Source organism: Ptychodera flava, chromosome 4 (genome assembly GCF_041260155.1).
Source record: "Ptychodera flava strain L36383 chromosome 4, AS_Pfla_20210202, whole genome shotgun sequence".
Classification (NCBI taxonomy): Eukaryota; Metazoa; Hemichordata; class Enteropneusta; family Ptychoderidae; genus Ptychodera; species Ptychodera flava.
Genome location: NC_091931.1, coordinates 49,819,181 through 49,963,359, shown reverse-complemented (window position 1 = coordinate 49,963,359; position 144,179 = coordinate 49,819,181). Strand labels below are relative to the sequence as shown.

General features: G+C 38.6%; 2 protein-coding genes and 1 long non-coding RNA gene across 5 annotated transcripts; 2 read left to right on the top strand and 1 right to left on the bottom strand.

Annotated features, from left to right (window-relative positions):
- The first annotated feature begins 31,130 nt into the window (after positions 1-31,130).
- LOC139132081 (uncharacterized) lies at positions 31,131-97,961 on the top strand. Its single transcript, XR_011552255.1, has 4 exons — positions 31,131-31,232; positions 92,880-93,001; positions 95,503-95,579; positions 97,162-97,961. It is a non-coding gene; the product is annotated as an uncharacterized lncRNA (long non-coding RNA).
- On the top strand, positions 58,541-62,139 carry LOC139132079 (P2X purinoceptor 7-like). 2 transcript variants are annotated; one of them, XR_011552254.1, is made up of 3 exons: positions 58,541-59,282; positions 59,588-59,838; positions 60,613-62,139. XR_011552254.1 is itself a non-coding variant. In XM_070698470.1 (3 exons), the coding sequence occupies exons 1-3, from the start codon at positions 59,235-59,237 to the stop codon at positions 60,874-60,876; spliced, it is 552 nt and encodes a 183-aa protein (XP_070554571.1). In that variant the 5' UTR covers positions 58,541-59,234; the 3' UTR covers positions 60,877-62,095. The 2 variants fall into 2 exon arrangements, 1 of the variants encoding a protein (XP_070554571.1); XM_070698470.1 differs by having other exon boundaries at positions 59,599-59,838; positions 60,613-62,095.
- Positions 62,091-73,991, bottom strand: LOC139132077 (uncharacterized). Of its 2 annotated transcripts, XR_011552253.1 has the most exons (13): positions 73,548-73,991; positions 72,847-72,984; positions 72,622-72,726; positions 72,421-72,495; positions 71,720-71,776; positions 71,273-71,383; positions 70,452-70,764; positions 68,709-68,926; positions 68,246-68,322; positions 67,049-67,153; positions 66,197-66,414; positions 64,593-64,762; positions 62,091-64,205 (listed from the first exon to the last, which is right to left on the bottom strand). XR_011552253.1 is itself a non-coding variant. In XM_070698469.1 (9 exons), exons 1-9 carry the CDS (start codon positions 73,739-73,741, stop codon positions 68,832-68,834), a joined length of 1,371 nt encoding a protein of 456 aa, XP_070554570.1. In that variant the 5' UTR covers positions 73,742-73,991; the 3' UTR covers positions 68,754-68,831. The 2 variants fall into 2 exon arrangements, 1 of the variants encoding a protein (XP_070554570.1); XM_070698469.1 differs by lacking the exons at positions 62,091-64,205; positions 64,593-64,762; positions 66,197-66,414; positions 67,049-67,153; positions 68,246-68,322 and adding an exon at positions 69,753-70,035 and having other exon boundaries at positions 68,754-68,926.
- Positions 97,962-144,179: the final 46,218 nt, after the last annotated feature.

Here is a 144,179-nt window from a genome sequence, read left to right as displayed (position 1 = left end):
CAACACACCATTTGAACTGAACCTTTACATATGTAATTAATGATTTGAGTACTATTACGTTGGAAACGGCCTTTGGATCGGTCTCATGCTTTTGCGGCCATATTTGAATTTTTGTATAATGCAATTTATAAACACAAATCTAAACTTCAGAACCAATTTACCATTTGAACTAAAATTTTACTTATGTCACCACTATTGTGAGTACTATTATGTTTGCAAAAGGTATATTAATTTGTAACATGTTTTGCTTTTATTTTGCTTTCTGCGAAAAAACTACGATCACGAACAAGGATAGAAAATACAGTGAGTTCGAACCCGTTTGAAAACATCTTTTTTACCCTGGGTTGAAGGCTCTGCTTGTTGACAGACTTGTGCCCGAAGCTGTCTTTCGTCCAATATCAGTGATGTATTCATTGCTCCAATAAATTTTGTGTACGATGTATTATAGTGAGTGTACCAGCGTGAGTGCTTCTGAACAACACAAAGTGTGCGGTGGCAGTCAGAAAAATGTAACAATTTAGTTTTGTTATTGGACCACTCTTTGTGAGAGTGGGAATTTGCCTGCGCGGCACTATTTCCTTCCTCTCGGCTAGGTGACTGGATACCATAGGTTTTGAGTTCGAACCCAATAGAAAACACCTTATGTCACATTGATTGGATTTCAATTACTCATTGATAATATACCGATTACAATAAAATATTGTCTTTAGACAGAGTTCCTCTATGTTGAATGCACTCTCAACCTCACACTTTCAGCAAGCTAGATCTATACGGTGCCATTAAAGTTTCCATATAAATGAATAATTGCGCGTATTATATCACTTTCAGGAGATATTGGAATGGATGGGGAAAGGATCAAAGAGTGCCTTGGTCATTTCAATGATGAAATTAAGCCACCAGAGTTTGACACAAAGCAGATTTTTGTGTCTCCAAGCATTCGATACGCAGAAAAATATGCCCCTACCACAGTGTAAGTATATTTCACGTTGAATATATCCGTGCCTGAAGACATACCAATAGTCTATCCAAGAGTTTGATCGTAGGGCCTTGGCAGAAGTCAAAGCCTTCTTGCCTTAAATGTCAAAGAGTACTTCTTACTGCCTCTGTCATCAATTGCTACAGTAGAGTATACGTAACGCAGATCTTTTCATACCAAGTGTACACTGTACTTTTGCATTTTATAGTATACGTATGTGTATACTAACGTATTTGACACATGTACAGAGTAAGTATATGTGTGTATATTATGAGGTTATTACGAAAATACAGCAAAGGATGCAAGAGCACATTGGCGTGGCACAAATGTCCGAGTGCATCCACTGCGGTATTTTCGTAATAACCTTATTATATACACCTAACATTCCTGACTGGGGCATCAAATTGTCAGAGAAGTGACCATTTCCGTGCAATGTCAACAGGTTTTCTTCCGATTTTATCGCGCCAGTGCGGAACGCAATCTCGGACGCACTTCAGCAAGTTTGGACTGTGTGCACTTCACACGTACGTACAGAGCGCGCACGAGACATGTTCTGGCACTCGTCCAATGGGTCCCTTGAAACCGTTCAACAGTGAACGCCCAGATACAGCCGCAGGGGGTGGGGCGCCTTGAAACTGTACGTGTGACGAAACGGGCGTTCCTTACGGCTTTTTAGAGCACGCAATATCCTATTGTTTTCGATGGTAGATGTATAATAATGTTGTATATCAAGCATTTTGACCAGTGTAGAGTTTGTATAAATATATATTTGCTCTTCACACTGAAGTTACTGTTTAAATTGGTATCGATAAGCTCATGTGTCTGTCAGTTTACATACACTGTTTCTTAAATCTATAACCTAAACTTCTTTTACTTTTCTCTTTAATGTTTGTATGATGTTCTGCTAACTATAGGATTTGTTTGTGTGTATCTACATATAAAAGAGTTATTGTAATTATTGGTCTATTGACACTCAGAGCCTTCTTTCGTTAAACCCTGCGCAGCATTATACTAAGAAACGGTGTGGCACAACTTAACATATGGCGATCGACAAATTGAATATTTGACCGTCACGTGCACCCTTTATGGAACCAAACACCATTAATATAATGTTTTAGATTAGAAGAGAGTTTGGTAAATTTACGGTCTTCAATATTCTAAATAAGAGACCTAATAATAAATATTCTAAGTGATTTTGGAAATGTGAGATTTCATGGTGAGGAATGTTCGATTCTAACTTTTCTTTGGCCAAATTATTGATATTGTAATCTGATTTCCATTAAAAATAATAGTCTAGTCGGAAGGTAGGGTTTCCATGCACCCCATGCATATATTTTTAACCTACATTTTTGTAATCCTTATGGTCTATATTTAATGAATTTTGATGTTCAAAAAATCAAATATTGTCCTAGGGGTTCATTTGCGCCATCTCGGCCGCCATCTTGGCCACCATCTTGGATTTCAACAATGGGGTAGAGGCCACATATTTGCCGCTCGACGGAAACAGAAACAATAAAATACTATAAACGTTACATTTTTAGAAAGCCAAGATCATGGCCTTTTCATTGATATATAACTTAATGGGGATAAATTAATATTCGAACGTCTATCTGACTTTATATCGGCCATTGACCCTAAATCGTAAAATTTGCTAAATTTCACACCCAATAATTAAGTTCCCGTTCCTCTGAAAAAAATTTCATAGAGTATTGATATATTTTTTGGAAGAACTCAGTGTAATAAACAAGAAAGACAACATTAAAAGTATGTGTCTTGAGATTTAATGGGTGAATGAGCTTGTTTTCTTAATAAGTAGTATGCCACATATCCGTGTGTAATATAAGGGGTAGGGGTAATGTTTAACTTTCTGTTTCGAATCATGAATAATGAAACCATAAAAATTTAAATTTTTTTTGAAAGTGCTGCATCAGGCCTTTCTAAACATGTATAGTTTTATGGGGAAAAGCTGCATATTTGAAAGTTACAAAGCTTAAACCTTTCAGTTTGTGTCGATTTTAAGGGATTTTTAAAAACAAAATTATAATAATATATGGGGTGGGGTAATGTTTCCCTTTCTGCTTCGAACCATGAATTATGAAACCATATAAATGTTATACTTTTTGAAAGCTCAATAAAGGCCCTTCTAAATATGTATAGTTTCACGGGGAAAAATTGCATACGTGAAAGTCACAAACCTTATGCCTTTCAGTTTGTTTCAATTTTAAGTGATTTTTTAAAACACAATTATAGTATAAGGGGTAGGGGTAATGTTTCCCTTTCTGCCTCGAATCATGAATCTTGAAACCATGAAACCATAAAATGTTACACTGTTTGAAAGCTCTGAAACGGGACTTTATGAAGATGTATACTTTTATTGGGAAAATGTCATTTTGTTAAATTACAAAGATTAGGCCTTATAGTTTCTGTCAATTTAAGTAATTTTTTGAACAATATGTACAAAACAGTTAGTCCGTTGGCCAGGTATCGAAATCATCCTCAATAAGGCATTTTACCCACTATGATTTTCTGTTAGCTAGTATTCTCAGCTGTCATAATCTGCTTATTTGCCATTTAACTGATGGTGTGTAAGAGTGTAACGACTTGTTTTGTAGGGGGCTGTCACGCCCTCACTAGTAAAATAGGAATGGGTTAGGGGTAACATATTTACCGCTAGTCGGAAACAAAAACAACAAAGTACCATAAACAATACATTCTTAGAGAGCCCAGATAATTCCCTTACCATTGGTATACAACTTAATGGGGATAAATCAATATTCAAACATCGATTAGATTTTATATCGGCCATGAAATGTAAATTGTAAAATTTGCTTAATTTCAAACCCAATAATTAAGTTCCTGTTCCTCCAAACAATTTTTACAAGGTATTTATATATTATTTGAAAGAACGTAATGCAATAAAGAAGTAAAAAAACATTAAAAGTGTGTATCTTGAGATTTATGGGGTGCGTCGATTGTTTTCCTAATATATGGTATGCCGTACAACCCTCTACAATAAAGGGGTATGGGTAATGTTTCCTCTCCTACCAAACGCAGCGAATAAGGAAGCCACATAAATATCATATCTCTGAAACACTAAGGCAGTTGTTTTTCTAACAAGATATGGCTTGATGGGGTAAACTAAAAAATTATGCAGTGACAATGCCTAAACTCAAAAGTTTATGTTACTTTACTGATATTTACTTGTTAAAAGGAACATGGAAAAATACTCTATAGGGCATTAAATAGCACTAAAAAGTTAAAATGGTGGTAAATAAAAGACGTTTTACTCATTTCAATAACTCAAACAAGGGAAAGAAAGTTAACAGCTATATAACAGCTTGGATTTCAACAAAATCGCTTATTTGATATAACGTTTGGATGAGGCATCACAGGAAGAATTTATGCGCATGTTTTCGGGCAATTTCGGCATAAGGCATAAATATGAAAGTACTTTTTAATTATTTAAACAAGTTCAATACGCATAATTTTTAAAATGATATGTCAAAAATTATATATTTCACACCCACAAACACTAAATTGGATTTCATAGTCTTCATACTAAGTTAATATGACAGCAGCAGCAATCAATACCTTTTCTTTAATTGTATCGTGAGAGATATATAAGCAATAAAGCACCACTTCGAAGGGATACCACACGGTATTGACCGATAAACAAACATATACGCACGAACTCCACTCGTGTGTATAAGGAGTGAAATGGTCAAAACCGAGTGGTGTACCCAACCTATAGGGGTTGTTTATCGCTATATCATATCAGTATATGGAAACGTGATGAAAATACAAAAACAATGTGAAAATACCCACATTGGAGATAGAAATGGCCAACTGTACAGTATATCATAAATATATGCACAGTCACCGTCTTGGCGAATCAGAGCTCACTATTAATAGTATTACGTTTAATACCACACGGGAACACGAGGGAATCTTTTATAGCTCAAAACCAATCACCATTTATCCACAGTATAGCTTCTCCATACAAAGATAGATGGGTCGACAACACTTAACCTTCCTTACCAGAAAACAAGAGATCATAACTAATTTATCGAAATTATTTTACAGCGCAGAACACTATATACTCCCAATGAGGATTACATTTTCGACTGGGTACTAAAATTCAATAGCAAAATAATTCTGGAACTAAAACCCGAAAAGCCACATGTCACAGAACGCATTCAAATTATGCAACTAAATAGTAAACAGAAGGCGAACAAACATTCTATAAACCAGGCAATAAGAAGGCGAGACAAACCTCAGAAAATGACTAAAAAGGCTTATATTCCCATTGACACCTCAATGTTTAAAAAGCCTTGTAAGTGAATCTATCATTAGTTTTTTATCATGGATGACATTTAACCAATGTTAGACCCTGACTTCTTTGAAGCATAGACCCTAAAAACGGACGTTTTAGGGTCCATGCTTGAAGACACCATCCCCCAGCATAATCGAATCAGATAAACCAGATTCATCTAACTTTCGAGTTAGATCAGCCACCAGCAGCTGAGAAAAAAGAAGTCAACATAATCATCAGAGTCAAGCGAGCTAGACAACGGCTTCACACATTATACTTCACAGAGAGGGCATTCTTACACAATTCACAAAAAGCGTTCAAAAGCTTCGTTAAAGGCATTGTTCGCGATCCCAGGGACTGGGCGTGGCTGGTTGCGTGGCAAATGCAAAATATTAGTCATGCTGAATCAAGGTGTAATCAAGTAATAGCTTATTTATAGATTGGAAAAATCCTAATCCTGACAGTAATGATGGAATACAAACTTTGTGAAAAGTTGAGAAAATTTGCCACTTCTTTGATTTGTATGTTTTACATTCCATGTTGTACAGTACTGCCTGTACTATACATGAACAGTTCATACATTGGGCAAGTATTCTGTGCTGTTTTTCCATAGTTAGGTCCCCGCAGTCCGAGATAAGTCTTTCTATAGTGTCAACCATTCTCTTCGATTACTGTAATCTACTCCAATAAATTTCCACTTAACTCATTTGTATGATTACACAGGGAAGCCTAAGCCTATCTCTTACAATCTAAGATTTGAGATATTTGACAACAACATGTATGCAATTTTCATATTTTTCATAGGCCTAAATAACACACAGGAGAAAGTCATACTCAATGTTTTGTCCAATTGAAAGTCAAATTTTCACCGAAACAAGTAGAGGTGGCCATCTGTAAGCCAAACGAGAATTAATATTAGCAAAGATGGATATTAATTGAGCCTTTCCCATTTCCGATCCCAGTTACTCATACAACGGGGTATAAGCGAGATATGGTACCTTCATGACAGCCAAGATTATCGAATGTGTTGAAACCTAAGTGGCCCCTATTCAGTACCACGTAGCCTACAGTACACCTTAAAGGCATACTTACCAGGCCAAAATACCGAGTGTTGAATTCCTTCAAAAGTGGCAACACCTGGAAAGACACCGTGGCAACCAATTTATCACCCTGATCTCTAATTATTTACCTATACACCCAATAAAGCACCGGGACACAAGACAGTTGTACATCACAAACTTAAGAGAGAGATCGAAGACACTCACTACACAGAACGCAGGATGGAAGACTGCAAAGACGATTCTTCAAATAGGCAAAAAGGAGGCTAAAAACAACACAAACATTCACAGCAACGACGATAGGTCGTGTTTTCTTCCTATACTACGGTACAAAACCAAACCAAAGGGTCTTTCAAAGGAACTGTTTGCTCTCCGATCACGCTCAGGCTCTGACTAATATAGATACGTACAGCCTTCGTTTCCCGGTATGTTTCAGTAATGCCATGGCAAATACTCGAAATAAAATGGAAGAAAGGAAAACTATTAACTTCATCAAACAAGAGTTTGCTTGAATGAATTTACTGAAGTTTTCAGGCCATTTCAACGTTCATTATATGAGCATTCGAAATATTGGCGCCGTACATAGTAGAATAATTATCAAAAAAGTAATAAACTTATAGAAAAATTACAAATAACCCGAAATTGGCAATTTCGTATGGTGAATTACCGATGAATGTTGGCTAAACTGTATCCACCTTAACAGGGAAGGAGGACCATGTCAGGAAAATGCCATAAATGGTAGGAAATAGATAAACGGCGACGTCATGACCGATCGTTATTAAAATCAGAAAATAAAAGAAAGGGCCGATACTTCCTTGAATCTCGTGTATCACGATACCTGTAATAGCGATAACGGTCGGCTGCTCGGTTGCTTGGCGGGTGACATCGACAACTCATCACGAGTTATGTTTATTTTCGTAGCAATTGGTATGTCAAAACCTTACCAGCCCTCCGAACACGACATGTCATTTCCACGTGTAAAAACGGCTGTTTTCGTGGCCAGCATATATATCCAAAACAACTGTTCGGTACCGTCAAGTTCGACCGTAGATTTGGAAGTTGTTAAAAACGTGGATCTCTTCGACTGACTATAATTAAATTGATCATGGAGGCTACCATCATGTTTTGAAGGTTGTTTTCGATGTCATTCTCGGTGCAAACTATAGACTCTGCCTACAGTTTTGTTTTAAAAAGTTTACGCGCTTTTTGCAAGAACACATCGTACTACCAGTATAGTCCTCTTGCTAAGTCACGTCTGAAAATGGTTCACTTTCGTGATGTCATTGCAACATAAACGCTAGCAAAAGAGTTGATGACAATTTACACAAAGTTTTCATCCTTTGCCCGCTGATATTCCTGTAGGCATACGTATGGTTTGTTTACATCGTAATTGTTCTCGTATGCACAGCAAATGTTTGACCAGTTTATACCTCTGCGCGTCACCGAATGATTGACAATTGCTTGAGTCATGGAACAACTCTCTTTTGAGGGCCATTCCTTTATTCAGAAGCGATTTCTCCCTTAGTTGTCGTAGTTTTAAAATAACTTTGTGAAACTTTGCGGATACCTTAATGGCCTATGTGTTTGCTAATAATTTTCGTTGAGAATCGTTTAGGCAGATTTTAAAGGAGCGGTCTATCTAGCTGATGCCAGATGTCTCTCAAGTGCCATTATGAATTTCAATGAGTTGGGGGCCTTTTATACTCCACACACCGGTTTAAATAGCACTACCGTAACACAATGGCAAAACATGACCACACACGTAATTGTGTTAAAAACTCAGAAACAGAAAGCGTAATAAAACTAAAAACAAATAGAACTAAAAAGCAAAAATTACTGCACAAAATGACAAACAAAATATCTCAAACACAATATTACAACATACCAAACATAAACGAAACACAGTGACCAACAAAAAACATGGATTTACTAAGAATCTTTCTTCACACAAATCTAACAATTATAGAAATGAACGCTCTTTGCAAAGGCTTGAAATTAATTCCAACACCAAAAGGTCCAAACAGAATCAATCTCCTAGAAGACACAAATGAATTCATACTGAGAATGAGACTCCGATACATAATACGACGAAAAAACTCAGAAAAATAAATTCAAACACAAATCCACAGCGACTCCACAAACAACAAAGGAAGCACAATACACAAAAATTACCCAGAAGCTACGGTTAACTCTTGTTAGCATTCTCTTCCTCAACGCAAGGCAAACCATAAGTCTATTACAGAGAAGTATGTGACCCACTACATATTAAGAAAACATGGTCATGCAGCTGCTAAATCCAATGATACACACTTTCATCATTGTTTTTCTTCTTTATTGCATTTTTTTTTTAAAAACAATATATAAATACCTTGTAAAATTGTTTGGAGGAACGGAACTTAATTATTGGGTTTGAAATTAAGCAAATTTTACAATTTGCATTTCATGGCCGATATAAAATCTAATCGATGTTTGAATATTGATTTATCCCCATTAAGCTGTACACCAATGGTAAGGGAATAATCTGGGCTTTCTAAGAATGTATTGTTTATGGTAGTTTGTTTTGCTCCGACTAGCGGTAAATATGTTACCCCTATCACATTCCTATTTTACTTCTGAGGGCGTGACAGCCCCCTATAAAACAAGTCGTTACGCTCTTACCCACCATCAGTTAAAGGAAATAAGCAGATTATGACAGCTGACAATACTAGCTAACAGAAAATCATAGTGGGTAAAATGCCTAAGAGGGGATGATTTCGATACCTGGCAAACGGAATAACTTTTTTGAGCATATTGTTCAAACAAATCACTTCAAATTGACAGAAACTATAAGGCCTAATGTTTGTAATTTAACAAAATGACATTTTTCCCAATAAAAGTATACACCTTCATAAAGTCCCGTATCAGAGCTTTCAAACAGTATAACATTTATGTGGTTTCATATTTCATGGTTCGAGGCAGAAAGGGAACATTACCCCTACCCCTTATATTATAATTTTTAAAATAAATCACTTCAAATTGACACAAACTGAAAGGCATAAGCTTTGTGACTTTCAAGTATGCAATTTTTCCCCATAAAACTATATATTTTAGAAAGGCCCTTTACAGAGCTTTCAAAAAGTATAACATTTATATGATTTCATATTTCACGGTTCGAGGCAGAAAGGGAAACAATACCCTACTCCATATATTATAATTTTGTTTTAAAAAATCACTTAAAATCGACACAAACGGAAAGGTTTAAGCTTTGTAACTTGATAATATGCAACTTTTCCTCAGAAATCTATAAATGTTTAGAAAGGCCGGATGCTGCACTTTCAAAAAATGTAACATTTTTATGGTTATATCATTCATGATTCGAAACAGAAAGGAAAACATTACCCCTACCCCTTATGTTACACACGGATATGTGGCATACTACTTATTAAGAAAACAAGCTCATGCACCCACTATAAATACTTATATAAATATATTTGGAGGAACGGGAACTTAATTATTGGATGTGAAATTTAGCAAATTTTACGATTTACGGTCAATGGCCGATAAAAGTCTAATCGACGTTCGAATATTAATTTATCCCATTAAGGTATATATAAATGAAAAGGTGAAATATAAATACTTATGAAAAGTTGTTTGGAGGAACGGGAACTTAATTATTGGATGTGAAATTTAGCAAATTTTACGATTTACGGTCAATGGCCGATAAAAGACTAATCGACTTTCGAATATAAATTTATCCCATACGGTATATATATAATATAAATGCCCTACCCCATTGTTGAAATCCAAAGTGGCGGCGATGATGGCGGCCAAGATGGCGCCAAATGAACCATATTGGTCAATATTTGATTTGGGAACATCAAAATTCATTAAATATAGACCCTAAGGATTACAAAAATGTAGGTTAAAAATATATATCTATGGGGTGCATGGGAACTTTACCTTCCGACCCGACTATAATGATTACTGCGGATCTAACACTGGGCAAAGTGCTTGATAAACGTTCAGTATATTACCGTATATTAATGTATAGGAACACAATATTAATTGCATACGTAACGTATATCTTTGTATACGAAACATTCTTATACGTTGATATCAGTAGCGTATATCTATGCAGATCATGAGTACACGTAATGCAGATCTTCGCACACCAAGTGTACACTGTAAATGTGCATGGTATTAGTATACGTACGTGTATACTAAACGTATTTGACGCATGTACAGAATCAGTATAAGTGTATAAATGGTGTATATCAACCATTTTGCCAGTGTAAGGGACTGGTAAGTTTCTTCTGCCTTGGGGAAAGAGGGATCGGGGTCAACCTGTTTTTGACTTTGATGATAGGGGTCACCATGTTTTTGAAATGCCCAATATGGGGGGGGGGGGGGGGGGCGGTGTGTTTTCCAATTTCGACACGGGCTTATACCTGCACAAAATGCATTGTGCCAGCCACAAATTTCATCATTCAGTTTCATTTTTCCTCGCGCCCTTCGGGCGCGTAACTTTAATAACAACAAGACATATTTTCCAGAGCCCTGTACTAGTGCTTAATTTTAATATATCAGACAAATATATCTCTCAGATATCTGTATGTTTAAAATTTTACTGCGCGCCGTTCGGGCGCACTTCTTAAAAATATCAAACATATTTTTCAGCGTGCCCTTCGGCTGCATGACTTTCATATATCAAATATATGCATCAGAGATATCTGGATGTTAAATATTTTTCGGCGTGGAATTCGGGCGCCGTAAATTAATATACCACTGATATATGTCAGAAATATCTTGATGTCTGTTAGTTAAAAGTCTGTTTTGTAAAGTGTACTAATTATTATGAAATATGCAGTTCATATGAAAAGCATGACAAGTTCCTGATACTTTTTTATTATATCTATGAGAATTCAGTATTAGAAAGCAACATGCTCTAATATTTCACAATCACATTTTTCTTACAACAGTTTTGGACAGTGGTTATGCATAAAGAGAGTTGGAGCTCATTCAAAATACTGTATTCAACTTTAAAAAACTTTAGAATTGGCACTTTTAATTTCCTATCTTCCAACTAATATGACAAAAATTTCATTAAAACACAGAATGACTGAATGTTTAAAATATACCCAAAAATTATATAAGTATAGTTAATCGCACGACTAGGTGTGCTGTTACAGTTGTAATCACCACACTTATGGTCAGGAACTTGTAAACATCACAAACAGGCAAATCTTCTCTAAAATTTGTAATTTAGTACCAATAAATTGTCGACTTTTCATTTGAACACCCACAATGGAATGGAGCGACCCATTGTACGTCGAAAGGTTATTATGCACCTGGCATGCGAGTTTGGGAGAATGACCTATCCCAGATAAGTAGGACAAGGGCTCTGGTCAACTGCAAATCTGCATTTGAATAAGGGCTACAGAGTGGTATAATGCACTTGTGTAGAAGGAAACTGTTTTAGTCTGATTGGTTAAATAAAGTGGCTTGCTTTACTCTGTCGTATTGGCTATTTGCTAAAGAGAAGGCATTCAATCTGTAGATGCATGTGATTGCCTCGTGAATGCATCAGGCTTTCAATGCCATTTTGGTGTTTTTGACTGGTCAAGATGGATCTTGTCAACTTGTCTGATCTGATGACCCTAGAGACTTCCTAGAGGTCCATGGACGGCCATGTAAAAACAACCAAAGAGGATTTTACATGGGCAAACTGCCCTATAAAAGCAGCCGCTACTACAGAGTTCACCCAATCCACGATGTGTAGTTCAACTTATAAAAAGACCTTGGCGATGATACCGCCGACAGGACCGTACTATCGACGACCCTTGCCAAGGGGTAATCAAGTTCTCCTACCAGAAAGTAGGCGTCTTTACGTGAAGCATATGTGTGAGATGGCTTGGATAAAAGGCCATCACACTGGGCATTCTGGCAAGGTAATATATTCTTTTACTAGGATATTTATACAATCATAAAACGAATTCTGTAAAGTTTAAAATTAAATTCATTGATCAAATTATTTTGTTGTGTGTGGTAATATCACAGAATTTCTTTCGTCTATTCCACAAACGTATTAAATAAAAAGGCTGTACTTATTTCCATGCTATTTAAGACATATGTTTTCTGTTTGATAATTTCAGGTAAATGTGGCAACAATTTTGCACCATCAGGGATTCGATGAGCAGCTTATCAAAAACTAACAGGTCACAGATCAGATGACGTTTTACGCGCCTCAAATGTTTGTCGATCTCACTACAAAAGCATGTGGCGAATACATCTACCATTTTCATCTAGTGTTAAATCAGAGGACTTTTAGCTGTAAGTAAACCAGTTTCTTAAGTTGCTACAAAACAACATAACAAAACAGACAGGATTGGTCCAACCCAAGAAGACGCCGAATCTAAAATAGACAGATCTTCATCAACAAATCATATTGCTTATATTGAGCATGGTTCAAAGAAGTTAAAATTGAATTATAAAATGTGATGTTATAACCTATCATTTGAAAAATTGTCTTTATTGTGTTATTGAATGTGTGTGAATGCTTTAGGCATCTCGACTGGACCTATTGTTCTCATGCAAATTAGTAATCGTTCATACTTTTTTCATATCTAAATGAGTAATCAGTACACTTTTATCGATATGATAATGATTTTCTTTCATTAAAGTGTGGTGATTACTTATTTACATATGAATAAAAGTGTAACTGATTACTAATTTGCATGAGAAAAATAGGTGGCAGTCGTGATTTCAGGGATGAATTTATGGCAAGAACAATAGGTCACATGACCTGGAGTGATATATAATATATATATATATATATATATATATATATATATATATATATATATATATATATATATATATATACATATATATATATATATATATATATATATATATATCAAAGAAACTCCACCTGTGTGACGTACACTAACACAGATAAGAAATCCATATTACCCCTGTTGTACGTCATCAACCGGAACTTTTCTCATGCATCGGTGCTGTTCATACATGTACGTCGCGACACACACCGATTTGTTGTGATCGATGCCGTGCTCTCATGGCATTTTTACAAACAGATGACCCGATATATCTAGACATGGAAACATAGAAAGCATGTCCAACGAAATTTCCCGAGCATCGAATGGGAACAATTATCGTTTATTTTAATGGCTTTTATTTTAACGTCGTGGCTCCAGTTGAGTCGTAATGCTCAATGTGAACGTCATTCCTGGCGATCCAGATTGGCGATAAACCCGAAATCGACCATATCAACGTAAGTTCAACTAAATAAATGAGCACCGTACAATCTTCGGAAAGCAACTTATGAGGCAGAAGCATAAAGTCATTCGACTAACAACGATAAAATTCATTTATCACACAAATGTTGGGATGTATCTACGGGCGAGATATGTGTCACTGCAAACACGAAAGTCCGTTTGACGAAAACATTGACGACCGGGATCGGAATTGACGAGTTGACACCGACGGGACCGGGGCGCGGTGATTGCAGCGTTGTGGCTACAAACATGCAGTGTGGTACTATGTGTGTTCATCGAATGGCATGTTTCGCGCTTCATTTCACTTGGCATCTGTAAGAATAGGAATTACTCTTTTGATCGTGTCGTTGCAATTATTTCATAATGTTTGTAAATATTACAAATAACTCTTAAAACTATGGCTATCCGTCGAAAGCACTGTGAAAGCTATGTCCGCCGATGGCCGAATTGCCTTTGCATCAGTACAGCGTGAGAAAATGATTGACACGTTCACGTGACCAAATCTGTATGTCTGATTGGTGGAGATACCATTCGATGTATCAAAATTCAACTTGATCGGATTTGAAAGTATGTCCTGGATGAAGGGCCACTTTACTCATTAAATGAAAGTAATCCGCGCAAATAAAACACAAATCGAGACGAAATTCATGTAATTTGTTACAATAATTTTGATCCATTCACGTCAAAGAAAATAAGAAGAAATAAGAAGACTGTTCATGTGATAAATATATAATCCCATGGAATTTTTCTCTGTTTGACGTCATCACATACTCGTGTTTGTCGAGGAACCACACAACTTCTCGCCTCCTGCTCGAAGTTGTACGGCTACACGAGAGACACTCGTATACGATGACGTTAAAGCCCCAGTGCTGCTAACTTTTTATGGTATTTTCATTATTTTTATTTTATAAACCAAATGCAACTTCTTATTCTACTCGCCAAAGAATGTTGAAACACCCACTATTTAGCTTGTCAACTTAGCGTCTATATGTGTAAAATGCATTGTTATTTTTACATTTGAATTCTAGTCCGGACCAGAAGTCAGTTTTCAACAATAACAAAGCAGCTTAAAACCAAAAGGGACTGAGTTGACAAACTCGTACTGTGTATATCAACATTCTTTTTGGAGAAGAACAAGGAATTATGGTTAACATTCAAAATAAAAATGGTGAAATTATCATCAAAAGTTAGCAGCACTGGGGCTTTAAACAGAGAAAAATACCATGGGATTATATATAAATAAATAAATATATATATGTTTAAATTCCACCTGTTTAACGTTTTTTTCGCGTAAGGCACATGTGTTTTATTGGCGATAATCGATAAATAGTTGTAGCCGACAAACGAATAACAATCACGCGTATTGGCAATTTAAGTCTCATTAAGCCTCATTAATCCAGCGAGAAGAAAACATGAATTTCATTCCAGGACATTCTGTGTTCCATATTTCTTTTGAAAATGTTCCATATTCTAGAATAACCCGAACTTCAGTAGGTTTCGTCGTCATTTCCGCATTATTTGGCAAACTTTTGTGGCCGCCATTTTCGTGAGAATTCCATGATATTTTGAATAATGGGTGATGATTACAAACGTATATGCATTAATTTTGCTTCAACAAGAAACCTGTGAATAATAATGAGCCATTAGGGTCACAGCGGAAATTCTATGATAATCTATTTGAAATAAATTTTCCCATTGTTGAACATAATTTTAATTTAATCTATAGGAAACATTTTGTATGTGTGATATGTGTTCGTACTAGGGCAACCTCTTGATATTCGGGGCACACGATTTATAGCGACCGGTGTGTTTATTATTGTGAGACAGAAAATTGGCGCCATATGGCACAAGATCACTAGTTCACTTCCGGGTCGTTACCCACGAAGATAGTTCGGAAGGAAAATAGTGCAGACCTTGAAGTTTTGATACCTGCATGGATGCTTGTTTAGTTTGAACTTTAATGTCAAGAATTTTTGTAAAGATATTTTTCTGCCTGAATCAAAATGCAGACTGTTGTGAATAATGGCTGAAGCATTCAGTGGTAATATGAGGAGTTCTAGGGGCCATAGAAATCATAACAATAAGCCTGAATTTTGTCAAAAACACCACTGAGGGCGCTATTTTCATCGCTATCCCAAAATTTCCGTGGACTTGCCCACACGAAAATTCATCACTATAGTCAAGCTGACATTGACCTAACACCTGTTAAGAGGATTCGTGCCGCTGAATGTTTTAAAATAGGAAAATCGAGCTCAACGCTACTGTGGTGGCCTATGGGAAATTAATTAGTGGTCTTGTGCCATATTTGTAGTGTGCACGATGCGGAATCGACATCGGCATTGGCAAAATCGACGTCAAAGCGTAACCGTACAAAACCAAACTTAAGTTTAAGATGTCAAATGTTCTTGAAAATTACATCCGTAAAGTCGAATTCTGTTGTTAGGATTGTGATATCAAACCATACTTCTTACACATTTACAATCGCGGCAACAGTATGTAGCTGTTGACTTTATTTGATCGTTATGCGATCGGGTACCATAAGCTTTTTTTGAGTCAAGTCTCGGTGAGTACCGGCAAATTCTACGGAGGAGCGCTGCAGTATGAAGCAAAACCGAAGACTAAATGTCAAAGATTAATGAAAATAAAATAAGCAATTTCTTACCCTGTTGTTTAAATTGTGATAAAAAACTGTATTTGAAAGTTATTTACGATCACGGCAACTACCACAGTTACCTTACCGGGCCATATTTGAAATAGGAGGACAGTGCATAACCCCCTAAACTAAGCGTACATCGGCAAAATCTTTGTTGCAGCGTGAATGTACAAAAGCGAATCGAAAGCAAAGACATTAAAAACTAATGATTATCATACATGCTATGCCTGTATTGCCATTCTCCTATTGTTTAGACGGTACTAGTATGAACCCGTATTTTAACTAGTGAAAATACGAATTATATTTTCACTCTAACCGAACTACTTACAGCTACGCGTACTCGTGACCTTCCGTGGGATGTTCACATACACGTATAAACTGCTGAGCGAATAGACTTGTGACACTCCGGAACGTCATTGTGAATGTGATTATGGTCAAAACATGATTTTGTTATTTGCAGTCAGTTCATGGTCATTGCACTTAGGTATAAGTACAGTTGTACCAAAAACATACAAACGAACGCATTGAAAATGTGTATGTTTTGCCGACCCGACACCTGTCATCGTTCACGGCCAGTCCCATACGGTGGTGTTTTCATGTCGTCTACTCTGCGCTGCCGAAGATTACGATCTCGATTGACAGAACCGCTACCTGAAAAGTTTCCTGTTGACGACTTTAAGTATCCGAGTGGTGAATTACATCGTTTACTGCCATAAATGAGCAACAAAAATTCAAACGCACTGAAAATACTCGCGGCAGACGATGTGCACATATTATATTCCCAATTTTTACAGGTCTGTCACCGAGATTCACAGATCATGATTGTGCCCAGTGGCAACGGTGTGGGTTTCGGAGACAATGTGACTTATTGTAAGATACTAGGGAAAGTAAAATTTTCGTTTATGTTGTCGTGAAAGAAAATTAGTTCTATTTAGGCAAGCGAGTAACAAAAACATACGGGCAGACGATGAAAAAACCTTTGAAATGTTTTATTCGTACAGCAACATAACCATAATCACGAACGAGTTACGACGCTACAGCTTACAGTGTACTCACTTCACGTTTTCCCTAATCCGCTCACAATTCCTTTCTAAGATGGTAAGTTCGGCATATTTGACGATTGAGGACATGTATAATTCTATGAGATAAACTGACTGGTACGGCTATTATATCCACTGTGCATTCATAGATGTCGCAGAGCTGCTTGCTTTATGCTGATCAGCTGCTCGATCGGTTTGAATCGAACGTTGGCGCGGCGCGAGTATTTTGACCCTATTTAGGCCGGCCTCATAACTTTTGCGAAGGGATGAGTGTATGTTTCAAAACACGAAAACACACTCATTTTACAAACTTTAGCCTATTTCTACTTCCACCGCCATTTGAAGCCAAAAGAAATCTTCTTCAAAGTGTGGAAACCTGTGTCGACATCTTATATTTAAGTTGTTCACTTCAAAAGTGTGCCATAAACCCTCCTTTGAAGTGGAATGGCCAAACAGCGGAATAATATTAAGAAGTGATACGGTTGCCATTACTCCTAAGCAACCAACTTTTTATCAGTACAGCGATAGTAGTATATATAATGTGGTCATTTGTGATAATTTTTTTACACCATTTTATTCAAAATAACTACAGGGAGGAGAGGAAATTCCCCTCCCTGTAACCCCATTCCCTAACGGAACGTAAACGCATCAGTGCGCGTAGCCATAGCAATGCACACTGATGCATATAAGCCTATTGTGCAAGTGGTGACAGATGGTGATATAAAAATAACTCCACTATTTATAAACACACGACATGTATAGACATGCACGTGTGAGTCATCACCATCGAACTACGTCTATATAAAGGAGGTTTTTACCAGTGTTGTCAGTCAGTTGACGACCAGACTACCAGTAAGTATTACGGAGTACATTCTAGCTGATGTAAGTATATAGATGTGAATTTTTCCTACGGATTGTCATGACTGAGGTCTGCAGTTTCTACGGAACGCTACAGAGTTTTTTTTTCTGAACTCGGAATTAACTACCTCAATTGATAGATAAAATTTTAGAAATTTCCTCTGAACTTAAAATATGTCGGAAGACCATTACGTCAAACAAAATGAGACGTTTCAGGTGAATAACACTGATATCTAAAGTGTTAACGCTTTTATCTTTACGAACAAATGTAGTTCAAGAGTCATTCTCTACTCTATTCCCGCCAACAAAACATGATCTCTACAAACATAAAAAGGAGAGAACAAACATGACGCTTTATGGAATTCAGAATGAGAATCTAAGAAAATTGAGAAGTGGTGCGAAAGATGCAGATGTTAATGTCACTGATGATAATTTACTTGTTAATGTATATAAAACAAAATATGCTATTCGATTGACCCATCCCTTCATCACAGGCCATGGGGTAACCTATCCAGCTGCATTAGGTAGCCATATAGAATGGGAAATTACACTTGCACCCTCTTACCAATTAATTAAATCATCCAGTATAATCGGCGAACATGGGTATTCTTTGCAAAACATTCAGATGGAGTATGAAACGGTTAAGGATGAGACCCTTGCACGAAATACAGCTGGGTATTATAACAATGGGAAGAGTTTTCTCTACGAAGATGTACTTTATTTTAGAACAATCCCATTCAAAGAATCGGACACCATTATCAAGTGGGTACATGTTATTTCCAAACAACGTTGAATAACAGTTGCGATCTGACCCAGTTTATATGATCTGCAGTATTTCCAAAATAACACCTCTATATACTGACTTATATACGATATCATCAACGTATCCGTTGGTTTCTAAAACCGAAACGAAATCGACGACACTATTTTCGGTTTTGTTGATACTTTAATGTTCAGCATATTTTGGCGCTCTTTGCCCAAGTTTTGCGCCTTCAATGTATCATTTTCTGAAAAAAGAATATCGATCGATAACGTTCACTACACGATTACAGTGGAGAGTCTGCGCCCGTCGCCTCCGTTCTGTGTTATTGTTTCAATTTATTGTAATTTTCGTCATTCATATTCACCCAAATTTCGTATAAATTACAACAACATCTGTACAACTTGAAAGACGCTTTATTCTGCACTTGTAAACGCCGTCAGATCGCCATTTTATTGAAGGCAGTAGCATATTTCTGTGTTCGGAATAAATAAATGCAAATAAAATGAATTTCGCTAGGAAATTCAAAATCTAAAACCATAGGAATTCTGTATGTCAAAGGATCGCCATGCAAATATTCACCGTCATTGTTCAGATTTCAGGAATTTGAACCTGGGAGAAGTGTGCAATTTGTTTGATACATTAGACGTATTTTCTATGGGAAATCGAGCTTATTCGCGCCGCGCCGTAAAATGTAAAATACACCTGTAAAAACCCGTTGGTTTAACTTTTTCATTTCGCCGTTATTTTTTACAATATTTGAGATTACACATCTCATAAAGGTTAACTAAAACTCTATCGTTTTATTTTTTTAGGTTTCCCTCTTATTTTTATGAATTGACGAGTTAACGATCGTTTGTGCTGTTAGCTGTGTTTTCACATATTTTTGCGTATGACTAATATCGCTTCGGATTATTTTGAATTCCTTCGTGAAATTCTTGCCAAAATATCATAATGGATAAGGCAACATATAAGGAAAATGGAATCTGCAACTCTTTCATCATATTTAGCTGTGCAGCGAGGAATTTCGGCGAAATTTTCAACATTACGCGGGAGTTGAATTTGACTCTCTGTACGCGTACTCGACGTATGTGTGGCGAAAAGTTGGGACGCTATTATTGCTCAAAATCGGGTGCCTTTGGACCGCAGTGTTTTGTTGATTGTTATAAATTTCGTACGGTACCCTTACTCTTGGTCATTAATTACCATTATTCCTTCACGAATACAAAGTCTTGCAAACGAAGCAAATGGTAATCTTGTCCATTCTATTTTTTCACTATCCAATGGTAGAATGCGCTTCGGTGACAGATATCGGACACTCAAGACTTGATATTACTTGTCTAATTAACCACTTTTTCGTGCTCATTTGAAAGCTCTTAACGTAGAAAATTTCTGTTTTCTTTATGTTGAAAATTATATCTTGCCCATAGAGTTCACGCAGGGATGGCGTTGATTTTGAAATCAAATATCGCTAAATGTTAAGTAAATTGTTTTTTCCATTTTTCAAACTTAACACAGTCATACCTGATTGTTTTCTTGGCTTAGCAAGAAAATGGTTGAAAGTTTCATTAATGAAATTTGCGTAAATTATTATGCTTTTCACTGTCGAGGCACATACTACCCATATGGTTGATACAATTAAAGCATTTCTTACTTTTTTCATATGTTGTTTTTGTTTTGTTTTGTTTTACATTTTCTCCCAGAATTAAAGATCTACATCGACAGGGGTGAAATATAAAGTAAAGGTAGTTTTTCAGGTATGGATGAAACCAAAGAGCTACCATGTTGGTGACCAAACCATCGGGGCAAAATCAGTAATCGATCCGAAATACAACAACCAGGAACTTGAATGGTTTACTAACCGTAGAGGCTGTGTAATACTTTCCGGATTGTTAATAAAATGTTCCTATGTGCAGAGAGATGAACTGTGAAAGAAAATGAATGAATACTGAATGTTACACTGAAAAGCAGGATTTTTGAAATCAACAGGTGACTTTTTTCATTAATTTTGAATCGTTTCACTTTCTATGAGTTAAAACTGATTCTATTTAAATATGTCTACAAAAAGACGGGTTGTACCAGTCAACGTCTGGGGGCTGGAGAAAATAAGTATGGCAACAATTTCACCCATCCTGGGAGCTTCAAACCTTGAAACATTTTTTTCCAGTAACTTGATTCAAAATATTTTCTTTACAAAAACAAACACATTCAAACACAGTTTTTGTAGAGTACAGTGTTCTTAAAGTGACTGAAGTTGTAACTCTCCACAAGTTATTAAAATGATAAATATTCAGCCAATGAACACAACAAGTACATACGTGAAGTGCTTTAATATAATAAACTGGTCAGGCTAAAATTAAATTGTGTACAGTCACTAACAATGCTGTTTGTACATGTAATGGCTGTAATTTTTCGTATGTCAACGTGGAGAGTGAAACAACAAAGTATAGTGACACTTAACGAAAATACCGAAAAAATTAGCAAACGTTTTCGTTACATGAATCGCAGTAATTTGCCTTTGACTTTAATTGTTTAGTTATGTTAAAATATGTATATCTTTTCACATGTATATCACTGACTTTATTTCAAAGTTACACAACCTTCAGAGATGAATTCAGATATAAATTTAGTTAAGATAATGTCCCTGATTGATATACGGCAAATTACTTTAAAAATGAATGAGGTGCTGAAGCCACAACCTAATCTTGTATATTCCATTAAGCCACCATGGCATACTATTTTATGGCGTCATTAAATTTGCACATGACCAGAACTAGTGTTTAGTCTGTGCAATCATCCTGCTGGTCTTCAAAAAACGTATCCTGACATTTCCTGATTATTTAAGATATACATATCACGAAAAATGTTACTCATAACTATCTGCAATTTCCTATAATTTGTCTTTGCTTTTAATTGGTAGTCATCAAATCTTCCTAGAAACCATGTAGTTCTTGTGAATTTCTTTATGCTGTTACCAATAGATGTATACATTCAGATACATCAACCTATAAGTTTTGACGAAATTGGCTGTTTAGAATTGGCATAGCTTAGCTTTTCGAAATATCAAAAAAATACTCTGCAGAGAATGCTTTTCTACTTAATTTAAGTTTGAACTTTGGTTTTTAGATACCAAGTATTCACAGAAATTTGCTGTTTTATAAAAAACTTTTATAGAAAATTGTTAAAGATGCGCAATTTTGATCAGCCTTATTTCTGACCAAATTGACTATGCGTAAACTTCAAAGAGAACACATGAATAAAGTCACATAAAGAGTCTATGTCAAAAACTACTAATGCGAGAACCAAGGGGCGAAGGATGTCCATTAAAGCAGAAAATTTCAACGAAACAAAGTCCCCCGCTTTTACCTTTTCTTAGAGTACATATATTCCATGTGTGTATTTATTGTGAAGATCAGCCTTTTATGTAGACAGGTTCAGGAAAGTTATCATCCATGCATTTGTAAACACCGTGCAAGTAAACAGAATATTAGTACACATCCATGGACAATCGGGTTTTTGCTCATTATGCAGTATATACACCTTCCAACCCCCACCCCCCCCCCGCCCCGAAACTGGCCTGGTTGGGATTATAACACATCCACTAATACTACTGTTCTCAATGTTTATCTCCAAAATGTTAGATCAGGCCAATATTTTGACATCTGTCAAGAACCGTATGTGATTGGATAAAGTGGCCTATTTACTTGTCAGGTGTTTATGTTAGACATCCTGTTGTATATAAATAAGTTCTAAACTACAAAAAAAATCACACAACGGCAAAGGTTTGTCTGGGACGCCATGGCAAGTTACTGAACCTCGTGAATTTGCGCGAGTATCAATGACGTCAAAAAGTGCAGTGTAGATCTAACTTCATTCAAATCGGCTGTAATGTCAATTAAAGTAATTTCAGCGGTTATAAACGTATTGATGATATTTTTTCGTTTGAAAGTCTTTTGAATGGATTTCATCGCAGTGAAATCAGAACTTCGCTGTCTTCACTTTTAACTTGTAGTGCATTTGCCCATTCGTGAGTTTCCCAAGGAATCATCGGCACTTAATCTAGCGATAATTCCACAACGTCATGGTTAGAAAAAAAGTTTGCAATTTTTTCATACATCGCATTCACCAAATGATTCTTCATTCACAGACTTTGACCAAGTCCAAGTGCAGTTGTACCACTTGCCATTGCTAACCGCAAGAAAATTATGTGCTTGCGCTTTCCTGCGTCTTTTCCTAGTCGCATTGCAGGGTAAATAAAAAAGAGCAGAGTTCTGAATTTCTGATTTCTCAGTGCGCCATTGCTTGTGTCACGGGCTCAAGGTCAATTTTAATTTGTTAGGCAAAGGGAATGTTTATTTTCAAATAGTTAGCCTAGCAATGAATTTTAGTTTATTCAGTTTATTCAGAAAATGTTATCAACTAAAAGGTATGGGGTTACTAATCAAACGTAAGAGCCAGTGTGTGATTTTTATATGTCAGTTCTTTGTTAACTTAGAGGTAATGTAAACTTAAGAATATTTATAGAGGTGGCCAGTTGTCTCTCTGGGCTGCAATAGTGACATCTAGGTCTGTGTTTGGAAAAGCTGTTATTATGAAGCATTTTAATTAACAGATTAATTATCAACCAATCTATGATATCTTGGCCGAAATGAACCGCCGCAGGCGGCAGCTCCAGAGACTACTTAACACTCAGTCTACTGTCTCAGGGTTCTGGAAACGATACATTTTACAGCCTTCAAACAATATCTTTCCATGTCCATGGATAGAAAATCCTTTTCATTATTAATGGCCAGCAACTTTTTTTCCCGAAATTCCCGAATCCTTCTCAAAAAATAAAATGGTCCATCCCGTAAAACAGGATTTAAAGTCACTTTATTTGAACCTATTTGATATTATGATTCAAAATCCTTTTGTGCTATTGTTTTTTTCCTTCTTTGTTTGCGTGCTTTTGTCCTGTTTTCTGTTATACCGTTATATTTAGCTTTATATAATTTGGCTTACTAACATTGATAGAGTGTATGAGTTATGTATTCAGTCCTACGTGTTTAATCTTATGTATTCTAGTCTCAGAATCTCTTGTACTGTTTAACACATGTTATTGGTGTCAATTCATCAAAATCGTTTTCCTACTGTACCTAAGTACAGCCAATGTTTTCAGTTGATCAGTAATATTGATGAATTGATGATTAGAAGCATTCTAAAGTTTACAGTCTAAAGGCATACATCGCAAACGTACGGCACTGTATGAAAACCAGTAATACTTACTGAATTAGCATGGATTAATGCATTTATATTAGCTTAAGTGTGCATATATAGATGAATACGGTCAAAAATACATTGATTGTATTCAGCAAGCCTGTATTCCTGTGGACTCATGTGAATTTAGGTGTATCATTCTATATTACATTATAACTTTGTCAATACCAGTGAATTTTTTGACGTCATAACCTAAAATTATTACTGATAATGTATTCCATTATTCAGCATTGCGGCCCCGCAGCGAGCATAACAATACAGGTATTTTTTGGAAAACGAAAAAGGACTGCGCATTTAAAAGGAGGGAAAGTATGGGATAAACCATTATGGGATAAACCATGTAATACACAAAATTATAAATCTTGACAATAGTGCACAATATTGATAATAATGTCTTACTGTACGATTTATCAATTTTTTGAGTCCTCCCGCATGCACTCGTCGTCTGCTCTGTCTGGCTCGCGCTCAGCATGCAGTCCCTGTCCGATACGCTGCAGTATGCAGTACTACTACTACGTTGTTTACAACATGGTTCGCTTCGTTGCCGTATAGGTGAAACAGAACTCAGTACGCTAGCAAACTCCTAGACGATACTGGGTTTGACACATGGCATATTATGTATGTCAGTGACCATGTAAACGATGCAAGCATTAAAGGCTACTCAAACCAGCCATAAACGGGCCAACAATGGCATCAACCTTGACCGAAAGTGTCTACGGAAATTACTGCGGAGCCATTCAAAGTCTCGGTCCAAGGTAAGCTACTACCAATAATCATCACGACCGTGGACTCTGCGTTGATATGACATCTCGGCCACCTAATTCTGATGCACTGACTGAAATCGGGGAACAACTTCATTCATCGCTTTTTCTACTTGTCTGTGGTTTCACCTGGCCTTGTTCTCGACATCGCGACGGAAAGACCCTCAGTATTTTTGTCAACTGTACCTTTTAAGCACCCGTTTACGTCGATTTTTATCGTTCGCCGAAATAAAATAGCTGTTCTCAAGAAGCAATCGAAAATTAAATTTATAGACACAATTATTAATGAAATTTAAACATTTGAATAACATTGTTGAACTATGTTGATATCGTTTGCAATAGAATGCTGTTCTACTAGCGACATAATAATGATTGTATTGATCAGCTGGTTTCATGCAGCTCGCTGTTTATGCTGATGTCGATGCACGAACATCCCGTTTTCTTTATGTCTGGCACTTGACCCTGTCGGCTTTTTGAATTGCATGATATTTAAAGGTGATGTTTCAAGTTCGATATAGACGGTTTGGATGCAATTCCTTTTTTATTTCCTGCGAAAATACACCGGTTTTTTTATTCTAAATTGAACCGTAGTAGTGCTGCTCATTTTTGTGTTGAGCGTGCGTGTTCAGTGCAGTGCAGTGTCGAGTACGTGTAAATGTATACAGCATACAGAGTCAGAGCCGATCGTGCCATCGACGCTCACTGGAATCAAACTCAGTTTACATTTCTTTTTTATTCGTTTTCTAAATCTACAAATTTACTGGCATTGCAAAAACTATAAAAAAATAGCAATAATGTACCCCTCCCGGCCCATAATGGATGAAAGCAAACTTTGCACGACATAATGTACTCGGCTTCGCCTCGTACATTATGTCGTGCAAAGTTTGCTTTCGTTCATTATGGGCCGGGAGAGGGTACATTATGGCTTAAACTATGAAACTCAGTAGTGTGAATTTATCTGTATTATTGCGTTTAGATGCAGTGTGCGAAACGATATAATTGCAAAGCAACATAAAATGAACAATTGCAGTGCTTTTCATAAATACAGAAAACAATCATACACCCCTGTGCTACGGGAAACTTAATGTCATTTCTTCAAAATCAATGGCGTATTAACCTGTTCCTGAATGACGATCTTTCTTCTTGAAAGGCACTGAAAATTTAAACGCAATAATACAGAAGAATTCACAGTCGGCTGAAGTTGGCTGTATTATAGAATATTACACATGAAGTCACATGAATCCATATCAATACAGGCTTGCTGAATACAGAAATGGATTCTTGGCTGTATTCATCTGTATATGCTCTGCTCAGCTTAAATAAAGGCAATAATCAATGCTAATACAGTAAGTATTATTGAGTTTTCATGCATTGCAGAAAATATTAAGTAAAAGAAATATTGGTCAGAGACCAGTTTTTAGTTTCTGTGAAAGCAGTAGCACTTATAAAAGCACAAGCACTTTCCACAAGAATTTTGTCGTTTAGGTGTATAAAATTGGGCTCCAGCCACACTATGTAAGCTTCAACAATATATGTATCGTTTTATTCATCATAAAACTTACTGATGGAAACCTATAACCTGTGTAGCACCATTCAACACTTTATGCAGCGTCTTCATTTATCATTAAACTGGCTGATGGAAACCTAATTATTGTATTGCATTACAGATTATGTACGAGCAAATCATGTTATCTTTGCAAAAACCTATAATTTCAGAAGTTATTTTTGAAAGGATGAAAAGATTGCAAATAATTAATATATTTTGATTTTGAACTCTAAAATTTAGAATTGTGTATTTTTTCATATATCTCAACTAACATTCTTTTTTTAATTTTTATATATATTGATGATTAATTTGCTTTCAATATCTCGATGAGAAATGGAGGCAAGACTATCTTCTACATCCGACAAAGAAGTATATACTACTGTTGAACCCTCACCATACATAATTTTATCATTCATTATTTGAACTATCATTGAATAATCATAGATTATACTCATTGTACTCATTTCCTTTAGATCTTACGACAGAAAAATTTTGTAACTGGCTTTTGCTCAATAAAGTGTACAGTTTATTTCTTTCGCTGCATATACAATCACCTCTGGAGGGGGCGGGAAATTGAGGGGGATTTGAAAATGTCAAGGCTGAGCTTGGGTTTGTACAAAGTGGGCTCGAAATGAAACTGTCTCTAATTGATATGATATATGGGTTGGTTGTCCCTTAAATATTAAGTCGCAAAGAAATAATGCCATGGGAAAACATACTCCATGTGTGTATTAATTGTGCAGAACAGCCCTTTTATGTCAACAGAAACGTTTTCCCTTGGTATGACGTCAGATTTTATAAGGCATGGAGAATTATTGGAGAATTACCCCCACCCCCGTCCCTGAGGTTTTTGTGAATGCCGCCTTACAAGTAGTAAAATTACAAATGGTTGATTAAATTGCTATAACAACAGTTAATTACTAGTAAGAACATTTGTAAGATCAGGGGCAGGAAAATGGTAATGGGGCTTTTTGCCAGATGTTTACCATTACGGCATACGTGTGAGATTGCTTTTTACAACCTCCGTTGACTGCTGCAAGCATATACCCTTGAGAAAAATTAAAATGAAACGTGCAACTGCGGTTCATGCTTTGTATGATGTAACTTACAACCTTTTCAGAATTAAAGCGCGAAGCCACTGCAGTGAACTGCAATAAAACTGCTTACACTAATTAGTTTCAGCTGTAGCCGTGGCCACTTTGGTGTTGACAAGGCTACTTGATAAAGACCAAAAAGTCTGCTTGTACAAAGGCAAAACTAGCTCTGTCTGAGGCTCGAGTTGTAAATGAGAGTTTACGATTGGCACCCTGTGTTCAAGATTAAGATACAATGTAACATTACCATTGCACTGGTCCATGTACAAATCTTTTTTATTTCAACTTCCCGAGACAAACTGTCTGCATGGGACATACAATGTTGTCGACTTTGCCAGCTGGCTACAGCTGAAACTAATTAATGTGAGCAGTTTTATTGCAGTTCACTGCAGTGGCTTCGCGCTCTAATTCTGAAAAGGATAGTAAAAGAATTTCGTTTGTTTGCACAGTTGTGCCCGACTAGGATAATTCGTCCGTGCATTTAACCGAATCGTAGAGAAACATAAATAGAGTGGCAACGGGTATTGTTTAAGGCGTGAAGCGGTTACGTAACCCATCCATGTTCACCTCGCCTCAGGTTGCTCTCGCCTCTCTTTTCCGAAAAGTGCCGACCATGAATCCTTCGCTTATTTTCGGATTTTCGCCAATTGTTAAGCGAAAGTATGTTCGACAAAGTTTGTGTTGTTGTTGTCGTGTGGTGCTGATCGGAATTGACGTGCTTGCGAAAACGGGAGTGTTTTGAGCTTCAGGAAAATGAGTTTTACCGTTTAAAAAAGTCCTCTCATATTTTTATGAATATATAATGAGTGTGTATGAACCAAATTTGAAAGTCTTTTATCTATACTGTCTGGTTTTACTCAATGGTTTACGGTCAGTCATACGTCTCTTACACGTGCGTCAAGGAAGGACATGTTTATGAGACTGCTGGTGTGTTATGTTTTGATTGGCGTTAAGCAGTGTTTCTGGCCTGAGAGCTCACAAAGTAAACTATGGTTGCTACGCGACTGGCAGTACGATGCCATCTCGTCGTATTTTCGCATAATCTCGTGTAAATTCAACCACAAACAAAGCCTCCAAAACGTTTAACACCTTTGGAGCTCATTTTAATATGAAAAGCCAATAGTCTACCGAGACGACCATGGAACAAAAGGCATGCAAGCGTTGCGACTCCATCTATGTTTCTCTGTGACCGCATTAACAATCAAACTGACGTTGTGCATATTTACAGTTTGCTTTTGGATATCAGCTATCCGTGTAATGAGAAATAGATTTTGACGTCTTTTTTATATCAGTCATGGCGATTGTTCTGATAACGATTGTTCTGTAGATAACGTTTTGGTTCAAAGCGAAGCCAACAGGAAAACACCGGACGATAAAAACGGTGACACTGTACATACAGCTACAGACGCTACAGAAACTCTAGCTAGATATAGACATCTAAAGTTTACGTTTCACACCAGAAAACTCTCCGATATGCACTCTATAGTGCTAGTAAAAATATTTTAACACCGTCTTTTGCGGTAAGGCGAAAACTTACAATAATCGGGACATAACAACATTTTGTGGAGTCAGAAGTGGTACGATAGACGAGCATTTACACATCGCTAAACGCTGTCCTCGCAATTTTGGCCGTTCACAATTTTCAAACAACAACATTTAAGTAGTAAGTATACTTTACAGAATCAAGGAACACTTCTCGTATAGAAAATAGTTCAACTGTTTAAAACTGCAAAAACTAGGGAAAATTTGGAGATGCAAAGACGATTGCGGGATGGAAACAACTTTGAACTGCAGTGATATGTTTTTCGTATTTGGATTCAAACTTTGTGACTGTACAGCAACATACTGACTCTCTGTAGACTTCTATTCGCATAGAATCTCGCTACTAATAATTAAAATACTTCAAAACCATTGTTTGAGGAATTCTTCGCTAAATATTTGTTACAGTTTTCTTTCTCAAAATGGAATAGAATAGAATAGAATAAATAATTTATATTGCGCCTAGTATCCATCAGCAATGTTCACTGGCGCTTTACACTAGATCACAGGTAAGCTCTCTTGAAGAAATGAGTCTTAAGCATAGATCTAAAGGTGCGAATGTCAGGGGCTGATCGAATAGGAGCTGGCAGTTTGTTCCATAGAATTGATGAAGAATAGGAGAAGGATATGTCGCCGTATGATTTCAACTGAGTTCATGGAACTTTAAGTGTGGTTTGTAGACTTGATCGGAGAGATCTGCTAGGGGTGTTGACTTCAATGAGTTCAGCCAGGTATGAAGGGGCGAGTCGATGTATTGATTTATATGTGAGAAGTAGGATTTTGAACCGAATTCTGTAAGACACGGAGAGCCAGTTAAGTTCCTTCAGGATTGATGCAATGTGATCCTTTTTCTTTGTTTTTGTGATGAGACGGGCAGCCGAGTTTTGTGCTCTTTGTAGTAATCTGATGTATGAATCTGGAAAGCCGTAGAGTAGGGCGTTGCTGTAGTCTAGCTTGGCAGAAAGAGTTGAATTGACACGCGGTTTATCCGAAATAACTTGTAATCAAAAAACACTATTACCCAGCTCCCGCATGCAATGTCTTGGAACCGGACGTTGTGCAGTCCATCGCAACCAGCTTCATTCCGTCCCTGGGCCATTAACACATCTTGTGCATTCCAACTAGGTTCGTACTCTGCTAATCATAACACTGTCACACATTGATCTTTTCCGCAGTTGCATGTCATTGTTTTTCTCAAAGGGTCTATGCTACAAGATAGCATATTTTCTCCTGGTCATAGATGCCTATACATAAAACAGAATATATGTACCCATTTATACGGAGGCGAAATCCTATTCAGGAACTTTTGAAAGATTAATAAACATTTAATATGATCACCACCGAGGCTTGACAGTTTATTATTTCGTTTCATGAGGTGTGCTTATAACAACTCTTCTACTTCACAAACAGATTAGTTAACATCTTAGTTTGGATACTCGAAATGTCGAAAATGCAGGCCAGGCCATGTTTGCTTCATAGATTCATATACTTTAACCGCACAGCTTTTCTATCGTTACCTGCAGCAAGGCAACCTATAAAAGACATATGAAATGCAAAAGAGCAAGAGATAAAGGTCAGCCATTAACAAAAGAAAGACTTGCCAGCATGGCAGCTGACCTATACCCTCCACTGGCCAGCCAGGCGAAGTGCTTTTCCCACAAAGTGTATGGCTATACTAGTATGCTGACCATCATCGATGTGTTCAGCCAGGTTTGTATGGGCAAAGAAATTACTGCCAAATTCGAGGCATGATTCATTTATGCAAATGAGATTTTGGGTAGCAAAGGGTAGCGGAGGTAGCGGACCATAATTTCAAAGTTTCATCTATTTTTATCTTCTTAGTAATTGTTTAAAAGTATAGTACTTGCTAAATGTCAAACAATTACACCAAACTAGCAACCTTTAACGTGTCAATTAAGCCCAACACGGCATGCACTATATTCTGAACTCAGATGGTTATGTCTGCCGTGTGTGCGTAACTAGTGCGAACATCTTTAGCCAGCGGGACCGACTGTACAGCCACGGTCGTGGAGGGTCGTGGTACAGCACATCTACCGAACACTAACTATGTCCCGGGTTTTTGTTCAAGTTAAAGAAAGATAGTGGTAAGTGCCCACTGCTTTGTATTCCTATAAGACACTGTGCGACTATTATGAAGCTAATAACCCTTTCCCGATTTTGTCGCGGGTAACTTGTGAGCTGCAGTTAGGGTGACCGGATGATTTTTAAAACTGGAATTTTTTGCCAAAATCTTGATGGCACCTGTTGTAAGTGTTGGTATACAAAGTCCAAATCTGAAAAAATAATTTGGCTAATTAGCATGATCACTATTTGGCAGCCTCTGGAAAATCAAAGTTTCCAAATTCTTTTCCTGAGATATTGTAATGAGGAATAATGAGACAGTGTGACCAAAAATCGGATCAAATATTGTTAAAACGGCTCAAAGATGACTAACTGTACAATAATGAGTCAGGTGAAAGGTGCATTGATAGTTTCCAAATCATTTCTGTGAGAATATTGTATGGGTTGATAAGTCCAGTGAAAGAAAATGGAAGATTGTCCTCACGCTGACCTTTGTGTTTCCAGTATCATGGATACAAGCCATTGTTTCTGGTCAGAGACAGGTGCGCACGGGTGAAAAAGCACGTTGTTCAAGTACGGCACTATTGCGAACCTTACTTCCTGCTTTGGGAAAACCGTGGGCGCTAATTTGCGCTGCATAGCTGAGCCTTTTTAGAGCACAAAACAAGTAGAAAATTATCTAAGGGACCGAGCATAATTAACGGCAGGGGGACGGAAGAGAAAATGGGGGGCCACGAAAAAAAATGAGTGTTCTTGGGGTGGGCCATGAAAATTCCAGGGAAGGTAAGGGGTGGGCCACCAAAATTTTTTACACCATGACAGACAGAGAATAATTTTCAGCATTTTCGTTCCTTGTTGAAGCTGGAGTTCCTTGTTAAACTTCTTGTAGCATGATGAAATACCAAGTCTTAAACCTCACAATGCAGTTGTTATGTGTAAAATGAGCAATATTATTATTGAAAATTGACTTCATTTGTCAACAATAATAATGGTTGGTAATGATACAGAGGCTAGGTTGAAACTGGTGATTTCATCATACTATAGGAAGAACTAGAATACGTAGTGGACACACAGGAAAACAAATCTGAAAAAAAGGAGAAAAAATGGCATTAATGGGTCTTTTATAGTTAGCCCATGAAGGACTATTCCAATGGCAGACTGTCATTACAGTGGAGTAACATTGAATATCTTGGGTAGTCATAGAAAGGCAGACACTGGGATGTGGAAAGTGCATTGAAATCATAATAGTCATGCTATACATTTTTCCCCAACATCTGAAAACATCATACAGATACTCAGTTGAAGTAAAGCATAGACATACCGGTAATATGAAATGCTAAACATGCATACCAGCAAACAGACTCAAAAATAATTATGCAGTTCAGTTCAGTCTTCTCAGTGACAAAATTGTCCTAGAATTCTTACTCTTTGCTGTATCATACTTTGGAAATTAAAAAGACAATGCATTCATTCTATATACCATGGGTAATATGTACTTGACCCCTGTGTGACCATTTGTTCGGATGACGTTTGAGTAAAGGGTTAATTTAAAACTATATTAAACTGAAGGGGGAAAGTTACATGGAATTTTGCTCATAAAACACTTATCTTTAGGGTTGTGCAGGAATCTGTCAAAAATGTCCTCCAAATGTCTTTTGTTTTCAGGGTATTCAAACTAAACACACAACACACCGCATAATAACTGAACATTCTTATATAGGGCTGGTTAAAGGTACAGTAGCTAATTTCTTAATTTCCCTGGTATTTAGTCTCGGTATAAATTGACAGTTATTGTTCAACTCCCTAAAACATGTGGCATTGTCCAGTGAATCAGATGAATAAATCTTGATGTACAGACTTCCTGAGAAGTCTAATTTTCAGAAAATTGTCTGTGACCTTAAATAACCTATATGAACCAAGAAAGTGTTTTAAACGGTATCATAGTCGTAATGTAGTTGTATTTCCTATCAGTTTGTAATGAAATTTGATCCAGAAAACACAGTTTAGGTTATTTTTGAGACAGCAGACCATTTTCAGCCAATATTTCTAGTATGAGCCACACTAAAACTGTTATTCTGTCATAGTAAACAAAAGACCTTTGTACTTGGTCTCTGCTTTTATGCTGTGTACCTCTTCCAGACCATTCATGTTTATATTGCTTGAGTGACAATTGTTGCTCTTTTTGTTCAAAGTGTGTTCTAATTTGATATCCTGCCTTGGAGTATGCACCATTTGGAAAGGTATTGAGGGTCAGTAGCTGTACATAATTTGGCTATTTTTAAGTATTTTGTGTTCTGTGTGTTTCACTTGAAGTTCTTATTTTACTCAGAGTATGATGGAATGCACAATATTGAGCTTGTTAGACTAACTTGGAGATGTGCAGTGCACACTGTCATCATTAACAAAAATTCATGTCTAAATCAATGCTTCAACTATACCAACTATAACAGCACTGAATGAACTTGTAGATTGTTTATAAGGTATTTGGTAATTTCATCATTCTTTGAGATTAAAATTGCACAACACAATACTGAACAGTAGCTGTAGGTGTTACAAGTAGTGAAGCATGAACATATGTTATTTTGTTTGTTTATTATTTATAATTTATTTATTTATTATTTCAAGAATGCAAGAATGTTGTTTTCACTAAAGCATATATTACAAGTTATAAGGATTATATATATGTGTGTACAACTTTGAATCTATGTAATCTTTCTTTGGGGAGGGCCCACAAAAATTTTGTTGCCGGTGATGGGGGGGCACTAAAATTTTTGCTGGTGTTAGGGGGGGCTGTAAAAAAAATGCACCACATATTTCTCTTCCAGCCCCCCCCCCTACCGTTAATTGTGCTCGTTCCCTAAGGTACAATTTGCCCGCATGGCCATTCCTTCCCTTCTTGGAAAATGATGCCAAAAGTCATAGCCGTTTCAAAGTAAAAATTTCATCAGCAGTTTCTCGGAAGAAAAAAGACCTTTTTAGGAAATTTTTGCACTCATCTTGACTTCCTAGTCTTCACAACATTCACTGTGAAATACAACTGTTTCCGTTCACGCGATCTCTCATAGCGACCGTTCGAGTGCGAGTAGACGACTTCCAAGATGGCGTCCCCTCTGACGTTTGTTGACAAAATGTGTTCATAAACTTCAAGATTTTCACGTCATTACCTTGTTCACAGACATAAATGTGCACAACTGTTGCATACTTAAGGTGAATTTGTACAAGTTATCACTACCTGAGTCCCCTTTAAGCCTTCGATTTCGAGCATTCACTCTCAGAAAACTCGTGTCAGCCCCATTGTAGGGAATAGGAGGGCTTCTCGTCCGGTCACCCTACTGCAGTGGCTTCTACGAGTCACTCGACCCATGCTCGACCCCTGACCGTTTCGACCCTTCGGTATGAATGAAACTTGTATCATCTCGAAAGTACGTCCTCAGATTTTTCGATGCTCATAGCACTTTGAAAGACTTTAGTGGAACCTTGTAACGTCGGGAACGCACCCGAATGACTCGACAGATACATTGTGTGCGGTGGGACGCCGTATAACGCCAGGAACACACAGCACGGTATTCAGCAGGGCACTGTTACGTGTGGTTCATTACACAGCAGCCGCGGTTATGCATACCACGGCCGCCGTGTAATTCTGATGCAGGGCCAGGCCGAACCGAATAAAAAGAGGTCAGTCAGTTGCGAGGGGTAAGCCTAATTCACGTGCCACGTGCCGCGTGCCAGGGACTCGTGAGAAATTATAGGGAGGGAGAGAGGGCCTAATTAAAAAGAGTATACGGAATCTAGGAATTGCGTTAGTTTATACATGCCCAGAGTATATTCAGGCAACACCACAATACCCATCTCAACACTACCTTTGTTACGCCAAACTTACAAAAGTCGGGGATTGAAATTAATTAGATGGAATAAAGTCTTTAGAGTTTGACCAATTTCAACACCTCTTCACACAGAGAGGCCGACTTTGTCTCGGAGCCGAGTTGTCGCAGAGCGGAGAAGTTTGCCACCGGCCGCATTCTCATTGTATTGGCATGTAAAGACCGGTACAATTGTGCATTTTGTCGCAACACCTTCTCTATCTTTGTGACAAACTGATGGTGAACCACACTGATATTTGGGAAAGGGTGTCAGTAATTGTTTTCATTACCAGAAAGCAAATTGAAGTAATGCGGAACAACAAATGTTACGGTAATAACACAGTGTTTAGGTAGAAAAGTTGGCTACTACGGGATACGCTATCCGTTCACGTGATCGCTAGGTCGGAAGCAATTCACACTCAAAGTCGATGCCGAAAAGACAAAGTGAAATACTATTGGCTGATAATTTTAGTTTTTCTCTATTTTCCCGCCTTTGGTGCAATGTTGCGAGTTGCGTCACAAAAGGCTGCATATTCTGTGGAATACTACAAACCATCAGCATGGCTTTTTTGAAGCCATGGATTTTCTGTCACAAGCACTAATCTTACCAGCCATGCTAAAATTTAGAACACAAAATAGTCTACTCGAGACAAAAATAGAGTAGAAATATTTCCGGCCTCACAAACCAGAGATACTGAAAATCGTATTCCATAACGTGCAATGGACTGAAAGGGAAGAGAGCAGCAGTCATGTAGGAAGACCGCTTGGTGTTGTTATCAACATTCCCTTGTAATTACCGTGATAACTGAAGTTAACGATACGCACTCTATCTTTGTTCAACAACAGTATTCCCCCGAGATCTGATATGCAGCATGTCTGGAATGTGGAAAATTCACTTTGTTCTATGGGAATGTCCATATGACATTTCTAATTTTAGCGGCTTTTTATTGCAACACGTACTGATTTCTGCCCCTTAACGAATAGTATCGCCCTATGGGTTGGAACGCCACTGCACTGAAAATCGACTGAGGCAGAGTCCTGATCCTGCATAATGCATCAAATCGACAGGCTTTTATCACCGTTATGCGATAGTTGGCCCATCGGTCACATGTACGTTTGTGGAGGGACCGTGGTTGCAGCCTGAAATTCGTTGAACAAGAAAGGAAAGTCTCTGGTTAGCATCACAGTGGTTAACTGGAAATGCATTTGTTTACGCATGGAGGTATAAAGAGAGAGTCGTCTTTTGCCCGTGATTAGGACACCAAGACTGGCCAAGACTGTATCGTGTTTCGAAAATCAATGTTGACCTGGCCTGACATGAGTGTGCCTATCGCATTCATGGTAGGCCTGCCCGCAGCCTATGTGTTGTGGTGGGACTGTGGTTTACTCAGTCTGAGAGGAGGGGGCAAACTGTGGGGGCGCTGTCTATAAAAATGACGTCATTTTGCCTTCAAAACAAATATGGCGGGAGCCATGTCATCCTGGATACACCGTGTTCAAAATACGGACTTGGAATACACTCTCTAGGACTTTGGAATCTCTAATTGATAGGTAATTGTTTTCTCGGATATTTACTTTTGGCAATGAAAGTGATTTACGGCTTGAATAAATTTCAGATACAAGGATTTCGAACTTGTTCAGTCTGACTCGACGGTCCACTAAACTTGTGTTTCCATGTTTGGTCTTGATTACGGAGCAGCTAAGGAGCCTTACATGTTGTGAACAGTCGTGAAACTTTACAGGTCGTGGCACCTATAGGAAAGAAATGCGTGTGCCAATTTTGAACCCCTAGCTTCATTGGACCAGAATTCGTCCCATACTGTATGGAGGCGGTCACAGCGCTATAGCGAATCTGTACACACTGCACAGTGAAGCTGTGATCATTCGCACACGGTTATTTTAACCGTGATTCGCATGAGTTTTTCCGTGCTTGATTAAAACTATCATGGAACATTTCTTCACGCGAATATTGTTAAATACAGTATATAAACCAGGATTAAAATATTGTATTGATAATTCCGTTCACTGTATTTTTGTGGGTTTTTTTGGCTGCGTTTCCAATCAGCTGACGCATGTTTTACATTGCAAATACTTGGACCTGATGAACTGCTCAATACATTATTGTTTAAACCGCCTTTTTTTGTTCTTTTTCTTTCTTATTTTTTTTTTATTTTGTATTTGTATATTTTTAAGGGGGTTCAGTGTGTTGTCTAGACCATGTTTTAAAGATACTGAGCATGCAGAGCTTACTCCACATCACTGTTCTCACAATCCAGTTCATTTTCAACTTCACTAGTACTATTTATTTCCTTCCAACTCTACAACATATTCTTCAGGCAGATCATATTCTTCCTCCTCTTCTAAAATTATTTCTACTTCATCATCCTCACTATCTACATTCATTTCCTCTAACAATAACTCATTTGTGGCTTCTAATGTGTCTCTATCAGTGACAGTGTCTTCAGTATTGCTAGCCTTTGTATTTAAACAGTTTCTACAAGTACATCCAGGCCCACACAGAGCGTCATGTTTTTTGCATCTACAGCGTTTTGTTTCACAACCTGTTTTACAAGCACAACCCTTCGTAAATTGATTGACATTAGCCTCTACAGCAGCAACATTTTCATCACTGTCCCATAGAATTGCCAAATTGTTACCAGTCAATTTAAAGCCATGCTCTGAATATTTTGGGAGTGAAATGACAGAGGTGTGTGCTTGACTCCACAGTTTTGAAATAAAACAAGAGCGAAGCCAGTGATACTGAAGCGCTGTTGCAAATGGAATGCACTCCTCTTCATTTCTTATTCTAGGCTGTATTCCATTTCTAATTGTTTCTATCCATAGAACATGTAACTCCCTTTCATTCAAATTTTTGTTGTTATATTTTAGAGTTTTGAAAAGATCCTCTGGACCAGAATATTCCTTAACAAATTCTGAGTTGTGTCTCTTATAGTAGAGTGTGCCAATCAGACGGAGGAAAGAAAGAAGGCTAGAATCATCATTTGTTTGAGCCAAATTACACTCATCATAGCTCTTTCCACAGATAAAAGTTGCATGTTGGAAGAAAGCATTGAGGAAAGCAGCTTTACCATAGCCAACAAAAAAGGAATATAGTCACAACCTGATGTGATATAAATTGATTGAATGCATTTTGCCCTGTCAATTGGAGGGAACATCAGCCAGATCTGGGTCTCTCAAAATAGAATTGTGGAATTATTCAAGTCTAGAAATGAGCGATCACCAGAGTGGGGATTTAACTGAATGGAAATGTCTTTTTCCTTAAAATTGTCGTTATCAAAGACAGTTAGCTCATGTGATGACAAATATGGCAATCCTATGTGGTACACATCTGTGTCAGGTGAATAAATGAGAATTTTACTGTAGTTGCATTTGGCAATATGCAGCCAGATACGGGTATCTGTTTCTTCATGGTTACCATAGTATGCCCTATTTTCCATCAAAGCAGAGTCATGAGAAATGTGGAATGCCTTCCCTCTGTCCTCTCCATCAAATCCACCAGATGTTACAAACTCTTTTCCAGGCCCAAGATGTGATTTTATTATTTTTGGAAGAGTATTGCTAAGAACATTGATAAGTAATCTCTTATTAACTCTGTTTTTGATGAAATCCATACATTTTTCTTTCAGTATTTGGGACTCCGGGGTCAAGCTATCCCATGTTTTGCTTTTATTGTTCCATCTCTATCTCTACGAGCTCTTTCTATCCCCAGACAGAGCATTGGGATCATCAAATAGTACATGAACAGCTTTGGTGTTTCTTCTAAAATGAGGTAAAATCCATCTCTTAGTAAGGTAACTGATATAATCATTAAAGTTTTTGTGATGGCTTCTGATAGGGGCAGTATTAATTATGAACATGCCCTCTAAGACCACCAAATCTGGCACCCAACTTGGAGGTAAATTGTCAACCACAATACATTCTTTGTCATATCTTGAAGAAAATACCTTTGTTGCATTCGATTTCGTAGATTGGTGGTACACTGAGCCATCTGCATGGCAAATTGCCCTGGGAAGGGGAATAAATTGTTTGAAAGATGATATTGGTGTACCTGTCTTGATAGAGAAAGCAATTTGTTTTTTGAGACATATGTCAACTAATTTTTTATCCTGATCATTTGTGCGGACTTTTTTCTTCAAAGCTTTGACTCCTGTAAATGTTTTAAGCTTTTTCATTCTGACAGGAGCAGCTGTACTGGGTATATTAAGCAGCCTGGATGAAATGTAATTTTCATATGCATTTTCTCCAGTCTTGTAGAAATTACATAGGTCCTCATAAACTGAGCCAGTGGCAGTCTCATCTGAAAATAGTTTGACCAAGCCTCTGTTATGGTCGTCAGAGATTACAAAAACACCACTCTCTGATATTTTATTGAGATACTTTATACAGAGCTGCTCATCAAGTTCTCTTGTACGTTTTTGGTCATCTCTTTGTACAGTAGAAATTTCACTGTGTTTTTGGTCAATGTGAATTTGATTCATTATGTTAGACTGACAAGCAGCCCTGTATGGAAGGTAAACAGCAATATTATCCAGAAGCTCTGGAGAGGGCTTAAATACAGAATTTTTCACATTCAAATTTATTTGTGATTCATGTGCGTCATCTAGGCAAGTTGCCTCCAACTCAGACCAGTAAATGAGGCTGTAAATCCACCACTCTGTAAATGTCCTAATACAGACTCCGGCATTTCCAAAAGATCTTTTAAATGATGGGGGACAAGCCTTAGGTATATCTGCCTATCAAATGCGTGGAAAAGAGGTGCTATTTTTTTATTGCTGCAACCCGCAAACTCCAGTTTCCACTGCGGAATGCAAGTATAAACTGATATAGGCAAAGCAGTCCCTATGTATAAAGTTAGACCAGAATTTAAAGTATCGTCTTTTTTACTACATTTGTCAACAAATTCCCTGAATTCACAAGATCAAGGCCGTGCAGTTTGCAGTTGACATTCTCTTGAATACGTTTAATTTGTTCTAAACTGCTGACATTGGACAGGCTATCTATTTTTAATGATGCTTCCAGAACTTCCTTCATAATTGACTGACAATCAATTTCACATTTCCATGTATCTGGAAGTGCTTCTCTGTATTTAAAGAACTCTTCAATTTGCATTCTATAGAAAGCTTCCCAAGTATGTAATATGAACCTGTGAGATCTTTTGAAATTCTGGCATTTCAAAAGTGATGTCAGCAAACCCTCCTCCTTGATGTTTCTTTTGCTACTGTTTTTTATCCAGCATCCATATAGACTTTGAATAACACTGGTTGAGTGTTTTTCAACAGGTGCCAGTCACCAGGAAACACAATCAACCACTGTAATTCATCACTGTATTCTCTTTTTAACTTAACAAGGAGATCATATGTCTTCCCATCACCAACAATGATCAGATGCTTCAGTCGTTTACCAATATTGAAAACTGAATATAGTTTCTCTACTACATTTTTGACAGTTTCTAGACTATCACAGGGCTCATTGAGGACGCCCAGGTAAATGACCTTTGCCTTTTCAATATTTGGTGAATGAGTACTAGAAAGCATGTTTCTAAGGTTTGGTAGTGGACAAATATTTTCTAAGGCATGTGAAGAATGCCTTTGAAGACAATATAGAAATGTTTTTTTGTCCAGTATTTCAAGTGTTTTTTGTTCATGATCAGTAACTTTGAAGTCATCTACAGCATGATTTGACCGTGATAGAAATGAATATGAGCCAACATCTGGCAAAAAATGCTGACTTTCATCAATTGATGCTTTGACAGACTGTATGTTTGATACAAGTTTTCTCCTCTTTTGTGCAGGAGATTTATCATCAGTACCAAAATAGTACTTGCACCTGGAAATATACGTTCTCCATACACTTCATTCATGGACTGTTTAACTTGCTCAGATTTCATTAAGCGAACATTTGAAACAAACCAGGGCTTAAGTAGATCACTATGATTGTCATCAAATAGATCTGACTCGTTATCATTCTTTCTTTTGAAAGAAGTAGGTCGAATTGACCATAGCAACGACGAATAAGATAAAGTGGTTCTACATCATTGAAGGTGGATCCAAATTCACACTGTAGTTCTCCTGTTCCAGTATACACCTTCACAGGGCATTTTACAGTGTAGTATAAACACACAAGTTCAGTATAATCTCCAGGTGTGCCTGATGTGCCCAGTTTTTCAGCACGTGCACCAAAGTCAGCAAATTCTCAGTCAAGAGGAAATGCTGTTCATCCAGGGGGATTGTTTCTTCAAAATACCTGTATGATTCATCATTTGCTAATACTGAACCAATATATTTTCGTAAATTACAAGCTATAGAAGTTTCCATTTCAGAAAGTGAAATATCAATAGGTATGCCATCACTTGTTCTTTCACACTTCCTGAGTTTTACAGCAGAGCATGCTGCAATACACCTAAAAAGGGAAATACTGTCTTTTTCACACATATTTTATGCAATTCTGAAAAAGATCGCTGCCTTGTACTTGCAATACGAAGTCCTCGCTTGTATTTTTATGGACTCTGGCCTAGGCTCTACCGCCCTGGTAAGATGTTGCATGTATACCTCTGTTTTTAAAGTTTGTTGTCACAGTTGCATAGGGTTGTCCAATATCTATATTACCTAATGATGCAATGCAGAATGCATCCTCAGTGAAATTACTGCCATATTGTTCTTTAAGAATCTCATGAACCACTGTATTCATGTGATCTCTTGCAGTGGTTTTTGAACAAATAATGCCAAATGAATTAAGCAATGTTGTCAATTTAGTAGAGCCACTGTAAGAGTCTATACTGTCTGCAAGAATCAGATGTAATGGGTAGGTACATTGGTTATTTTTCAAAAACAATAAGTGGCATAAATTATAAAACAACTGAAGAAACCGCTTGTGTTTATTAACACTACCACTATTGTAAAAGCCTAGGTAATGATTTGTCCAACTGAAATTATTCCGAAACATCTCTGAGCGTTCTTTTTTACTTTGTGTTATCAGACAGACAAAATTCCAGAGAACAGGATCAATTTCGTTTACCAATTTTTGAGATCAATAGAAGATAAATTTGGGATTTTCTGGTATTTATCAATAAAGTTTGCTGCTTGAGAGTGAAGTCTGTCTGACAAGTTTTCAGCAACTAAAAACAAGAGAGATATTGTACTTGGACTTGTTGCAGTCATGTTCGTGTAAGCTCAGCTCTAAGTGCAGAACAGGCCGTTTCTAAATTATTGACAGTTTTTGACATATTAAAATACTGTTTGTGAAGAATGTCCCTAGTATTTGCACCATATCTTAAAATGAGAGTGCCGTAACTGCGTTGTACAATGCCTCCAGATTTCACAGTAGAAAATGAGATGTGGTGGCCAAAAATCTTTGCCATTTCCAATTCAAAAATGTAGCTGACCTCTCAGTGTAAAATTCCAAAGGCCTATCATTATTACCTTTCTCTGTATAAAGTTCTGAGATCTGTTCAATGTAGTGAGACTTTACTTCTGTCAAGAGAAGTGGCTCTCTATTGACAAGCTTTTTACAGACTAAAAGACCTACCCTAGAAATAGCAACTTCTTCAATATCCCCTGAAATTGCATCATTGTTTTTTTGTTTCAAAGATTCATTTATCTTTATAAGACTATCATTATCAGAAACATGACCATGCTGTTGTTGTTTGAGAGCATTGGTGAAACGATAGAGTTTCATATAACAACTCATACATATAGGACTGTCTGATTTCAATGCCAAATTTGGATAATCCCCTTGCTCTCTAAAATTATCGAGCAAGAAAAAACATCAGGTGGATGTCTAACCTGACCATACAGACACCGATTACACTCAGGCATTACACAATGTACTCTGTGCCGTTTTGCCCATAAGGGATAATGCTCTGCACACAAAGGTGCATGTACTGGTATTTCTATTTCAGGATCATTGACAGCAAAGTTAAACAAAGCCCTAAACAACTGTTTGTCATCTATATTACTTGTTTTAACACTCTCATTGTCACAAACTGTACACTTGCTTTGCGGTCTTCGCCTTAGATCCACATTTTGTGTGGGATCTTTACCCTCTAAGTACTGACTAAATGCTTTGTCAAGGACATGATTACATGCATTACAGATACACATGTTAGCAGCTATGGCATAGTTTTTTTCTAACCAAGTCAAGTATCTTTCTTCCTTTTTTGTCTTATGAAACCATTTTGCTGCCGAAACCTTGCCACATTTACCACAAGGGCCACAATCAGTTTTATCAGGATGAGCTTCTTTGACCCTGGGTTTACCGCCTCCCTTGCCAGAGATGTGCACTCTCACTACACCACCTTTGCTTGGTATTCTGTGTATCAAGGGTCGCCCATTACACATTAGTTTGAAATCATCTTCCTTCATTTTTGTGATTTGTGCAACTCTACGCTTTAATTTTGGAACATGACTTGATTTGAGACGGACTTTGAAAATGTGGTCTTCACTGATGACTTGTATGACATTCGCAGACATCATATTTATTGATTTCCGTAACTTTGTTTCCATGTCATAGAGTAGAAAATGCTGCTTCCTTTCTGTTGATGCAGTTGCATACATCTGCCAGCGCTTTCTAATCAGAGTCAGTTGATTCACTACAAACTTGTGTTTCAATTTCATATTTGCTAACGACCTGACACATTTGTACTTATCTGTAAGTCTTTGAACTGATAACAACAAATTCCTGGTTTTGCAAGAAAAGTTTGTTTCCTGTACTTTCTCTTTTTTATGCCTGTATACTAAGTAAACCCTCTTGAGCAATTTGAGCATTTTTATATAGGCTTGCACATGTTTAGCAGTTAACGAGCCTAAGGTAGATGATAAAGGTGTCAGAGTATGTGCCATAGTGGCCAATTGTTTAATTTTTAAGACCAACTGTCAATGGTAATCTACAAACACCAATTTCATAGAACAAGTTGTTTATGTTAAGAAGACTTTTCTTACTGTCACTGTTCAGAAGGATGCTTCTCTTGATTTTTTTGCACATGCGATAAGATCATTATCGACATGCTTCTGACCCATAATTTCCCCGACAAACTATCCTTTTCACTCTTACTGAGCTTATCTAGCCGTTTTACCTTCAAGGCCCAAAAATATCCTGTCTGAGACTTCATTCTTACTATGAACAGCCTTAATCTATCTGTAACAATGCCTTCAACTATATTGTTGACTTTGTCAGACAACTCACACTGTATGTCAGAACTGACTAAGTAAGCCGATGAAAAAGGAGGAAAGAAGGAAAACCATATAAAAAGCTCTCCGGAAATAACCACTGATTACCAACCACAATTCACTTTCATCAGAGCTAATGAAATAAAAATGCACAAGATCAAATACAGAATGTTACTGTTAAACAGCTTTCCCTTGTTGTAATGGCTTCTTGAACGGAAAACATACAGTCCTTCCACAGAATAGAAACGACGGCTTGAGCGTCAGTCGAAAGAGACACCCGTGAAGTGTGATAAACTGACTAAAAATCCAATCGCAACTCGACTCTACCGTCAACCAGCGTTAATCAAAAACCTGCACGCCACAAAACACGGCAAGTCTGAAAATCTTCAGAAATGTTTTTTCTTCGATGCAAAACGGGTGTAAATCTGAAATAAGGAAAGAAAGACGATTAAAGTTTGCTTCCAGTGGCATGCACAGAAACACGTGAAGCCATGTATTGTATGCACATTCCATCGATATGTCACGGGAGGGTTGACGTCTTTTACGGTTGAAATTCATCAAAATATCCCTACAAATAACTCTCTTTACACTCCATATAATGAAATACTTTGGATGGTCTACTTTAATTTTTTTAACAACTGAGTTTGCGCAAAGTACAACGACAACGACTTGATGTCGTCTAATACAGTACTTGCCCTCGCTAAAAGTAGCTGGTAAAGACCGCCGCCATCTTGGATTTCGATGTCAATTTTCGGCTCACGTTTCTGTGGTCGCTAGTCAAAATTACAGCTTGAACAGAAATATTTTCAAATAGAACGAATATTTCGATGTAAGTTTCATTGAAAATAGCCATCAATTTGAGAAATCGTATGGCCCTACAGTTCGTCCCACAATGAAAAATACTCGATCGCAGCTGTGCAGCATTCTCTGTCTGTACGCAAAGGCATACTAATTCGCCGAAATTCCGTCTAAAAAAATCCACACAGGTCCACATACCTTTGAATAACAACGCATTCGTTTGGTTTCCCTTCGTCTCCGAGGTCTGAAAGTGTTAAAATCAGCAGCAAGAAAATGGCCTGATGACGAGCCAACGGACGCGATGCAATGAAGATGTCATGTGACAATTCGAAAGGAAAGCTCATTAACATATTCAAATTTGGCACCCAGTTGTCAGACTGTACTTGCACGCATGCGAAATACAGCGTTTTGGTAACATTTTGATTGGTACAAGTTGGCAGGATGGTGGACTTGCCGACAAAATTAACCTGTTTGCAACGTTTTGATCGATACCTGTCAATAGGTTTACGCCCATACCAGTCACAGTTCGATAGACACCATAGGACCTAGATATTTGCAATACAGCAACCTTAACATATGGTCTTTGTACAAAATCATTGTACAGAATTTTGATTGATCAAGTTTTAATGTTACAAATTTACGTGCAGTGTGATTTTGAAAAATACTGGCCCTCCCTCCCTATAATTTCTCTCGAGTCCCTTTCTGCATACGCACCGAATTCGCTGGTCATTCGCTTGTCCCCAGTTCATGCATTTAGAAGGCGGCGTTGAAGCCCGACTGTTGATTTATTCATGAAAATGAATCAATGAATTAAATTGGAGTGAAAATACAACTACTTCTGGCTCGCGGCGCGTGGCACGCGGCACGTGGCACGTGAATTAGGCTTACACCACAGGCTACCCAGACAGAATGAATAAGTTTATTATTAAGTTTTTCTCACTGTTTTCTCTATCAGTTCCTCTCCTTTTCTTCATCACAGTCTCCATGGATATAGGGACTGTGTCTTCATGCTCTGAATGATCGGAGTAAATAAAATAAACGGTTATATAATCTAACCTAGCCTCTTATAAACCCTTTAGTCATTCTACACCCATTACAAGGACGTTTATCTCTCATATACACATCTTGTAATTAATTAGTCAACACAACTAATTATGCTAATCCGTTGACTTATCAAGAGTTGGTCAACATTGCAAAGATAGAGATGTAAATGAAAAAGGAGAAGGTATGAAGATCTTGGGAAACGTGTCCCGAGGACGTCCGTAAACCTAGTGGACGCTTATATATTCATGATATGCTCAAACAAACACTGCTCATTATTCAAAAATAAACGGGAAGTTGGATCGAAAGGAACGCTGAAAACGCGCATGCTTTTCGTTGCCAAGCGCCAAATTCACACATAGCCAAGCAGATATGGCCCTGCTCCATGTAATAAATGCCACCCAGAAATTATAAGTATCGACCGACCAAGCAGAAAAGATCGCCGGAGTGGCCATTTTATGAGCTTTTCAACAAAATTATGTAGATGTATGTTTCACGTCGTCAACGTCGTTTTCTTGGAGTATATATACCAAGTATAATTTACAAACCGTGTTGTGATTCAAGGCACAATGGTGACACATTAGCAGCAGCACGCACTGGAGAATTTTTGCCAGCACTGTGAATTTTAAACCAGTCACCGTCATTTCTCTGCACTCGCTATTAAATCCATGTCTGCCGGTAACATATCTTTATTTTCTGTCTCAAACTACGTACCAGCAACAGGCCTTTGACGTCAAAGTCGGTTGTTTTCTGATATACGGTAGCAACCAAGCTCATGACTAGAATGACTCTACGGCGTCAAAGAATTAATCTCGCCGGTTACTTTTTTCGCCTAATAAAAGAGAGTTGGTCGCTACATGGAGCTAGTTCCCAGCTCTATGGTCGCTACTAGTCTAAGGAACTCATCGATTTTCAGTGGCGCCTTATGCTGTTCGTGTACACTTCCCGAAAGAAGCGGCGGACGGGCTATAAAACTTATTTTGTACTGTTAGGCTAGCTGTCGATTTTCGGACTGGATTTCTGCCGTTTACGGCTTGTTTTGACTTTTACATTTTTGCACCACAGCCATGGGAACGTCCATGTTCTGCCCGACAGCACGCTTGTCGCAACTTTGTTCGTCGATATTTCGAAACGTTTCCACCCAAATTGCAATTGCAACTCATCAACAGCTTGGTTATTAGGGGCCTACCACGACCAGAAATCCGCTCAAAAATTACCAAACTAGTACTATCGCCGTTTTTCCAGCTTTTTTTCCGACATGACTACTTGCAGACCGTTCTAGCGTACAATAGGCAAGGCTCAGTGCACCCCGTCACTAAAGTCACGTCAGCGGTGACATCGCAACTTCTGAACATAAACTGACATCACCGATGCCACTACGTTAAGAAGCAAGTGATAATTTTTGCCAGCACTTTGAAATTTTTAAACCAGTCACCGTCATTTCTATTCACTCGCTATTACCTCCATGTCTGCCGGTAACATATCGTTATAGAGAAGTTTAGTTGCACGTAATTACGTTCCATCATCAGTACGGGAAGCGTCTTGGTCACGTGATAACCACACTTCGTGTACGTGTAGAACAGACGTTCGAATTCGTGAACGGCAATTAACACCTCTACACAATACAAATGTTGTCATAATTACGTGTAGTATTTTTTAGATATTCTTGATGATTTTAGCGAATTTAGACAGGAAACCTTGTAAACTATCATTGCTAACACCTTTGATATCATAATATTTCGTAGAGTTTGCACCAGCGCAAGAAGTACTTGCTATATGATTTCCTTACATTAACGAAATGTTGTCTCATTCCACTTTTTATCTGACGCCGCCCTAAAGATTTCTCCAAACCACATAAATAACTATATCAAAGAAAATCGGCCGATTTAATTCGAGGATACAACAAGCTAGAACATTCCTGTCATAGAGAAATTAATGTTTCTTAAAACTTAAACGAATTTCCCCTGTTTCGAGAAAAAATACAGCAAAATTATCGAGAACGCACAGCTAAACTAGGCCTAAATGACTGACAAAACCTTAGCAACACCACCCGATTGAGAGAACAACAAATTAACCACGCGAACTTTGACCCCAGTCAAAATCAGACTTGTCCCTGGGAAATATGTTTACAAGTTTGCCCACTCATAAACAACGTAAAGGTCAAAGGTTTCAACTTCCGACTTCCTGCTTTACGGACGTCCTCATGCCATGAACTGCACGCAAGGCACTGGTAGGGTTTGCACTGTTCGCGGCCATGTACACTTTTGAAATTAGAGTAGCTGGCTCCCCTCGGCCATATGGCCGATCGAAATACACTGGCTGCAGTAAATTTTGGATTAATGGTCATGAATGGCAGCAATTTAGTAATTTCTGAAAACATTTCAGGAGAGCTTCTTACCTTCCCGTTTTAGTAACTATTCCTATCTTTCTCGATGTTGACCAACCCGTAAAATCCCTGATAAGTCCACGGATTAGCATAATTAGTCGTGTTGACTAATTCATTACAAGATGTGTATATGAGAGATAAACGTCCTTGTAATGTATGTAAAATGAATAAAGGGTTAAGAGGCTAGGTTAGATTATATAACCGTTTATTTTATTTACTCCGATCATTCAGAGCATGAAGACAAAGTCCCTATATCCATAGAGGGACTGTGATGAAGAAAAGGAGAGGAACTGATAGAGAAAACAGTGAGAAAAACTTAATAATAACTTATTCATTCTGTCTGGGTAGCCTGTGGCTTACCCAGTTGTGAGCTGGGCCAGTAGGAGTATGGTTATATGACGAGACTGCAGTATTCTTCTGTTTTGTAGGTATCGCTAAGCAATGTCAATGTCATTCATGAGCGCGATGTTTGCAAACTTCCTTCCGCCATGGAGGTTATCTCGCTTCAACGCTTACTACACGATGACATCGGCCGGAATGTGGTACATCGTATTTGCTTTTCATTAAAATACCTTTGAGTAGTTAGATAAATATGGATCTAGAGACGAAATAACAAATTTTATTCGAAAATAACTACAGGGAATCCCCTCTTACGCGCATGCGTGGAAGAGGGAATTCCCCACTGAGTCAGATGGGTAATCCCCGAAGGGGTAATCCCCCTTACGCGTTTGCGCATGCGTGGAAGAGGGAATTTCCCCTGAGTCACTACTATTTACAGATGACCCAGAACATGTCGCTACATGTCAGTACAGTAACCGTGGGGCAACCCGGAACGGACCACTGATGCTGGTAGTGGAGAAACTCGTTCTGTCTGACCTAAACACACAACATGTATAAACACGTTCCGAAGGTGTATGGGAAATTCCATGTGCAGTCTATATAAAGAAGCTTTTACCTCATGTTGTCAGTCCGGCCGGCCGGTCGACAGAAGCAGAACCGGAGTCCAGCTGATGTGAATTTTTTGCTACTGCATAACTGAGGTCTGAATTTCTGAACGACTCTCGTTAACTAAAATAGTAAAGACTTTAATCTACTATTTTCAACAGAGACCTGAGCATCGCTAATTACATAAACATGAGCAAATATATTATCATCCCGGCCTTCAATTCTATTATCATCGCGAGAGTCGACACTTTTCACTGAGGTGTCTTTCTTCAAGATTTCAAGCTGTATTCCGTCCTTTGTGTTCATTACTTTTAAACCATTTCCATGAAATTCAATATCTTTAAAATTACGCAGATCGATAAACAGACAGAATTTATTCTTTAAATAATCAATTTCATCTATATCAATTTCACACCAATCTTTATCTTCAGCAAAATACCGTCGTGCCTCTCGCCAAAATTGTCTTGGTAACATCTTCTGAGCGTACACTTTATTTGCAATGCCTTCGATTGATACAGACACAGATTCAATCGACGGGTTAAAGAAAAGTTCACTATTAAGTTCTGACTGATTCCGTTTTTTAGTGAAGAGTATTAAGATACCTCTCATGCTACGACATGGTACATTTACATTTTCATTGATAACCGTGTCCGATTCTTTGAATGGGATTGTTCTAAAATAATGTATATGCTCGTAAAGGTAACTTTTTCCACCGTTGTAATAACCAGAAGTTGACCTCGCGAGTTCGAGGTCAGAAATTGTTTCGTATTCCATTTGAATGCTTTTTAATTTATAATTGGGTGTAACAACATTATTACTAACAAGTAATTGGGAGGCAGGTGCAAGCGTAATTTCCCATTCAATATGACTCCCTAACGCTGATGGATATGCAACCCCATGACCTGTTATGAGGGGATGAGTCAAACGAATAGCATATTTTGTTTTATACGTGTCAAAAAGTAAATTATCACCCATGACGGCGTGATTTGCATCGGTCGCGCCACTTCTCAATTTTCTTAGATTTTCGTTCTGAATTCCATACAGTGTCATGTTCGTTCTCTCCTTTTTATGTTTGAAGAGATCGCGATAACATTCAATAAGATTATATTTATTCAAATTGAAAAGTGCCTGCCCTCAAATGTGAGAACCATATGCTCCACCAAATTTTTTGCAACATTTTGTACTACTCGGTTATCTTCATGCCCCGTTACTTCGAGATCAAAAACCAGGTTGAAAGTATCTGGAACTAGTACTACTCCGCTTTCTAACTTCGGACATCGTATATAAGGGTCTGACCTGGATCTGCCTCACTTGGATTATGAGCAATCACATGATGAATTCTTTCTGACTTTGTTCCATTCGGTATTCGGTTGGTGAAAGTCGGTGATAATGTTCTATCGTACCCATTTTCGTGTAATGTATATAGTAGTGAAGAAGAAAAAATTACAGTTAAAAAGAAAAAATAAATCACATCTTCACATAAATATTACCGTCTGCCTGAAAAATAAATCGATTACATGTGTCGCGAATCAATCAAAGAACCCAATATTCTTGTAGATGATGAGCCTCTTGGTCATCCTCAGTATCCTGGAATACAGCTATGAATTCTAGTCGCTTAAAGAAGTTAGTCTTTTGACATTCCTTCACGAAAGCTAATATGTTATGATATAGATTATCATCTTTGAGTCGGACACCTGGATTTGCTCGAAGTATATGTCGATTTACTCGTCGGAGTTTGCACCATTCCAATTCGACAGAGAAACCAAAAAGGTCTTTATTTTAGAAAGAAACTTTGCAATATTCTTTTCACCAAACATGTCGATTCCGTAAGACCATATATTAATACATAATTTTATTTATAATGACTAATGTTAATCCAGTTAAAAATATCCATAGCTGTTCTCCAACAAATCCGACAACCAATCCTGCCATTTTTAATAGAAACTTGACAAGGGAGCCGATTAAACCTGGTATTGCAGCAGCACTTTTGCGGCCAAGGTTTTTAACCATTCGCCAAATTGCTTTACAATTTCTTTCGCTTTTGTATATACTTTTGGTGGGCCTGAACCCCCTGTGTTTGCGCCAGTTCCTGCTCCCCCTCCTCCTCCCTTAGTCACAGCCAGGGCAATTGTTGATATTGTCATTCCAAGGGCAATAAGTAATGCCGCTATTGTAATACTTAAATAACTCTGTCAGCTGCAGCCTGAGTGACAATTCTGGATCGGAAATTACATCACGAAGAGACCAAGGAGTAGCCAGACTTTCACGTGCCCCACTGATCTTATCATGTTCATATTCAATTCGATCAACAATTTTAGCTTCTCTTGTTATTAGTTCAGCTAGTAGTTTCTCGGCTTTTTCTTTTCCTTGGGTGCTCGTTTCAGGATCCTTTAACTGTTTTTCAACTTCTTTTTTCTCTAGCGTTATTTTCTTTTTTTCATTGTTAAGCTCGCCAAGACGCATATTCGCAATCCTTAATTCATCATTAATAGCTCTATATTCTGGGTTTAGATTATTCCATTCATCGATTTTATTTTCAAAAGCTTGTATTTTGTGTGCATTACCAGAAGCATCTTGCCGTAAGAATGTCAGTTCATCTTTGTATATACCCATGTCTTCTGGTGTCATCTTCTCAGCAGGTATTTTATCATTTTTCACATCTTCAGAATACAATGTAGAACTTACAAATTCGGGCTCTACGCTTGAGCGATATTCGACTCCACTCCAACTGTATACTTTAGTTACAAATTCATATCCTCCCGCTTCTTTTTTTACTGTCTTGAGTGATCTAAATCCACGTTCTGAAAGTTTTGATAGCCTGAGATTTTTATAATACAGCCTTCTGCCCCTAATCTCAGCATTCAACAATAATTCGTTTCATGCTGCCGGATTTTCAATTTTATTCTCGTCTAAGAATTGTTCAGCCATTTGTATTCTAAGTTCTACTCTCTGTCTAATCAACGAATCACCTGGGGGTCTATCGCTTGAGCCAGCCTGGAAAGGATCGGCTTCTGCAAGGGCATTATCATCGTCTATAAAGTATGTTTCAGCAGTAGCATCATCATCATTTAAATTTGCATCATCGAAATCCTGGAGTGGTATATCTTCTCCTCCTTCTGCCATATTGTCTTTCTATATTACTACAATTATTTTTTATCATCCCTTACATATACAGTAAAAAATGCACGTCTCAGTTGTTGAAAGCGTTGAACAATTGGCCGACTATATCGAAAGAACCAGCGCTGCATATCGTCGCAGTTATAAATTAATGGGTCGAATTGATATGGCTCTTAATGTGACTAAGGGAATTCTTGTAAGTTCTGCTGTAATAGCGGCAATTCCGGCAGTTCCAGTTCTTTTAGCTTTAACTCCTATACCGGGTGTTATTATTGATGTAATACAAGGAAAAACAGGAGTATCAAAAAGGCGAGAGAAGTATAAACATTATTACGTTCAATATAAACAATTGCTTACACAAATACAAGAAAAAGGCGCAACAACAGAGGCCCCCGCCTCAGAACTTATTCAGGACATATTTCATCAGGCACTAGAAATACAAAAACAAGAAGGATTTAGTCCGCCGCTGGAATGATACATGCGACATTATGGATTAAATGGATATGAAAGTTAACTCCGTTTCTATTCCGAAGGGGAACTCCGTCCTATCGGCCATGTTTCTGCCAACCATTCCCCCGTGTCCCGATTATATAACTGCACACGTTTGATATCATTGACTGCCATCATGATTTTATTACAGTCTTCGCTCCTAATCTCACCGGCTTTCCGCACAAATTGTACAAAATGTGCCTGCTCCGGCTCCTCCCCAGTTTCAAACAGTTTCTTATAGTTTTCAAAGTTTATATGTTTACGAACACAGACATCTTTTATCCCTTTATTTTTTTCGTCTCCGAAGTTGGAGTCCGAAAAGCATATACTTTTGAACGAATGCCGACAAATTCAAGAATAGGTACTCCATTCAACTCATCTTTAAATTTACCTATCACCTTTTTATTAATCTTCGGAAAATCGGGGCCGCTCATCCCACTAGTATCATATATAGACTCATTACCATTCTTTTCCACATCTTCTCGGACTATATCATTGAAAGTTACGTCTGGGGAAGGAAGAGGCACACTGTAAACAAAACTGTCAGTATCTATGTAGGCTAATCGTATCGTTCCGTTAGGTCCTTTGAACTGCTTTCGAAAGTAATTGTAATGCATATCATACATAAGCAGCTTAGAAAGTTCGAGTACTGCCGCGCCAATGAAAACTGGCTTTTTATATTCATATTGATCCCTTTTCAGTTCCAGTAGGACACTGTCGCAGGAATCGCCATCCTCTTTCCTAGATATATAAGTTCTATACTTCATATTTGGTATATACTTTTGGTATTTATCAGGGCTGCCCGAAACAAATTTAAAATTTCTATACTTTCGGACATCTTCTATTGTCTTGCCGAACATTGCATTATTCATAAGCTTATAGAAATTCTTTTCAAAATCTGTCTTTCCCTTTGCCCTCATTTTAGTGTTAAAGTCGATGTAGTCGGCAAGACACGGCGCCTCTTCGAAAGCAAGCGCCCGATACACCTTTTTCAGTCGCATTCCCATCCGAAGATAGAATTCAAGCAACTTGTAGTGTAAGACGTATCTCTCTCTGTCCATAGACTTGTAATCAGTCGACTGCCCTGCCTCGGAAATTCATAGTGATGCGGCGCTAATGGTAAATCGTCGTGTTCTTCATGTAATTCGACCGGATATTCTAAGTCTACTTCTAGAAAACTTGGCGGAAATCTGGTGCCGGGTCCCCCCCCCCCCAAGCCTGCTCCGCCATTCTGAGCAGACCATTCTACCCACTCTTCCTTCGTCATCCAATGAAGTCCGCCCGTGGGCATTGCCTGACTCATTGCCCAGCCATAAAGATTATTAGCATCGAGATATTTTATTTCGGTCAACGGCTTCTCCGGATCGTAATTGCCGCCAGCGTAAGCTGGATGATTTGTCTGTAAATAATGAATATTACACTGACTGATACCACCTCTAATTCCCCTCTGAATGAAAGTCATCTGCTCAGCATCTTGAATGAGTTTAAACTTATTACCTGTATAAAGTAACATAGCATCCCATGTCAAGCCGGGCGCCGACATATAGTGGGCTGGATCCAGCTTATATATGTCTAAACATGTGTTTCGGAAATTTTCGAATATATTCGCAAGAAGGAGAACGTCCGTCTCACAATAGAATTCCATATAATCTTTAATCGTCTGACATCCCACTTCATCCCACACCTTCAATGCGTGTTCGTGGTCAGACTCTGAGATATCCTCTTCCTTTAGTTTGCTATGAAATTTTGTGTCTCTCCGGGAGCTCCCCCTCTTCTAGTCTGTCAACCAAGTCTAAATATTCGTAGGGGAAGAAACCTTTCACCCGCTGAATGTCCGGGTACGAAAGTGGCACCATCATCCATCCTCTGGCACTGTCTTTGCCAACTTATCCAACGGATCTTTCATTAGTCGTAAACTATCCATAAACTTTATCGAAAAGAAACGTTTCACTGTCTTCTCTTTCGGTTCGGCCACTCTCCGCCGACAACAATTGAAGCACTAAAGATAAATGTTTTCATAAGACCCATGATTCCATTGGCAGTTTTAGCTATTATTTTCGCTCTGGGCCGCCGGCGTCAGCATCGAATTTGTGTAACTTTTTTATAATAAAACTGCTATCATACCCCTTGAAGTTGTGAAAGTAGATAGGAATGGTTCTCGATGGACGACACTCTTCACAATAAAAACTCGTAGGATCCTTCACTACCCGGTGTGTGGCGGGCGCCGCACATGCAATGCAAGTCTGGTGCTTCGCCTCTTTCATCGGTTTTATTTTACAATAATATATTCTCGAATAATACCCAGCCATTTCCTTCATTTCCTTGAGAAATTCTGTAACACAATCTGTACCTGTGAATGTTTTTTTATCAAAAATTTCCGGCTCGCCTTCGGAACGGGGGCCCGACCCCCACCGTTCAATAATAACATACGAAAGACAAATTGGAATGTGCAGGCCGGTATCCTTCTCAATAATTGCCTCAGTATCTGCATACACGACGTAGGGGCAAGGAACCTTCTTCTTATGTCCTTCGAATTGACACACTTCCTGAGGAAAAACTGCCTTAGCCATGTCTGTTCCACAATACATCTGGTGTATTTCCAATTCTTCTTTCGCTGCAAAACCTTTCCCACAACTTATACAAATACGCTTCCGTCTGTGCTCATTCTTACGATCATTACGAGAATTAAGAAGATGACTTAATGAACTAATTGGCACGAAGTGACTGTCTCTGCCAGCGGCACTTACTATTAGTAAGATATTGGCTATTTGCGCCTTTTTGGAACATGCATCATTGTTACCATGATATATGATTGGTATGTCGCGCGATTCAGTATCATTTTCGTGAATCAACCATACTTGTAACTTAACTCTCTGATTTTGCCGCTCGAACTTCTCGAATATGGTCACATCTTCTATAGGTGTAGGAAATGGAATACCATCCCAACAGTAATCAGTAATAAACTTGGTGTAGGTATTCCATTTATTTCTTACCTGACCTCCCTTCTTCTTGCAAAACTCCTTGTCACCTAACTTTATACTTGCTACAACTGAGTATTGGAAGCAGCGGCCGGTGTCACTACCATCAGGGCCATAAGGAAGAATCAGATTACTGACACAATGCTTATTTTTTAACCATTCAGGCAGTTGAATCGGGCTATCGCGTGTCGAAGGGATGCCCGCGCCCAGTCGAAGTTTTAACAGAATTACTCTAAAATTAAGGATCTTATCGAAAACTAGTCCAGAACCTTCAACTTCAATATATTCAAGCGCATTTTCGTATTTAACTATTAATTCTTTTTTCATCCTAGTCTCCCGTCCGCCGTATTTTGTGTATATATCTTTTAAGTTAACAGGCAATTTACGAATTTGTGGCTTTCTTTTCTCGTCTTTGGGATCTAATAAACTGACTTCCATCATTGTTAAAACTCGATACATCTTTCCCTTCTCAGCCATACCTTCGATATCAATCTTAGCGATGTCCTCGACTCGCTCGACTTCAGGAAAATCTTTTTCTAAATCTCCCCTGTCGAATGCTACACGTAAGCGGTGCTGCTTTTTATGATAATAGGTTGTAAGCTTCCGAAGAAAATCGGAATGGTCCCCTTCTAGTCCGTGGGCTGGAGGGGCCCACCATGCACCCCCCCCCCCCCCACATCCCTACTTCTTGGGTATTTTTTTGTTCTTTAGGACCTGCTGAACAAGAAAAAAGATGTTAACATTGGATATTTTGGGATGCACTACCTATCTGGGCTGGTTTTTGATTTGTATGTACCGCAAAAAATTGCGAAAAATGGGTAAGGGTAAGGGGTACTATATCCTCCCCTACATTGAGTAAACTAGCATGAAATAGCACAAACTATACATTTTTGGAAAGCTGAGATTCTACTCTTTATGAGGAACACCAACTTTAGCAAAATTAATTTGTGTACATAGAATAGGACGACTTTAAAATGAATTTTTTTGACAATTTTGAAATTTTTTACCCAAAATACCATGTAACAATTGTGATTTACTTGTTATTAAGCAAAATTTTGACAGCTTTTTGTGTTTGAATTATTTATTCCCACATATTAAACAAGAAAAAAAGTGTTAACATTAGATATTTAACTATACACTACTTCTCTTGAGTCAATTTTGAATTGCGTGTATCTGTATGGGGTGTGCAAAAGCTAGGGGTAGGGGTACAACATTCTTTCCTTGATGAAGTAAACTGGCTTGAAATGCCATATACCTTATAGTTTTAGAAAGCTTAGATACTGGTCTTTCTAAAATGCATAAAGTTTTAGTAAAAAAATATGACGTCATAGAATGGATAACTTTAAATCGATTTTTCTGGTAATTCAGTATTTTTAACCGGAAGAAAATACGATAACTATTGTTTCCTCCTTATGAAGCAAATCAAACACATTTATGGATGTTATTTACTAATTGCAATGTGCTGAAGAAGAAAACAAATGTCAAAATTGGGTATTTACCATGCATTATTGTCTCTAGTCACTATAATAGCAAGTTTTGCTACATTGGTATATCGTGAATGGGCATTTTATTGTTATGCAATGAACTAATGCACAGCCTTAAAAAGAAGACTCGAAAACGTGCACACATAGTCATATTGCCATTTTCTCCTTCAAGTAATAGATTATTGACGACTGTCTAATGTTATATTTAATTTAATTTTTTATATTTTATTTTTCTATAAAATAATTTTGTTTAAAGCCACGTTAGCTGTATCTTTTGCATTTTTTGAAATAAAAATTACTATCTAATCTTCGGGTATATGTTTTGGATTAACACCATTAAGCTACTATGCCTTGTAAACTCTTACCATTCCCATTATTGTGGCTGCATTGGGTGGATTTATTCTGGCGCTCAAGCATAAATTTGAATCTACCGCCATTTTGCATATCAGTCACGTGGCGAGAGATCGCGCAGAATGCAACGTCATATTTCAGTGCGAGAGCTTCGCCGAGAGTAAGATTTTGCGTTACTTACAGCAGACAACAACAACATGGACTCCACGCGAACTGCTGAGGTAATGTTCTATTTTGTTATGTTGTGTACGTTTTCAAACGATTCCGCACGTTCTGTCCTTCCAAACTTTACGCGTATAATCTTCTGTACACAGTAAAGGCATTGTCAGTCTTTTTTTTTGCCTGTCTAATTAAGTGGTGAAATGCTACGTCGCCCCGGCGCCGAGTGAGTCAAACTTCAGCGACTCGACATAACATAACAGTAGTACCAGTACGAGTACATCGCTCAAGCATAACCCGATTGAAAATGAACATAGATTGCAATTATCATGACGATCGTACATCGTTCAAGCATGGAGGTAGTAGCTCCATGGTTCAAGGTTCTTCCATGCCTTCATCATACTTGTTCTTGTAAGAGCCCGTTTCATGAGTACACCGTTATCGTACGAAAGTTGACCATTCACTGATTCAGTGCGCGGTGCCGTTGTGAACAATTTGCCATGCCGCTGAGCCTTATACTAGCGTCGCGGCCCGCGACGCTGTTTTTGGCTTAGGAGAACTAGCGAACTCTGGTCCCATGCTTTGCACAATACAAATTTAGCGTACCGACCACAGCTGCATTATCCAGCCGCGCTGCATGCTGTAATCCGTGTTGCAAATATTACGATTACCAGTGATAGCGAATAGTAATCAAACCGATACCAGGACACGACCAGGGTCAACTACCTGCGCTCAAAGTTTTGATTCATTTTTTGTCGTCTAACTCGCGAGCCAAGTACAATGGGAAACAAACTTTGTTTTTGTATCATAACGCAAACATTTACACCCGAATCGGGGGTTTATATAAACGGCTATGATTATGCCAAAGAGATAGGCTCTCTCACTCAGTGCGTGTTAAATTTCAGAGCTGCAAAGTGTTCGCAACTGTGTGTGTGTGTGTGTGTGTGTGTGTGTGCGTGCAATACTATGTAAATATTAGGGCCTATATAGATGTTGTCATTCCCAGTTAAAATTTTTAGTGGCTACTATTTGATCTACATTACATTATAAGGTTTTTCAATTTTTCACATAAGACAACAACAGCATCATCTTCAGACAATGAGAGTGAGTTTGAGCAAACTACAAGAGGGAGAGGAAGAGGTAGAAGGGGACGAGGAAGAGGGCGAGGTAGAGGAAGGGGAGGAAGAGGTACAGGCAGGGGGAGAGGCAGAGGTGGACAACGTGTACCAACAATGGTTGATGTGGAAGCAGACATTGCACAGAGAAAGGCGACTTTACAGGTAAGTAATGTACAAAATAAATTTTAAAAAGACAGGGATGATGCACGAAATTGTTTATGTGAAGACTGCAAGTAAAATTCTGTTTGCTTTCTGCTTGCTGGTATGTTTTCAGATAAAATAAGCAAACACAATTTCAACACTTTACTCAATCAGAAATATTTTTTTCAAAATGCCTGAACAGGAATGCAATCAACGTAGAGCTAAGCTTATGTTGGAATACTTATTTTTTTCTGCAGAGGTTTTAGAAAAATTTGATGGCAAATAAAGAATGTTTTTGAAAATGTCTGATAAACTTGTATTTTTAGTTGTTTTGTAGGCAATGATTTCCAAAATGTCATCTGAGGAAAAAGACAACCTAATATTGGAAATGGTCGAAAGGAATCCAAGCATGGTATTTGATTTAGTAAAAACCCCAGCTCCACAACAAGGGTATCATCCACCACCATCTGCAAATCAACCTAGTTGGTGCATTTGCAGCCACTGCCGTGAAATGCCGACCCTTCCCGAAAGGAAGTGTTGTAACAAACAACCAGAATTCTGCATATCTGAAATAACGGTATGTGCAGCACAATTTGTAACTGCATCCTTGTATGGAAGTGCAGCTCAATACATTTACAACACAGTGGGGTTGTACAATACTTGGTTACCTGTAGGTTATATCACTTCAATGACCTTTCCTTTCAATCCCTGCAAACTTGTTTTCTGATAAGACTCTCAACATGAATTACTTTTCAAACACTAAAGCACTGAAATATACCCAGCCACAAGTACTTCACTGTTTTTGATGATTTGTTTGATGGGGTGGCTGTACAACAGTTGCTTACATCTGTTGGTTTTGATGCTATACTTTGCTCAGACAATGCCAACCTGGCTCTCCACAAAGGGGATTTTGAAGGTGTTCTCCCCCCCCCCCCCCCCCCCCCCCCCCCGAATTTAGGAAAATTTATTGATATGTTAATAACCCCATAGATAACACTATCATGATAAAAATATTTAAAATGGTGTATCGTTATTCAATTCAATCATCTGTTGCTTTTCCTAGCTGTTGAGAACACTAACTGAGGTAGTGGACAAGCCATACCACCTTACAGCCCACTAATACTGTGAACCAGCAATTATATTGTCTTTCAAGAACATGATGAAAGAAAATCCACATTTGTCAAATGTGAAAAAATATTGAATGAACTTTTTCTAAATATATGTAACTAATTTTACATCTCTTTTTGAATTTGAAGTTGTCATTCCTGTATCCTGTATCTTTAATCAATCTAGTTGTCTTGACAATTTCAGTTTCCTCAGGAACTAACAGTGAAATGATGCTTCTTTGCAGGTTCTTAGACAAGTTTGCCTTGATGACACAATCCTTGCTATTTCTCGGGCCTACAGAAATGATATGCTGGCAACACAAGATGATGATGATTTCAATAAATCAAACAGACATGCTGCTTATCGGATGTTCATCTTATGGCAGTATGGTAGATTAGGAGCTGGTGATAGACGGGTTATTCCGAGCTGTTGCACTTGGAAAATTCGCGACAAATATCCAGACCAGTTCGGTCAATACACTGGATTTCTGCCTTCAAGGTTTGCCTGAATGGTCATTGCTGGAACCTCAGTCCTCTTTTTGCTGAACAAACTTTCACAAAAATAGTACAATGGTACTTTGTGTTGAAGAGTTCTTTTACATTATTATATGTTGTTTCTGTTTAGTCATTGAAGCAGTTTTGTTATTCCTTGTGTTCCTATATTGTGCCTGCAATCTATTTGTTCTTACAAGTTCATTGGCTATCCAAAACAATGCATTTCTGGCACCAAACAGTAGTAGGCATGTGCAATACTATTTCCTCTTGAAAAACAGTATTTGTTAGGATTTTTATAGATTGTTTGACTTTTTTAACATATTTGGATTTAACATAATTTATTTTTATAATTTGACAAAACTTTCACTCAATTGGCTATTCGATGCAGTCCTCTTGAAAAGGTTAGATATCCTTTATCGCCTGTGTGCAATGTTGAAAACATGTTTGTATAATATATATATTTTTTCCCTCATTTTGTTTTTGCAGTTTGTTATCATTTTCCTGTGCAACTCAGATTAGGATGACCCATTTATTTTTTTGTTTTTCATCTCCAGAGGAATACTTGGGCAGGGCAGGCGGTCGAAATAAAGAAATAAGTACCAAAAAAATAATCTGTAATTGTTTCAGTTCAATGTTCAGTCCATTCAGTCTCTACAATTTTAAGTACAGAAAAACGTGTACTTGTTTCAGTTCAATGTTCTGTCCATTCAGCCACTGCAATTTCTTGTCTCGCAGTTCAGTGTTCTGTGCTCTCTGTCCTTTCAGTCTGAGTTGCTGCAATCTCACAATTTGATGATGGTGGTGCTGTTGCTAGGATTATGGCCTCAGAGGCAGCGCAAATAACATTTTTATTTTATTTTCATATCGAAGCTGAAATTTATGGTCGGTCGGGAGATGAGAAACACAAAAATAAAAAATGTTGCCCTTATAAACATTTGACAGTACTGTACCTGTAAATGCACGATTAAAATTCTACATCTTTGCTTCTGAGATCGTACTAACAGCAGCTATCACACAGCCAAATCCTCAGGGACAGGTCTATGCACTACAACATTTACTTTCACAAACACCCACAGAGAACATTTAACACATTTTTTTTGTGCAATAAAGAGATTTGGCCAAATTTACAGATAAGCCCTTGCCAGTATGTGCATGCATGAGTCCATTACTCTGTTGGAAAAAGTAAATCTTTATTTTCTAGTTGTTATAGTCAGATGATATACCAAAGTTTCATGTTGGTGTAATTTTGACTTTATTCAAAAGCAATAAATATCACATATTGAAAATACAAAATCTTAGCTTTGTTGAGTGATACATTATCAATTTCATGGGTACTAGATTTACTTCATCTACGGGACTAATGAAGTAGCAACAGTAGGTAGCTGTAACATGATAACTGATTTTCAAAAGTCATTAAAGCCATTTCACATAAGAAATACTGTAAACCGTTGAATGTTTGCAAACCACAAAATGGCAAATAAATTTCTTGAGAAGTATGATTGCAAAATTCCTTTTAAATTAAAGTTGATAATTTGAAAAAAAAATTAATGCTTAAGAGGTAATAAACAAAATAGTTTTGCAAGGAACAGATCCTGGTGTATGAATTTGATGTGATACTACTACACACATACATTGGATTATTGCTATAGGCATGCACACTGATTAATGAAAAAAATCAACACTTCAAAAAAAACTTCCGCATCTAACTTGAAAGAATGTCATATATCAAATGCCCCTAGCCCTGATTTTCCTCCTTTTGATGCAGCCTGGTGAGAACCAAACCTAACAGTAGCCCCCACCCAGTAAAATCTCTCTTCCACCCGGTAAGAACCAAACCTAACAGTAGCGCCAACCCAGTAAAATCTGTCTCACACCCGGTAAGAACCAAACCTAACAGTAGCCCCCACCCAGTAAAATCTCTCTCCCACCCGGTAAGAACCAAACCTAACAATAGTCCCAAACCCCAACCCAATTTAATCTCTTCCATCCAGGTGGAACCAACACTTTATCCCTAGGGCCCTAGGGACCTCAGTGTATCTGAACCATTAAAGTTCTTAAAATGGCTCTTGCACAAAGCTTCAAGAAATAGAAATGAGAAAGTGACTTTCTTTCTGTAAATAATTTTGACTTGTTAATAATTTTGACTGCATAGGTAAAACATTTATATAAAAGAGCTATTTGAAACTGGCAGGAGAACATTTATTACACTAAAAACATTCACAAGCATACAGTTTGTGAGTAACCTGAGTAAGCCAAAAGTTGGGATGGTATCAAATCTGCCCAAAAATGCTACAATTTGTATTAACAAGACTGCACTTTTTCTATGTGTACCAGTAGTTTGCATTTAAAGATACTGGACAACTTGTATGATATGTTGCCTGTAATGACAATAATTTGGCTGAATAAGGTGAATCTTTTTGCTATTTTTTGAGAACTTTTGTCTTATGGTTTCCCTACATTTTCTGCATTGAATCCTTCAACTGTGATTTCATGCCAATATTATATCATACCAATATATTGATGGCACAAATACAGCAATCTGATTTGTTGAGACGCAAAAAGAACCATGGTATATTGGCGATATACCACGGCTGGCATACGCGCGAGCTTTCAACTTGAGCAAAATTCTGTTTTTGACGTTCCACACCAGAATTTCAATATACTGTTATGATATAATAGCAATAAATCAAACCCAGAGATGGTATACCATGAGATTTGACCAGTTCACTCCATATATGCAAGAGAGATAGCGAGTGCATATATGTCGCGAACTAATCAAAATCTTGTAGTATACTGTCACTGGGTGTGCTTTATTGCTTAAAAATTTAGCATATCAATGCAACCTATATGAGTATAATCTACGTTGTTATTGCAGAAAATTGTATTCAAGTCAGGACTAGAATTCATTTTTAAACAATAAACAATGATCACTACACACACACAAGCTGGGATGAAAAAAAGAATACTCGAAATTTCAGCATGACAAATGAATTAGGGTCATACACTGTAGTTGATATACAGAAGCAGAATACTGAAAAATTGGCCACAAGTTACAGCTTATGTCCCTATAACTTGCACATTAGTCCATTCTGTTCATTGTCTCCTGGAAACAAAGTCCTGCACAATTGTGTCAGTTGGTGGAGGTGGTATTGACGCTAGATGTGCAGATATTCGTCGTGGATCATTCTCTTCCAGCGGCTTTTTCTTCTGCATTCCCTGGTGGTCTTCCATGCAACTCTTTAAGATGAGTTTCTTCAGCTCTTTGATATGTGGGTAGGTTTTGGCACTCTTCTCTGGATATGCACTCCATCGGTCACTTTTCTTGTTGAAGTGCCTGTGGTATCTGAAGTAAAATGTATATTACAATGGTTAAATGAGTTGTGCCTAATATTAAGCAAATTGCAATATGATCAAATGTAATGCATTAAAAACAGCATCAATGACATGTCCAGTTGTTCCTAATTAGATAACAATGGATCTTGGTTACATGGTAGGCCAAGTCCAATGTAAATCTGGCTCTACCACTACCTTTGCATTAGATACTATGTACAAATGTGAGAAGGTTATATTATTTGTATTTGGTGACAAAATGAGAACTTCCCTTAGATCTGAAAGTAGGACTTGTTTTCTGGACACCTTTGAAGAAAAATTACAAAAAACTTGCTAATTTGATAAAAAATTGACAAATATTGTAGTTAAGTCATAGGTGTAGAGGAAAAAGTCCACTTACATGACTTTACCATCTTGCTTCATTCTTCGTCATCGGCCTACCATCGTGTATATTATGGTCTATTGCAGCAAGCCTGTTTCTCGCCCCTGTGTACTGGTGGGGAGTACGCAAATCTCTTTCCAGCATACATCAAAATACTCTGCTGAAACGTCTCATGTTCTGCTGTACTCCTGAAGGAAATGAACAGTAGGAGATGCATTATGGCATTGCCAGAATGAGGCGAAAAATTCACTGAGGTCACATCTTTCTTACCTCCATGAGTACTACCTATCTGAGCTGAAATTTTCAAGGACACATTTGTTTTAACTTGTGACCAAAAAAGATAAAAATAGTCTCAAAAATACAAATTTGCATATTTATTCATAATTTGAACTATTCTGAATAAGGTAACCCCTGGGTACATGTACCTGCATACCAAATAATCGCAATCATACCCACGCACGATAACACTAGGTCAATTTGTAATGCACAGTCAACAAGACACAAAACAGCAAAAATACTGTCAAGGACGGTGTGCTCATATTTGGTTTGAATCAGTCCATTCAAGAAATATTAACCCTTTTCCTGCCAGACAGTAATAACTGTATCCCTTCCACATCAGCCAAGTCAGTAAAAAGCGGTATTGAGCCAAAACATGACGTATTTTCACCCACTTGGCTTGGTATGTTATAGCATCTTTGTAAAAAAAAAATCAACTTTACAGTATTATGTTTTCAACAGCCTTCGAATGTACAGTAATATGTTAAAATACATCATATGGAATACGTTGTGTTTCATTAATTTTAACCATCTTGACCTGGTGGTGAAATATGGACTTGGCAGGAAAAGGGTTTAAACCAGAAAAAACAAGAAAGACAAAAGTAAATAAGGTCTGAAACTTTAGGTACTGGAGGTCAACTTTAGCAACATGCATAGCAGAGGAATGTTTCAACACGGCTAGTCCCTCTTACTTGAGCAGGTCTGGTAATATGTAGCAGGTCATGAACAATGACAGGAAATGTCTCATAATCTGTTTCAGTTAATGCCACCATTCCCGCACATTTGCATGATTTTCCCTTTTTCTTACCTCATTTGAACAACGTCACATCTCAACCCCTGGGTCTACCTGTACATCAAATACTGAGATGGTAGGTGTGGCATTTTGGGAGCTTTTGCGTGTGACGGACATACATCCGCCATACATACATACAGACATACAGATGCCAATGACTCACCATATAAGCTCGTTTTGGTATTCATGTACATACCAAATATGAGCTTAAAGCAGACAGTAAAGCACCGGTACACACAACAAAATCAAATTCATGAAAGGAAGATATATGGACTTCTGGCAAAAAAAATAAAGAAGTGATGTCAGGTGTTTCTAATATAGTCAGCGCGTGCTGCCCCACATGTGGCATCCGCCTGCCATATATCGTTCCGTAAGTCAAATAGGTAGTGGTCAGCAACTAGGGCAATAAAGGCTTGACTAGAGGTTTTAAAGAGCAACCCTGCAATGCAAAAGTTGACAGACGTCGGACGACAGAAGACAGATGCCTGATGACACAAAACACCCACCAATAAGATAAGTTCCATGTCGCTGACAGTGGGGCTAAAAAACTTACCTATAGTTAATATACTGTGGCACCTTGCTCAAAAATTGCTTGTTGAGTGCAATCTTCATTAAGGCCTTGTGAGCAGCACTCCCATGAATCAGCCACTCTTTATCTCTGTCTTCACTCTCTGCCAATGGTCCATGGTAGCACTCACTGACACCCTGTGCATATGTCAATGCCCAGGAATGTTCGTTGACAACATGGTGTATAACACCTAACCAAATTCCCTTGTTTAAAAAAACATAATGATTCTTTTTTATATCAAGGTCAGCATATAATGCAACATCAAAGCAGACATCCTTGCAACTTTGGATATCCAAGAAAATGACAAGCTTTGACAAGTACATGTACTTTACACTTTACGGGTATATATATATATATATATATATATATATATATATATATATATATATATATATATATATAAATATACACGAAGTATATATATATAATATATATATATATATATATATATATATATATATATATATACACGAAGTATGCTGTTCCACTTGTCCGATACAAAGTGCTCAATACAAGAGTAGAGCGAGATATATAAGGGTTGCTGGAGAATTGATTTTACAATTTCATCTCTACAACATTGTTTCGTGAGTCTCCTGATGAGTGAGTCTTGCAACTCATGAAACAACGTTGTAGAGGTGAAATTGTAAAATCAATTCCCCAACTACCTTTATATATATATATATATATATATATATATATATATATATATATATATATATATATATATATATATATATATATATATATATATATATATATATATATATATATATATATATATATATATATATATTCAGTTTCTGTGGGCAACACTGGTGTGCAACATATTTAACTTACCTTAAACTCATCACATGTTTCAGCCTTTTGGCATGAGTACCAAAAATGGTTCATGATATGTCTTGTCCATTTTAGAAGTGGTTTGCAACTCTTTTCCTGGCTAGCCTGAAGCCAAAAAAAGAGACGTGCCCTTTTGTAACACAACAGAAAATCCAATGGGTACATGAGAGTTTATAGAATCAGGTATTTAGGACATAAAATAACAATCTTATAAGGGGTTGTCGATGATAAAGCTGACGCGCGACAAATGTAATTCTTTCATATAGGGGAGTATTTTTTCATGGGCATGCAGAGAGAGAGGAGCATATGGGTTTTTTCAGAAATGGACTCCTAATATGAAATTGATTTTGGATAAGAACTTTCGTTTTGAGGGGGAGGGGGTTTCAGGTAAAACAAAGGAATTACGTTTCTTGTGCGTCCGCTTTTATTATAGACGGCCCCTAAAATACACTGCTAGACAAACAAAAGTGAACAATGTGTTTGAATACTTTTCACTTTTTGGACTGCCTTTTCTTTAGAATGTGGTACACATACATGTATACATAAAATTAGAGTTAAATACACAGGTAGATAAAATGATATATCACTTTTAGATATACATACAGCAAGGAGTGCGTCTATTTTTCATTAAAATAAACAAAATTAAAAAAATAGAGGCCATAAAATAAACTTATGGCCAGTACGTCTGTATGTCTACCAGGGCATACTAGCTCTGAGAAAAATTCAGTAATATAGTGGAAAGTTTGCTATACCATAGATGCATTGTACAGGCATGCACTATACTTCGCATAACCTTGTTTTTTGGTTGTCAAAATTACAACTGCTGCACAACTTCATTTCACATTCTGGCTTAAGCCTTGTGTGCATTACCCCTTACCAGACATATTTTTTATAAAGAGCTGCAACAGGGGTGTGTACATAACTGTACCAGGAAATGCTGTCTACATAGTAGTGCTAGAATGTGGACAGCAGAAAAGTACTGCAAAAGTTATCAGGTATATACAGTACTGGTAGCTGGTAAAGGGGCATGTGCTCCTCAAAGCTTGGTAAGAATGCTGACATCGCTAGTGTTCCAATCCTGATGCTATAATGTGACAGGTTTCTAAAGTAGGTAAGGGCATGATAACCCATTTTGCACTTGAAAAATATAAATTTTATCTCTCCATGCCAACAAAAATAAAAACATGACAGACTAACCGTAACAATCTTTTTACCGAGATTTTTTGCCGCATGCCATACATCCAATGAATGTTTGATGTCAGGGTATGATTTTTCTGTAAAAAAATGATAAACATTCAGTACTGGTGATTGTACCTGCTAGACAGAAGCTTAGCAGCAATAAAATAATGTACGATATGTCCCACACAAGCATTGTATTTGGTGGATGGGGTATTCTCAGTCTTGACGAACTACAAGTGAAGCATTTTGTTGATAACATAATCCATGTACATCAATAATATTGAAAAAGATAAAATTCTGTTGTCACTACATTGCAATTTGAGTAAAAGTCAATTGAAATGTGATGAGACACTGTTCTTCATCTTTCAAATGTCTGGTTGTAACAGTTAAATTGAGATGTCCCTAAAAAAGTTAATCATATCTCATCAGTAAATATCGACAGGGAAACAATATTGAAACGCAACACATTTCATGAACTTACTCATCAAAGATGCTATCTGTACGTGGGCATCTGTAACAACTTCATCCAAGAGGTGAATAAGACCTTTCTGGAATGATGCCTTCTCCATGATTGTACTTTTTCGCTCTGTTTGTCTCTTATCCATCATAATGATATCAAGGATGTCTTTCGAATCATTTTCCATGATAGTATACGAGCAATATTGGGCGCAAAACCCGGCGAATCCATTCTTCCGTCACCTGTTACAATAAAAGGAGGGAGTCAAACTTTCCTTACATTGGATTTTTTTCTTCAAATCCCCACACATCCTTGCATGATTTTGTTAAATATATGATTACATAGCAGTATTTTCATCAGAACCAATCAACAGAATGGTCACTTGGTACAAATTTGTAAAAACAATAGATATCCATTTCACTGTTATTCTATTGTAATTCAAAATAGCTGCACCATAAATTCCTCAGGAGACAAGTGAATAACAGGTTAATAAATACACAGGGTCAACAGTACAATTAAAAAATCATTATTGAACGTCACCAACCCAGGAACACAAGCTACATAAAATTTCCTTTCAAACATTTTATGATAAGGCAGTGATAGACCCTGCTAATAGCCTGTTTCACAGGGCTAATAAAAATTGTCAGACTTCACGCAGTTGCAATCATAAGCACATATCAGGTTTTCTCAGCAAAAAGGTTGTGTAATAGTTTAGTGTAATTTCTGCCTGTGTTATCTACTGTGAGTAGAGAACTTAGAGTAAACCATTGATATAACTTTAACAATGACTTCAGATTCACAACATTTCATATATTTTTATCCAAGATGATATGTGTTCCAGTCCATACATTCACACAAGACATTAAAAAACATAGAGTAGACTTCAAAATTATGGTAATCACAGCACTGTGTAAGGACATGAAAATCAGGCCCTGTAACCTGTGTATAAAGTACTGAAAATAAGTCCTGTATGACAGCTCACTGTGAAATTCTTTGTGACCATTATAGAAGGGTTGTAACATAAATGTGTGTAAATTCATCAGTAATCAACATATGTAAATTACTCACCAAGGATAACAATATCTTTATCCTTGTATTTCTCCAACATTTGCTGCTGGTGTATACCCCAAAACTGGTCTACACTAGGAATTAGATAGTGCCGTTGTATCTTATGAAAGGTACTAGGACTGACTAACTTTAAGTTCAACATTCGAGCAAATAGTGAAATCTTGCGAAAATTATTCCCAGACATTAATATTGCTGCAGATGTCAAAAGGTCCCCACTATGTAAACGCCTCTTGAGAATTGGCTGTGAACACCATTTGTACTCTAAATGGCCAGCAGGGCAGACCTCATGAACAGGAAAAAAAGGTGAATGTATTACTTGAAAAGTTTTAAGTTTCCTGTCAGGGCTAACTGTAGCCTGGCATACTGTTGTGTAAAATGTCAGTTTTGAGGGTCCTCCCCAAGGAAGAAACAATCAAGAACAAATCATTTCTGCATCATTATTGTAATTCCATCAACATCTTAATGCTATGGCTGTTTAAATCTTGTCAACTATGATCTAATATTCCTAAAACTGATTATCAATGCTTTTGCATGTTTGTATGCCTGATGTCACAAGGTGGAATTTGAAAGAACTGAGGATAAGTGCAAACATATTTTACCTTTTTTTCGTAAGAGTAAATATATAGGTATTCATGCAAAGTTCAGTCACAGTATCAACTTCATGTTACAACAACATATATATGAGTACTAGAGACATACCCATTTTAAATACACAGCAGATCCTACAGATTCAGTTGAGATGGACAACTTTTCATTACACTTGGAGTCACTACAAGTAGACTTGATTGAAGTTTCAGCTAGCAATATTAACTGCTGTAGGCTTATCAGACAGAATTCATCTTGGAGTACGTTGTCTGCATCAGCGTCACTCTTTATCCTCACCAAACCAGAGCCCAGTGATTCTTCTGCTTCATCTACATCATCCAATCCTTCTTGGTCATCATCCTCATCGTCATCATCATCAATGTCAGAGTTATCTGATTGCAAGTCTTCTAGATTGATGCCATGTGGTCTGTCAAATTGTAGTCATTTTCAAAATTAGCAATGTGGAATAATTTGCATGTAAATATCTCCAAATCAAACATAATTGTAGGTAAATGGCCCATTGCAAGGTACATCAAATCTCATTATGCAGTAAAATTGATATAATGGCAATTCATATTTCATAGGCAACCACCTTCAATGCAAGTTCCTTTAGTCACAGACATAAGCCATCATAGCTTTCCATGTGATTTTAAGAGTTAATATAAAAATTCACATTTTCATGACATGACACATCTGTAAAGCAAATATTACAGGGATGCCTGCAACCATTTTCAATTTTGTACAGTTGATGGACAACTTTGGAATGTGCTCAAATCAAGCCAACATACTCCACAGCCGTATTACATAATATGACAATGGAACATAAGGATGACTTTACTAATGTTTGCGTACAAGCTGGGGACATTGACATCACCTGATTGTGCCAACATACAGTATCTGGTCAATATTTTCTGCATATTCAAACATTTACTTACAGAAGTGTGAAATTTACACTTGGCTCCATTGGTTCATAATCAGGATCCTCATGATCAAATAGGTCAGCAGCCTCATCTTCATCATAATCAATCGTAACATCTATACTCAAACTAGAGATTATAACAAATAAACAATTACTAAAAAATGCAATGCCATACACACTGAAAATTTAGCAAAGAGTCGATGCTTTCATAAAAAGAGAGTAATCTTTACATTTTTGCTACTTTGGTGGTTCTGTAAATGTAATAGCACATGATAATTCATTTTGATCCAGAGTAAATACTACACTACTATAAACCAATTATTCTATAAAATTTACAGATTTGGCAACCTCATACATGTATGTCATTGAAAAGAAGATTGGTCAATCAATATCATGCAAATTATTTCTCAATAAGTTTGTAACACTAGGCTACTCATAACCAAATGATCCAAAAAGAACTTACTCAAAAGGATTGATAAACGATTCAGATAATGTCTTTCTTTTTCTTGTTGGTCTTGTACTGTAAAAAGAGAATAAGAATGCATAAACTATGTTATTTAAGTCACCAAACATGATACAACAGAGTTAAAATTATTATACATTATTATTATTATCATTGAGTACGGCTGAAATACTGCATGGCCATTTTAACAGTATTTATAAGTACGGAAAAAGAAATAAAATGTGTTTCTAAGGCCAAAGAAGAAATGAAAAGTGTGTTTATGGTAACCTGAAAACCATAGAGAAACCCGCCAACCCTCGACTTTTTTTTGCATTTTCCAAAATTTCAACCAAACTTTACAAAATCTTAGCATATTTTCACATCATTTGCCAACAAAAACAGAAAATATACAAATCAAATTTTCTCAGACCTACATAGTACACACCCTTAGTTTAGGGGCACATTACAAGAATCACACTTTTTTGGACATGAAACCTAGCCACCTTTCCTAGACTTTGTATCTTCATTTCCAAACAATTCTTAACTATGGTGAAACTGCTGTTATTCTGCAATGAAAAAGAAAACTAAAACGTTTTCCCAAACACACCTAGTGATATTTTAAAAGGCATGTTACACGAAATACCTTTGTTTGTTGTTGTTGTTCGTGAGGGAGGGAGGGGTGATTTCTAATAACATACAAAAGCAAAATATGATTCCTATACCTTGCCATTTCATCATTTTCTGTCAGATATGATTTTTTGGACGGCAATTCTTCAACTCCTGACATAACAACATCTCTGGAAGACAAGAAAAGTAAAGCACATACATAACATGGAGAGTTTTGATTGTGTACTAACGCTGGTATTTGTACAATCAGAGAAATAATAACAAGAAATCATGTTTAAATTAAAGACATTACTCACCCTTGATCAGATAATATTGAAGAAACCTCTGACATCTCTGACAATATACCAGTAACTTGATGGACTGCTGGTGTTGACGTTGTAGGCTTATTTTTCCAGTGTGTTCTGTAAAGAGAAAAATGAACATAACTATTTCTTAAGTATTTTTGATGGTATCTGGTATTACTTGACTCATTGTCTCTTCCTGAATTTTTCAGTGAAGTCAGGATGAAAGACTTCTCTTACCTATGATCAGATAAAGCTGATGGTTGACTGGAAATTTCTGGCGGTAGTGCTGGGTCACTCAGCTGTAACATGCTTGTGGATGGGCCTGCATCAGCTACTGGTAGTGCTGCACTTGCTTTTTCTCTATGCTTGTGGTAACTACAGATAATTTGGGACAAAAGTGATACATATATAAAACTATGTAGAGGGAAAAGGCCCAAATCATATTTGATTGGACAAGTCTTGTACGACGAAGGTTCACAAGTGATCACGGACTATCTGATAACATATTACCACACAATATTTACGCGGACTACTAGTACACGTTGGAAATTCGGTCACAGTTTACAATTCAAAGGGCCATAGGAAGAAAGCGCCTTCACTTTCACGGAGACCACGTTTATAACTGTGAAAAAAGGCCAACACTCTTTGAGCGACTAGCGACTGGGCAAACCCGTCTGATGGCAAATCGTCGAGGACGTTGGCAAAATAAGCACAATGAGCTGATACTACGATGCCAAGCTAAACAAATACATGTCCGTAACATCACTGATCCGACAGGCATCTAATCCCTCGTCGTCGATAGCGCTTATCTTGAATTGCATTTCATATTAACCAAATTAATCTGCACTGTACATAAGCAATGATACTGGAAACACCGTACATGTACATATCTACGTTTCTCTGTACCCACTCACCAGTCACTCACATGATTGACTTACCTATTGATCAATAGACCAGCCAAATCAGGATTTGAAAGTCCGGTTTCCTCGAGTAGGTCTTTCCATTGTTCGATGTAGCGCCCAATATAAACTTTATGGCGAGTAGTTAGCATATTTTGCATCTGTACCCGTCTCTTCTTCGTCGAAGAAGTCAAAGTGGGCCGTCCGCGACGCTTTTGCATGGGCGACGCCATATTTGTTTGTGAAGTATTAAATGCGCATGCTCAGATCGTTGGCGATTCAAATCGGTTGATGACGATTATAGATTTTTCGTTTGCCCAAACAAAAAAGATTTATTTCTTAATATCTTAGTGTAGGTTTAACGCTCGCTGTCGAAAAACTCCCTTTAGTCACAGTCCGGTAAGCATATTTACATACCTTGTTTTTTATTTCAAACAAGAATATCGAAAAAAAATCAAAAAGATACAGCTATTGTGCCTTTAAGGCTTATTTGGAAAATTGTCTATGCCTCCTTGTCTTACTTTATCTACAGCAAGCATTACTAACAATCTATTAGGCCGAGGCTAGAGGGGGGTCTACGTGCACCTCCCCCCCTCACCCCACAGGATAACAAACCTGTAATTTTCAGAAGCCTTGGGATCCCTAGAATAAGAAATGGGATTTTAACAGACAAAATATAGGGACTCAATAGCTGTTACGGTCATGTTTTGAAGGGTACCACAAAATCACGATTTTGTGACCCACGTGGATTTTTGTCAAACCTGTCTTCTTGTACGTGATCTGCTGAGCTTACTGTTTAACATGACCTAGGTTATGAGGTATCATTAGAAAGGTGATTTATTCTTCTTGAAAATGGTATATAGCAATATGCAATATCTTCTATAGTTTTCATGAAATAGGGCAATAATTTACCCCATACCCCAAAGTTTTATGTCACAAATTACTGTCAAAACTAATCTAAATTCCACCAATTATTTACCTATACATAATACAAAAGGCAATACTGTGTATTAACTTTGTGTTATTTGCTACAGGTACATGTTAGAAACTTGGAATAAACTTTTAACAGAAAAAATATTGGGATCCTGTAGCTGTAACAGTCATATTTTGAAGGGTACCGAAAAATTACAGTATTACTGACTCGCATTCGTTTTGTTAAACCTGTCTTCTTGTAAGTCTTCTGCTGAGCTTATTTTGAACATAACGAGGCCAATGGGGTACCATTAGAAAGTTAATTTACTCTTCTTTAAAATGATATGTTGCAATATGCAATATCTTCTATAGTTTTCATGAAATAAGATCAAAACTTACCCCATACGCCAACGTTTTATGTCACAAATTAACATCAAAACTAATCTCAAATTCTACAAATTATTTTCCTAGACACATTATAAAAGGCAATTCTTTGTATAAAATATATTTATTTGGTACAGGGACATGTCAAAAAATATGAGTTAGACTTTAAAGAGACAAAATATTGGTATTGAATGACTGTTACTGGCATGTTTTGAAGGGTACCGTGAAGTCAGAGTATTACCGACTCGCATATGTTTTTGTTAAATGTGTCGTCTTGTAAGTTTTCTGCTGAGCTTACTTTTTACCATAGCCTAGATTATGGGCTGCCATTGGAAAGACAATTTATTTGGCTTTAAAATGACATATTGTAATATGCAATATCTTCTATAGTTTTCATGAAATAGGACCAAACGTTACCCCATACCCCAAAGTTTTATGTTGTATATTACTGTCAAAAAAAAGTATTTAATTTCGATAAATTCTATAAAAAAGACAAACTTTGTATGAAACCTATTTTATTTGTTACAGAGACATTTCCAACTATGAAAGATACCATTAACAGGATAATTATTGTGATTTAATAGCTGTTAGCATCATAGTTTGAAGGATAGCAGGATATATATTGCTGAAACCCGTGCAATTTTATTAAACAAGTTTCCATGAAATTTATCTGCCAACCTTTATTTTATCCGTAACGCAGATTATAGGGTATCATTACAAAGCTTTTATCACTCTTTATTTTAGCATATGATAAAGTGCATTATCATCTGAAGTTGTAATGAAATGGCAAAAAAACTTACCCCAGCCCTTAGTGTTATTTGCAAACTACATCTGTTCGAAAACTTTGCAGTTTGCGAATTTGGGATATCGGGTAAGTCTGGTCCTATTTCATGAAAACTATTAAAGATATTTCATATTACAATATGTCACTTTAAGGCAAAATAAATTTTCTTTCCAATGATAGCCTATAAGATAGGTTAGAGTAAAAAGTAAGCTCAGCAGATGACTTACAAGATGACACATTTAACAAAAACACAAACGAGTGGGCAAGACTGAGACTTTACAGTACCCTTCAAAACATGACAGCAACAACCATTCATTCCCAATATTTTGTCTGTTAAAAGTCTTTCTAATATTTGTAACATGTCTCTGTAGCAAATAAAACAGATTTCATACAAATCATTGCCTTTTGTAGTATGTCTAGGTAAAAGTTTGGTAGAATTTGAGATTAGTAGTGATAGTAATTTGCAATATAAACTTAGGGGTGTTGGGTAAGTTTTGGTCTTATTTCCTGAATACTTAAGAAGATATTATATATCACAATATGTCATATCAAAGAAGAAAAAATTACCTTTCTAAAGATACCTCAATAGCCGGGTTATGTTAAAAAATAGGCTCAGCAGATGACTTATAATAAGACCGGTTTAACCAAACGTATGCGAGTTGGCAATACTGTGAGTTTGTGGTACCCTTCAAAATATGACTGTTACAGCTACAGCTTCACAATATTTTTTCTGTTAAAAGTTCGTTTCAAGTTTCTAACATGAACCTAAAGCAAATATACTAAATTTAATACAAATCATTGCCCTTTATATTATCTCCCGGTCAATAGTTGTCAGAATTTGAGATTAGTTTTGACGGTAATTTGGAATATAAAACTTTGGGGTATGGGGTAAGTTGTGGTCCTATTTCATGAAAACTATAAAAGATATTGCATATTGCAATATATTATTTTAAAGAAGAGTAGATTACCTTTCTAATGATGCCCAGCTTGCTACATTATGTTAAAAAGTATGCTCAGTAGAAGACTTACAAGAAGACAGGTTTAACAAAAATGTATGCGAGTTGGCAGTACTGTGATTTTGCAGTACCATTCAAAATATGACTGTTACAGCTACAGCATCTGGATATTTTTCTGTTAAAAGTTTATTTCAAGTTACTAACATTTACCTGTATCAAATAAAACAAATTTGATACAAAGCATTGCCCTTTGTATAATGTCTAGGTAAATAATTGGTAGAATTTAAGATTAGTTTTGACAGTAATTTGTGACATAAAACTTTGGGGTCTGGGGTACGGTTTGGTCCTATTGAATAAAAACTATAGAAGATATTGCATATTACAATATGTCATTTTAAAGCCAAATAAATTGTCTTTCCAATGGCAGCCCATAATCTAGGCTATGGTAAAAAGTAAGCTCAGCAGAAAACTTACAAGACGACACATTTAACAAAAACATATGTGAGTCGGTAATACTCTGACTTCAAGGTACCCTTCAAAACATGCCAGTAACAGTCATTCAATACCAATATTTTGTCTCTTTAAAGTCTAACTCATATTTTTGACATGTCCCTGTACCAAATAAAATATATTTTATACAAAGAATTGCCTTTTGTAATGTGTCTAGGAAAATAATTTGTAGAATTTGAGATTAGTTTTGATGTTAATTTGTGACATAAAACGTTGGCGTATGGGGTAAGTTTTGATCTTATTTCATGAAAACTATAGAAGATATTGCATATTGCAACATATCATTTTAAAGAAGAGTAAATTAACTTTCTAATGGTACCCCATTGGCCTCGTTATGTTCAAAATAAGCTCAGCAGAAGACTTACAAGAAGACAGGTTTAACAAAAACGAATGCGAGTCAGTAATACTGTGATTTTTCGGTACCCTTCAAAATATGACTGTTACAGCTACAGGATCCCAATATTTTTTCTGTTAAAAGTTTATTCCAAGTTTCTAACATGTACCTGTAGCAAATGACACAAAGTTAATACACAGTATTGCCTTTTGTATTATGTATAGGTAAATAATTGGTGGAATTTAGATTAGTTTTGACAGTAATTTGTGACATAAAACTTTGGGGTAAGGGGTAAAGTATTGCCCTATTTCATGAAAACTATAGAAGATATTGCATATTGCTATATACCATTTTCAAGAAGAATAAATCACCTTTCTAATGATACCTCATAACCTAGGTCATGTTAAACAGTAAGCTCAGCAGATCACGTACAAGAAGACAGGTTTGACAAAAATCCACGTGGGTCACAAAATCGTGATTTTGTGGTACCCTTCAAAACATGACCGTAACAGCTATTGAGTCCCTATATTTTGTCTGTTAAAATCCCATTTCTTATTCTAGGGATCCCAAGGCTTCTGAAAATTACAGGTTTGTTATCCTGTGGGGTGAGGGGGGAGGTGCACGTAGACCCCCCTCTAGCCTCGGCCTAATAGATTGTTAGTAATGCTTGCTGTAGATAAAGTAAGACAAGGAGGTATAGACAATTTTCCAAATACGCCTTAAACAAAATTATTTATAGAAAAATATATAAAATTAAATCATAACATTAGACAGTCGTCAATAATCTATTTACTTGAAGGAGAAAATGGCAATATGACTATGTGTGCACGTTTTCGAGTCTTCTTTTTAAGGCTGTGCATTAGTTCATTGCATAACAATAAAATGCCCATTCACGATATACCAATGTAGCAAAACTTGCTATTATAGTGACTAGAGACAATAATGCATGGTAAATACCCAATTTTGACATTTGTTTTCTTCTTCAGCACATTGCAATTAGTAAATAACATCCATAAATGTGTTTGATTTGCTTCATAAGGAGGAAACAATAGGTATCGTATTTTCTTCCGGTTAAAAATACTGAATTACCAGAAAAAATCGATTTAAAGTTATCCAATTCTATGACGTCATATTTTTTTACTAAAACTTTATGCATTTTAGAAAGACCAGTATCTAAGCTTTCTAAAACTATAAGGTATATGGCTTTTCAAGCCAGTTTACTTCATCAAGGAAAGAATGTTGTACCCCTACCCCTAGCTTTTGCACACCCCATACAGATACACACAATTCAAAATTGACTCAAGAGAAGTAGTGTATAGTTAAATATCTAATGTTAACACTTTTTTTCTTGTTTAATATGTGGGAATAAATAATTCAAACACAAAAAGCTGTCAAAATTTTGCTTAATAACAAGTAAATCACAATTGTTACATGGTATTTTGGGTAAAAAATTTCAAAATTGTCAAAAAAATTCATTTTAAAGTCGTCCTATTCTATGTACACAAATTAATTTTGCTAAAGTTGGTGTTCCTCATAAAGAGTAGAATCTCAGCTTTCCAAAAATGTATAGTTTGTGCTATTTCATGCTAGTTTACTCAATGTAGGGGAGGATATAGTACCCCTTACCCTTACCCATTTTTCGCCATTTTTTGCGGTACATGCAAATCAAAAACCAGCCCAGATAGGTAGTGCATCCCAAAATATCCAATGTTAACATCTTTTTTCTTGTTCAGCAGGTCCTAAAGAAAAAAAATACCCAAGAGTAGGGATGTGGGGGGGGGGTGCATGGTGGGCCCCTCCAGCCCACGGACTATTCGGCCTTCCATTTCTTTATTAATATGTCTCTGATACCATTGAAATCTATCCCTGTTCTCCATCAAAGGGATCTTCCATAAGGAAAATGTTTCCCGCCGAATCTGTTATCTCTGATCGATAAATAGTGTATAGGTAATTCTGAGTGTCTAGCCCCCTATTTAAATCGAGTTTAAGTATATCGGTCAATTGGCTTATCTTATATTCATTCACGACTGGCTCCATTGGAACTGTCCTTATATACTATACTAAAATTTTTTAAAAGAAAAAATAATTATTCTATAATGGGTCATCAAATCCACTATAATATTTTTGGCAGCATTTATTTGTTTATATATCTCGCCTAATCTTTGTAAGTCGACTAGTTCTTCCGCATCTTGAATTTCTGGATTATTATGCGCAGCACAAAATAAACCTCTCAACAGTGAAAGAAAGAGCACGTTTATTTAAGCGCGGTTTAAATGCTAAGAATTCTATCTTACTACCTTTCCGGATATTACGAGGTACAATAGCAGGATTTTCTCTGGCTGGTAATGGACTCACTGCTTTAAAACCGCAGTCAATTTCTTGAACCATATCAATACATGTAGCGAAATCGGCCCCTCTTTTAAACCGAAATTTAAAATACTTTATCTGTGCCCCGCTCCCTCGCTTCTGATACACTTTAGATGGATTGTAAAATCCGATAGGATTCTTGGAGTGAGCGGCCAGGCTTGCAGCATAACTTTTAGCAGTGCTTGCATCGAAACTTTCACCTAAGGTACGGAATACTATCAGATCGGTAAACTTTTGAAGACTTTGTTGCCAACGGACACACATTTCATCGCATGTAGCTGGATCTTTAGAACCATATTTAGGTCTGATGTTGAAAACTACTTCTAGCTCACTGTCTACGTATATGAAAGGATCTACCAAAAATTCGTCAAATATGAGTTTGCCGTCACTGATTCGAATTTCTCCGGTTTCAAGTATTTTTATTGCATCTGAAATAGAAAGGATTGTCATTGTCTTATCGCATATATCTTTACGAAAAATAATTTTAAAAAATGTTTTCTATGATATAGTATACCAAAATGTCATACATATTCATAAATGGTCCAACTGGAAGTGGTAAGAGTTACGATGCAGTAAATTTGGCTGCGCTCACGTACCAGAATTTGACACTAGTTTTTCTAGCAACATTGCCGACTTTTATAATGGGAAAGTTTCGATCGCCGATTTTCAGAATCAGTTTATAGAACATACGCTTAGTTTACAATGTCAGGCTGGGAAAGACCCTTCGGAACGCTACATTATTTGTGACTCTTCCATAATTCAACATCTAACTTTTTCTAGAATCCGTTCCCACGTTTCCGTGGCAGCGGAAGAAAAAAAGATTGTTTCTAGAGCATTTGACCATTTACATAGTTTCATTATCATATTCAAAGATATGCCTTGGGATTATTGCAGGCAGAATGTGTTGACTCGAGCCAGACAATATGAAATAGCCGCCTTAAAAGAACTAGAAGAGATTCATAACGAGTTCAAACAGACTTTCTTAGAAATTTGCAACGACTACAGACTTTCATGTTTGATCATTAGTTTCATTAGTTATCCTCTTACGCCTGACGTTCTCAAGAATATATTTAATCCAACAATGATACCGAGACAGTCGGCCAGTAGATTTCCCACGAGCTTTTGACTTTGGAATTGCATGGAGCGGCGGCAGCCAGGGATTTTTAATAGACGGTTTCAGCAAGGAGGAACTTGAAAAAGCTTACTATCCACCTAACCAAGAACAACTAGAACAACCTCGAGTCTCGCTCAAGAACCTAAACAAACTTCTTAATGCTCCGTTTGACTTACAGGCACTTGATATGATGAAGGGGCAAGACTTTAAAGTTACTTGTCTATGGCTCATGTCAGTTGTGTACATTATACTTCAGCCAGAACTTATAGATAAAGCTGAAAAAGGGGGACTCGAAAGAACAGCTCATAACAACATGAGAAGTCGCTTTGAAGATCTTGCAAACTTAATATGTTCAGGAACCGAGATACCACATCATCCACATACAGCCGAAAAAGATGCAATAAGTGAACATTACTTACGACAGTACATGATAAATACTTGGCCAGGTGGTTGGAAGCGGGGTGGTAAACTGACACTTTCGGCTTTCAAGAAATTAAGACTTCTTCCATGGTACTTATTGAATAACTTTCGTAATTACTTACGTTAGTACTTACGTTAGTACTTACGTTAGTACTTGACAAGTACCAGCACAGGAACTTACGAAGTTCTAATAACATTTTCCTCTGGCTCCCAACTATTGAAACTTTCTGGATAACCGCGCCATTTTATCAGATAATATTTCTTTCCTCTAATTTTTTTCGTCTTCAAAATTCGTTCTACTCTGTACACCTCGTCGGCTCCAGCAGCACTCTGCAGTTCATCGGAATAGAAAGTGCCGAGTATTTCCTCTCCATTCAGATCTTTTATTTTGTAAACTGGTGGCGTTCCCAAGCCAGCTGCGTACACCACTTTTGAAACTACGAAAATCTCCTCTGTCCAATTTGGTAAATATCCTTTCTTGAAAGTGGTCTTGTATTTTGTAATTCGGACCCGTTCTCCCGGCTTGAATTCAGGATTAGCTCCCATGGCTGCCAACTCAGGGTAAAGTGTATAAAATGCCTGCCAATCGTTGTCCTCTGTTACGTCGACGGGTTTCATTTTGATACTTCCGTGTACAGTGTTGTTGTAATTCTCGAGAAGTTGTGGTAGAATGGGGAGCCAGGAACGTGTCTGTCTGTATGTAAAGTATTTCCACATCATCGTCTTGAGGGTCCGATTAAAACGTTCAACGACGCTAGCTTTTTTGTCACTGTAGGTGTGAAACCAGTGAATTCCCGCCTCCTCCAACCATTTCTGCATTTTTCGATTAGTAAATTCCCGCCCCTCATCTGTCTGAAGTTTGTCGGGTTGCCTCCCGGATTTCTTAATTATGTCTTGTAGCGCCTGTAACGTGTGTTCAGCCGTTTTTGACTGTATCGGCCTGGCCCATGCATATTTACTGAGTACATCGATTACTGTTAGCATGTATCGAATGTTACGATTCTCTTTTGCGAATGGTGAAGGGAATTCCACGAGATCAGCCTGCCAAAACTCGTCTATCGATGTTACGAAAACGCGCCGGCCCCTTCGGAACGCGCCACGAGTACGAGGTACCGGTTTATGTAGATTATAAGTTAGCTGAGTTTTTAACCACTCCTGCACCTCTTTCTTAGTAACGTGGAGTCCGCTGGCGCGTGCTGCGTCATATAATTTTTGTACACCTCCAAAACCAGTTTTCGGGTTGTAATATAATTCTCTAAGAGTACCTTCGGTGTTGCCTTCCATGATTAGCTATATTAAATGAAAAATTGTATGTCGTACGGATGCCGTAAATGAAATACTAGTTTACTGAATGGTGTATTTTTTAATTGCTGATTAGGTCCGTGACCTCCCGTTCTGACACCTCCATTCCATATTCTTTTATAATAGTCTTGTTGTCTGTCTTGCTGGGTGTGTAAAAAGTACTAACATCTGTATGTTTTCCCTAAATGGTTTACTAATACGAGTATATTGTTGAGTCAGAACCCAGACAGATAATCCGTCGTGTCTTGCGCTGAAACCAAGTTTGACTAAAACGTCACTGCGCTTCTTCATATCTTTGGATGAGGCGCAGTCGTCGAGGATTATTATAAAAAGTGTTCGTGCCAGCCAATTCCTTATGCACGAAGGCTGGTGTATCATCCACAGCATCGAGTCCGACCGGAAACACAAACACGTGGTCATCAGTGAAAATGAATCTTTTATTATACGTTTTATTGTTCATGAATGTCGGACAAATGAAAACTACGTCTCTAGTTAAATTTCCCTAAGTACGGACCGGTGAGGAGATCCATTACATATTCAGTTTTACCCAAATTTGTCGTTCCAGTTATAATCATGTTGAATGGTACAGTTGCATACATCGGATCTATATACTGTACATAAATGTAATGAATATTGCTAAAGATAACAAACCAATTTTGCCGTATTCGTGAATAGGGTCTGCGCCGGTCACAGCTGCTGCCTTCCGTTCCCGTTCCGAAGGCGATAGGGGAATCTGACTCGTGTCATTGTGAGGTGGCCCTCCGGAGCCGTAACCATAGGGTTCCGAAGGGGGGCTCGTCCTGCCACTTCACGGGATCCTCTTCCCCTTCCATCTCATGTATAGCACTTTCTCGAACTTCCGTGTTTATATCACCGTTCACCCCGAAGACCATAGATTCTGTTGCGTATTGCAATTCATTATTATAACCTGCGATTGCTGGGCCTGAAAGAATGACCATTTTAGACGGCAAGAGAAGTAAATTGGGTGAGACTGCCATATCAAGTTTGACACCAGTATTCATTATTGTGTCTTGGTATCGCCTATAACTGATTACTTTGTCGGTATTACGAATTTCATCTTCGAGGAGAACGCCGAATTCTTTTCGGACTTGCTCTGCACTGCCAGTATCGCCCACTATGGTACTACGAATATTTGCTTGTGCGCCGAGTATGCAATATACGTAGGCTTCAAGGCTTTCATTCAGGCGGGCTAGGCCAGCCTTTGTTAGACCCGAATCTCCCGTCAGAGGAATGAAACTATTATATTGCCCCTCTGATCCATCATTTCGGAAGATATAATAATGTGGTCAGTCTTTGTCGGGCAGTACATGTTTTTTCTTTCCAAAAATTGTATGTGTATAGAAAACGCCTCCGTCGGCGGAGAGGAAAAAGTCGTGACCATTGTATACAGCAGAAGGCTGACGAACAGGCCCATGATTAGTATAATATTCATAACCATAACCAAGACCTTTATTTTGGCCTTTTCGATATCGAAAGTCGGACTTCGTTGGGCTTATATTTCCAAATTCTGTACATAGAAGTTCATATTGGACGAGATTGTATGGATTGTTGACCTCTTTGAATACAGTGTCGTCTGGAAGTGCAACACCCTTTTCATGAAGGATCCTACGTATTGTAAAATATACATGGAAACGGCAGAATGATCGTATTTGTGGCGGAAATTTCCCTTCGGAACCGAAGAGATGGGCGAATGATATACCACAACCAGTCATGCTGCACCATACAGCGAAATTTAATTGCTGGTCCCAATATTTCATGTGCGGGCCGCCCAGCCATATATTACTTTCTTTCGCTGATCGATGAGTGATTACGTTATCTTTGAACACATCCCTTGGATGGAAAGTAAATTTATCTGTCGGCGTTACATAATTTCCAAGTCCATGAGAATAGGTTTTACTCCCCGTTAGGTTTGGAAGGAATATCAGCATGCTGTACTGTCGGTACGCTCGTCTTATTCAATTGAAAAGCAACTGGGAATAAGTCTGTACTCATTATTCGTGTTTCTATATACAGATAGATTTTAATGGAGGAGGATTTTCTATATTTTCTCGTCATATTCCAGACCATGTTAATACTATATTTCGGATCAGGTTTAAACGAATTTTTATTTTTTACTAAGAATAGATAACATACTGCAAACAATGGAGAATTTAATAAAGACATCGGCAGCGGCAAATACGACAGCGGCACTACCTTCGGTGCCTTCGGACGCTCGATCCATAATAGAGACGAAACGTGAAAAAATACTCTGTGTCATCGCAAGTGGTCAAAGTAAGTTATTTTTTGGCAAGGAGATTTCAGTTACTGACGTAGAAACGTGGAAAGAAGAGACTGTAATTAAAGCCTTCAAAATGTACGAAGCGAAATACAGTTCTCTTATAAGTGATAATATCACTCAAAGTTTCATAGATCTAGGAGCCCGCGCAATCAGTCAGGTAGTTCCAATCGATGATCGAACAAACTATGCCACTGATCTTAAAAAGGATTTTATACTAAACAGTGAAATAAAACGATTATCAGGACGGATAGCCTACACATGGGGGCCCATACTTGCTGTACTTTCCACCGGTTTAATTACGGGTAAACATTTAAATTTTAAAAATATCGGCGTAATATAATACCCGAAATTAATGGATTCAACTTCGCAAGCACCAACTCAGCAAACGGCTCCGCCAGGGGCCCCGCCGACTCCGTCACAACAACGAGACCTCCTACCCTCCGGAACCCTACCGGAACAGAGCGCAATATAGAGAAAATTACGTTACCGACTAAGCATCCAGGGAGAGTGGAAGCCGGGAAGAGATTAGCGGAATGGAACAGGCAAAACAAGGAGAGGAAACAAAAAGCAATGATTAATGCCGTGAGCATGGCTGAAGCAAACTGTATAGACCCCTTTCGGGACGTACCGCCTACGACGAAAGAACATTGTGATGGCTCACGCGATAGCTGGTATAATAAATGTTATCTTGTTTTAGGAATTGTTGGAGTTTCATTGACTGCATTAGGGCTATATTGGGACGTGCTCGGCATATTTGTCCAGTTCGGAAAGATGAGCAAAATCAGAAAGCGAAAAAAACAGAGCCCGTAGCGGCTCCCTCCAGAACCCCTACCAGAACGGTTCCGATAGGGGAACCCAGCTCCTCTACATTGTATGAGATGGATTAACTCCGTAATTATTTTATTTTTCTATTTTATATACTTGTCAGCAATCATGGATACTAAAACAGTTGTAAACACAATGTATGATGGTATTGTCATCGCAGGACTAGCGATGGGATATCTCATGATCTCTAGCAAATTTCTAAAATAGAAAATGGGCGATCCAAGTCGTCCAAATTTCTCTCGATTGGCAAAATTAGGTGGTGCGACTGCTGCCGCGGTTGCAACAAAAGATGTCCTTGAACAGAAAAATATTATTCCTGCAGAACCTTATACTTTGTAATGTATATACAACATACAACGATGATCATTTGGATCGACAGCAAAACAGGTGAACCAGTTACTGTTAATTTCAACCCTTCAATTGACATGACACAGTTTACTAAAATAAGACTTTTACAGTGTGGACTATATAATTCATGGCATAACATAACGGTGTCGAATAATGTACTAAAATATCAAGAAGGAAACGACCCAAAAAATAAGACGACAAAATCAATACGTCCGGGTAACTACAATATTGATACCCTCAATAAAGCGATAGGGATGCAGCCAAAAATCAATTTCGAAAAACATCTGCCCACAAACCGCGTTTATCTAACACTGGCTAGAAATGTTAAAGTCTATTTCAATGCCACAGGTAGCTTCGCCAACGTCGTCGGCTTTTCAGATAGAGGAGATGACAACCCCGTGTCAAAAAGTACTATGAGTCCAGGTCGAGCAGATTTCTTAACAGTCACTAAATACGTGGTTCATTCAGATGTCGTAGACGTTACTGGAAATTATGTTTCATTTGGCTCTGGCGTCGGAGGATACATACAGGGGAAAGTATCGGACTGTTTACAAATACTTCCCGTTCAGGATACAAAAGAAATAAGTGAAAAGGTCACCTATGATTTTAAAAACGGGGGCGCAATTTCCACGCCATTGAGAAAAGGCTCAGATTACATGAGTTTAATGCGTATTTGGATAACTGATCAGGATGGAAACATAGTTAATTTCAATAAGTGGCCAACTAGCTTTTGTATTGAATTGCTGTAGCTAACCCTATCAGCGTAGCGCCCTGCCGGTGTAACATAAACCATCCCACAACCAATCCTCCAGCAATATAAATCATTTCATATTTCTTTTGCTCAGGACTGGGCTGGTAATAATCTGAGAATTGCGCTAACGCTTGCGCTGGCCCTGACGCAGAGTTGGCCACTGCTTCTGCTTCTTCCAGGATTTCTGCATCTGTATCTCTTAATTCAACTGCAGCATGCGCGTCCTTTGCTTGATTTTCTGTTTCCCAGTCAGCCTGTAGTAATCTTTTTCTGACCAGACGTTACGATCATGTTCAATTTTTCTAATGCTTTATCATGTCGGACCCTCTCTTCAATAAGAGCGTCACCATTCCCGCTAAGCTTTTGTCCGATAATATTTCCTCCTGTGAATGCCGTTGCATTTAATACAGCACCGAGAACTGTCATTCCTATAGCTGAAGCCATGATGTGTATTGTATATTACAAGGTATTATTTATTTTCACTGTATATAGGTCCCTACGGAGTATGTCTGTCCAAGTAACTTCGGTCTAGGTGCAATTCACGTACAAAATCTCGAGCTCGAAGATCTGAGTGATGTTAAAGTTAACAATAATACTAAGATAGCAGGTAATCATAATAAGGATTACATCCTTTATTATAAGGACCGCGAGAAACTTTTGTCTTAACCTCTGCCGCGGTGCAAACGCACGAGCATGCTGTAGAATTTTCCGAACTTAAAGACATCGATGAGTTCATAATTGACGCCACAAAGGCTTCAAATGATCCTACTCCTTTTGCTCTGACATGGGATTCGGATAGTCAGAAATTCATGCCTTATAATGTACCGCATAACATCTTAGATATATTGGATAGTGAAATTAGAGGTGGAGTTACTGAACTGCCAGGAACTCCAAATGTTATTTATTTCGATAGCAATGTTAACAAATATAAGTTGTTAGATTTTCGTCGTTGGCTTACTCCTAAGAATCCATACATTGCACTTCTTGGTATACCGATTCACCTTAAAATTAGTCCTCTTAATACAATAATGAAGGCAGATAATACACTGCGAAGGTGGATAAATAATGGGGAGAATTATTGTTCATATACAGCTAGCGGAGTTCCAGTAAGATTATTTTGGGACACAACTTTAAAGAAACTGGGTTGAAAAGTGACGGTGATGAGGCAGCTGAATTAACTTTACAGACAGTAAATCAACAGATGACTGATAATATGAAAATACTTCAACATGGTACAGTTCTCATTAGATGTGTAAAGTTAGCTACAGGAGACGAGTTTGATGATTTGGTTGGATATTACGCTATGAAAACAGATAACAGAACAACTTGTGATATTATCATAAATATTGATAAAGACCGAGGAGGGAAATGAGTATTGAATGTTTTGTTGGAGGGAATAGAGTAGAATCCCTCCCCGACTCTGGAACTACATTTGTACGTAAAGATAAAAGTGTGAATACTTTAGATATCAGTGTTATTTATCTAAAACGACTCATTTTGTTTGAAGTAATGGTCTTCCGCCACATTTTAAGTTCAGAGGAAATTTCTAAAATTTTATCTATCGGGTGAACAAGTTCGTACTGATAGGAACTCCGAGTTCAGAAAAACCTACTGGAAATTCAGACCTCAGTTATGCAGTAGGAAAAAAATTCACATCAGCTGGACTCCGGTTCTGCTTCTGTCGACCGGCCGGCCGGACTGACAACATGAGGTAAAAGCTTCTTTATATAGACTGCACATGGAATTTCCCATACACCTTCGGAACGTGTTTATACATGTTGTGTGTTTAGGTCAGACAGAACAAGTTTCTCCACTACCAGCTCAGTGGTCCGTCCGGGTTGCTATGTTACTGTACTGACATGTAGCGACATGTTCTGGGTCATCTGTAAATAGTAGTGACTCAGGGGCCTCTTCCACGCATGCGCAAACGCGTAAGGGGGATTACCCCTTCGGGGATTACCCATCTGACTTAGTGGGGACTCCCCTCTTCCACACATGCATGTAAGAGGGGATTCCCTGTAGTTATTTTTGAATAAAATTTGTTATTTTCGTCTGAAAATCCATATTTATCTAACTACTTCTTTGAACCTACAATTTACTACTGTCAAACCATAGCATAAAACGTTATTCATCCAACGATCAATGATTAAGTCATTGTTACTACCAATTTATACCTTTGGATCATACTCCCTACCCGCGATCTGCTGAAAGGTGAGGTCGACCAGTGTGTTTTTCAGAGTGGAACGTCAGACGTTCTCGTTGTTTACTGAATGTCAACAAAATAACATAAACAAACTAAAATTGGCATGCGAATAAAGCATCTGTTGACTGTGAAGAGAAAATGTACGCAATGTTAGTGGTAGACCTCTCCCACTGGCCGAGTTGGTCGGCACTGGCCAAGCTCGTAACTGGCAGACCTCTCTGGTTACCGGCTGGTGTCCTAGCCCTGTGTGTTCCTGGCATTATACGGCCTCCCCATATACTCTGGGAACATACAGCATTGTATGTAGGGCTAGGCGGGTCCATCAAAGTCGCCAAAAACTATGAACAGTCTGCGCGCTGCGCTTGTTGTAAAAGTGTCTCCGCATTTTGTGTATCGAAACAGCTAAATTGTTTGTTTAGAAGCCAATTTTCCCAGGAAAGATGCATTATATATTCAGTAAAACGTCATGAAACAAGAAAGATATGACAATGTAGAGGTTAGCACAACAAGAGAGTGTGAAATATTGGGGTCGAAACGGACAGGAGTCGAGGTGACTTACTCCGAGTCCTACTGCAGCTAATATTATGAGCTCTGTCTCAAAAAATTTCCAATCTTTAAGTGGAAGCGCAAACGGTGCGCGTCTGGGCCATGTCCAACATGCGCTTCCACCGGAAATCTGGAGATTTTTGGAGACAGAGCTCACTCTTCTTTTGTTCAGTTGTCGCTTGATTCTTCGCTATTCGTTCAGCCCTTTACCCAGTGAATGTAAACCTTTACCATTGGCATCACATTGCCTTTGACTGTGCATTCGAATCCAGCTTAGAATACCTGGGCCAGTCCAAACATTCAATAATTGTTGTATTTTTAAGTATCTTAAGGAATGCTCTTTCCCCTATATATTTCCTCTTTGTCTACATATAATATATTTGAAGTTTTTCTATGGGCCTGGGTGAAAGAGATTTTATTAAAACATTATATGTTAATATTATAGTATTCTTGGGAGTTTGAAACTAAATCTTGGCAAATAAATATAAAGTTCACGAGCAATAATTTATGTTTATCGAGCATATCCTTTGAAAAAAAATTAATCAGAAAGTCGGCCATGCTGAAGGGGTAAGCCTAATTTATGTTTCATAATCATCATTGTACCAAGTTCCCATGTCTTATGGTTTGCGATTCACTCAGAATTTAATTCAGACGTGTGGCTGACTTTGCTGAGAATAAATCGACATGGAAGCATGAACAATCTTCATTTCCTGGCATGCTGTACTATCAAAACATTTTCAAGATTTCAGTGTGTTAATGCTCATGGTATGTTTTAATTCCCAATAACAATCAAAAGCTATGTTTCTTGTACCAAACTCAACTGAGAGAGACTTCAGTAACTATGAGCAGGTGGGTTGGGGGTTAATTGGTATACATGACATTGCCAAAGGAGACCCTCCCATCCCTTTTTTTCTCAAATTCTGCCCCGCCCTCAAGTCTGTATTCACAAATCAATGAAACCGTCCTCTTCTTAACATCAAGACGGAAATTCTCTGACATATTGGGTACGCAATTCTGTTTACATATTTATATAATAAATCTTGTAAATCGCAACATCAATGGTCTCCACGATTGGATTGAAAAATTGTGCTGCCTCATTTCCGTATTTAGCATAACATTAGCATACTATTTGCCTAAAATTTGAGTACCTGTCACAACTTTCCTAAATATGTCACTCTACGCAGTAGACATGATGATCACATGATGAATACACTCTCAAAAAGCAATCGAGAATAACAACTTTGTAAATACATGGAACTTCACTTAGTATCAAGTGAAGTTACATGTAGCATGAAGCCGGTCAGTTTTCTAGAAAAAAAATTCTTTGAAATTGAAACACTTTGTAAGAGTATTGACAATGATAAGTATTGAACTGTTTAATCCTTCAAAAACTACCGCAAAAATACAGAGTTGAAAGAAAAGTCACATTCCGAAGTGGCCTTCCTTATTTTGTTACATGTTTTGTAAGAGGGTAATTCTAACACTCAGCTAGCTGCCACATTTAATGGGCCTGTGGAGAACTCTGATTATAAAATACAATTTTATACACTTTTAATGGGGTCCAGTAGCTGTAAGTTTGATGAAATTTTAAAAATTGCAGTCTGTGCTATTTAAAGGGGAAGTTTACCAAGGCTGGTTTTCACATGTGTGCTAACTTCTGGGTCGCTATAATATGGGAAAGCCATTTTCGCCATTTATAACTCCCATGATTTTTTACAAAAACGGGTAAAATTAGTCACAGAAGTTGCAGTTAAGGGCTTCATCAGTTTGATTTATTTTGAATCATGGGGGAAAAGTGCCAAGGTTGTAGAAGTGGTGATCAAGACTCAGAGTCATTAGGGACTGGTCAGTTTCTTCGGCCGGGGGGGGGGGGGGCGGTGGATTATTTTTTGCCGACGTCAAAAAGTGGCTGACCCCCCTATTCCAAATTTTGAAAACAGGGTGACCCCCCTATTCCAAATTTCTAAAACAGGGTGAACCCCCCCCCCAGGGCGCGACAAAGGTAAAACAAAAGATGGACATAAATTTATATATATATATATATATATATATATATATATATATATATATATATATATATATATATATATATATATATATATATATTTACATTTTACATATATTTATATTTTAAAAGTCATTCTATGTTTAGTGAAATTGTTGACATGTCAGTTGTAAGATAGAAATTTCAAAGTGTCAATCTTAAAGTTTAAATACAGTACATTTTGAATGAGCTGTATTTTGAATGAGCTGTGAATGTATTTCACACTTTCTCTGCTTAACCAGATGTCCTGAACTGTTGTACAGAAATGGATGTCAATCATTAATATCAAAGGGGAAAAAGCAGTGAATCAAAAACTTTGATGGGTGTTAAGACTTGCCAACCATCCAATTAAATCTACTGAGGAGCCATAGAGAGCTTTTTTAGCCAAATCTGATGTGTACAGTGCCTTAGAGGACCTTTTCTTGTGTAACATTGAAACCATAAAAGCACAGCTAATAATGACAAAAACTGCCTTTTTTAACTGTTATTTTGTTCATAAAAAAGCATCTTGCTACAGAAAACCTATGAAACAAAGGAAAATAATTGCATCAATGAGAAGGAAAGATATCTTGTCATTTTTCTATCTCTAAAATAAGTCACTGTATCAAATATATATTGTGAAATATTTGTGCATGTTGCTTTCTCATACTGAATTCTCACAGAGAGAACAGAAAAGTATCAGGAATTTGTCATCCTTTTCATATGAAATGCAGATTTCATAATGGTACACTTTCACTTAGCAAACATCAAGATATCTCTGAAAGTATGGCGCCCGAAGGGCGCGCCAAAAATATGAAACATCCTGATATCTCTGATATATATGCCTTGTATATTAAAGTCATGCACCTGAAGGGCATGCTGAAAGATGTATGATATATTAAAGTAATGAGCTTGAAGAGCACGCTGAAAAATATTGAACATACAGATATCTCTGATGTATGTATGCTTGATATGTTAAAGTTGGGCGTGCTGAAAAATATGACTGATTATTAAAGTTACGCGCCCGAAGGGCGCGCTGAAAAATACTGAATGATGAATTTTGTGGCTGACACTAGCATTTTAGGCAATGATGAGCCTGTGTCAAAATTCAAAAACACACTGACCCCCCCTATTGGGCATTTCAAAAACATGGTGACCCCCCTATCACCAAAGTCAAAAACAGGGTGACCCCCCCATGAATCCACCGCCCCCCCCCCAGGCTGAAGAAACTGACCAGTCCCTTAGCTTCATTTTGAACTCACTGCGGTGTGTATATGATTTGTTCTTTTAAAGCTATAGGAGTTGGGTGAAGATGTTGTCATGGATACCTGTCCTAGGACACTACCATGGATCCCAGTCCTGAGGTCGCTGTCATGAATTTCTGTCCCAAGGATGTTGATCATAAAAGTGATATTGTAAGTTCTGAATAATTTTCCTAATGCAGTATATTTATATGCCAGATAGACTCAGATAGTATCATGCATCTAGAAGTCATGTTATCATGGTACAAATACTTCGCAACAGTATAGAGTGTACATATAGGAATAAATATGACCATTTTATGCATTTGTTGTTGTTACTTCCTTGTTTTGTCGTAGTTGAGCAAAGGCACTTCTGCAGTTGTGGACTCAAATAACCAATGGCTCATTTGCATATCAACCAATCAGATCACTTCAAGAAAGATAAACAAGATGTGATCAACATCAAACACTCACATGATGAACTATACTGTACATAAATTTCATTCCAAAGTATCACTTTGTTTGCTTTTCAATCTTTTAGGCCAAAAACGGAGTTGGTTTCTCATCATCGAACTTATTAATATAGACCAACTGCATCAACCTCCCTCCTAAAATATCAGGAGCTGTGCCATATTCATGCAGCTCAAACTATCAATCGCCAAGAAAAATGCAAACATTATAGCCTGTGCATGTTTTGTAAATAAACTTTTTCCTGGTGCCTTGGGATTCATCAACTGTCTCAGAATGCTGCACATGCTCTTGTTCTTGCATCTTGCAAATTTCTTGGGGGCATGGTACTCACAGAACATGAAATTGATGGACTGGAAGATCAGACTTCATTACAGTCTAGAGTGTTTTAACTGAAAGAAATTTGGCATTGTAAATAGATCACATCTCCCATTCAAAGTCATTTGAAATATGAGAATGAAAGTTACCTTGTTTAAAAGCTTCTCATTTTTAGCCTTCTTTCTCAACTATCATGATTTGGGAATATTCTCCTTGTTAATTGTTCTTTTTATATAAAAGGTAGTAAAACTTGTGAAGCAAAACATGTCACATACGTTGCATTTTAACATAGACTTGAAGATTTTGAAGGTCCCTGAAGACAGAGATACTGTACACATGATTTTTAGACTAAAGCTGTTACAACATATAAAGCCAAGTGGTTGAAAATACATATAGTTTTGGCTCAATACTGCTTTTTACTGACTGTGCAGGTGGGAAAGTGATACTGTGTGGCAGTATTTCCAAATCGTGATTGAGTAGTGCTCATAAGTTATCTCTTCTTCTGCAATGTCAAATACAGACATTCTGCATTTCAAAGATGAAGATTCAGTCCCCGGCGAAAGTGTCGGTGGTCTAACATGGACTAACATGTTAGTTCATGGTCATATGACCATGGTCAACCTTGGTAGTTCACGGTCGACCATGTTTGTTAAATGGCACAAATTACTATGGTTGTCCATGGTCACCAACCATGGTCAACCACGGTAAACCAAGGTAGTTAACCATGGTTAACCATGGTTGACCATGGGCATCAAACGTGGTTGACCATGTTATTAACCTTGGTCAACCATGATTACCGACCAATGGTATTTGATGGTTTTTGAATCAAAACCTTGGGTTGAAAATTGTCCGAACAGAAAAAATCTTGGTATAAACCTCACCAAAACTCTGCAAAACACCAGTGATCCTGACTGGTGTCATTATAACTTGACAGACTCGCTTGGGGATCAGCAAACTTAGCCTCCATTATAGTGTCCACTGCAATAACAGCCAAGCCCTTCAGATTCTATCAAAGATCATCCTCCAACATCTTCTGAGTGTTTCCCTGAATGTTCGATGAGCAAAAATATCCAAAATTTCTCCCAAAATTCATGTTAAAAACACAGCGACTTTTCCAGTTGTTCACTGAACAGACAATCCGTTTGAAGTGAATTCTGAAGATGGCTGCTTCAAATGAGCCAATCAAATGCATTGCTTTATGACATGTGACATCATGGTAAAGGGTCAAAGGTCCAATGACAATGGACCTATGACCTTGCCTATGTTGATATCATGTTTCGGGGCAAACATTGAGTGAGACTGAGATAGTCTGAACTTCCTGCAATTGCAGCAGTGCTTTCATGCCCTCCATGTCAATAATTCCAAGAAATTCAGCTCGATATTTGTCCACAGTCTTCTGACATGAACAAGAATATAGCAAATTGGTCTAAGCTTCACGGGCAACGACATTAATTCTCTCTAACAACTGTGAATGATGTCAAGAGACTCAACTATGTAAATATAGGAGTGTATATACATACAGACTATTATCAATATGATCATCAAGAAAATTGGGCATCAAAATTAAACTACCATGAGTCATCAAATATCATGGTCAACCATCGTTGACCATCGGTAACCATGGTCAACCATGGTAGCCAATATCCATAAACAGGTCAGCCATGATAGACCGTGGTCAACTGTGATAGACCATAGTATTGGAATGCCTACTGTGGTCTCATATCATGGCCAACCATGGTAGTTCATGGTTAAACATCAAAAACCATCAAATACCTTGTTGACCATGGTACACCACAGTTGACTTTTCGCCGGGGGACTAACTGACTGCCAGGTAAAATATTTAGGTTTGCTAAATGATTTATACATGATGTATGCTTTTTTTCCCTCAGCTTCAAGGGAAAAGATGCAAAGGGAAAGAAAGCACCATGTTCTTCTGGAAATAAGAAAGAGAAGCCATATAAAACTGGTCAGTGAATTGTTAATGACATGCTGACACCTTGCCAGTGTACTGAGTGGTTGTAAGGACAACACAGTACATGTACATGTGTTTGCCTGTTAAGTTGTGAGTTACCTGAAATTAAATAATTTCCTTTAATTTTTAAGTTAAGGGGATATTATTTTAGTAACTTTCAGTCATTAGGGCCTACAACCAGTCAGTATGTTTCTAGATATAGACCTCATTTATACACACTAGAGGGATGAATTATCATTGATAGGGTTTCTTTGTTCCTCTCACTCATGGCAGCTTGGATGTGGCACTGACGTGAAGTAATGATGATATTAAACTGTGGAATTTTATTTTCCTTCCCAAGTTTTCTGCAGTAATACCTCTTCTTGACCTTATCCTGTCCTTTCAAACTGCTTTTGTGAAAAGATCTCCACCATCTCTGAGTCTGATCCTGTCACATCCGGGTTCCATTAGATATGTGTATAAATAGGTTGCATATATTCATATCATCAAAACCAGATACTGTGGTATCCAGGGAAATTCAGTGAAACCTTTTTTATATTGACAATTTTTCAAAACAAACTATACAATCTGAGTTGACTGCAACCTATCTATTCAGAACAAATGTCAGACACTCTGTTTGTTCCCTCAGAACAGTAGCTGTAAGTTTTGATGATTTTGTTATTAATTTTGTTCTCAATTGTACCAACTGCACTGTCTTTTTCTATTGAGAAAAGCATGTTGCATGTCCAGTGTTTAACTTGTGAGCATATCATATATGAAATTGTGATTGTTAGCAAATTAATTTTAGTCCACACCAAAATTTACAGTGCACTTTGATTAGGTGAAAACTTGACATTTCAAGGGAGAAGAAAAGATAGTTTAGTTGGTACAAAAACAAAATATTTTTTTAAATCAGAAAAGTAACAGGTGTACTGTCCCTTTAATTAAACTTAAATTAAGACTGTCTAATGATGTGTGTTTTTGTGATGTCTATACAAATGTGTAGTTTATGTATTACAGCTAATCAAACCAGTCTCAAAGTGGCCTTTTAGTTAGGATGTAGTGGATGCTAAATGTAGCTTTTATCTATACTGTATTGCATTATTCAAGTTAAATTCCATAGAAACTATATCAGTTAAGCAAGTGATTTCCCTCCATTCAACCCCCTGCTTCAAAATCTGAGACAGTACCACAGACTGCTTTGCTTTAACAAGGTATATCTGTGTGATTGTTTGCTTTGAATGGGATCTTTAAAATCGGTTCCTTTGGAAGACTTATGCCATTGACTTTACTTTTTGGGAGGGCTTTGGAAGGAATTATCATGGGGTGAATATTAGACAATGTGAGGCTGTACTCAAGTGTAGGCTATCATTGAACAACACTAATTTTGATGCCTGGCAGTATCTTGACTCCATATAATCCTCTTTCTAACAGGCTCCATAGACAAACCATAGAAATAAATACCACTTGGGAGAAAGAGGATTAAACAAACTGACATCCTGAGCATGAAAAGAGTTTCAAACAATGATCAAAGTTCAGTGTCCTCATGTCTCTAATTTTTAAATTGTTCAATTTCTCATTTCTTACCTTTCCATAGGAAGGAAGCATGCTACATTCATGGATGAAAAGTACCACCGACTAAGGCTGAGGAAGAAGCCATTGACAGGCACTTTTTGTCACAGTAACAAAGTCTGAAGCTGAAAATACCTAGTGCAGGGAAGAGTTTTGTACAACAGGGACTGGAAATAACTGAAATGGCATGTTGAAAGCTGAGCCATAGCATTAGGAAAGCAAACATTACAGGAGACTACAGTTTCACTATCACTATAGACTACTCCTAGGCAATGCAAATGCAGGATCATATTAATTATCACACTGGTATGATTAGTCCAACCCCCATGTGGATTGCATCTTCATATAAATGATACATACATGTACAATGGAGTAAAATTGATAGGATGATGTAATTCTGACAAATAGCTTTTTAATCCCTGACACAAGGACAATGTATCGGAGCATACATATATGCAATGTTACTTTCTTTCTGATATTATCAAAATTTGTCAAGCCATTATTATATTCATGTCTGGAGCTATTACTTTGGCATGGGTGAACTGAGGAAAGTGCATGCACCATGACCCACGTATGTCCAGTAATTGTCTTCAAATGTGATAAGATCTGAAATGTTTATGTGATGGCCTGCTATCTGTTTAATTTTTTATCATGCAAAGGGCAATACAGAAAAACAGCAATACTTTGTTGGTGATTTTGAGTCTTCTCACTGAATTGCAAGCACAAACATTGTGAATTTCAAATAAGATTTCATTCAAACATATTTGTTTTTATCACATGCAAGAGATCTCTATATATTTTAATTAAAGCACCTATTTACCAATTTGAACTGTATCATCTTTCGTGCGTTCTTTTTCAGGGGGAGTCAAGTTACATAATGTTAGTTGCATTATGGGTGAACAAGTTCAACATCACCTTAGAGTTTGACGATGTTGAGTATTGGGACTTTTGATGGAAAAATGCCTTTACAGATATTTTCTTTGCATGTGTGTTTCATCTTTCATGTAGTGAGAATCAGTGCTATACAATATCTTCCTTTCACACTAATTTTGCTCCTAAAGCACAACACTTCTTACAGACTGCTTCATTAATGAGAGTTTAGCCTGCTGTCAATGACACAGAGCTTTATTCAGATAAGTGGATTGTCCTCAGTCCTCCATCCTCTGTGTTCCATCAACATTCATCTTCTTTTCAGGAACTGCTAGTTCAGTTGCAGGTTCTTAGGGATAACTGAAGTTCAAATTTGCATATTTGTATATTTCCAGCAATTTTGTTGGGTTTTTTCATCAAAAAATCTTCGACTCTTTAAATCGTTTGTCCTATTGGTCTGAAATTTGGTATGTGGTTTGCTAGAGGTAACCAGAGTTTGTTCGAACAATTGCGGACTTTGTAAGTTCGGGACAATTCCCATTTTTGGTCAAAAAATCTCTAAAAAGAGTTTGTTGCACAAGTTTGAAATTTGATGTGCAGGTTGCTAGGGGTGACATGTCAGGTTTGTCAAATTGCAGTGATTTTGCATATTTGTATTTTGGGTCAGTTTTTCCTGTTTGTGGTCAAAAAATCTTCGCTGACTACCAACTTTGAGCCAAAGGGATTTTTTGAGTGACAAAATATTAGAAACCTGTTTCAAGCCAAATGATATTCGAGAGTATGCAGCTCCAAGATTTCAATTTTTCTGGAAATTTTGTTCTGTTTATCACCTACTCTGTTGGCTAAAGTATGTCAAACTGTCTGTATTCATCTATTAAACACAACCTGTATGTATATAGTCAACATTGATACTGTGAAAAAGTAAATTTCAGGCTATTCATTGATAAGATATCCAGACTGTTTAGCAAGCTGAAAGCACTTCAGCATAATTAGTGGCAAGCAGGTGCAGTTGCAACACTAAATATCAAAATTATCATGAGTGAGCAATTATACCTCTACTATTATAAATCTTCCTGTAAATCTTCTTATGTCACATGTCACATTCTTATTTCAATAATGAAATACTTTTCATTGAAATTATACCCTGTAGGTGCAAATTAATGTTTTTATTTTTGTTGTTTAAAATAGTTTGCTTGATGGTTGTTTGCTAATGAGAGACAGATGTCTACAAATACACCATATATACAGCTTAGTTATCCATGTGAGTTAAGCAAACTATGGTGACATACTGACAAACATCTAGACTGCTTTGTTATTACAAGTAAATCAGTTGCATAGAAAGATGGTATTTGCACAATTTCCATTGCAGTGTATGGCTGCGTTCACAAAAATGATGGGGGAGTCGAAAACTTTTGGGGTAGTAGAGGGGGGATTTGAAAATTTGCTCTGCCTGAAGGGGGATATGAAAATATTTTGCTTCCCTTTTTTACAATTCCAAGGTTTGGTGGGTAATTCAATGAAAATTGAATAACATTTTAATGTCATCCAATTGTTCTAATGTTAGCAATAATTAAACAAGATCTAGAAGCATTTTGTCGCATTTCACTATTTTTGTCTTGAAAGATGTACACTGTACATGTATGTATTTTCATAAAAAACAAACAAGTAGGCCAATTAGTATCGGAGCACTGCTGCACCTGTTAGCACCTGTTGATAATTTTTTCAATATTTCTATGCAATATATCAAATACAGTTCTTGCTGTCTCCCTACAGCATGCTGAAACACACAATATTCAGTTTGTCATCAAAAGCCTGCATATGTGAATATTTGGTGGTAATTGAATTATAGACTCCAGAGTAAAGTCATTTGTCTGTGATACAAATGCAGGATACATATTCACAGACTGTGTTCGCAAGCTGAATACTGGACAGTTCGAATTGCAATATGCTGTAGGAAAAAGAGCAAGAATGCAGTTGTATAAACTGAACAAAATTATTGTCAAAATTATCAAAGTTAATACTGCTCCTGCCCTGCTTCTGCTGCCTATGGACAGTGTCACTGTCACTGCATACCAGCAGTGACAGAGATAGCTCTGACTATGAAATAGCTGAAGGAGAGTTTGGGTCATGTGACGCTCATGGCAGTGAAACATACATGTACATAAGGGACTGGACACAAATTACAGGGGGGGGGTGGGCCGGTGTTTTTTGGGGGTGGGTCGCCATTTTTCGCGCAAGCATTTTTGAAGGGTCATAAAATTTTGTGCAAGCCTATGGGGGAGGGTCACCTTTTTTCATGCATCAAAGCTGAAATTGCATGTGCACGTATTAAAGAATATGGAAGACTGAAAAAAGAAAAAATACCTCCTGGCACTTTCATTTTCTGCCATTACCATTTTCGGCGCGCCCTTCGGGCGCAAATTTCAGGTATAATAAACAATGTATTGATGATCCAAGCAGCCACATTGATTTAAGTTGTCATGATTTCTACTTATTCAACACTATTGTGCATAACTGTCCCCTATAATGACTCTTTCAATAACAATTGGGAGATTACTTATTTGACATCATTCTCCCATTGACAATACATTGGGTATAGGTCGGTGTCAAACGTTCAAGTCGCTGTATGTACATTTTTTAATTTTTTGAGGACATTGACAGAATACAGACTGTTAAGAATAGTGTATAGTGTCATCAATAACAACTGGAAGCTTCAGGTTGAACATCTTTTGAATAACAATTTAGGATCAGATAACCTATGAGTTATTTGTAGTTTCCTCATAGCCTAAGGTATAGTGAATCAACATTTTGGTGAAATTCCAAAATCAAATTTCTTGCACAACCATTGACTTGAAACCACTCTAGTCTAATCATGAATATTAATACTAATAATTAGGTGTACATAAATGCACAGGTTTACCAAGTTTTGTATTGGAAAAAAGTATTCATAGTTTCATCATAGACTGCCATGTATAGTGAATGGACATTTCAGTGAAATTCCAAAATCAAATTTCTTGCACACCCATTGACTTGAAACTACTCTAGTCTAATCATGAACATTAATACCAATAATCAAGTGTACATAAATGCACAGATTTTCCTATTTTTGTATTGGAAAAAATTATTCATAGTTTCATCATAGACTGTCATGTATAGTAAATCGACATTTAAGTGATATGCCAAAATCAAATTTCTTGCACAACCATTGACTTGAAACCACTCTAGTCTAATCATGAATATTAATACTAATAATTAGGTGTACATAAATGCACAGGTTTACCAAGTTTTGTATTGGAAAAAATTATTCATAGTTTCATCATAGACTGCCATGTATAGTGAATGGACATTTCAGTGAAATTCCAAAATCAAATTTCTTGCACACCCCATTGTCTTGAAACTACTCTAGTCTAATCATGAACATTAATACCAATAATCAAGTGTACATAAATGCACAGATTTTCCTATTTTTGTATTGGAAAAAAATTATTCATAGTTTCATCATAGACTGCCATGTATACTAAACCGACATTTAAGTGATATGCCAAAATCAAATTTCTTGCACAACCATTGACTTGAAACCACTCTAGTCTAATCATGAACATTAGTACCAATAATTGAGTGTACATAGATGCACAGATTTACCTATTTTGTATTGGAAAAAAATTATTCATAGGGTTTCACCATAGACTGCCATGTAAAGTGAATCAACATTTCGGTGAAATTCCAAAATCAAATTTCTTGCACACACATGGACTTGTAACCACTCTAGTCTAATCAAGAACATAAATATCAATAATCAAGCATACATAAATACACAGATTTGCCAAGTTTTGTATTTAAAAAAAATTATTCATAGTTTCTTCATAGACTACAATGTATAATGGATCCACATTTCACTGAGCGAAATTCCAAAAACAAAGTTATTGTACACAGATGCATGTGTTACCACCCTCTTCTAATCAAGCAAATTATGTCAATTATTCAGGGTCATATATACACAAATAGTGCATATTTTTAATTCTGAAAATTTTTTTTACAGTTTTGTCATAGACTCCCATGTATATGGATCAACATTTATGCGAAATTCCAAAAACAAAGTTATTGTACACAGATGCACATTTTACCACCCTCTTCTAATCAAGCACAATTATGTCAATTATTCAGGGTCCATATATGCACAAATAGTGCAAATTTTAATTCTGAAAATCTTTTGACAGTTTTGTCATAGACTCCCATGTATAGTTTTGTCATAGACTCCCATGTATAGTGAATCAACATTTTGACAGAAATTCCAAAATCAAATATCTTGTTCACATGTGCACTTGTAAACAACCCATGCTAATCAAGTATATCTATATCAGTTATTAAACATCTGTATATGAACAGATATAGCTAGTTTTATACTGGAAAATACACGTTCGTAGTTTTCTTATAGTCGACTACATGTTTAGTGAATCAACATTATCGATAAAATCTAAAAATTACATTTTTTGTACAGGCATGCACTTTTTACCTGCCACTTCAAGCAAAGTACATTTACATGAATAACACACATATGATTTGATATTTTTTGGACAACGCGTTATATCGGCCACATTTTGCCTTCCTTTCGGGAGGGCGACTTAAAAAGTATAGCAAGTCAGAAGGGGGTCTTTAACACATTGCGGTTTTTTTGGGGGGTATTGAGTAACAGGGGAGGGTCACTTATTTTCATGCACGGATAAGGGGGAGGGTCACTAATTTTTGTGCATGAACTTTTGAAGGGTCACTATTTTTTACGCAGCGGTTTTTCGAAAACACCGGCCCACCCCCCCCTGTAATTTATGTCCAGTCCCTAAGATTAGCCAGAAAGCAGCCACATGGAAGAGCAGGAGATTTGAAAGTTACCAGGGAGTTCTGAGTTCTGGCATATGAGAATAATCAAATATTAAAGAAAAAAGATGGGGTTACCATGCTAAGTTTTCTCATTCTCATAGGAAAATAATAAAACACACAATTAAAGTAAAACTTTGTTCAGTAAAGACTAATTTAAATGAAAAATGTGACTAAATGGTTTGATTTTTACCAAATTTACCATTGTTACACCAAACATTTCAGAGATTTAAACGTTATTGATAGAATATTTATACCTGAAATTTTGGCAAACCATAAGTCATTCATGGATAATTTTCATATTACAACAAAGGATGACCATAATAAGTTGCCTAGCTTATACTGGATACCAAGTTCCACAAAAACACCTTACAAAGCTAGGTTTATCGCAGGATCTTCAAAATGTTCAACAACAGAGTTATCGAAGATACTGACTTCTGTTCTTTGTACTGTTAAATGGGGACTTCAATCATACTGTGATGTTGTCTTTTCTCGGAGTGGTATAAATCAAATGTGGATATTAAAAAATTCGAAGGAACTCTTGGAAAATTTGAAATCAAGATCTGTTTCAAAAATAACATCTATTAAAACTTTCGATTTTTTCCACATTGTATACCACAATACCACATGATAAATTGAAAGAACACTTGAAAAACATCATCAACCTAGCATTTTTCTACAAAAACGGTTCACGCCGTTACAAATATGTAGTATTAGGGTATAATTCTACATATTTTGTTAAAATATATACTAACGCTAAAGTGTTTTATACCGAGAAAGACATTATCAGTATGCTTGATTTCCTCATTGACAACATATTTGTTGAATTTGGAGGACACATTTTCCAACAGTGTATAGGAATTCCCATGGGCACTAACTGTGCTCCTTACTTGCCGACTTATTTCTGTTCTCATACGAGGCAGAATTTATCCAGAACCTAATCAAACAGAAAAAGGTCTCTGTAGCTAGAACTTTCAACCTAACATTTAGATACATAGACGATGTTATTTCAATGAATAACTCTGAATTCAGTGACTATCTCGCTATGATTTATCCTCCAGAATTGGAGATTAAAGAAACTACAGAAACGGCCTCTTCTGCTTCATATCTGGACATTTTACTTGAATTTGACTCCAATGGTCACCTTTCTACTAGGCTATATGACAAGAGAGATGATTTCAACTTTAGTATAATCAATTTTCCACACCTCATCAGTAATATTCCACTCTCACCAGCTTATGGGGTATACATTTCCCAGCTTATTCGATATGCAAGAGCATGCAGTTCATATGGTGATTTTGTAGAGAGACATGGCCATCTCTCTTACAAACTGTTAAATCAAGGTTACACCAGAGCAAGACTTGTCTCTACATTCAAACGCTTTTTGGCAGGTATCGCAAGCTGGTAGATAAATACAATATCTCTCTTCGACAAATGATCGCTGATGGCATCGGTGACATTGGGCCTTAGTTAGTGACCACTACCTATCTGACTTACAGATTGATATATGGCGGGTGCCACATGTGGGGCAGGATGCGCTTACTATTTTCGAAACACCTGACATCACTTCTTGGTCTTTTGGCCAGAGGTCCATATATCTTTCTTTCATGAATTTGACTTTGTTTGTGTACCGTCTATTTACTGTCTGTTCTGTGCTGTTTTGTGTCTATGTTTACAACTATTGTCTTACAAATTTTGACCTAGTGTTATTGGATTATGGATTGGTATGATTGCGATTTTTTACAGTATTGTCAATTTCGTAAAACGTTTAAGCAAAATGTAGCAGGAATTCACAATTTGCATACTCTCTCATGATCGTCATTTTGTGTGCTCTTCAGCAGGTGCCATTGGCATGGCCAGAGTTGGATTTAGCTAAGTGACTTGGACTGATAAATCAAAAAGTCCACTGATGTGTTTAATATTAGAGAACTTGCCTTAGGAATATGGCTCTACAAATTGCTAATAACAAGCAGTGTTGTACATCTGTGAGCAGAACTGTTAAATACATGGTTTTTTTTCTTTGAGTGCATACCTAATAAATATGCGGCTCTACGAAAATTTAGGGGGGTGGATCTGAAAAAATAAAATTTCAATCGCGATTCCTCCAGCCCCCACTAACCGTTATATGTGAACCCAGCCTAAGGATAGTCAAATTTAAATGCATCATTTTTAGCTCGTGGTTAATCAATGAGCTATGTCGCAGCGATGTTTGTGAAATTTTTACTCTACAAAGCAACATATTTTGACTGGCTTTCCCCAAGGTAGTATACTTGGGCCTTTATTTTTCATCATTTACATAAATGATTTGCCACTTTATATTGATAATAACATTGACATGTACGCAGATGTTTCAACCATAACTTCCAGTGCAAAATGTATTCAAGAAATTGAGACAACTTTGAACTCTGACTTAAATAATGTTCATAATTGGTGTAAGAATAATAGAATGGCCATTAATTGTGACAAGACAAAGACAATGATTGTAACAACGCAACAAAGACGTAGACATTTGAATAAACAAACTTTAGACTGTAATCTTGGTGAAACGGAATTGCAAGCAGTACACTGTGAAAAGATTCTTGGTACGCTTGTCGATGAAAATCTGTCATGGAAGCAGCACTGTGACAAGATTTTTAAAGTAAATAGTAATATTGCTTTGCTCAAGAGAATAAGACAGTTTTTACCTATGAATATAAGAAAACCTTTTTATAATAGCTATATTTTACCACACTTGGATTACTGTTGTCATTTATGGGGAGCATCACCGTTTATGAAAAGGTTGCATAAGATTCAGAAAACGTGCTATCAGAGTGATGTGTGATGCAAGGTATAATGCTTCGACCGAGCATTTTTTTAAAACAATGCATATATGCCATTACCAGATAGAATAGTTTATAAGAATGTTTGTATGGTTTTTAAATGTTTAAATAATCTTGCACCGCAATATATGACAAGTTTTTTACCGAAATTGATCATAAAAGAGTTACAAGATCCAAGATGCAAAAATTGTTAGTGGTTCCTCAACAAATAAGGATTTTTATCGAAAAGGCTTTACAGTAAATAGTGCCAATCAGTGGAATAATGTCGATTTAAATATAAGATCTAGTAACTCATTAAGCATTTTTAAACTGCCTACCTGAAAGCTTATTGGTATAATTTTTTTGTGTTTGTAAGTTTTAGTTTTCTTGTTAAATTTGTTTTTGTTATCTAGTGTGATTGTGCATTTTTTTCTCCTGTGTGGCAGGTGGTGACTCCTGGCCACTTTTTTCTGTGCATTGTATTGTTCTAGCTTTGTTTGTCATGTTTCATGTTGTTCTGCTTTGTATCAGTTTGTATGCTCATTTGAGGGCCCTGGGGAAGATAAGCATCTTTACTGAAGCTTACCAGGCTACCCTCGTTAAACAAGGTTGTAATAAAATAAAATAAATAATAAATGTGTATATTTATCCATCTGTTGGCCGTATATCTCAAAACGGTCATTAGTTAGAATCAAATCTGAGTGACTCTGATCGCCCAGTTAAAGCGATGAAATTCGTTTCTTCGCTTCGATAAAGTGTGTATGTGCGATGTATGATAGTGAGCATGCGTGCGTGAGTGCTTCACGAACTCTACAACGTGTTGAAGGTCTCAGTCAGAAAAATGTAACAACTTAGCCGGCTATTGAACCACTCTTTTTTGGGAGTGGAGATTTAGCCGACTGGTTCTGTCTCAGGCCTCTCAGCTAGGCGACTGATGCCATATGTTGTGGGTTCGAATCCGATTGAAAACTATCCGTATTTTCTATCCTGGGTTGGTAACACTGCTGGTGGACAGAATTGTCCCCGAGGTTATCGTTCGCCCAGTTAAAGCGATGAAATTCGTTTCTTCGCTTCGATAAAGTGTGTATGTGCGATGTATGATAGTGAGCATGCGTGCGTGAGTGCTTCACGAACTCTACAACGTGTTGAGAGGTCTCAGTCAGAAAAATGTAACAACTTAGCCGGCTATTGAACCACTCTTTTTGGGGTGGAGATTTAGCCGACTGGTTCTGTCTCAGGCCTCTCAGCTAGGCGACTGATGCCGTATGTTGTGGGTTCGAATCCGATTGAAAACTATCCGTATTTTCTATCCTGGGTTGGTAACACTGCTGGTGGACAGAATTGTCCCCGAGGTTATCGTTCGCCCAGTTAAAGCGATGAAATTCGTTTCTTCGCTTCGATAAAGTGTGTATGTGCGATGTATGATAGTGAGCATGCGTGCGTGAGTGCTTCACGAACTCTACAACGTGTTGAAAGGTCTCAGTCAGAAAATGTAACAACTTAGCCGGCTATTGAACCACTCTTTTTTGGGAGTGGAGATTTAGCCGACTGGTTCTGTCTCAGGCCTCTCAGCTAGGCGACTGATGCCGTATGTTGTGGGTTCGAATCCGATTGAAAACTATCCGTATTTTCTATCCTGGGTTGGTAACACTGCTGGTGGACAGAATTGTCCCCGAGGTTATCGTTCGCCCAGTTAAAGCGATGAAATTCGTTTCTTCGCTTCGATAAAGTGTGTATGTGCGATGTATGATAGTGAGCATGCGTGCGTGAGTGCTTCACGAACTCTACAACGTGTTGAGAGGTCTCAGTCAGAAAAATGTAACAACTTAGACGGCTATTGAACCACTCTTTTTTGGGAGTGGAGATTTAGCCGACTGGTTCTGTCTCAGGCCTCTCAGCTAGGCGACTGATGCCGTATGTTGTGGGTTCGAATCCGATTGAAAACTATCCGTATTTTCTATCCTGGGTCGGTAACACTGCTGGTGGACAGAATTGTCCCCGAGGTTATCGTTCGCCCAGTTAAAGCGATGAAATTCGTTTCTTTGCTTCGATAAAGTGTGTATGTGCGATGTATGATAGTGAGCATGCGTGCGTGAGTGCTTCACGAACTCTACAACGTGTTGAGAGGTCTCAGTCAGAAAAATGTAACAACTTAGCCGGCTATTGAACCACTCTTTTTTGGGAGTGGAGATTTAGCCGACTGGTTCTGTCTCAGGCCTCTCAGCTAGGCGACTGATGCCGTATGTTGTGGGTTCGAATCCGATTGAAAACTATCCGTATTTTCTATCCTGGGTTGGTAACACTGCTGGTGGACAGAATTGTCCCCGAGGTTATCGTTCGCCCAGTTAAAGCGATGAAATTCGTTTCTTCGCTTCGATAAAGTGTGTATGTGCGATGTATGATAGTGAGCATGCGTGCGTGAGTGCTTCACGAACTCTACAACGTGTTGAAAGGTCTCAGTCAGAAAATGTAACAACTTAGCCGGCTATTGAACCACTCTTTTTGGGAGTGGAGATTTAGCCGACTGGTTCTGTCTCAGGCCTCTCAGCTAGGCGACTGATGCCGTATGTTGTGGGTTCGAATCCGATTGAAAACTATCCGTATTTTCTATCCTGGGTGGTAACACTGCTGGTGGACAGAATTGTCCCCGAGGTTATCGTTCGCCCAGTTAAAGCGATGAAATTCGTTTCTTCGCTTCGATAAAGTGTGTATGTGCGATGTATGATAGTGAGCATGCGTGCGTGAGTGCTTCACGAACTCTACAACGTGTTGAAAGGTCTCAGTCAGAAAAATGTAACAACTTAGCCGGCTATTGAACCACTCTTTTTTGGGAGTGGAGATTTAGCCGACTGGTTCTGTCTCAGGCCTCTCAGCTAGGCGACTGATGCCGTATGTTGTGGGTTCGAATCCGATTGAAAACTATCCGTATTTTCTATCCTGGGTCGGTAACACTGCTGGTGGACAGAATTGTCCCCGAGGTTATCGTTCGCCCAGTTAAAGCGATGAAATTCGTTTCTTCGCTTCGATAAAGTGTGTATGTGCGATGTATGATAGTGAGCATGCGTGCGTGAGTGCTTCACGAACTCTACAACGTGTTGAAAGGTCTCAGTCAGAAAATGTAACAACTTAGCCGGCTATTGAACCACTCTTTTTGGGAGTGGAGATTTAGCCGACTGGTTCTGTCTAGGCCTCTCAGCTAGGCGACTGATGCCGTATGTTGGGTTCGAATCCGATTGAAAACTATCCGTATTTTCTATCCTGGGTTGGTAACACTGCTGGTGGACAGAATTGTCCCCGAGGTTATCGTTCGCCCAGTTAAGCGATGAAATTCGTTTCTTCGCTTCGATAAAGTGTGTATGTGCGATGTATGATAGTGAGCATGCGTGCGTGAGTGCTTCACGAACTCTACAACGTGTTGAGAGGTCTCAGTCAGAAAAATGTAACAACTTAGCCGGCTATTGAACCACTCTTTTTGGGAGTGGAGATTTAGCCGACTGGTTTCTGTCTCAGGCCTCTCAGCTAGGCGACTGATGCCGTATGTTGTGGGTTCGAATCCGATTGAAAACTATCCGTATTTTCTATCCTGGGTTGGTAACACTGCTGGTGGACAGAATTGTCCCCGAGGTTATCGTTCGCCCAGTTAAAGCGATGAAATTCGTTTCTTCGCTTCGATAAAGTGTGTATGTGCGATGTATGATAGTGAGCATGCGTGCGTGAGTGCTTCACGAACTCTACAACGTGTTGAGAGGTCTCAGTCAGAAAAATGTAACAACTTAGCGGCTATTGAACCACTCTTTTTGGGAGTGGAGATTTAGCCGACTGGTTCTGTCTCAGGCCTCTCAGCTAGGCGACTGATGCCATATGTTGTGGGTTCGAATCCGATTGAAAACTATCCGTATTTTCTATCCTGGGTCGGTAACACTGCTGTGGGACAGAATTGTCCCCGAGGTTATCGTTCGCCCAGTTAAAGCGATGAAATTCGTTTCTTTGCTTCGATAAAGTGTGTATGTGCGATGTATGATAGTGAGCATGCGTGCGTGAGTGCTTCACGAACTCTACAACGTGTTGAAAGGTCTCAGTCAGAAAAATGTAGCAACTTAGCCGGCTATTGAACCACTCTTTTTTGGGAGTGGAGATTTAGCCGACTGGTTCTGTCTCAGGCCTCTCAGCTAGGCGACTGATGCCGTATGTTGTGGGTTCGAATCCGATTGAAAACTATCCGTATTTTCTATCCTGGGTTGGTAACACTGCTGGTGGACAGAATTGTCCCCGAGGTTATCGTTCGCCCAGTTAAAGCGATGAAATTCGTTTCTTCGCTTCGATAAAGTGTGTATGTGCGATGTATGATAGTGAGCATGCGTGCGTGAGTGCTTCACGAACTCTACAACGTGTTGAGAGGTCTCAGTCAGAAAAATGTACAACTTAGCCGGCTATTGAACCACTCTTTTTGGGAGTGGAGATTTAGCCGACTGGTTCTGTCTCAGGCCTCTCAGCTAGGCGACTGATGCCATATGTTGTGGGTTCGAATCCGATTGAAAACTATCCGTATTTTCTATCCTGGGTTGGTAACACTGCTGGTGGACAGAATTGTCCCCGAGGTTATCGTTCGCCCAGTTAAAGCGATGAAATTCGTTTCTTTGCTTCGATAAAGTGTGTATGTGCGATGTATGATAGTGAGCATGCGTGCGTGAGTGCTTCACGAACTCTACAACGTGTTGAAGAGGTCTCAGTCAGAAAAATGTAACAACTTAGCCGGCTATTGAACCACTCTTTTTGGGAGTGGAGATTTAGCCGACTGGTTCTGTCTCAGGCCTCTCAGCTAGGCGACTGATGCCGTATGTTGTGGGTTCGAATCCGATTGAAAACTATCCGTATTTTCTATCCTGGGTTGGTAACACTGCTGGTGGACAGAATTGTCCCCGAGGTTATCGTTCGCCCAGTTAAAGCGATGAAATTCGTTTCTTCGCTTCGATAAAGTGTGTATGTGCGATGTATGATAGTGAGCATGCGTGCGTGAGTGCTTCACGAACTCTACAACGTGTTGAAAGGTCTCAGTCAGAAAAATGTAACAACTTAGCCGGCTATTGAACCACTCTTTTTGGGAGTGGAGATTTAGCCGACTGGTTCTGTCTCAGGCCTCTCAGCTAGGCGACTGATGCCATATGTTGTGGGTTCGAATCCGATTGAAAACTATCCGTATTTTCTATCCTGGGTGGTAACACTGCTGGTGGACAGAATTGTCCCCGAGGTTATCGTTCGCCCAGTTAAAGCGATGAAATTCGTTTCTTCGCTTCGATAAAGTGTGTATGTGCGATGTATGATAGTGAGCATGCGTGCGTGAGTGCTTCACGAACTCTACAACGTGTTGAGAGGTCTCAGTCAGAAAAATGTAACAACTTAGCCGGCTATTGAACCACTCTTTTTGGGAGTGGAGATTTAGCCGACTGGTTCTGTCTCAGGCCTCTCAGCTAGGCGACTGATGCCATATGTTGTGGGTTCGAATCCGATTGAAACTATCCGTATTTTCTATCCTGGGTCGGTAACACTGCTGGTGGACAGAATTGTCCCCGAGGTTATCGTTCGCCCAGTTAAAGCGATGAAATTCGTTTCTTCGCTTCGATAAAGTGTGTATGTGCGATGTATGATAGTGAGCATGCGTGCGTGAGTGCTTCACGAACTCTACAACGTGTTGAGAGGTCTCAGTCAGAAAAATGTAACAACTTAGCCGGCTATTGAACCACTCTTTTTGGGAGTGGAGATTTAGCCGACTGGTTCTGTCTCAGGCCTCTCAGCTAGGCGACTGATGCCGTATGTTGTGGGTTCGAATCCGATTGAAAACTATCCGTATTTTCTATCCTGGGTTGGTAACACTGCTGGTGGACAGAATTGTCCCGAGGTTATCGTTCGCCCAGTTAAAGCGATGAAATTCGTTTCTTCGCTTCGATAAAGTGTGTATGTGCGATGTATGATAGTGAGCATGCGTGCGTGAGTGCTTCACGAACTCTACAACGTGTTGAAAGGTCTCAGTCAGAAAAATGTACAACTTAGCCGGCTATTGAACCACTCTTTTTTGGGAGTGGAGATTTAGCCGACTGGTTCTGTCTCAGGCCTCTCAGCTAGGCGACTGATGCCGTATGTTGTGGGTTCGAATCCGATTGAAAACTATCCGTATTTTCTATCCTGGGTTGGTAACACTGCTGGTGGACAGAATTGTCCCCGAGGTTATCGTTCGCCCAGTTAAAGCGATGAAATTCGTTTCTTCGCTTCGATAAAGTGTGTATGTGCGATGTATGATAGTGAGCATGCGTGCGTGAGTGCTTCACGAACTCTACAACGTGTTGAGAGGTCTCAGTCAGAAAAATGTAACAACTTAGCCGGCTATTGAACCACTCTTTTTGGGAGTGGAGATTTAGCCGACTGGTTCTGTCTCAGGCCTCTCAGCTAGGCGACTGATGCCGTATGTTGTGGGTTCGAATCCGATTGAAAACTATCCGTATTTTCTATCCTGGGTTGGTAACACTGCTGGTGGACAGAATTGTCCCCGAGGTTATCGTTCGCCCAGTTAAAGCGATGAAATTCGTTTCTTCGCTTCGATAAAGTGTGTATGTGCGATGTATGATAGTGAGCATGCGTGCGTGAGTGCTTCACGAACTCTACAACGTGTTGAGAGGTCTCAGTCAGAAAAATGTAACAACTTAGCCGGCTATTGAACCACTCTTTTTGGGAGTGGAGATTTAGCCGACTGGTTCTGTCTCAGGCCTCTCAGCTAGGCGACTGATGCCGTATGTTGTGGGTTCGAATCCGATTGAAAACTATCCGTATTTTCTATCCTGGGTTGGTAACACTGCTGGTGGACAGAATTGTCCCCGAGGTTATCGTTCGCCCAGTTAAAGCGATGAAATTCGTTTCTTCGCTTCGATAAAGTGTGTATGTGCGATGTATGATAGTGAGCATGCGTGCGTGAGTGCTTCACGAACTCTACAACGTGTTGAGAGGTCTCAGTCAGAAAAATGTAACAACTTAGCCGGCTATTGAACCACTCTTTTTGGGAGTGGAGATTTAGCCGACTGGTTCTGTCTCAGGCCTCTCAGCTAGGCGACTGATGCCATATGTTGTGGGTTCGAATCCGATTGAAAACTATCCGTATTTTCTATCCTGGGTCGGTAACACTGCTGGTGGACAGAATTGTCCCCGAGGTTATCGTTCGCCCAGTTAAAGCGATGAAATTCGTTTCTTCGCTTCGATAAAGTGTGTATGTGCGATGTATGATAGTGAGCATGCGTGCGTGAGTGCTTCACGAACTCTACAACGTGTTGAGAGGTCTCAGTCAGAAAAATGTAACAACTTAGCCGGCTATTGAACCACTCTTTTTTGGGAGTGGAGATTTAGCCGACTGGTTTTGTCTCAGGCCTCTCAGCTAGGCGACTGATGCCATATTGTGTGGGTTCGAATCCGATTGAAAACTATCCGTATTTTCTATCCTGGGTCGGTAACACTGCTGGTGGACAGAATTGTCCCCGAGGTTATCGTTCGCCCAGTTAAAGCGATGAAATTCGTTTCTTCGCTTCGATAAAGTGTGTATGTGCGATGTATGATAGTGAGCATGCGTGCGTGAGTGCTTCACGAACTCTACAACGTGTTGAAAGGTCTCAGTCAGAAAAATGTAACAACTTAGCCGGCTATTGAACCACTCTTTTTGGGAGTGGAGATTTAGCCGACTGGTTCTGTCTCAGGCCTCTCAGCTAGGCGACTGATGCCGTATGTTGTGGGTTCGAATCCGATTGAAAACTATCCGTATTTTCTATCCTGGGTTGGTAACACTGCTGGTGGACAGAATTGTCCCCGAGGTTATCGTTCGCCCAGTTAAAGCGATGAAATTCGTTTCTTCGCTTCGATAAAGTGTGTATGTGCGATGTATGATAGTGAGCATGCGTGCGTGAGTGCTTCACGAACTCTACAACGTGTTGAGAGGTCTCAGTCAGAAAAATGTAACAACTTAGCCGGCTATTGAACCACTCTTTTTGGGAGTGGAGATTTAGCCGACTGGTTCTGTCTCAGGCCTCTCAGCTAGGCGACTGATGCCGTATGTTGTGGTTCGAATCCGATTGAAAACTATCCGTATTTTCTATCCTGGGTGGTAACACTGCTGGTGGACAGAATTGTCCCCGAGGTTATCGTTCGCCCAGTAAAGCGATGAAATTCGTTTCTTCGCTTCGATAAAGTGTGTATGTGCGATGTATGATAGTGAGCATGCGTGCGTGAGTGCTTCACGAACTCTACAACGTGTTGAAAGGTCTCAGTCAGAAAAATGTAACAACTTAGCCGGCTATTGAACCACTCTTTTTGGGAGTGGAGATTTAGCCGACTGGTTCTGTCTCAGGCCTCTCAGCTAGGCGACTGATGCCAGTATGTTGTGGGTTCGAATCCGATTGAAAACTATCCGTATTTTCTATCCTGGGTGGTAACACTGCTGGTGGACAGAATTGTCCCCGAGGTTATCGTTCGCCCAGTTAAAGCGATGAAATTCGTTTCTTCGCTTCGATAAAGTGTGTATGTGCGATGTATGATAGTGAGCATGCGTGCGTGAGTGCTTCACGAACTCTACAACGTGTTGAGAGGTCTCAGTCAGAAAAATGTAACAACTTAGCCGGCTATTGAACCACTCTTTTTTGGGAGTGGAGATTTAGCCGACTGGTTCTGTCTCAGGCCTCTCAGCTAGGCGACTGATGCCGTATGTTGTGGGTTCGAATCCGATTGAAAACTATCCGTATTTTCTATCCTGGGTGGTAACACTGCTGGTGGACAGAATTGTCCCCGAGGTTATCGTTCGCCCAGTTAAAGCGATGAAATTCGTTTCTTCTGCTTCGATAAAGTGTGTATGTGCGATGTATGATAGTGAGCATGCGTGCGTGAGTGCTTCACGAACTCTACAACGTGTTGAGAGGTCTCAGTCAGAAAAATGTAACAACTTAGCCGGCTATTGAACCACTCTTTTTGGGAGTGGAGATTTAGCCGACTGGTTCTGTCTCAGGCCTCTCAGCTAGGCGACTGATGCCGTATGTTGTGGGTTCGAATCCGATTGAAAACTATCCGTATTTTCTATCCTGGGTTGGTAACACTGCTGGTGGACAGAATTGTCCCCGAGGTTATCGTTCGCCCAGTTAAAGCGATGAAATTCGTTTCTTCGCTTCGATAAAGTGTGTATGTGCGATGTATGATAGTGAGCATGCGTGCGTGAGTGCTTCACGAACTCTACAACGTGTTGAGAGGTCTCAGTCAGAAAAATGTAACAACTTAGCCGGCTATTGAACCACTCTTTTTGGGAGTGGAGATTTAGCCGACTGGTTCTGTCTCAGGCCTCTCAGCTAGGCGACTGATGCCGTATGTTGTGGGTTCGAATCCGATTGAAAACTATCCGTATTTTCTATCCTGGGTTGGTAACACTGCTGGTGGACAGAATTGTCCCCGAGGTTATCGTTCGCCCAGTTAAAGCGATGAAATTCGTTTCTTCGCTTCGATAAAGTGTGTATGTGCGATGTATGATAGTGAGCATGCGTGCGTGAGTGCTTCACGAACTCTACAACGTGTTGAGAGGTCTCAGTCAGAAAAATGTAACAACTTAGCCGGCTATTGAACCACTCTTTTTGGGAGTGGAGATTTAGCCGACTGGTTCTGTCTCAGGCCTCTCAGCTAGGCGACTGATGCCGTATGTTGTGGGTTCGAATCCGATTGAAAACTATCCGTATTTTCTATCCTGGGTTGGTAACACTGCTGGTGGACAGAATTGTCCCCGAGGTTATCGTTCGCCCAGTTAAAGCGATGAAATTCGTTTCTTCGCTTCGATAAAGTGTGTATGTGCGATGTATGATAGTGAGCATGCGTGCGTGAGTGCTTCACGAACTCTACAACGTGTTGAAAGGTCTCAGTCAGAAAAATGTAACAACTTAGCCGGCTATTGAACCACTCTTTTTTGGGAGTGGAGATTTAGCCGACTGGTTCTGTCTCAGGCCTCTCAGCTAGGCGACTGATGCCGTATGTTGTGGGTTCGAATCCGATTGAAAACTATCCGTATTTTCTATCCTGGGTCGGTAACACTGCTGGTGGACAGAATTGTCCCCGAGGTTATCGTTCGCCCAGTTAAAGCGATGAAATTCGTTTCTTCGCTTCGATAAAGTGTGTATGTGCGATGTATGATAGTGAGCATGCGTGCGTGAGTGCTTCACGAACTCTACAACGTGTTGAAAGGTCTCAGTCAAAAAATGTAACAACTTAGCCGGCTATTGAACCACTCTTTTTTGGGAGTGGAGATTTAGCCGACTGGTTCTGTCTCTGGCCTCTCAGCTAGGCGACTGATGCCGTATGTTGTGGGTTCGAATCCGATTGAAAACTATCCGTATTTTCTATCCTGGGTTGGTAACACTGCTGGTGGACAGAATTGTCCCCGAGGTTATCGTTCGCCCAGTTAAAGCGATGAAATTCGTTTCTTCGCTTCGATAAAGTGTGTATGTGCGATGTATGATAGTGAGCATGCGTGCAGTGAGTGCTTCACGAACTCTACAACGTGTTGAAAGGTCTCAGTCAGAAAAATGTAACAACTTAGCCGGCTATTGAACCACTCTTTTTTGGGAGTGGAGATTTAGCCGACTGGTTCTGTCTCAGGCCTCTCAGCTAGGCGACTGATGCCGTATGTTGTGGGTTCGAATCCGATTGAAAACTATCCGTATTTTCTATCCTGGGTTGGTAACACTGCTGGTGGACAGAATTGTCCCCGAGGTTATCGTTCGCCCAGTTAAAGCGATGAAATCGTTTCTTCGCTTCGATAAAGTGTGTATGTGCGATGTATGATAGTGAGCATGCGTGCGTGAGTGCTTCACGAACTCTACAACGTGTTGAGAGGTCTCAGTCAGAAAAATGTAACAACTTAGCCGGCTATTGAACCACTCTTTTTGGGAGTGGAGATTTAGCCGACTGGTTCTGTCTCAGGCCTCTCAGCTAGGCGACTGATGCCGTATGTTGTGGGTTCGAATCCGATTGAAAACTATCCGTATTTTCTATCCTGGGTGGTAACACTGCTGGTGGACAGAATTGTCCCCGAGGTTATCGTTCGCCCAGTTAAAGCGATGAAATTCGTTTCTTCGCTTCGATAAAGTGTGTATGTGCGATGTATGATAGTGAGCATGCGTGCGTGAGTGCTTCACGAACTCTACAACGTGTTGAGAGGTCTCAGTCAGAAAAATGTAACAACTTAGCCGGCTATTGAACCACTCTTTTTGGGAGTGGAGATTTAGCCGACTGGTTCTGTCTCAGGCCTCTCAGCTAGGCGACTGATGCCGTATGTTGTGGGTTCGAATCCGATTGAAAACTATCCGTATTTCTATCCTGGGTTGGTAACACTGCTGGTGGACAGAATTGTCCCCGAGGTTATCGTTCGCCCAGTTAAAGCGATGAAATTCGTTTCTTCGCTTCGATAAAGTGTGTATGTGCGATGTATGATAGTGAGCATGCGTGCGTGAGTGCTTCACGAACTCTACAACGTGTTGAGAGGTCTCAGTCAGAAAATGTAACAACTTAGCCGGCTATTGAACCACTCTTTTTGGGAGTGGAGATTTAGCCGACTGGTTCTGTCTCAGGCCTCTCAGCTAGGCGACTGATGCCGTATGTTGTGGTGTTCGAATCCGATTGAAAACTATCCGTATTTTCTATCCTGGGTTGGTAACACTGCTGGTGGACAGAATTGTCCCCGAGGTTATCGTTCGCCCAGTTAAAGCGATGAAATTCGTTTCTTCGCTTCGATAAAGTGTGTATGTGCGATGTATGATAGTGAGCATGCGTGCGTGAGTGCTTCACGAACTCTACAACGTGTTGAAAGGTCTCAGTCAGAAAAATGTAACAACTTAGCCGGCTATTGAACCACTCTTTTTGGGAGTGGAGATTTAGCCGACTGGTTCTGTCTCAGGCCTCTCAGCTAGGCGACTGATGCCGTATGTTGTGGGTTCGAATCCGATTGAAAACTATCCGTATTTTCTATCCTGGGTTGGTAACACTGCTGGTGGACAGAATTGTCCCCGAGGTTATCGTTCGCCCAGTTAAAGCGATGAAATTCGTTTCTTCGCTTCGATAAAGTGTGTATGTGCGATGTATGATAGTGAGCATGCGTGCGTGAGTGCTTCACGAACTCTACAACGTGTTGAGAGGTCTCAGTCAGAAAAATGTAACAACTTAGCCGGCTATTGAACCACTCTTTTTGGGAGTGGAGATTTAGCCGACTGGTTCTGTCTCAGGCCTCTCAGCTAGGCGACTGATGCCGTATTGTGGGTTCGAATCCGATTGAAAACTATCCGTATTTTCTATCCTGGGTTGGTAACACTGCTGGTGGACAGAATTGTCCCCGAGGTTATCGTTCGCCCAGTTAAAGCGATGAAATTCGTTTCTTCGCTTCGATAAAGTGTGTATGTGCGATGTATGATAGTGAGCATGCGTGCGTGAGTGCTTCACGAACTCTACAACGTGTTGAAAGGTCTCAGTCAGAAAAATGTAACAACTTAGCCGGCTATTGAACCACTCTTTTTTGGGAGTGGAGATTTAGCCGACTGGTTCTGTCTCAGGCCTCTCAGCTAGGCGACTGATGCCGTATGTTGTGGGTTCGAATCCGATTGAAAACTATCCGTATTTTCTATCCTGGGTTGGTAACACTGCTGGTGGACAGAATTGTCCCCGAGGTTATCGTTCGCCCAGTTAAAGCGATGAAATTCGTTTCTTCGCTTCGATAAAGTGTGTATGTGCGATGTATGATAGTGAGCATGGGTGCGTGAGTGCTTCACGAACTCTACAACGAGTTGAAAGGTGTCAGTCAGAAAAATGTAACAACTTAGCCATCTATTGAACCACTCTTTTTGGGAGTGGAGATTTAGTCGACTGGTTCTGTCTCAGGCCTCTCAGCTAGGCGACTGATGCCGTATGTTGTGGGTTCGAATCCGATTGAAAACTATCCGTATTTTCTATCCTGGGTTGGTAACACTGCTGGTGGACAGAATTGTCCCCGAGGTTATCGTTCGCCCAGTTAAAGCGATGAAATTCGTTTCTTCGCTTCGATAAAGTGTGTATGTGCGATGTATGATAGTGAGCATGCGTGCGTGAGTGCTTCACGAACTCTACAACGTGTTGAGCGGTCTCAGTCAGAAAAATGTAACAACTTAGCCGGCTATTGAACCACTCTTTTTGGGAGTGGAGATTTAGCCGACTGGTTCTGTCTCAGGCCTCTCAGCTAGGCGACTGATGCCGTATGTTGTGGGTTCGAATCCGATTGAAAACTATCCGTATTTTCTATCCTGGGTTGGTAACACTGCTGGTGGACGAATTGTCCCCGAGGTTATCGTTCGCCCAGTTAAAGCGATGAAATTCGTTTCTTCGCTTCGATAAAGTGTGTATGTGCGATGTATGATAGTGAGCATGCGTGCGTGAGTGCTTCACGAACTCTACAACGTGTTGAGAGGTCTCAGTCAGAAAAATGTAACAACTTAGCCGGCTATTGAACCACTCTTTTTGGGAGTGGAGATTTAGCCGACTGGTTCTGTCTCAGGCCTCTCAGCTAGGCGACTGATGCCATATGTTGTGGGTTCGAATCCGATTGAAAACTATCCGTATTTTCTATCCTGGGTTGGTAACACTGCTGGTGGACAGAATTGTCCCCGAGGTTATCGTTCGCCCAGTTAAAGCGATGAAATTCGTTTCTTCGCTTCGATAAAGTGTGTATGTGCGATGTATGATAGTGAGCATGCGTGCGTGAGTGCTTCACGAACTCTACAACGTGTTGAGCGGTCTCAGTCAGAAAAATGTAACAACTTAGCCGGCTATTGAACCACTCTTTTTGGGAGTGGAGATTTAGCCGACTGGTTCTGTCTCAGGCCTCTCAGCTAGGCGACTGATGCCGTATGTTGTGGGTTCGAATCCGATTGAAAACTATCCGTATTTTCTATCCTGGGTGGTAACACTGCTGGTGGACAGAATTGTCCCCGAGGTTATCGTTCGCCCAGTTAAAGCGATGAAATTCGTTTCTTCGCTTCGATAAAGTGTGTATGTGCGATGTATGATAGTGAGCATGCGTGCGTGAGTGCTTCACGAACTCTACAACGTGTTGAGAGGTCTCAGTCAGAAAAATGTAACAACTTAGCCGGCTATTGAACCACTCTTTTTGGGAGTGGAGATTTAGCCGACTGGTTCTGTCTCAGGCCTCTCAGCTAGGCGACTGATGCCGTATGTTGTGGGTTCGAATCCGATTGAAAACTATCCGTATTTTCTATCCTGGGTTGGTAACACTGCTGGTGGACAGAATTGTCCCCGAGGTTATCGTTCGCCCAGTTAAAGCGATGAAATTCGTTTCTTCGCTTCGATAAAGTGTGTATGTGCGATGTATGATAGTGAGCATGCGTGCGTGAGTGCTTCACGAACTCTACAACGTGTTGAGAGGTCTCAGTCAGAAAAATGTAACAACTTAGCCGGCTATTGAACCACTCTTTTTGGGAGTGGAGATTTAGCCGACTGGTTCTGTCTCAGGCCTCTCAGCTAGGCGACTGATGCCGTATGTTGTGGGTTCGAATCCGATTGAAAACTATCCGTATTTTCTATCCTGGGTTGGTAACACTGCTGGTGGACAGAATTGTCCCCGAGGTTATCGTTCGCCCAGTTAAAGCGATGAAATTCGTTTCTTCGCTTCGATAAAGTGTGTATGTGCGATGTATGATAGTGAGCATGCGTGCGTGAGTGCTTCACGAACTCTACAACGTGTTGAGAGGTCTCAGTCAGAAAATGTAACAACTTAGCCGGCTATTGAACCACTCTTTTTGGGAGTGGAGATTTAGCCGACTGGTTCTGTCTCAGGCCTCTCAGCTAGGCGACTGATGCCGTATGTTGTGGGTTCGAATCCGATTGAAAACTATCCGTATTTTCTATCCTGGGTTGGTAACACTGCTGGTGGACAGAATTGTCCCCGAGGTTATCGTTCGCCCAGTTAAAGCGATGAAATTCGTTTCTTCGCTTCGATAAAAGTGTGTATGTGCGATGTATGATAGTGAGCATGCGTGCGTGAGTGCTTCACGAACTCTACAACGTGTTGAGAGGTCTCAGTCAGAAAAATGTAACAACTTAGCCGGCTATTGAACCACTCTTTTTGGGAGTGGAGATTTAGCCGACTGGTTCTGTCTCAGGCCTCTCAGCTAGGCGACTGATGCCGTATGTTGTGGGTTCGAATCCGATTGAAAACTATCCGTATTTTCTATCCTGGGTTGGTAACACTGCTGGTGGACAGAATTGTCCCCGAGGTTATCGTTCGCCCAGTTAAAGCGATGAATTCGTTTCTTCGCTTCGATAAAGTGTGTATGTGCGATGTATGATAGTGAGCATGCGTGCGTGAGTGCTTCACGAACTCTACAACGTGTTGAGCGGTCTCAGTCAGAAAAATGTAACAACTTAGCCGGCTATTGAACCACTCTTTTTGGGAGTGGAGATTTAGCCGACTGGTTCTGTCTCAGGCCTCTCAGCTAGGCGACTGATGCCGTATGTTGTGGGTTCGAATCCGATTGAAAACTATCCGTATTTTCTATCCTGGGTTGGTAACACTGCTGGTGGACAGAATTGTCCCCGAGGTTATCGTTCGCCCAGTTAAAGCGATGAAATTCGTTTCTTCGCTTCGATAAAGTGTGTATGTGCGATGTATGATAGTGAGCATGCGTGCGTGAGTGCTTCACGAACTCTACAACGTGTTGAGAGGTCTCAGTCAGAAAAATGTAACAACTTAGCCGGCTATTGAACCACTCTTTTTGGGAGTGGAGATTTAGCCGACTGGTTCTGTCTCAGGCCTCTCAGCTAGGCGACTGATGCCATATGTTGTGGGTTCGAATCCATTGAAAACTATCCGTATTTTCTATCCTGGGTTGGTAACACTGCTGGTGGACAGAATTGTCCCGAGGTTATCGTTCGCCCAGTTAAAGCGATGAAATTCGTTTCTTCGCTTCGATAAAGTGTGTATGTGCGATGTATGATAGTGAGCATGCGTGCGTGAGTGCTTCACGAACTCTACAACGTGTTGAGAGGTCTCAGTCAGAAAAATGTAACAACTTAGCCGGCTATTGAACCACTCTTTTTGGGAGTGGAGATTTAGCCGACTGGTTCTGTCTCAGGCCTCTCAGCTAGGCGACTGATGCCGTATGTTGTGGGTTCGAATCCGATTGAAAACTATCCGTATTTTCTATCCTGGGTTGGTAACACTGCTGGTGGACAGAATTGTCCCCGAGGTTATCGTTCGCCCAGTTAAAGCGATGAAATTCGTTTCTTCGCTTCGATAAAGTGTGTATGTGCGATGTATGATAGTGAGCATGCGTGCGTGAGTGCTTCACGAACTCTACAACGTGTTGAGAGGTCTCAGTCAGAAAAATGTAACAACTTAGCCGGCTATTGAACCACTCTTTTTTGGGAGTGGAGATTTAGCCGACTGGTTCTGTCTCAGGCCTCTCAGCTAGGCGACTGATGCCGTATGTTGTGGGTTCGAATCCGATTGAAAACTATCCGTATTTTCTATCCTGGGTTGGTAACACTGCTGGTGGACAGAATTGTCCCCGAGGTTATCGTTCGCCCAGTTAAAGCGATGAAATTCGTTTTTCTTCGCTTCGATAAAGTGTGTATGTGCGATGTATGATAGTGAGCATGCGTGCGTGAGTGCTTCACGAACTCTACAACGTGTTGAGAGGTCTCAGTCAGAAAAATGTAACAACTTAGCCGGCTATTGAACCACTCTTTTTGGGAGTGGAGATTTAGCCGACTGGTTCTGTCTCAGGCCTCTCAGCTAGGCGACTGATGCCGTATGTTGTGGGTTCGAATCCGATTGAAAACTATCCGTATTTTCTATCCTGGGTTGGTAACACTGCTGGTGACAGAATTGTCCCCGAGGTTATCGTTCGCCCAGTTAAAGCGATGAAATTCGTTTCTTCGCTTCGATAAAGTGTGTATGTGCGATGTATGATAGTGAGCATGCGTGCGTGAGTGCTTCACGAACTCTACAACGTGTTGAGAGGTCTCAGTCAGAAAATGTAACAACTTAGCCGGCTATTGAACCACTCTTTTTGGGAGTGGAGATTTAGCCGACTGGTTCTGTCTCAGGCCTCTCAGCTAGGCGACTGATGCCGTATGTTGTGGGTTCGAATCCGATTGAAAACTATCCGTATTTTCTATCCTGGGTTGGTAACACTGCTGGTGGACAGAATTGTCCCCGAGGTTATCGTTCGCCCAGTTAAAGCGATGAAATTCGTTTCTTCGCTTCGATAAAGTGTGTATGTGCGATGTATGATAGTGAGCATGCGTGCGTGAGTGCTTCACGAACTCTACAACGTGTTGAGAGGTCTCAGTCAGAAAAATGTAACACTTAGCCGGCTATTGAACCACCTTTTTTGGGAGTGGAGATTTAGCCGACTGGTTCTGTCTCAGGCCTCTCAGCTAGGCGACTGATGCCGTATGTTGTGGGTTCGAATCCGATTGAAAACTATCCGTATTTTCTATCCTGGGTTGGTAACACTGCTGGTGGACAGAATTGTCCCCGAGGTTATCGTTCGCCCAGTTAAAGCGATGAAATTCGTTTCTTCGCTTCGATAAAGTGTGTATGTGCGATGTATGATAGTGAGCATGGGTGCGTGAGTGCTTCACGAACTCTACAACGTGTTGAGCGGTCTCAGTCAGAAAAATGTAACAACTTAGCCGGCTATTGAACCACTCTTTTTGGGAGTGGAGATTTAGCCGACTGGTTCTGTCTCAGGCCTCTCAGCTAGGCGACTGATGCCGTATGTTGTGGGTTCGAATCCGATTGAAAACTATCCGTATTTTCTATCCTGGGTTGGTAACACTGCTGGTGGACAGAATTGTCCCGAGGTTATCGTTCGCCCAGTTAAAGCGATGAAATTCGTTTCTTCGCTTCGATAAAGTGTGTATGTGCGATTGTATGTGCGATGTATGATAGTGAGCATGCGTGCGTGAGTGCTTCACGAACTCTACAACGTGTTGAGAGGTCTCAGTCAGAAAATGTAACAACTTAGCCGGCTATTGAACCACTCTTTTTGGGAGTGGAGATTTAGCCGACTGGTTCTGTCTCAGGCCTCTCAGCTAGGCGACTGATGCCGTATGTTGTGGGTTCGAATCCGATTGAAAACTATCCGTATTTTCTATCCTGGGTTGGTAACACTGCTGGTGGACAGAATTGTCCCCGAGTTATCGTTCGCCCAGTTAAAGCGATGAAATTCGTTTCTTCGCTTCGATAAAGTGTGTATGTGCGATGTATGATAGTGAGCATGCGTGCGTGAGTGCTTCACGAACTCTACAACGTGTTGAGAGGTCTCAGTCAGAAAAATGTAACAACTTAGCCGGCTATTGAACCACTCTTTTTGGGAGTGGAGATTTAGCCGACTGGTTCTGTCTCAGGCCTCTCAGCTAGGCGACTGATGCCGTATGTTGTGGGTTCGAATCCGATTGAAAACTATCCGTATTTTCTATCCTGGGTTGGTAACACTGCTGGTGGACAGAATTGTCCCCGAGGTTATCGTTCGCCCAGTTAAAGCGATGAAATTCGTTTTTCTTCGCTTCGATAAAGTGTGTATGTGCGATGTATGATAGTGAGCATGCGTGCGTGAGTGCTTCACGAACTCTACAACGTGTTGAGAGGTCTCAGTCAGAAAATGTAACAACTTAGCCGGCTATTGAACCACTCTTTTTTGGGAGTGGAGATTTAGCCGACTGGTTCTGTCTCAGGCCTCTCAGCTAGGCGACTGATGCCGTATGTTGTGGGTTCGAATCCGATTGAAAACTATCCGTATTTTCTATCCTGGGTTGGTAACACTGCTGGTGGACAGAATTGTCCCCGAGGTTATCGTTCGCCCAGTTAAAGCGATGAAATTCGTTTCTTCGCTTCGATAAAGTGTGTATGTGCGATGTATGATAGTGAGCATGCGTGCGTGAGTGCTTCACGAACTCTACAACGTGTTGAGAGGTCTCAGTCAGAAAAATGTAACAACTTAGCCGGCTATTGAACCACTCTTTTTGGGAGTGGAGATTTAGCCGACTGGTTCTGTCTCAGGCCTCTCAGCTAGGCGACTGATGCCGTATGTTGTGGGTTCGAATCCGATTGAAAACTATCCGTATTTTCTATCCTGGGTTGGTAACACTGCTGGTGGACAGAATTGTCCCCGAGGTTATCGTTCGCCCAGTTAAAGCGATGAAATTCGTTTCTTCGCTTCGATAAAGTGTGTATGTGCGATGTATGATAAGTGAGCATGCGTGCGTGAGTGCTTCACGAACTCTACAACGTGTTGAGAGGTCTCAGTCAGAAAAATGTAACAACTTAGCCGGCTATTGAACCACTCTTTTTGGGAGTGGAGATTTAGCCGACTGGTTCTGTCTCAGGCCTCTCAGCTAGGCGACTGATGCCGTATGTTGTGGGTTCGAATCCGATTGAAAACTATCCGTATTTTCTATCCTGGGTTGGTAACACTGCTGGTGGACAGAATTGTCCCCGAGGTTATCGTTCGCCCAGTTAAAGCGATGAAATTCGTTTCTTCGCTTCGATAAAGTGTGTATGTGCGATGTATGATAGTGAGCATGCGTGCGTGAGTGCTTCACGAACTCTACAACGTGTTGAGAGGTCTCAGTCAGAAAAATGTAACAACTTAGCCGGCTATTGAACCACTCTTTTTTGGGAGTGGAGATTTAGCCGACTGGTTCTGTCTCAGGCCTCTCAGCTAGGCGACTGAGCCGTATGTGTGGGTTCGAATCCGATTGAAAACTATCCGTATTGTACTGATTTGGTTAGTAAATGGCAGACTGATAGTTTTGCCGAGTTGCTTACATACTTTTTGCTAATTTGCATAATACATGATTAAAACAACTGATATACATTGAAAATGACTTCACACAATTTGATTAGATTTGCTACAAATGTTGATCACACCAGGATATATCAGCTGTGAAAGATAGTAAGGGGTTACATGGAAGATTATTGCCAATTTGCATATTTAATGAATGTCCTAATTGTATATAGTTTATATGGATTGACTCTACCAAAGTTAACAAACCTTGCAATGTATATAGAAGATACTATAGTTATCAAGCATTGTTACTTCATGGCAATTCCTAATTGCATATTTAATGAACTTTTTAGCTCCGCTGTCAGCCACGCGGAGCTTATCAAATAGGTTGATTTTCCGTCGTTGTCGTCCGTCGTCGTCCGTCAACAATTGCCTCCTTGAACTTGCCGTCCTCCAACAGTGAGTCATTTACTCTGGACCTACCCGCTCTTGAACCGGGTCTCGAACTCACCATCCTCAGATAGTGAGTTCATTACCCTATCCACTGGTCAAAGGTGTCTCCAACATCGAGGTAACCTTGCATTTCACATGTACTCTCATCATACTGTAGTAAATAGTACTATACGTACAGTTTTGAGTGCATAGCTTGCTATGTAACTGTCCATTTGTATCTTTAATGGATTATCTTTTTTTCCGCCAAAATCAATAATTACCCAAATTAAAATATTCACCGTATACTAATAGTATTAAAGTACTAAGTATGGTTTGTGAAGCACAATATGCCATATTTCAGGATTTGCTCAACAAGATGTCATGTGCATGACTTTTCAGATCACAGTCATACCTTTCAAGATGTGCACCACACCATATCTTTCAAATGCATGCCCATTGAACACAGTGACCCACATAAGTCTCACTTTGATTCATCAATTTAAGTGTCTGTTTTTCCTCATTCAGCAAATCGTGTGAACAGCATGATTAATTCTGTTAGTTTTGGATTTTTTCAAGTAAAGCAAATGTATTTAACAACTTGTTCATCTGTACGTGTAATTTCTTAAATAAAAAACCCTGATATCATGAACTTTGGACTATTTTTTAGCATTTTTATTCCTTGTAACAGATACAGTGTCTTTTTCAATTCCCTGAAGATAATGAAATCCGGAGAATTTGTCTTCACAACACAGTGTGTACAAACAGCACTTGTATCACTACAAATTGAATTGAAATGTGGACTTGAATTTGACAACAATAAAAAAAGTTATTACTAATATGGTCGCTGTGTTGAGATACTAAAGAATAGTTTTTTCATAGTGCAGTAGAAATAGAAATCCAAACTTGAAACACTGAAAAATTACTGAAAATCATGGCCAACAATCACAATTATACTGAATTCACATTAGAGGGGATGGTTGAATTTAGCACTGGTTCTTATTGTGCAAGCAATAGATGCTGCACTCAACAATTAAAAGTACTCAACATGAATCTTTGTGAACGTAGGAAATTTCCCCTGAAATATCAGCAGTGCTTGCCCTTTATTTGTCAGCACAAGAGCGAGCTGAGTAAGAAGAGCAAGTTTGAAAAAATTCTACTTGTATGACTTATCTCAGAGTATGCTTTCTTCAATCAATTGCAGAGTGTAAATCCTCTTGAAGTATCTCTTTTTTCCTTTAGTCCTTAGTTAAATACAACTTTTCTTGCAAGGTCTTACTTTGAACTATATTACTCTCAGTATACGTATAGTCTCGCTTTTCACTCAGAACATACTCTCACTTACTCCACCCAGTAATTGTAACTTTAATTTTGTGACTGGCTCAAACAATGTTGGCAGAATGTAGATCTTTTTGAAGTTTTTAGCTCACATTTCGGTATGTATATATATATACCAAAGAGAGCTTATATGGTGAGTGGTAGCGTCTGTATGTAGACTATATATATGTATGTATGTATGTATGTATGTATGTATGTATGTATGTATGTATGTATGTATGTATGTATGTATGTATGTATGTATGTATGTATGTATGTATGTATGTATGTATGTGTGTATGTATGTATGTGTGTATGTGTGTATGTGTGTATGTATGTATGTATGTATGTATGTATGTATGTATGTATGTATTATAGTACGTGCGGATGTGTGTCCATCTACATCAAAAACTCCAAAACCACAGCACCTACCATCTTATTACTTGGTGTACAGGTGCACGCGAGGATGGAGATGTGAATTTGTTCACATGAACATGTCAGTATCAAATATATGCAAATGAGGTAGAAAAAGGGAAATCCTGCAAATTGCTAATTAAAAACTCTGTAACCACACGCCAAATTTTGTTGAAACTTGGTATGCAGGTTCTTTAGAGTTACCTTTAGTTAGATTGTTTAAATCTTGGTGAAATTTGTATAGTGGTATTTTTAAGGCAATTTTTGTCATTTTGGCCGAAAAATCTTTAAAAATCTTCTTCTTCAAGACTGCAGGTCAGATAGCTTTGATATTTGGTATATAGGTTCCTGCGGATGGCCTTTTTCAGATTTGTAAAAGTTGTGAGGAAATACGCGTCGCCTGTGGTTTGTAGTAGTATTCTACCTACCTCATCGTACTTTCACTGGGTAAAATATACTCGATATACGTTCTTGTATATATACATATATGAAAGTATACGGAACACCACATTAGACTTTAAAGACTCATTAGCCGTAACTTTGGTCATTTTTTAAATTTTGTTTGTTCTGTGTATCATCTGCAGTTCCTGGTTTGACTCCCTAAACCATGGGGAAATTCCTAATATTTAGCTCATAAATATACCCTATATGAGTATAATCGATATCTGCATTGTTATTGTTTAAATTTTGTATTCAGCTAAATCCGGACTAGAATATAGTTATCAACAATAACACTGGTCATTTCACATATACAAGCCGTGTTGGCAACCAGGACACCGAGCATTGGTCATGATGATCGGATTATAGTAAAATTCTGTAGTTGATACATTGAAACAGAGTAGTGAAAAATTAGTAAAAAGCTACAGCTAATGTCCCTTTAAGGTAAATTTTGTCAATTTTGGTAAAAAAAATGTTTCACCAAAATCACTTGTCTGACAGCTTTTATATTTGGTATACAGGTTCAAAGGGATGAGCAAAATGTGAGATATTCAAATTATAAGGTAAACTCCAATCTACAATTTTGCAGTTTTAGGGCACTTTTTGTCATTTTTGTCAAAAAGTGTTTCCCAAAAAGTACTTGTCTGATAGCTTTGATATTTGGTGTACAATTTTTTTTACCGGGAATATTGTTGCATTGTCACAAAGGATTTTTAAAGGTTATTTAAATTTTCCGTAACATGATACTTGAGTAAGCACTTGATACAACATAAGCGCAGTTGGCTTGGTTAATATCTAAGCTTTCGAATATTAAATGGTTCATATGCGTTTCTAGGTAATTATTTATCAGAGATTCTTAGTGTGAAAGGGGGCCGTTTCCTCTCAGCGACCCTGAAACACTGAAATACCTCATTGCTCATGTACTTGTCTCTTCTTGTCATGTGTTACAGCTCGCTTTTTTTATCGTGGCATGATCTTTAAGTTTAGAACTGCGTCTTAAAGTAATTCAACGCTTAGTGTTTCTCGTCCTTAATCGACTACAATTTGTTTCGTCGGGGCGTCATCTGTGGTGATTTTTTATGCCTGTGTAATAACGTGATCCGTTATATCACTGTAGCAGTGATTTCGTCAGTCACAGTCGCAATCTCATTTTTGTCAGTCTGTCATGGTGACTTCGAAGACGTCAGTATATTTGGCTTGACCACTCGGCAGATCTCATTCGCGCTTACAGATCCACCTTGGCATGGATGAAAGCAGGGAAATAATCGAAGTTAAAAACAGGAAACCTTTGCACGGCAACTTGAAGGCATGGTCATTGCGAGCAATCGGGACTTGAACAGAGAGAGATACTTACTATGGCCTAAGAATGGGGACAGATATTTGATGTATAACTTTTGCACCGTGTTACACGAGGCACAACTCTGGTTGCGTGGAAAATAGTGAGACCTTCCCCAATCTTTTGCATGAAAAATAGTGGCCTTGCCCTAAATTAATGACCCCTACCGTCCGATTTTAATGCCGGTACATATACAAATAAAGTGTTAATTATGATTTTCTAACAATTATTATTAATTCAATACTGCCCCCCGTCCCGGGCCATAGTGAAGGAAAAGAAACTGCACAAATAATGTCTGATATGAAGCCGATTAAATTATGGTCCGGGAGGGGTAACATTATATATCTTTATAGTTTTGACAGAAATGTCCGACAGCTATATCGATTAAATCCCGTCCTGGCCTATGCCTATCAGTCAGTAAATCACAAATAATGACATAGTAACATGCACAGAGTGATTTTTTAAATAATTACAAAGTAACTTGGACATTTTGGGTTTGCCAAAGTTGTTATGAACACGTGACCCGAAGTGACTAACGTGTAAATGACACATACTTTATTTAGGTGAAACACTTGACTCAGTTAACCAAGCGTACAATAAACCATAGAAACAACAGAAATTGCAGCGACGAGTCAGTGTAAGTACAGCGACACTGGAGATTAGTATAAATTCATCAATCCAAAGCACGCGTGCTTGGAATCGCCCGGAAATATAAGTGTTTTATAAGCATCTCTGTGTATTCGAAAAATTTGCCTGCTTACAAATTCAAGAGGGGCGGGGCAGCTGTCCCCTTCGTCCCAACCCCTTGCAGGCTACGGCCATGTAATTTTGTTTGGTAACATCTCTGCTGCCACAGAAGAATGATAAATCACACTTTGGTAGTGATAATATCTCCGAAAATAAATAACTATAGGACTTACATGGAAAGAGCCTAGATTCATCTTTGAAAAGAAACATGACCATGTCATAAAGTTATCGGAGATCAAAACCTCATTCAGGATTTCAGCTTGCAACTGCACTGAGAAATAAGGTCAGATACTCAGCTTTCGTGACAATATTGTGTGTTCGTATATCGGGGGAGTGGTGTTCCGGCAAAGTTCAATATAGCGTAATACAGGTTTAACCATGCTATGTAAAGAGTGCTGCTCTACCTGTGGAAAGTGACTTTAAATATCAATTTCTGCAGTTTAAATTGCACTTTGACTTTGAAAAATTACAGCGCTGTATTGCTCAAGCATTGCATAGATGGCCTAATTTTGTAGATACTTAGATTGTGTTTTGTGCATTTTTATTCCAAAGGTATATGATATAAGCCATAAAGCTTTTCCTCCTTTTCCCTAAAAAAGTTTTTTCGACAGGGCACTGCCTTGGCAACGACCCTAAGTAGGTATGACCATGACCTTCGATGACCTATATTGCGATAGCAATTAACTTGCCAGCTTCAAATACCAACAAATACATATACCTTTAGTGTCATGGCATTTTCGGAAATGTCAGATTTTAGCTATTGCAGTGTCATGTCAACAGGACCAACATTCATACCCACCGCCAGATACATATACCTTAATGACAAACAAGCACATTATGATAACCGAATATCCTAGCTAACTGGAAAACATAGTGACGGGAAGTGCCTAGGGGAAGATGGTATTTGGGAGACAATAGACTGTGATGGCCCATTGACTATATTGGTTATACCAATAGGCGATCCCACACCATGCTTGGTATGACAACATTTCTGCGAAGCTTTTAGTCAATGCTGCCGAACATATTGCAGCTCCACTTTGTCATATTTTCAATCTTTCTTTTGCAAATGTAAATTTTCAGATGCTCTTAAAGTTGCTAGAGTAGTACCCATCTTTAAAAAGGTCCAAAAGAGATTCCTGCAAAATATTGCCCTATTTCAGCGTTACCTCTTATTAGCAAAATTCTGGACAAGACTGTCAATAATCGGCTAGTAAATTATTTTAACAATCATGACTTTTTATAAGCATCAGTATGGTTTTCGTAAGAACCATAGTGCAGAGTTGTCTCTTATAAATTTACTGAGGCACCTGACATCACAAATTGACCAGGAAAATAGTACAATAAGAATCTTCCCAGATTTTTCGAAGGCTTTTGATACCATTGACAACGAAATCCTCTTAGCAAAGCTCCTATATTATGGTGTGAGAGGAAATCCTTTACTATCAGAGATATCAACATGTGTCTGTAGATTGTATTAATTCAGTTCAATTACCTGTCGCATGTGGAGACAGGGATCAATACTTGGTCGTACACTCTTTTTTCTTTACATTAATGATCTTCCTAATTCATGCGATTACTTCGACTTTCGTCTATTTGCAGACTCAACCCTTTTTCATATATATTCTTATGACACTGTTTTGATCTTTCACCAGTAGAAAATCTTTTGAGAAATGTAACACATTGGTGTGACGCTAATAGGCTCACCTTAAACATAAATGAGACAAACTATGCATTTTTCCATCAAAACCGTAGAGTGGTGTATTTACATGGTTATCTGTGTGTGAAAAATCAACCTCTAGTTCAGATTCACCAAGCATCATTTGTCGGGGGTAATTATTAATAAGCACCTTACATGGAAACAAAACATTACAAAGGTAAACGGGAAAGAAGGCCGGAATATTATTTAAATTAAGACACGCTGTACCACAAAGTATTCTCATTTTGCACTATATATCATTATTCAACCCATGTAACATATGGCTTAGAAGTATGGGGGAATACATTTTCATCGTATCTAAATCCAATTTATATCGCTCAGAAAATGTGTATGCGCAGTATAATATTCTCTGAATTTAGAGAGCCATCTTCACCTTTGTTCTAAAATCTACGTATTCAGGATGTTCATAAGCTCTGCAAGTTGCTAATCTGTACTTTTATGTTTGATTTGCTCCATCAAAATGTTCCTTACTACTTATCATATTATTTTCATATTATCGAGAGTGTTCGCGTTTACACAAAAAAATGCGTATTCACGCATTGGAATTGACTCTCTCTCTCTACGCATTTCTTTCATTGTTATGCGTTTTCTATTCGCAAAGGAAAACAGTAAAATGTTTCCGAAAGCACTGCCCGTGACTGAGCTCTTGTGAGAACCAGAGGATATTAGTGCCCGCTTGTCATTAAATTTGTTGCAACGTTTCTGTCAATCACTCATTTGTGTGGAAAGTTTCGGATTCTCTGGGCGTTGTCTGAAACATCGGCATCGTAGTTAAAAGGCACGTTATCATATCAACTGTGTCTATGAACTACGTATACGTTGATAATTTTCAGGCGAGCGATAGTTTCTGAAACTTATGACGCAAAGTGAGTGACTGACAGAAATGTTGCAACAAATTAAATGCCAACCGTTCATGATGATAGCGTCTCGCTGTCCCCAAATTTGATCAAAGAGTCCGTGAAAAAATGATTCAGAGGATCAATCGAAAGACACTTCTGGGCAACCCAACATGGAGAACACGGAGAAGCGCAGTGAAATTGAACCCATGTCGGAATCCACGACGTATTGTCCTGTTGTCGCCGATACAACAACAGGGGATCAGCGCCAAAGTGAAGCCGTGAGCCGTGATGATGATGCACCGGTTACCAAAAAATTCCATCCACAACCAAACGCAGGCTACCAAGAGCAGTGCAAGACTGAATATCCATAGTTACGTTTTGATGTATAAATATAAATGTATAAATTTCGAACACTGCTAGTGCCTGGATTAGCTGCAATACCTTGTGTTGCCCGATGTGTTTTGACGGCCGCATGTATACCCTTCGCTGTTACATTTCAGCATGTTTGAAACACAGCCCAGTTGTTCAAGTTGTTCGTTGAACTTGTTTACATTATAATAATGTTACATGTACATCGTACAATCCGAATTGGTAGTGTAGATTTATTGAACGGCTCATCGTATTTTGTAGTCAGTTTTTTTCCATCCATCGAGTGCGGAAGTGAAATTACGCGTGCATACAGCCATTACGCAATTTTAGCAGACTATGCGTATGCTGCACGAAAGGAGGAAAGAGTTACCGCGAACACCATAGACCATTGCTACGATACCCCCCCCCCCCACCAAAGGTGGACATGAATGTACTATTTCCATGAATGTATACATCTGCAGGTCAATCTTCAATATCTTACACAGGTGCAAAACTATAGAACACATTGTTGAATTTTGTTAAAAAATCAAACTTCTAGGTGTAAGTTCACAAAAGCCATCTTTTATGAGAATGTCTTGCTCTATGTTAATGTGCTTAAGTACGAAGGTAAAACGAATTCTAGCTGTAATCATCTAACTTTGTGGGATCTTTTACTGTCACAGTTACCATCTTCTCTTCACAAAATTACATGTATCAATATATATACATCAATACATGTATCAATACAATGTACATATGAGTTAACAGGCTAGGCTCGACTAGCACAAGACTATATTCGTAGCTTCTTATTGTCAATGTATTCTGCGGAATTTGAATTGCATTATATTTCTTGAATATTAAATATGGCAATAAAATAATGATGACGATGATGACGATGATGATGATGATGATGATGATGATGATGATGATTGACTTGTCGCCTGAAAAACCAACGTGTCGGTTTTCCACGCGGCGTCGCCTGACCTCATCGGACGACGCGACGATATCATACAAACGAGGCAACTCCACGGGCAACTCGAATTGCCTACCGCGTTGCTCGTCGCGTTGCCTACCGAGGTGCCTCGTGTAACTCGACCATGCGACTGTTAGGTAGCCGTCATTATTTACGGTCTGGGGGGGGGTGGGGGTGGGGTGGGTTGGAGTAATTTCATCGGAAACTCCGAAATTTCGATTACCCCTTGCCAACCATGATGAATTTGAGTAACACCCCCTCTCAAACTCAACAATTTTGACTGAACCCCCCCCCCCTCTTAGAAGAACTAAATACCAATACACGTATTTGTAAAATTTACAAAAATACAGTGATAGTAAAGACCTTTCAAATACTGATGTACCCTGCTTTATTATTATCGGTTATCTAATGACGGTTGAAAAAGGTGAAACAAACGAAATGAAATTCAAAGTGACAACGAAATATAGATATGAAAGCTCACGCTATAACCAGTATCTAACCACATAGTACTGTTTAAATTGGATGGGTATCATGACTGAGTTTTCACTAGGATATATGACTGAGCAGACTTTGAAAGTAAAAGGGAATAACATGCGCGAGACTGAGGGGGAAGTGTCAGAGGGGATATTCACTATCTTGCGTGAACAATTTTTGAGAAATTGATTTGTGCAATGGTGCAGCCTGGTGCAATCTGAAAGCCTCAAAGGTGTTTTTAAATTTGTTTTTAACTAGTAAAACTGTTAGAACACCCTAAGGGGAGAGCACGGGAGGGGTGTCCCCTCTCGCATCGAAAATTTTGAGAAATTGATGGGTGCAACCATGGTGCAATTTGAGAGGTGTTTCAATTTATTTTGCTTCAAAAATTGAGTAACCCCCTTCTCCCTCTTCACATTTTGAGCAACCCACTTGAAGTTTTCAATTTTTTGAGTTACTCCCTCACATGCTTACGATCCCCAGACCGTAAATAATGACGGCTCCCTTAAGTATACTAGTCCCAGATCGGCCTGAAAGTTCTTTAGAGGCACTGTCTGTAAAAACCTGCAAAAGGTTGGCCAAGGTCAAATTTTCAATTAAGACGAAACATATCACATATGATAGGGCATAGTTTAACTAAGAAGGAATGAATTTTAATTTTTGTTTAAACGGACCCATTTTGATGTTACAGGCCATGTCACGTGATATGGTGAGGACCTAATATTTCTTACGATTTCCCTTTAAAAAGTTTGAAAATTCTCCAAAAATGCAACATATTTACCATATTGTAGATATTGACTAACAAAAAGTGACGGTATCAGTATATATATTTGTCATGAGTAAGGTCCCCTCAGTACGTCCGTAACCTTATATTGACCTTTGACCCTTCTCTGCCGTAGAGGGCGCTCTAATGCCGGAGAAGTGAAATCTGAGCAAATTTCAGCATTAAAAACTTCCAATTTTATAAATAAAAATGGTAACCCTTGTGCGAGATCCTCGTAGTGACATGTACATCATGTTACGTAACATGACTAATGTTTTGTGAATCACTTTAAAACTTGGTTAATTTTTTTTATGTTATGCTGTCATGAAAAGTGATGAAATATTGCTACTTTCTTATTTTGGTTTTTGCTAAAGCCTGTCTTAATCATTTATCAACAAGTTCGTTTTTATACCATTGACAAAAAATAAACCCAAAAAACATATTTTCAAATTTACAAACAACAACAACAGTAACAACAACAAACAAAGTAGCAACTTCCGTGACACGTTTTATTTGTACCATACGAATACATATACTCCAGGTGTAAGGGTGACGAATTCGTAAATTAATTTCTTTGATGTTATCTTCATCATCGGTTTATTGCTAACAGTTTACTTTCGAAAAAATGGAATATGACATTTAACACACACCAAAAAAATAGTTTGAACAATTTCAAAGTCAAACCAAACAAAATACGATGACACATTTCCTTGTAAGCTTGAAGTAGCTGTGAGTACTACAAATAATGGTTAGACTTCTCGTATGTATTTACTGAAAGTCTGTCGCCTTGGAAAATATTTGACATTAGGAAGTGTTTAGATACTGCTTTTACTACAATTATAAAAATATTTACCGTCATTGGAACTGCTCATAGGATTCCTTGACGTTTGTAAGTGAAGACATAAAAAGCAAATAATCCAAAGGTTTCTGTCACTATGGGGTCAAAGGTTAATGACATTACGTAACCATAGCTGCAACACGCAGTCAAATGTAAACAATAGACCCGCTTGCCACAATCCGGAAGCAGCCGCCGGTGCACTCCGAGAAATTGGTGAGTATTGCATTTTTATCCATGATATTATCAACGAAAACATATTCAACACACCAAACAGTTTTGTTTCTTTAGTTTTACAAACATCGGAAGTGAAATTCAGCGATAAAATCCAGGCAACCTGCATCGGTCGAAACAGCGGGAATTTCAAATTGGTGATAGCGATCCCGGTGTGTTGACTTGACGTTTATTTATAAAATATGAGTCAATGTCAGTCAATGTCATATTTCAGCTTGGTGACTTGATGAATCCTAGCAATGTACTGCTATCTTGAACAGCTGTGACATTATCAGCAATCGCTTTACCTGGAAACATGGAGGCAGTAGGGGAAACCCTGGCTAGCAATGCCCTGAGTGTCGAATGATTAGACCTACCGTCGCATCACATTATCAAATGCTGCGTATGAGAGCTTAGCCGTTCATGATTCTAACACTAGGCGAGTGTGTACAAGTGTCTGAGAGAGGTACAAGCAAATAATCATTAGGAACGCAATTCTGTTTTGTTCTCAATTCACAATAATTTCAGATCTACCTGTTGTCATGAAATGGATATCTCTGTCACAGCTGTGGGTTGTGATGTCGGCATTGCTGCCGGAAAAGCAAGTGAATGCCATGGATCGCTAACAGCCCTTGAATTGTGTACTCGAGACATCACTGCACATCTCAAATTTCCCAATACGCTTTCAGAACGACTTTAAATATAATTGTTTTGGTTGTGCTGTCATGTTTTCAGGTCATTATAGAATGAACCCATCATGAACGAATCACTTTTACCAAAGTCGATATTTTTTTTGCATTATATCATCATTTTGTGTCTTTTTCAATGCTGAATTACGTACTTCGAATTTTGTAAAATTGGCACGTTTTAAACCGTTGACTATTTTTGCCATTTCCAGATTTAAACTTTTGTTAAAACTTTCAGAATAAATTATAGGAATATTTGAAAGAAAATAAGGCTAAAAAATTAGGGGGTCACAAGGTGAATTTTTAAGGTAGAAGAAGTCAAAGATAGACTATATGAATGTTTTTATATTACTTATTTTTTATTTATTCACCTTAAAGGATACCCATTTACAGACACCTTTTTGGTAGTAGTTCCCAACAGGGCCGTAATCTTTCATGGTCCTAAAACACTAAATACAATAAACAATACAAATAAAAGTACAGCAAAATAAACACAGGAGTAGTTAAAGTAATTAAGAAATAAACAAAGTGACCGTATTCAGAAAAAATTATAAGTCAAAGTTATATTTATAAAAAGTTTCAATTGTATTTGAAAGATACTGAAACTAGGGCTACATCGAAGATTTTCTGGGAGGGAAATCCAAATTCTGAATGCACGCATTACAAAAGTTCTCTGACCTGATTCCGTTCGAGAAAAAGGAGGTTATGCGAGATTGCTGCGCGTGTGGGATAATCATGAACATTCATTAAAGGTATAAACATGTCTGCAATGTACGTCGGAACAGAGTTCTCAAAATATTAAAGACTAAGATACAAGTGAAATAGAAAATACGTTGCATAACGGAAAGAAAATCAGCGGCTTTGAAAAGATCATTACTCGGCGTATCAAAATCTGCGTATCAAAATCTGCGTAGTAGAATCCTCAATGCTCTTTTCTGCATTTTATACACCCTGTCCATGTTGTTCTTACTGGTATTTCCCCAAACCACCCTACAACAGAAAAGAGTTGATTGAATTAAACCATGATACAGAATTTTTCTAAGGTGAAAAGGAATTAGTTGATGTAAGCAGTCTTAGTAGACCTATTCTCTGACTCAGTGTGGTGCACATATTGTCAATATGCTTTTATCTAAGAAACCACATCATCAATAGTCACACCAAGGATCCTCTCAAAATTAACACAAGAAATATCATTTATGACAACATCAATTTTGTCGCAACGACGGTCAACATTGTGTAGCTTATGCCGCGACCCAACTAACATAGCCTTGGTTTTGTTTGCATTAATTAACATGCTAGTTGCTAGTTATATAGCGTCATTTTGAAGTAGATTGTTGACTTGGGAAATCGTAAAGCCAGATGATAGAAGAGTCTGGTCATCGGCGTTCATGCCTAATGAGAGTTAGAAGTTACAGATAATGGCAAATCATTGATAAAGCTGGTAAAAAAGCAAAGGGCCAAGTATCGACCCTTGCGGTACTCCAACTGATACTTTCTGTCTTTCAGAAGTCTTACCCATATGACACACAATCTTTGAACGATTTAAACCATTTAGGTTTTTATTATTCAGTCCATACAGAGAAAGTTTCTCTAAGAGTAGGGCTAACTCGTGGTCAACAAGATTAAACGCCTTAGACAGGTCGAGAAAAAGAACTCCAGAAAGATGACCACTGTCTTTGTAATAATTCGTCGCACGTACGTAAAAGGCCGTTGACAGGAATGGTGCTTTCTGAAACCAGACTGTGTCGTATGCAACAGACTCTTATCGGTCAAAAATTTATACAAATTACAATGAATGTGAATCTCTAAAATCTTAGAAATTGCTGGCAAAATTGAAATTGGCCTATAATTTGACATTCCATTTATATTACCAGTACCCTTATAAATCGGAACAATTCTCGCACCATTGAAAATTCCAGAAAGGTTGCATTATCGATACTAAGATTTAACACTTCGGTGAGATAAAAAGAAATAACTGGAGCACTCACACGTAATAACTTAGCATTAACATTATCAACACCTGTAGATTTGCCTGTGATAGTGCCCTTGTAACAAACTCAGAAGACAAGTGCGGAATGTTAAAAACTGCATCATCAAGTTTTCCACGAAGATGACCTTCTAACAGTGAAAAATCGGTGTCTTCGTTGACGGTAACATTTAAAGTATTTGAAATATTAGAGAAGAAAGAACTGAAAGCGTTCACAATAACAGAAGGGTCAGAAACAAGAATACCATTAACTAAATCGGAGTAGTATTTTCTTTTGAAGGTTTGACAAGGCTGTTAAAAATATCCCAGAGAGATTTTGCATTCGAACCTTTCTGTCTAAGGTACCGTTCAGTTTTTACGGCCGGGGGGCCGGCAAAATCCAGGGGGGGGGTCATCATAATTTTGGAATCCACAAAGGGGGGGGGGTCATCGCTTTTTCACTGGTAGGAAAGGGGGGGTCACCACATTTTCAAAAACATAATACCAACAATAAAGTTCACTTTATGCCATGGCCATGATCGACCCTCTTTACCGGCGGGCCGCCTTCGGCCCACTACAATAAATATACATTATGTATTACCCATGACCCTCTTAACGGGCAGACGCCTTTGGCGGCCCACTCCAATTAGGTTTACTTCATGCAATGGCCATGATTGACCCTCTTTACCGGCGGGCCGCCTTCGGCAGCCCACTACAATAAATATACATTATGTATTACCCATGACCCTCTTAACGGGCAGACGCCTTTGGCGGCCCACTCCTATTAGGTTTACTTCATGCAATGGCCATGATTGACCCTCTTTACCGGCGGGCCGCCCGCGGCGGCCCACTACAATAATTGACTTTATGTAATACCCCACGGCAATCTTACCGTAAAATTCCCAATTGAAGCCGCGGCTTGTATTAGAAACATTTTTGAGGGACCCCGGGGATCACGCACTGAATAATGGTAATGGCCGCGCGCCTTCAGCGGCCCTGTCCAGTAAAGTCTACTACATGCAATAGCCATGATCGACCCTCTTTACCAGCGTGCCACCTTTGGTGGCCCGCTAGAATAAAGTTGACTTTACGTAATGGCCCATGACCCTCTTAACCGGAGGGCTGCCTTTGGCGAACCACTCCAATAAAGTTTACTTTATACAATGTCCATGGACATGAGTTGTCTATGGAAATGAAGTTAAAAATTGCCTTACAGTCGTCCTAATTAACAGACGTTTCAATGGATGTGGCTGAGAAGTTTGTGCACTGGCATCGAATAAAGTGCGCTGCGTACCGGAGTTCAAATCCAAACCATGCGGGTAAATTTGACATATGGGTTTTGGTTATTTTTCGGGGGGGGGTCATCAATTTTTTTCGTCTGACAAAGGGGGGGTCATCTTTTTTTTCACAAAAAATGCAGGGGGGGTCTATATTTTTTTTGAACACCGGCGACAAGATTTTGCCGCCCCCCCCCAGGCCGTAAAACTGAACGCTCCCTAATCTCTTGTAAAAATACTCCTTTTTTGACTTTTCAATCATATGGACAACTTTATTCCTTGATTGCCTATAAAGACGTAGTTTGCTAGCATCAGATTTTGCTTGGTTAAGAAAAGCATCTCTCTCATGCATAGCATTCAAAATATCGTCGTTCATGCATGGCGGTTGTCTAACACGTCGAAAACGTTTTTCAATAAATGGAGCGTGAATGTCACAAATATCGTTAAAAATGGTAACCCAAATCCTCATTACAATATTTACATCAGTCGCAGAATCAACTAAACACCACGGCGCATGATGAAGGTAACCCAAATCCTCATTACAATATTTAAATCAGTCGCAGAATCAACTAAACACCACGGCACATGATGAAGGTCACGGAGAAAAAGACTATAGTAAATGTTGGTAAACGAACGAAATTTGACCGTGAGATGAGAAGTTACATGTGGATAATGCGAGTTATTTTTACGTACCATTACAACAGGATAATGATCAGAAATACCAATTTCAGGCACAAAAACGCTAGCAACATTTTCTCGATTGGAAGTATAGATATGATCAATACATGTCTTAGAAAATGGTCTTGTAGGAAGCGAAATAAGTTGAACTAAGGACAAGTTACTCAGTAAATTGTAAATATAGTGACTCTGGCCGCTCTCAGTGAATAAATCAATGTTGAAGTCACCCAATAAATAAAGTTCTTTACCAGTATAGAAACCCTTTTCCAAATTCGATTCAATACAAATATCAATGCTATGAGAGGTACCAGGTGGTATATAAACACCAGCAACTAAAAAAACTATTACTTTTAGGAGGCTTGATCTCAAGCCACAAGATTTCCAAGTCATCAGATTCCAGGTCAGACCTTCTCGTGTAGCAAACATTACAACGAATATAAGCCAAAAGACCATCGCCCTTTTTTCCGATCCTATCTCTTCTTTCAATTTGAAAACCGGCAATTTTAAAATCATTGACACAGTTCGTATTACTTAAGAAGGTTTCAGCAAGAAACAATACATCCGATGAAAACGTTTTGTCAACAGAAAGATAGTGAGTAATCTGATCAATTTTGTTAGTTAAGTGTTGAACATTCCAATATCCAATCTTTAGACCATTCGAAAAGCTTGTCCAAGAAGCGTGTGTGTTCACAGAGTCCACGGCTTGAGCTTCCTCGCCGAGACTCTGACGTCGCTTGTGACCCGAAGGACCACAAGCCCAGCAGTTGACGCGGATTCATGTCTGCAGACTCTCTCAATATGACCAGATTCGCCACACAGATAGCAGTATACCGCCCTTCTAGATTTCGCTTGATCGCTATATCGTTGAGAATTCGAGTGTCGACGGTTGTAGACATTGTTGTGCTTACTGCTACCAGATGTAAAGCGCTTTCCCGCAGACGGAGATTTCGTTGTGAAGCAGCAGCTAGAGAGATTTGCATTTGCGAGGAGCTTATCACATCCAGAATACGTTAGGTGCACACCATCACGTAGTAACAGAGACGTGTCAACTGAACCATCCCGAAATAAAAAATTAGCATCATTATCAATAAATGCAGCGGCAAGGTCTCCATTTTCGCACAGCTGGGAAAGTTCATGATTGACTCGATCAATTTTCGGAAGAAGGTCAGGATTTGACAGGTCAATCCTGGGACAGATGCTGAGAATAGTAGTTTTCTCACGCACAATCTTCTTTGTTTCTTTTAAAAGTAGTTCATAGTCAGCAGTCAAGTTTTCAACAGTGAGGTCTTGTGAACTGCAGTCATTTCCACCTACTTCTCAACACAGTCCCTCTAGTGGATAGAGGGACTGTGTTCTAAAATAACCTCCTTGAAAGGTTCGTTGCCAGAGTATTTCGTGGCGATGAAGTGGCGCATTCTATTTATGGTAGCACCTGGCAGACACTTGACAATAGTGTCAGTTTGAAAAATTGCGTAATAACGAGTCACCGATGAACAGTGCCTTATTTACATTTTTCTGGCGGCCAGCTGCAGAGTGGTCTACGGCGCGCCAAATGTTTCAAAATATTTATCGATTAAGTGCAACTATAAACACTCACTATGATGCAACCGCGATCCCTCAGGACCGGCACAAGCCTTACGAGTATGGCGAGAGTGTTCGGCCTTCGGGCACCATTTTACAAGTGGTATAGCCACAAACTGATGACGTAAAAGATGTGCGTACTTATGGAAATGAGGTCAAAGGTTACGTTCTAAAAGGGGCGATAAATTATTTTGGGGGTAAGAGTTAGGAATGGGGACTTCGAAACTTAGGGAGAATAATTGAAATGAAGGGTCCCCAATGAGACCCGGAATGAGACGGAATTATTGCCGCGATCACATGAACTAACTAACCCTAACCCTAAAAGCTCTCTGATGGTCTTCATTTGCTTGATTTTGTGTCGGGTGAAGCACAGTGGGAGCCAGAAATTGGGGTTAGCTGACCAAATTGTCGGAACCACCGTCCCTCCACCCACCGGTCTGGAAACAGCTCCTGTTTCTTTGTTCCGATGCGCGTTACGGGTAAACATATCAATTACAAAAAATCCGTGAATCTCTGACACCTTAAAGGTGACAAGTACGTGAATTTGCATGAAAAATATGCTAATTTTAACCAAAATGACCAGAATACACTGCGCTATTCACTACAGCGATTTTGCTAATAAACTTGTCGATATTGTGACACAAACGTTTCGATATTGAGGTGGGAGGCTCAAGGTTCTTTCACATTTTTATACATAAAAATTCATTTCTTTTCAAAGCTGTCGCGTACTCTTTTGGCCTCCAAAATAGATTGAGCTTGCAAGGAATCGCCGCTAGACAACTGTACGCGACTGTACCCCTAAGTCTTAAAACGGATAAACAAAGACACAAACAAAATCACTAGCCCAAAAATCATCGTTTCGGACAAAAAACATCAAAATAAGTGTCTCACCATTCGTAAAATATCGTAAATTTAATGTTCAATGACTGAAATATGCTGAGTGGGATTAGATTCAAATGTGGAAGGGAGGAAAAACCTTCGTGACCGAAGAACCGACGTGTGCGATCAAAGTTTCAAAATGGCGTCGCGGCAAACTCAACAGCATTCCGAAACATCGAAAGCATAAATTTCGAGTAATGTTAGGATGAAAATCGATTCCAGAAAATAAACATTTAGGAAGGTATACACCTCGCAAGTCAAAATTTACGGGGAATTTTACGGGTTGATTGGCAATTTTCGTTGTTCAAAAACGCGTGTCCGACGTATGGTGGCCGCCATCTTGATTTTTAACAACAAATGCATCGTCGAAAACTCGGACGTTTTCTGCAACAGAACAGAGAAACGACAAAAAAACGTATACTACCAATTTTAAAATTCCCATCGCTGATTGATCACGCCAAATTCTTTTCGATTTATTCTTATTTCTACAAGTGAAAGGGGGGAAAACTTTCGTACTATAAGGTGCCTCTTCCTACCTAGCGAGGTCAAATTTGGTGGGCGAAAATTCGACAGAAAAACACGGAATATCATAGACGAAAATCTAAAAAGAAATTACACTCAATGAACACAGTTTCTCTGTAGTAGCAGAAATCCTGGCTATGGTAACAAAGTTACCTGAGGAGCAAAGACATGACAATAAATAAAAGTACCTGGTACTCCGCACCGCAAGATGTTGCCAAACGCTACTGATGGCG

Excerpts from the sequence above, each read along its gene's own strand:
- LOC139132079 (XM_070698470.1), top strand. The coding sequence starts at position 59,235 with ATGGTTGATGTGGAAGCAGACATTGCACAGAGAAAGGCGACTTTACAG. Across the intron at positions 59,283-59,598 it reads AGAGAAAGGCGACTTTACAG|GCAATGATTTCCAAAATGTC; the intron begins GTAAGTAATGTA and ends GTTGTTTTGTAG. Across the intron at positions 59,839-60,612 it reads TCTGCATATCTGAAATAACG|GTTCTTAGACAAGTTTGCCT; the intron begins GTATGTGCAGCA and ends GCTTCTTTGCAG.
- LOC139132077 (XM_070698469.1), bottom strand. The coding sequence starts at position 73,741 with ATGGCGTCGCCCATGCAAAAGCGTCGCGGACGGCCCACTTTGACTTCT. Across the intron at positions 72,496-72,621 it reads TCAATATTATCTGATCAAGG|AGATGTTGTTATGTCAGGAG; the intron begins GTGAGTAATGTC and ends CTTGTCTTCCAG. Across the intron at positions 71,777-72,420 it reads GAAAATGATGAAATGGCAAG|TACAAGACCAACAAGAAAAA; the intron begins GTATAGGAATCA and ends CTCTTTTTACAG.